Here is a 144,179-nt window from a genome sequence, read left to right as displayed (position 1 = left end):
ACATTGGCTATTGTATACGGCACTTATTTATGGCATCAGATTCAGTAGTAGTTGCACAACGTTTGGGCCCGTCCTACTTGTACACTAGCAGTAGCATCCTGTGTGAACACAGATAAGAGTTTCTGGAACCTGCTCTCCTCTCTAGCGTTACTGCGTTGATTGAAATAAACAATCTGGTCTTCCCAGTTTACAGGCCTGTCACTGCTAGAACTTCATCAATTCACATCTGTGCAGGCAACAGTATGAACTGTGCTGTATGGGAGAAGGAGCTGATTGTCACATGGGTTGGGTGTCATTTAAAACAAAATACTTAATTACACCTGTAATTACACTGTAACAAGGACCTTTTAAAATGAAGTGTTACCCCATGTTGTTCATATTGTTGGTGTCGCACAACTTCCAGAGGCAGAGCATGACACAATCAGTCCTTACTCAATCACGCAGAGCTTTGGGAGTGTTGGTATGGCAGAGCTGATGATGATGGGGAGGTGTTAGTGGTTTAAAAAGGCCTGGATGAAGATGAGGAAGTTGCTAAGAGAGTGTGACACTAGCTAGGTTTCCATCCAATGTGCAACATATTTTCATGCAACTATTCTAAAATCTGCATAAACCAACATGCCATTTTCTCACCAGAGATGAGTTTCCATCAAACAGACTTTTTGTGGTTAACAGGCTGTGCGTGATGACGTATCGCACATAGAAATAAATTCCCATGCGACGAATGAAAAACGCATGGACTCTAGCGAACACCTCGCAGATACAGTGTGGATAAGGTACATTATGAGATTATTATTGATAAAAACAATATTTTATCTGTCAAACGGCAGTCTGTCCTGGTGTGCGTGGGGTTATTTAGCCATAATTTGATTGTTCTGTTTTCCGGTGAGTTTTTTTGTTATTAAACTGCGCCGTTTGTAAACACAGTTTTTGCTCTCCTGTGTCTGACTTCTCTGCCGCCAGTATGCACCCCTTACACCCCTTACACTCCTTACACTCCTCACACTCCTCACACCCCTTACAGAATCACCGACCCGACTATGCAGTTAGCAGGTACCCCGGGTATAGGGATGGAGGAGCGCGTCCAGGAGCACTCAGCAATGCTCCACCATCTTGGCACCGCCATGGACCGCGTTGTCCAGACTATGGACCACTGGGAGAGACAGGGAGTTCTTCCAGCGCCTCCACCAGCACAACCGGGGTCTCCCCTCTTCCTCCGGGTCCCAGTGGGATTCGTCTCCCCCTACTCTAAGGCTGCGAACTGCCAGGGGTTCCTTCTTCAACTGGACCTATACCTGTGAGAGGGTGTCCGCTCTCGTCTCGTGCCTCACCGGGATAGCCCTGGAGTGGGCCAACGGCGTGTGGAGAGAGGGAGATGTGGCGTTGGACCAGTTTGGGGAGTTCACCCCGGTGAGCGCCTCTTCCATCTGAGGCAGGAGACGAGGAGTGCCCAGGAGTTCGCCCTGGAGTTTAGGGCCCTGGCTGCCGGCGCGGGATGGAGCGACAGGGCCCTAAACTCCAGGGCGAACTCCTGGGCACTCCTCGTCTCCTGCCTCAGATGGAAGAGCGACCATTACCGCTGCAGTCTGTGCGAGGACGTCCGTCGGGAGTTGGCCTGCAGAGACACCACCCTCACGTTCGACCAGCTGGTGGACTTGTCCATCCGGTTGGAGAACCTGATGGCTACCCGCGGACGTTCTGATCGGGGCCTGGTGGTTCCATCCTCCCGCACCCCCTCTCCGATACCCATGGAGCTTGGAGGGGCCGTGCACAGGGAGACCGGAGGGGGTTCCAGCTCGTGCACCATCTGTGGCCGCAAGGTCACACTGCCGGTCAGTGCCAGGTTGGTTCCTCTGGGGATTGAGGCAGCAGGCAGGGCGCTCTGGCGTCACCCCAGGTGAGCTGGCACCATTCTCACCCAGAGCCCTCTGTTGCACATAGGTTTGTGTATGTCACTTTCCCTCAGTTTTCCCCGCATTCCCAGCATAAGGCGCTCGTCGATTGACGCGGCTGGGAATTTTTTTGATAGAGCGTTAGCCTATAGTTTAGGGATCCACATTGTTCCAGTGGCTGTGCCTTTCCCCGTTCACTCTTTCGATAGTCAACCATTACGGTCAGGGTTGATTAGGGAAGTCACTGCTCCTCTGGGCATGGTGATGCAGGGGGGGGTCACAAGAAGAGAATTAGTCTCTTCCTTATTGACTCTCCTGCGTTTCCCGTGGTGCTGAGCCTACCCTGGTTAGCTTGTCATAACCCCACTGTTTCTTGACCACAGAGGGTTCTAACGGGGTGGTCGCAAGCGTGCTCAGATAGGTGTTTAGAGGTTTCCGTTGGTGCTACTACGGTGGAGAGTCCAGACAGGTCTCCACCGTGCGCATTCCCCCTGAATATGCCGATTTGGCTCTCAATTATCACCTCATCGAGGGGGCGATTGTGCGATAAATCTCCTGGTAGACGCTGTACTTCCCAGGAGTCACATTTATCCCCTCACAGGCAGAGACGGAGGCCATGGAAACATATCTCTGAATCCCTGCGTCAGGGGTACATTCGGTCCTCCACTTCACCTGCCTCCTCAAGTTTATTTTTTTGTGAAGAAGAACGAGGGAGGTCTGTGCTCTCCATGTAGAGGGAGACGAGTGGAAGACAGCTTTCAGTACCACCTCAGGGCACTATGAGTACCTCGTCATGCCATACGGGTTGGTGAATGCGCCATCAGTTTTCCAAGCCTTTGTAGATGAGATTTTCAGGGACCTGCACAGGCAGGGTGTGGTGGTGTATATTGATGACATTTTGATATACTCCACTACACGCACCGAGCATGTGTCCCTGATGCGCAGGGTGCTTGGTCGCCTGTTGGTGCATGACCTGTAAGTCAAGGCTGAGAAGTGCCTGTTCTTCCAACAGTCTGTCTCCTTCCTAGGGTATCTCATTTCCACCTCAGGGGTGGAGATGGAGAGTGACCGCTTTTCAGCTGTGCGTAATTGGCCGACTCCCACCACAGTAAAGGAGGAGGTGCAGCGGTTTTTAGAGTTTGCCAACTACTACTGGAGGTTTATCTGGGGTTTTGGTCAGGTAGGGACTCACATTACCTCACTGCTGAAGGGGGGATCGGTACTCTTGCAGTGGTCAGCTGAGGCGGACAGGGCCTTTAGTCACCTGAGGGCTCTGTTTACCTCAGCTCCCATGCTGGCCCATCCGGATCCCTCTTTGGCGTTCATAGTGGAGGTGGACACGTCCGAGGCTGGGATAGGAGCTGTGCTCTCTCAGCGCTTGGGTACGCCACCGAAGCTCCGCCCCTGTGCCTTCTTCTCGAAGAAGCTCTGCCCGGTGGAGCAAAACTATGATGTGGGGGACCCGGACCTGTTGGCTGTCATCAAGGCTTTGAAGGTGTAGAGACATTGGCTTAAGGGGGCTAGACACCCTTTTCTCATCTGAACTGACCACCACAATCTGGAGTACATCCGGGCAGCAAGGAGACTGAACCCTCGCCAGACAAGGTGGGCCATGTTTTTCAACTGTTTTGTGTTTACCCTTTCTTACAGACCAGGCTCCTATAGAACGTTAAGGCAGACGCATTGTCCCGGCTGTATGCCACAGAGGAGCGGCCCATGTATCCTACTCCCATACTCCCCTCCTCCTGACTGGTGGCATTGTCCCGGCTGTATGACACAGAGGAGCGGCCCATGTATCCTACTCCCATACTCCCCGCCTCCTGACTGGTGGCATTGTCCCGGCTGTGTGCCACAGAGGAGCGGCCCATGTATCCTACTCCCATACTCCCCGCCTCCTGACTGGTGGCATTGTCCCGGCTGTATGACACAGAGGAGCGGCCCATGTATCCCACTCCCATACTCCCCGCCTCCTGACTGGTGGCATTGTCCCGGCTGTATGCCACAGAGGAGCGGCCCATGTATCCTACTCCCATACTCCCCTCCTCCTGACTGGTGGCATTGTCCCGGCTGCATGACACAGAGGAGCGGCCCATGTATCCTACTCCCATACTCCCCTCCTCCTGACTGGTGGCATTGTCCCGGCTGTATGACACAGATGAGCGGCCCATGTATCCTACTCCCATACTCCCCGCCTCCTGACTGGTGGCATTGTCCCGGCTGTATGACACAGAGGAGCGGCCCATGTATCCTACTCCCATACTCCCCTCCTGACTGGTGGCATTGTCCCGGCTGTATGACACAGAGGAGCGGCCCATGTATCCTACTCCCATACTCCCCGCCTCCTGCCTGGTGGCATTGTCCCGGCTGTATGACACAGAGGAGCGGCCCATGTATCCTACTCCCATACTCCCCGCCTCCTGCCTGGTGGCATTGTCCCGGCTGTATGACACAGAGGAGCGGCCCATGTATCCTACTCCCATACTCCCCTCCTCCTGACTGGTGGCATTGTCCCGGCTGTATGACACAGAGGAGCGGCCCATGTATCCTACTCCCATACTCCCCTCCTCCTGACTGGTGGCATTGTCCCGGCTGTATGACACAGAGGAGCGGCCCATGTATCCTACTCCCATACTCCCCTCCTGACTGGTGGCATTGTCCCGGCTGTATGACACAGAGGAGCGGCCCATGTATCCTACTCCCATACTCCCCTCCTCCTGACTGGTGGCATTGTCCCGGCTGTATGCCACAGAGGAGCGGCCCATGTATCCCACTCCCATACTCCCCTCCTCCTGACTGGTGGCATTGTCCCGGCTGTATGACACAGAGGAGCGGCCCATGGATCCCACTCCCATACTCCCCTCCTCCTGACTGGTGGCATTGTGTATCCTACTCCCATACTCCCCGCCTCCTGACTGGTGGCATTGTCCCGGCTGTATGCCACAGAGGAGCGGCCCATGTATCCCACTCCCATACTCCCCGCCTCCTGACTGGTGGCATTGTCCCGGCTGTATGACACAGAGGAGCGGCCCATGTATCCTACTCCCATACTCCCCGCCTCCTGCCTGGTGGCATTGTCCCGGCTGTATGACACAGAGGAGCGGCCCATGTATCCTACTCCCATACTCCCCTCCTCCTGACTGGTGGCATTGTCCCGGCTGTATGACACAGAGGAGCGGCCTATGTATCCTACTCCCATACTCCCCTCCTCCTGACTGGTGGCATTGTCCCGGCTGTATGACACAGAGGAGCGGCCCATGTATCCTACTCCCATACTCCCCTCCTGACTGGTGGCATTGTCCCGGCTGTATGACACAGAGGAGCGGCCCATGTATCCTACTCCCATACTCCCCTCCTCCTGACTGGTGGCATTGTCCCGGCTGTATGCCACAGAGGAGCGGCCCATGTATCCCACTCCCATACTCCCCTCCTCCTGACTGGTGGCATTGTCCCGGCTGTATGACACAGAGGAGCGGCCCATGGATCCCACTCCCATACTCCCCTCCTCCTGACTGGTGGCATTGTGTATCCTACTCCCATACTCCCCGCCTCCTGACTGGTGGCATTGTCCCGGCTGTATGCCACAGAGGAGCGGCCCATGTATCCCACTCCCATACTCCCCGCCTCCTGACTGGTGGCATTGTCCCGGCTGTATGACACAGAGGAGCGGCCCATGTATCCTACTCCCATACTCCCCGCCTCCTGACTGGTGGCATTGTCCCGGCTGTATGACACAGAGGAGCGGCCCATGTATCCTACTCCCATACTCCCCTCCTGACTGGTGGCATTGTCCCGGCTGTATGACACAGAGGAGCGGCCCATGTATCCTACTCCCATACTCCCCGCCTCCTGCCTGGTGGCATTGTCCCGGCTGTATGACACAGAGGAGCGGCCCATGTATCCTACTCCCATACTCCCCTCCTCCTGACTGGTGGCATTGTCCCGGCTGTATGACACAGAGGAGCGGCCCATGTATCCTACTCCCATACTCCCCTCCTCCTGACTGGTGGCATTGTCCCGGCTGTATGACACAGAGGAGCGGCCCATGTATCCCACTCCCATACTCCCCTCCTCCTGACTGGTGGCATTGTCCCGGCTGTATGACACAGAGGAGCGGCCCATGGATCCCACTCCCATACTCCCCTCCTCCTGACTGGTGGCATTGTGTATCCTACTCCCATACTCCCCGCCTCCTGACTGGTGGCATTGTCCCGGCTGTATGCCACAGAGGAGCGGCCCATGTATCCCACTCCCATACTCCCCGCCTCCTGACTGGTGGCATTGTCCCGGCTGTATGACACAGAGGAGCGGCCCATGCATCCCACTCCCATACTCCCCTCCTCCTGACTGGTGGCATTGTCCCGGCTGTATGACACAGAGGAGCGGCCCATGTATCCTACTCCCATACTCCCCGCCTCCTGACTGGTGGCGCCGGTAGTGTGGGAGCTGGACACGGACATTGATCAGGCGTTACATGCAGAACTTAGTGAAATAATGTACAGGAATTCTCAATTACCCACAATCCTCAAGCAAACTTGCTACAATATTGTTTGTTTTACAGAGCATGCTCATCCATAAAACCAGTCAACATTGCAGTCTGAGCTAGGACTGGGCTGTGCCAATTAGTAACCATGAATTCCAGGCTGGTCTCATAGACCAGGCTCTGCCAACTAGTAACCATGGTAAAAGTAAATCTGGGAAACTCAAATTAGCATAATATGTTATGTTTGGTATGGTTATATAAGACAGAAGGTTACTTGAGGCAACATCGAAAGGAGGGTAGTTGTTCGGAGTGGATTGGTGGGCGTATAACACAAATCAAAGGTTGATTGTTCGAATTTCATCAAGGACAACTTTAGCATTTTAGATAATTAGCCACTTTAACCATCAGTCATTTGACTCATTTTCTGTGTTCTGACACATGTTATGTTCTGAGTTCATCTTCTGTCTCACTTGGTAAAAAAAGCAGTTCTGCAATCCAGAGACAGAGTCCAGAAACAGACAGAGAGATACAATAGCTGACCCACTCAATCTCCCAGCACACTTTCCTGTGTGGGAGGGTGGATAAAGTCCAAGAGGAAACCATGTTTGTGTGTGTGTGCAAATGTACAGCTGGTCGCTGTGTGCCTATGGTTTAAACACAGCTGTCTGTGTCGAATACAATACTTCTAAGCTCACATCTCAATGTGAACAGCCACTGGTGTTGTTCTATGTACTGCCTGTCATACAATAAGTAACCTATAGTCATACTGCCTGTCATACAATAAGTAACCTATAGCCATACTGCCTGTCATACAATAAGTAACCTATAGCCATACTGCCTGTCATACAACAAGTAACCTATAGCCATACAATAAGTAACCTATAGCCATAATGCCTGTCATACAATAAGTAACCTATAGCCATATTGTCATACAATAAGTAACCTATAGCCATATTGTCATACAATAAGTAACCTATAGCCATACTGTCATACAATAAGTAACCTATAGCCATACTGCCTGTCATACTAAAAGTAACCTATAGCCATACTGTCATACAATAAGTAACCTATAGCCACACTGCCTGTCATACAATAAGTAACCTATAGCCACACTGTCATACAATAAGTAACCTATAGCCATACTGTCAAACAATAAGTAACCTATAGCCATACTGTCAAACAATAAGTAACCTATAGCCATACTGTCAAACAATAAGTAACCTATAGCCACACTGCCAAACAATAAGTAACCTATAACCATACTGTCATACAATAAGTAACCTATAGCCATACAATAAGTAACCTATAGCCATACAGTCATACAATAAGTAACCTATAGCCATACAATAAGTAACCTATAGCCATACAGTCATACAATAAGTAACCTATAGCCACACTGCCTGTCATACAATAAGTAACCTATAGCCATACAGTCATACAATAAGTAACCTATAGCCATACAGTCATACAATAAGTAACCTATAGCCATACTGTCATACAATAAGTAACCTATAGCCACACTGCCTGTCATACAATAAGTAACCTATAGCCATACAATAAGTAACCTATAGCCATACAGTCATACAATAAGTAACCTATAGCCATACTGCATGTCATACAATAAGTAACCTATAGCCACACTGCCTGTCATACAATAAGTAACCTATAGCCATAGTCATACAATAAGTAACCTATAGCCATACAGTCATACAATAAGTAACCTATAGCCATACAGTCATACAATAAGTAACCTATAGCCACACTGCCTGTCATACAATAAGTAACCTATAGCCATACAATAAGTAACCTATAGCCATACAGTCATACAATAAGTAACCTATAGCCATACAATAAGTAACCTATAGCCATACAGTCATACAATAAGTAACCTATAGCCACACTGCCTGTCATACAATAAGTAACCTATAGCCATACAGTCATACAATAAGTAACCTATAGCCATACAGTCATACAATAAGTAACCTATAGCCATACATGTCATACAATAAGTAACCTATAGCCACACTGCCTGTCATACAATAAGTAACCTATAGCCATACAATAAGTAACCTATAGCCATACAGTCATACAATAAGTAACCTATAGCCATACTGCATGTCATACAATAAGTAACCTATAGCCACACTGCCTGTCATACAATAAGTAACCTATAGCCATAGTCATACAATAAGTAACCTATAGCCATACAGTCATACAATAAGTAACCTATAGCCATACAGTCATACAATAAGTAACCTATAGCCACACTGCCTGTCATACAATAAGTAACCTATAGCCATACAGTCATACAATAAGTAACCTATAGCCATACAGTCATACAATAAGTAACCTATAGCCATACTGCATGTCATACAATAAGTAACCTATAGCCATACTGCATGTCATACAATAAGTAACCTATAGCCATACTGCATGTCATACAATAAGTAACCTATAGCCATACTGTCATACAATAAGTAACCTATAGCCATACTGCATGTCATACAATAAGTAACCTATAGCCATACTGCATGTCATACTAAAAGTAACCTATATCCATACTGTCATACAATAAGTAACCTATAGCCACACTGCCTGTCATACAATAAGTAACCTATAGCCACACTGTCATACAATAAGTAACCTATAGCCATACTGCCTGTCATACAGTAAGTAATCTATAGCCACACTGCCTGTCATACAATAAGTAACCTATAGCCATACTGCCTGTCATACAGTAAGTAACCTATAGCCATACAATAAGTAACCTATAGCCATAGTCATACAATACTGCCTGTCATACAGTAAGTAACCTATAGCCATACTGCATGTCATACAATAAGTAACCTATAGCCAGTCATACAATAAGTAACCTATAGCCATACTGCCTGTCATACAGTAAGTAACCTATAGCCATACTGCCTGTCATACAGTAAGTAACCTATAGCCATACTGCATGTCATACAATAAGTAACCTATAGCCATACTGCATGTCATACAATAAGTAACCTATAGCCATACTGCCTGTCATACAGTAAGTAACCTATAGCCATACTGCCTTTCATACAGTAAGTAACCTATAGCCATACTGCATGTCATACAATAAGTAACCTATAGCCATACTGCATGTCATACAATAAGTAACCTATAGCCATACTGCATGTCATACAATAAGTAACCTATAGCAACACTGCCTGTCATACAATAAGTAACCTATAGCCATACTGCCTGTCCTACTATACATAACCTATATTCATACTGCCTGTCCTACTATGTGTAACCTATAGCCATACTGCCTGTCCTACTATGTGTAACCTATAGCCATACTGCCTGTCCTACTATGTGTAACCTATAGCCATACTGCCTGTCCTACTATATGTAACCAATAGCCATACTGCCTGTCACACTATACGTAACCTATAGCCACACTGCCTGTCCTACTATACATAACCTATAGCCATACTGCCTGTCCTACTATGTGTAACCTATAGCCATACTGCCTGTCCTACTATATGTAACCAATAGCCATACCGCCTGTCACACTATACGTAACCTATAGCCATACTGCCTGTCCTACTATGTGTAACCTATAGCCATACTGCCTGTCCTACTATATGTAACCTATAGCCATACTGCCTGTCCTACTATACGTAACCTATAGCCATACTGCCTGTCCTACTATGTGTAACCTATAGCCATACTGCCTGTCATACTATACATAACCTATGGCCATACTGCCTGTCCTACTATACATAACCTATAGCCATACTGCCTGTCCTACTATACATAACCTATAGCCATACTGCCTGTCCTACTATACATAACCTATAGCCATACTGCCTGTCCTACTATACGTAACCTATAGCCATACTGCCTGTCATACTATACATAACCTATAGCCATACTGCCTGTCATAGTATACATAACCTATGGCCATACTGCCTGTCCTACTATACATAACCTATAGCCATACTGCCTGTCCTACTATACATAACCTATAGCCATACTGCCTGTCATACTATCCTTTCAAAATATCCCAGGTTTCCCCATTTCTATTTTTTTATTTCACCTTTATTTAACCAGGTAGGCCAGTTGAGAACAAGTTCTCATTTACAACTGAGACCTGTCCAAGATAAAGGAAAGCAGTGCGACAAAAACAACAGATTTACATGGCGAGGTTTGTAAATGTCTAAGCAAGATGCCTGGACAAGTGAATACATGGTGACTCCTATAAATGGTGTCTGAGGGAAGCGGTGTTGGCAGATAAAAACAAATGACAGGACTCTAATAGAGGCCCTACCCTTCCAACTCTTCCTACCCTTCCAACCCTTCCAACCGTTACGATGACGTTGAAGGCTGAATGGAAGAGAGAGACGAGGAGGAGGGAGGGGTGAATGCTTAGATGGGGAGAGTGGGTGACAATTCTATAAATAAAATGTAAATCATGATTTCTGAAAAGAGTTTAATAGGACAGGCCTCATAAAATGAGAACCAACGTCTCTCTACCTCACTATCCATACAGTCACAGGAAGCAGCAGATTTTTACAGCGTTCCTAAAACAGCTGCCAGGAAATGGAACCTATTATGTCACCATCAGGGTATCTATTCAATAGCCTGGTCCCAGATCTGTTTGCACTGTCTTGCCAACCCCTATGGTCATTGTCACGCCATTGGCACAAACAGATCTGGGACCAGGCTATCTATTCAGGGGCAGTGGGACCAGGGTCAGTACCCTTTTGCCTACATACTGTACAGCCAACAGTACCACGTTGTTCACACACTAGTGAAAGTACTGAAGCTGTGGTCAACCACCTAACTGGTGTTAGAGTGCCACTTTCCATTGTGGACAGGCAAGGTGCTCTCAATAAGATGTTTTTTTCCATGAAGTCATCAAAACGTAATCTATCCAGTGCAGTATATCAGCTACGTGGTGGTGCTGCTGCTGTAATGCTTGACACGATGCAACAGTTCTATTAATGTTTGCAACTCAACAGTTCATTGGTTGCAGAGCAACAGCTTGTGTTTTATAAGGGGATGTGGTTATGAGAGGGTGGTTTTCAGGGTTGAGTTAAATATATTCTGCTTTATAAAAGGCTGGTGTAGAGTAACAGAGCAAGGAAGTCACTGAGCGAGCTGTGAAGACATGATCTACACTAGCTATTAGATCATTTTGTTATCTTGTAATGACTTTTCAGGAAGTAGTTGAGACAGGCAGCCCATGTTTGAGGGCTGTCTTGTTTGAGCCTTTAGAAAGAAACAAAAAACAAATGGATCCAAAATAAAGCCCAAACATTTGTCGAATTTATTCATCATCTGCAGGAACAGGAAAAGGGGTGAGGAGACAACAGGATGAGCTGGAACCGAGCCAAGATCATATCTATTGGCCTGTGATTGGCTCGCTAGTATATAACGGGACTGTGTGGAATTGTGTGTGTTGAATGGCTAGAGGAGGAACTTTGGGACAGAATAAACTGGTCTGTGAAGTGAATGTACAATGACTCATAAAAATCACTCCAAGATCAGTGCAAACCACTTACCCAATGTGCAAAAACATTGCATCACTGTTTCCATGTCATTTCAACCCCAAAAAAACTGATTAGGTTTGCAAAAATTCATCAACGTAAGGGAATGTTCTATTTTTTTCCCCCACCTAACTTTTAACCTAAATCCGATGACAGGGTGAAATTTGTGGTTGATTTCAAGTTGAATTCACATTCAATTCAAGTTGGTTGACAGCTCAAACAAATGTAAATCCAAACTAGACATTGAACTGATGCCTGTACCCAGTGGTTATGCATTAATCAGTCAGGCTATTATGGTGAACATGCCCATTTCTGGGGTAATATGATGAAGCAAGAAGGGTAAACTCAAAGGGTAAAACTGTCACAATGTTCGTAATAATGAATGTCGGACCAAGGCGCAGCGTACGTTGAGTTCCACATAATTTAAAGAAGTGAAACTTTAGCAAAGACTAAACAATGAACAAACAACAAACCGTGACTACAACACTAACTCAAAACATAAACATTCAAACAATATCCCATAACCCATAGGTGGAAAAATGCAACTTAAGTATGATCCCCAATTAGAGACAACGATTACCAGCTTCCTCTAATTGGGAATCATACACAAACCAACATAGAAAATGAAACTTAGAACCCCACAGAAATAATAAACTAGACTAAAACCCCTAGTCACGCCCTGACCTACTCTACCATAGAAAACACAGGCTTTCTATGGTCAGGTCGTGACAAAAGCAGAAGGGCAAACTTTAATCTGACATGATTTAGGGTTTTTGTGTATTTAGTGAAATGTTTCTTTTCCTTGGTACTGTAGCCCAGTCTCACTGACTGGCTTTAACATCAGCTCTGAATAAAGTCTGTGGTGGACTATTTATACATCTGTGCTCCACGTCTTTTCTTGTTGGGTCCAGAACATGTACAGCAGGCGAAATACTGTTGTAATCCTGTGTAGAAGAACTACATTATCTAAAGCATAGGCTTTGTGTACATACTCATTGTGACTGTGAGGAAGTATATCTTCCCACTAAGCTATTCTTTGTGTTTTTATGTATTGTAAGAAAGTTGTGTTGGGAAATGAGCTACACTAGATTAGTTATTGGCAGTGATTATTTTGGAAGGGATAAATGGTAGGTTATCAAAATGTTTTTCAGGCCCCACCTGCTCAAATATCTCAAAACTGCAGCTCTTTAATCACATTCCTTTTCTCTGCATTAGTTCAGGGTATCATTTGACGGTGTAACTTAGCCAGAGTTCACTCATCACTACCATAAGAATCCTTGGCGCCTACGGGCAGTACGTACAACAGACCCACACTAGGAATCCTTTGATCCCATTGTTGGCACCACAAGTCTTGCCCAGGTCAGATTCTAGTCACACTAGGGTCACAGTACAGCAAAACTGCTGCTCCTCCCTGGGCACCAGAAGGAATCCAGTCAAGGCCATGCCAGTTGTCTGTCACCACTAGGTCCACAGGTCACTAGAGCTCCATGCCTGTGCTATTGTTTAGGAGCGAGGAACACTGGCGTATTCCACATGGTCGTTCCCACCCGTCACCCAAATGTCCTCACCCCAAGACCCAAATTAGACAGAGCTATACTTGTATGAACATGATACATTTTTTGGGACTTAAGAGTTATAAGATGGGAGGTAAGGACCCATTTGCATTAGTTAGTATATACACTGAATGTACAAAACAAAACACCTGCTCTTTTTATGACATAGCTTTCACCTGGTCAGTCTAAGCTCCCTTATTGATGCCACCTGTTAAAATCCACTTCAATCAGTGTGGATGAAGGAGGAGACAGGTTCATGAATGATTTTAAACCTTGAGACAATTGACATGGATTGTGTATGTCTGTCATTCAGAAGGTGAATGGGCAAGACAAAAGGTTTAAGTGCCTTTGAATGGGGTATGGTAGTAGGTGCCAGGTGCACCAGTTTGAGTGTGTCAAGAACTGCAACGGTGCTGAGTTTCACGCTGAATAGTTTCCTGTGTGTATCAAAAATGGTCCACCACCCAAAGGACATCCAGCCAACTTCACCCAACTTCAGGAAGCATTGGGTCAAGATTGACCAGCATCCCTGTCGAACGCTTTCAACATATTGGAGTCCATGCCCTGACGAATTCAGGCTGTTCTGAGAGCAAAACGGGGTGCAAATCAAGATTAGGAAGGTGTAAAATAATTATTTAGTATGTTTAAAAAAAAAATACAATACAAAACATACACATGCAAACAACATTACAAAACATCCATTACATCACACCTGCCCAGACACACATGCTCACACCGCCATCTCCAGCGCCGCACCACTCTCTGCCACATGGCCTCAAACTGCACCACTTCGTTTCTCTGTCGCCCACGCACTTTCAACATTTAAATAAAGCATTTGACCTTTCCATAATGTGTTAACAATGGAGGATTGATCGATTTCCAGTTTAAATATATGTTTTTTCAAGATGATTGACCAAAAAAAGTATAGTCCAACCTATTGAGTATCTCATTGCACCCTCATATGCAGACAGACGGAACACTGACTTTCGAGCATTCCCAGAAGGCATGTATTATTGAGTCATTGTTAAAATGACTGCCATTGAGCTGTAGAATTTGTGAATGTTGTCTCTTGTATAATACATTCGATACATTAGTTTAGTTTACACTGGAGTAAGCATACATTTTGGTTACCTGTAATTGTGTTTATGTTCCAATATTTCCTCACTCTTGTGCCAATATCAGTTCTTTTAAGTCTTGGTTCCAATAGTTTTTTTTTTTTAAGAGATTGGATAGTTGGATAAGCTCTTTGCAAGTTTTGTATATCATATAAATATAGTTCTGACACAGGATTCCCTCAACATTACTCTGGCGTCCAAAAGATTCTGTAAAATATACGTTTTAAGTTGCATGTTTTGAAAATATCTACATTGGTCAATCCAGAATTGCCTTTGATGTGGTCATGGAAATACATGTATTTCCTAGTCATTTTGTTGATCTCTGCTCTTTAGGGTTCCATGACAACATGACCTCTCAGACTACTCTCTCTGAGACAGGAAGATATGTTTGCTTTAGGACATTTATACTGTATATAACCCTTCTAACAGGTTTAGGATCTTCATTTGACCGGTTGGTAGAGCATGGTGTTTGCCATGCCAGTGGTGTGTTCGATTCGCACGGGGACCAGTACTGGATAAAAGTTTTTTTTTTTTTTACGTATCCACTCACTACTGTAAATTGCTCTGGATAAGATGTAAAATAATCCTGCAGCAACAGGATTTGGTCCCGTGCTCCTGCTTTTTCTATTCTCTCTTTTGCTAGTCCTCCCGGTTTTGACCCTTGCATGCCCTGACTCTGAACCCGTCTGCCTGACCATACTGCCTGCCCTGACCTCGACCTTATTGTGATCTTTTTGCCTGTCCACGACCATTCTCTTGCCTGCCCCTTGGAAACTAATAAGTATCAGAAACTCGAACCATCTGCCTCCTGTGTCTGCATCTGGGTCTCACCCTGTGCCCTTATAGGTTGGTCAAAATGAGGCTACATGAAAAGTGGAATACTGTTAATATAACCGTGTGTTAGTGTGGGTTTTCAATGAATTAATGTAAATTACAAAGCTTATCTACATTTCCTGTGATCAAATTAAGTGCCTACAGTGGTGAGGTCTGCCACTAAGGTGTTGACAACACCATAACCAAAAAGAACACTGTCTCTATAACATTGTCAGAAACGCCAAGTTGCACTCGGCTTCTTTGCTCTCAGCCCTCCTTCTTCCTCTTCTAAGACAAATCATAACTGTACTAGCAAGACTAGTAGAAGTACAGTTGATATACTGTTGAAGATGTGTTACAGTATGTAACGGATCTCGTCCTCTTCTGAAGAGGAGTAGCGAGAAGGATTGGAGGACCAAAACGCAGCGTGGTAAGTGTCCATAATTTTTTATAAAAAACAGAACACTGGAACAAACCAATAACGTGCATCAACGAAACAGTCCCGTGTGGCGACAAACACTGACACGGAGGACAAACACCCACGAAACACAGGTGGAAAAAAGGCCACCTAAGTATGATTCTCAGAGACAACGACACCTGCCTCTGATTGAGAACCATACTAGGCCGAACACAGAAACCAATATAGAAAAACAAACAGACTGTCCACCCCAACTCACGCCCTGACCATACTAAACAAAGACAAAACAAAGGAACTAAGGTCAGAACGTGACACAGTATGACAACGAATGTCTGTTGTAACTACCCATCCCGGGTCTGTGATCGTTGTCATCATCTGACACGAATTAGCATAACGCAACGGACATAAATATTACTAGAAAATATTCCTATTCATGAAATCACAAGTGAAACATATTGAAACACAGCTTAGCCTTTTGTTAATCACCCTGTCATCTCAGATTTTGAAAATATGCTTTACAGCCAAAGCAAGACAAGCATTTGTGTAAGTTTATCGATAGCCTAGCATAGCATTATGTCCAGCTAGCAGTAGGCAACTTGGTCACAAAAATCACAGAGCCATCAGGTGACCACTTACGCAATATAGTCGCTTACACTCATTCTTCAACATAAATGCTGTAGACACCTTGGGGAATACGTAGAAAAGGGAATCTGGTTGATAGCTCTTTCACTGCTCAATAGGGACGCATCGGAACGCAGAGCTTTCAAAACACGAGTCACTTCCGGATTGGATTTTTCTCAGGCTTTCGCCTGCAATGTCAGTTCTGTTATACTCACAGACAATATTTCTACAGTTTTGGAAACTTTAGAGTTTTCTATCCTAAGCTGTCAATTATATGCATATTCTAGCATCTTGTCCTGACAAAATAGCCCGTCTATTTTCCAAAATAACACATTATTTTTCCAAAAATGAAAATACTGCCCCCTAGTTACAAGAAGTTAAGAAATAGGGGCATTAATAGTTAAAATCCTAAAGAAATTGATTATGACACAACAGCAACAATGACATTGTTCCTTTGAGAACAATGTTGACTGCATTCTGTGTTTTTACCAAATAAACCACACTTTCAAACTTGTGCTAATCCTGTGGTTTGTGTGGATGACTATTCTGTTCTGTCCTATACTTTTAGAAAACAGAAAACTTTAAAATAAATGTATTACTTTAAATCATAACATTTGATTTACCCACAGCTCCCAGAAAAAAATAACTTGATTTTAATGTCCATTGTTAATGGATTCCACTGGGAGCTTTGTACATTACACTACATTGTTACATTGTTATCAGTATGAACAGACGCCATCTGCTCAAAGACGAAAAGGAGAACCATATATTTGTCATTACCACCATTAATAGACAACCACAGCCTATGGGAGTGTGTCCAAGCAGTGTTCTGTATAACAATGAACAGTCTCACTACCCAGACTCCTTGATGTCTGATTCAATTTAGACCATACAGTCTGAGAGTGGAAGAAGTGGAAAACAAGGTTGTAGATAGAAAGAGAGGGAGTGGAAACTATTTACACATCATTCCACAGTATATATCCATAATATGACATTTGAAATGTCTATTCCTTTAGAGAGAGAGAACGAGGAGACCACCTAAAAGGAAGCAATTCCTAAAACTTCCATAACAAAGCCATCACCTACAGAGACATGAACCTGGAGAAGAGTCCCCTAAGCAAGCTGATCCTGGGGCTCTGTTCACAAACAGACCCCACAGAGCCCCAGGACAGCAACACAATTAGACCCAATCAAATCATGAGAGAACAAAAAGATAATTCTTTCCAATGTGTCAAGTAATTAACAAAAACAGAGCAAACTAGAATGCTATTTGGCCCTAAACAGAGTACACACTTATTTCACTTGCTTTGGCAATTTAAAGAAATGTTTTCCTTGCCCCTTAAATTGGAGAGGCCAGTGTAGGTCGTGTTGTCATGGAACCCTAAAGAGCAGAGATCAAAAAATAAAAACAGCAGCAGTTGCTAAACCCCCCTCCTTGTCCTCCAACCTAATTTCCCTCCCTCCCTTGTTTCAGGGGCGTGACTCAACACCAGCGGCTCAGCTGAAACTCTGCCCAGAAACCTCTTAGTATGTCAGTGAGCCAGACACAGCCCAGACCACCACAGTCAAACACACAGGGTGGAACAGAAGGAGAGCGAGTCAGAGACAGAGAGTTCTAGGCAAGTGATGAGAGCACAGTGACTACTTGTCATTTTCTCTCTCGTTTGGTGATGTCAGCAGAGCTCAATCTACTAGACAGAAGCTTGACTGAGTTGATGGATACGGGTGCCATTTTTCTTCAGTAAAACAACCCTGAGAAGTTTGGAGAAACTCCTGAGAAGAAGAGAAGACGGATCTTTATCACACTTTTGAATAGACTGTTCAGATAGGGGCAGAGTTTCAGCCCTGGTCTAATCTTGTGCGTTGTGATTCTCATAGAGATCGTGAGATTCTTCTTCACCATGACAGGCAGACTGAATCTCCTGATTCTGGGTGAGTCCTTTTTGTAAACTGTTTACACAGAAGTCATGTTGCCATGGAGAAGGTTGTGTGTTTGGGAGAGAAAGCACAAAACCAGACAGTGTTTGTTTGGTCGGGGATGGTTAGATGAAGAGTAAAGTAAAATACGTGATTGTTGAACTTGAAGAGGCAAATCATAACTTGAATTATCACTTAGTTATGCTTTGATATCAATGGGAGACTAAGTGATAATTTGACTTAAATTTGCCTGAAATGCTAATGTGCAAATTCATTGGCAGGTCATCATGATCAGGGTCCCACAGGAAGTCACTACAGGGTTGAACACCTCTCAGTTTAGCCTGCTCCAAGATCTGTTCTTACTGTCAAATCAAATCACATTTTATTTGTCACAGACACATGGTCAGCAGATGTTAATGCAGGTGTAGCGAAATGCTTGTGCTTCTAGTTCCGACAATGCAGCAATATCTAACGAGTAACCATAACAATTTCACAACTATTACCTTATACACGTGTAAAGGAATGAATATGTAAAAAATATATATATGAATGATGGTATAGAACGGCATAGGCAAGATGCAGTAGATGGTATAGAGTACAGTATATACAAATGAGATAAGTAATGTAGGGTGTCTTGACAACCCCTATGGTCATGGTCACATGCCAAACACAAACAGATCTGGGACCAGGCTACTCTCAGATTGCATTAGACATTTCTGACATAAGCTGAAAATACATTTAGGAACAACTGAAAAATGTTAAGTAAAGTGGAATGGTTGAGTTATCAGTGGTGGAAAAAGTACCCAATACTTAAGGAAAATTAAAGGTACCTTTTATAGAATATTACTCAAGTAAAAGTGAAAGTCACCCAGTTAAATACTACTTGAGTAAAAGTCTAAAGGTTTTTGGTTTTAAATGTACTTAAGTATCAAAAGTAAATGTATATATCCTTTCAGATTCCTTATACTATGCAAACCAGACAGCACAATTCTTGTTTTAAAAATGTATGGTTAGCCAGGGGCACACTCCAACACTCAGACATCATGTACAAACAAAGCATTTGTCCTTAGTGAGTCCGCCAGGCAGTAGGGCTGACCAGGGATGTTCTTATAATAAGGGTGTAAATTGGACCATTTTCCTGTCCTGCTAAGCATTCAAAATGCAATGAGTTCCTTTGGGTGTGAAGGAAAATGGAGTAAAAAGTACATTTTCTTTAGGAATCTAGTGAAGTAAAAGTTGTCAACATAAAGAGTGAAGTACAGATAGACCAAAAATCGACTTAAGTAGTACTTTAAAGTATTTTTACTGAACTACTTTACACCACTGTGAGCTATTTTAATCCTTTGTATTGAAAGGAGTCAGATGACAGCAGAAATGTATCTCGTTCTTCTCAGTAATTGCAGGTTTAATGATATAGTGGTTTAATCATAACATTTGAGAACATCGAAGACATAAGGTAGGGGGGAAGAGCACAGCAAGTTCCTTTGAGATATTTGAGGCGACAACGTGCCATTGTGTGCCAAGGTTGGAATCCATTTAAAATCATGTTAATAGCCTGTTGAAATTGTTGAGTTCAGTTAATTGCAACTATTTTACATGTGGCTAATAGATCTGTCTTGCTTCCCTTTTACGGCATTAGCGTTTATAACTTATTTCCACTAAATGGAAAATCAGCAAGTACTTTTTACTGGTTCATTGAGTAAGACAGAGCAATAGGGACACAGCTCTTAAAATGGAAACAATGACACTCATCAGAACCTAAAGGACAGACCGTTGTCATAACACTGAATGACTTTTGGGAATCTGAGGACTAAAAGCCTGAAGGAGCACATTCAGAGGAATTAGCAGTAGACAGAGAGAGACACTCTCCCTATTCTTCATCCTAGACTCTGGGTCTGTCTCTCTAAATAGACCCTCTGTTCCTCGGTCTTTAACAGTGGTATCTATACTCTGTGATCTCCCCTGAAGCACCCCACAGTCTGATAACACTCACACCCCTCACCCATATAGTCTTTGAAACTCACACATGTACACACACACACACACACACATACATACATACATACATACACTTTCTGAGATTTAAAAAAATTATTGTTGCCATGACATCACAGCGAGGTGATAACATGCAGTGTGATTTCTCGCTGCCGTGAAGAAGACAGGAAGTCTGATGACACATTGCAAGGGGTGGCTAATTGAGGAGAGGTGACGATCCCTCTTTAGGTGCATTTGGTTAGTTAGTGTCTCAATGGCTGAAACCTTTTATGTCACATTCTTTAGAATTTAGAAGTATCAAATCAAATAAAATGTTATTGGTCACACACATTTTTAGCAGATGTTATTGGTCACACACATTTTTAGCCCACACATTTTTAGCAGATGTTATTGGTCACACACATTTTTAGCAGATGTTATTGGGGGTGTAGCGAAATGCTTGCACTAACAATACACAACAATTCACACAAATCTAAAAAGTAAAATACTGGAATTAAGAAATATTAGGACAAGCAATCTTGGAGTACGGAGTATATAAAACAGTATGTAAAGTGACCAGTGTTCAATTATTAAAGTGACCAGTGTTCCATGACTATGTACATAGGGCAGCAGCCTCTAAGGTGCATGGTAGAGTAACCAGGTGATAGCTGTCTAGTGACAGTGATTCAAGTTCAGGGCAGGATATTGGGCGGTGGCCAGCTAGTGATGACTATTTAACAGTCTGATGGCCTTGAGATAGAAGTGGTTTTTCAGTCTCTTGGTTCCAGCTTTGATGCTGCACCTGTACTGACCTCAGCCTGTTCACCCCGCAACCATCCAGAAGGTGTAGCTCGGGTGGCTGAGGTCCATGATGGTCTTCCTGGCCTTCCTGTGACACCGGGTGCTGTAGATGTCCTGGAGGGCAGGCAGTGTGCCCCGGGTAATACATTGGGCAGACCAGACTACCCTCTGGAGAGCCCCGTCTTTGTGGACGGTACAGTTGCCGTAACAGGCGGTGATACGAGAGGATGCTCTCAATGGTGCATCTGTAAAAGTTTGTGAGGGTCTTCTGGGCCAAGCTGAATTTCTTCAGCTTCCTGAGGTTGAAGAGGCACTGTTGCGCCTTTGTCGCCACACTGTCTGTGTGGGTGGACCATTTCAGATTGTCAGTGATGTGTGCGCCAAGGACCTTGAAGCTTTTCACCTTCTCCACTGCGGTCCCGTAGATGTGGATGGGGGTGTGCTCCCTCTGCTGTCCACAAGGCTGTCTCGTCATTGTTGGTATCAGGCCTACCACTGTTTTGTCGTCTGCAAACAAACGCGACGAACGTGGCCACGCAGTCATGGGTGAACAGGGAGTACACAAGGGGGCTGATCACGCACCCTTGTCGTTTGAATGCCTTACGGAGGGCATAACTGGACTGTTTGTACTCAACTAAATTCCCAGTCACTTTGCGGTGGTTTTACAAGAACGCTGCCATCTATCCACAGTTTTAATAGTCACAGTGGGAACAACATCCCCTATGCACTTCCTGATGAACTCAGTCACCGTGTCAGTGTATGTCAATGTTATTCACAGAAGCAACCCGGAACAAATCTCTGTCCGCGTGATCAAAACAATCTTGAATCATGGATTCCGATTGGTCACACCTGCATTGAATAGTCCTTACCATGGCTACTTCCTGTTTAACTTTCTGGCTATAGGAAGGGAGGAGCAGGATGGAGGCGTGATCTGATTTGGGTGGGGGAGGGCCTTGTAGCCATCCCGGAAGGGAGAGATGCAATGGTCGAGAGATTTTGAAGCTCGGGTGCCGCAGACGATGTGTTGATAAAACTTCAGTAGTGTTTTCCTCAGATTTGCTTTATTAAAGTCCCCAGCTACAATAAATGCGTCCTCAGGATATGTGGTTTCCAGTCTGCACAAAGTCCAGTGTAGTTCCTTGAGAGCCGTCATGGTATCAACTTGAGGGGGAATATACACGGCTGCGATGATGACCGTAGAGAATTCTCTCTGGAGGTAATGCAGACTGCATTTGATTGTGAAATTCTAGGTCGGGTGAACAAAAGGACTCGAGTTCGTGGGGTGGGGGGGGGGGGGGGAGCAAATTCAGGAAAGTTGTACTTCCGGAAAAAATGCTTGCGAGTTACCGCCGCTCTAATATTCAAAAGTTATTTCTGGCTGTATGTAATAATGCAAATGATGTTCTGAGCTAATAAGGTGAGAAATAACATAAAAAGGAGCCATGAACAGGGCGACCATGTCTATCAGCGCCATCTCGAAAGCTATGCAAGGGAAATAGATAAGCCTTGATAGGCACCTAAGGGTAGAATAATGACAAGCCATGATGTCAACTGTCACACTCTGGCAAAACAGTTAAAAACAGAGGGAAAACACGGTACATCCATTCTGCTACTCCGTTCAATGGTAGCAGCTGGAAAGTTAGTGTCAGTCTGGTTGGCAGATGAAGTTGGGGAGGATAAATGGAGGGTTGTGAAGGGAGAGAACAAAGCTACTGTATCAGAGAACATTGTTTGACAGATGCTTCCTCAATGAAAAGTTACACTATTTAAAAACGTTTTTTCTTAATATGTTTGACTAGTTAGAGTGAAACAGAGAGCACCATAAAAGTGGAACTTAAACAGTGCCAACAGATCGTTTAAGAAGACTCTCTCTGTGACCACAACATTCCACACTACTGCTGCCTCTTCTCTCCACCCATTACCACAATGGACTGACTACCCATTTACTATCATACAGACTGAGGAGGTCTACAGTCATTATCACACAGTCCCATGCCAGGTGATGGCTTCCTGGTAAAGAGGAAATGGTCACCTCCGGACAGCCGTGTGCAATTCAGGGGTTATTATGGGCATATCCTGTGAGCACAGTTGCCGTAGGAACAATCTGCTGAAATCCAGATAGGGGGTATACCTTTTTGAACAGAGAGAGATAAACCTTTACAAACTATTGCTGCAAGTTTCTGTGCCTGAAACCTCTCCAACTGATTAATGTCACAACCTTACAATCATAGTCAAAGGTCGGTTCTACAAAGTAGTTTTGTTACTCCCCCAATACCATTAATGTTCTGTGCTATCTAGGATCCTTGGGACATCCCTACCATATTGAATTTGAAATGTAAAAAGGTAAGGGTGAAGTTTAGGGTAAGGTGAGGGTTAAGGTTAGGCTTTAGGGTAGGGATGTTCCAAGTATCCAGGATTGCACTGACCATACGATAATGGGAAAACGTATTGTAGAATCTGCCTGTTGCTTACTCTGCAGCTCTTCACCTTGCCCTGCTGATGGAACATGTATCAGGCTGTTCTAAAGGATTCTCTAAAATTGGGAACATTTGCACTGGTATGTACATGTCTGTCTTGTATTATATCTTCTATATAGAGTTGAAGTCAGAAGTTTACATACACTTACGTTGGAGTCATTAAAACTCGTATTTTCAACCACTCCATAAATGTCTTAACAAACTATTGTTTTGGCAAGTCAGTTAGGACATCTACTTTGTGCATGACACAAGTCATTTTTCCAACAATTGTTTCCAGACAGATTATTTCCCCTATAATTCACTGTATCACAATTCCAGTGGGTCAGAAGTTTACATACACTAAGTTGACTGTGCCTTTAAACAGCTTGGAAAATTCCAGAAAATTATGTCATGGCTTTAGAAGCTTCTGTTCAGGCTAATTGACATCATTTGAGTCAATTGGAGGTGTACCTGTGGATGTATTTCAAGGCCTACCTTCAAACTCTGTGCCTCTTTGCTAGACATCATGGGAAAATCAAAAGAAATCAGCTGAGACCTCAGAAAAATCTTGTAGACCTCCACAAGTCTGGTTCATCCTTGGGAGCAATTTCCAAACGCCTGAAGGTAGCACGTTCATCTGTACAAACAATAGTACGCAAGTATAAACACCATGGGACAACACAGCCATCATACCGCTCAGGAAGGAGACTCATTTTGTCTCCTAGAGATGAACGTACTTTGGTGCGAAAAGTGCAAATCAATCCCAGAACAACAGCAAAGGACCTTGTGAAGATACTGGAGGAAACAGGTACAAAAGTATCTATATCCACAGTAAAAACGAGTCCTATATCGACATAACCTGAAAGGCCACTCAGCAAGGAAGAAGCCACTGCTCCAAAACCTCCATTAAAAAAGCCAGACTACCGTTTACAACTTTACATGGGGACAAAGATCATACTTTTTGGAGAAATGTCCTCTGGTCTGATGAAACAAAAATGTAACTGTTTGGCCATAATGACTATCGTTATGTCTGGAGGAAAAGGGGTGAGGCTTGTAAGCCAAAGAACACAATCCCAACCGTGAAGCACAGGGGTGGCAGCATCATGTTGTGGGGGTGCTTTGCTGCAGGAGGGACTGGTGCACTTCGCAAAATAGACGGCATCATGAGGTAGGAAAATTATGTGGATATATTGAAGCAACAGTTAAAGCTTGGTCGCAAATAGGTCTTCAAAATGGACAATGACCCCAAGCACACCTCCAAAGTTGTCAAAATGGCTTAACAAAGTCAAGGTATTGGAGTGGCCATCACAAAGCCCTGACCTCAATCCCATAGAAAATGTGGGCAGAATTGAAAAAGCATGTGCGAGCAAGGAGGCTTACAAACCTGATTCAGTTACTCCAGCTCTGTCAGGAGGAATGGGCCAAAATTCACCCTACTTATTGTGGGAAGATTGTGGAAGGCTATCCGAAACGTTTGACCCAAGTTAAACAATTTTAAAGGCAACGCTACCAAATACTAATTGAGTGCATGTAAACTTCTGACCCACTGGGAATGTGATGTAAGAAATAAAAGCTGAAATAAATCATTCTATTATTTGGACATTTCACATACTTAAAAGTGGTGATCCTAACTGTCCTAAGACAGGACATTTTTAATTGGATTAAATGTTAGGAATTGTGAAAAATTGAGTTTAAAATGTATTTCGCTATGGTGTATGTAAACTTCCCACTTCAACTTTATATCTGTTATATTTTGAATGACCATTCCCATTCCCCAACCATTCTACCTCTCTTCACACTTTCTCAATGCCTCTGTCTTTGACCCCAGATGAGAATGAGTGTAATCCTCCTAGTTATGACAATGACACTGAAACACCACATATCTGTGGTGAGAATGCAGCATGCTTCAACACCAATGGAAGCTTCTACTGTCAATGTGATCCTGGGTTCAGATCATCATCACAGCGGATTAACTTCACAGCTGACAATTGTTTAGGTAAACAACTCTTTTTTTAGTTACCTTATAGGATTTCTATACATTGCAGTCCTGGCCAGAGAACACAGCATGCTGCAATTTTGAAATCCATACACTTATTTGCTATAGTGACTATACTGTACTGAACAAAATATAAACTCAACATGCAACATTTTAAAATAATTTACTGAGTTAGTTTATATAAGGAAATCAATCAATTGAACTAAATTAGGCCATTATCTATGGATTTCACATGACTAGGAATACAGATATGAATCTGTTGGTCACAGATACCTTAAAAAAAAGATAGGGGCGTGGATCAGAAAACCAGTCAGTGTCACGTTCGCCATAATGATGAGACCAAGGCGCAGCGTGAGTAGAGTTCCACATAATTTTAATAAACTGAAACTCACCTAACCAACCGAACCGTGACGCTACTGATGTGCACTAAGGCAACTATACATAGACAAGATCCCACAACACAAATGAGGAAAATGGCTACCTAAATATTATCCCCAATCAGAGACAACGATAAACAGCTGTCTCTGATTGGGAACCTCATCAGGCCAACAGACATTTAAAAAAACCTAGACATACAAAAACTAGAGTACCAACACTAGTCACACCCTGACCTAACCAAAATATATAGAAAAACAGATATCTAAGGTCAGGGCGTGACAGTCAGTATCTGGTGTGACCACCATTTGCCTCATGCAGCACAACACATCTCTTTCGCATAGAGTTGATCAGGCTGTTGATTGTGGCCTGTGGAATGTTGTCCCACTCGTCTTCAATGGCTGTGTAAAGTTGCTGAATATTGATCGGAACTGGAACACGCTGTCGCACACGTCGATCCAGAGCATTCCAAACATGCTCATCATTTCTGGTTCCGGTTTGAAGTACTGCCAAATTCTCTAAAACAACATTGGAGGAGGATCTTGGTAGAGAAATTAACATTCAATTATCTGGCAACAGCTCTGGTGGACATTCCTATAAGTCAATTGCACGCTCCCTCAAAACTTGAGAAATCTGTGGCATTGTGTTGTGTGACAAAACGGCACATTTTAGAGTGGCCTTTAGTTGTCCGCAGTACAAGGTGCACCTGTGTAATGATCATGCTGTATAATCAGCTTCTTGATATGCCGGATTAACTTGGCAAAGGAGAAATGCTCACGAACAAGGATGTAAACAAATTTGTACACAACATTTCAGCTCATGAAACATGGGACCAACACTTTACATGTTGCGTTTATATTTTTGTCCGGTGTATATTCTACGTTTGCATTTGAGGTGTGACTGACTATTCCTTTCTCTGTGCCTCAAGACATCAACGAGTGTTTGGAGAATAAGGACATCTGTGGTAACAATGCCGAGTGTCACAATACATTAGGGTCCTACTCCTGCATCTGCAATGAGGGGTTTGTCTCCAGTACTGGAGTGGAAAGATTTATATTTGGCCAAGGAGTCACGTGTGAAGGTAAGATACCAAAGAGAACTGGTAATAACACTAAATATCAAAAGATGTGTACATCCAGTACAGCATATCAGGCATATACAGGATGTCATCCTGTATGAAATGGTGAGAGTTTCCTTTTCCTAATGGTCGTTTTTACCCACATGTAGATAGAAACGAGTGTGAGGACGACATCACAATTTGCGGGAAGCATACACAGTGCGTCAACACACCAGGCAACTACTCCTGTGTCTGCAATCCAGGGTTTGGCCTGAAGTCTGGCAAAGCTCAATTTACAGGGAATAGAGAATCGTGTGAGGAAATAACAGATCAGAAAGCCACCACAGACCAGACAGCAACCACAGACAGTGAGGATGCTCAAGATGCTAAAGGTATGGGAGGAATTGTATTATCACCCTGGATGGGTTTAGAAATCCTGGTTGGAGGCCTCCAGATTTCCTGCTAATTCCAGGAATCTTCCAACTGGGATTTGGGGAAAATCTGGGAATTTTGAGAAATGTAAATAATATTTTATCTATACCCCTTGATGTATTTTGCTCAATTGCTCCTCTTCCTCATGAAGCACCAGATACTTTCTTTATGACCAGAATGTGTAATTGATATTATGTGAATTGATCGGTTTTAGGTAGATCTGAACATCTTGTGAAAATGTCACCTGTGCTTTCGGTCATTCCTTTGTAGACTTGTGTAAAATAAATAAGTTTATCTGTGGAGAGAATGGAACGTGCCATAATGCCACCAACAGTGGCCATCGGTGTGCGTGCCATGCAGGATTCACCAACTACGGAGACCCGCAGGGGAGATGTACTGGTGAGAATTACATTTATAGATCATCATTCTCATTGAGATGGAGCTGTTTCAACATTCAAATTTCAATACTTCCGCTGCATGATCAAGTTGTCATCACTTCATCAATCATTTCATAATAAAATATGTTTTCCTTTAAGATGCCTTATTCACTCATCTCTTCTCTTTCCACAGAGTTGAACTGTGATATGTTTGCGAGCGAGAAGCATCTTAAGATGGTAAGCCACATGAGTAGAGTAATGATTCACATTTTGTTCTGCATAACAAAATACAGACTAACTTCCTCCTCTCTCCACCTACCCCCCACGCCTGCTCTCTCTCTCTCTCCTCACTTTCTCTCCTCATCCCTCGTTCTCAGGTCATCCCAGGTCTGCAGGATGCTGTGGCCCTGATGAGGACCAGTTGTCTGGAGTTGAGGGAGAGTAATACGGCAGAACAAGTCGATGGAGAGGCCCTGCTAGAGGTACTAATGCTTATTTATATATTTATATTTGAGGCCCTTACTTATATTTGAGGCTCATTATAACCCAGGCATCCATCATAGAGGTTGACATATGCAGGTTCAGACACATTAAGGAAAGGATACATGCAGGGAAACAATGACTGATGACCAGCACTGTTGGTACATCTTGCTTATAATGGAAACTTTTGATGTATCAATCAGCACATCCTCATCGGCAGACTCGATAGCCTTGGTTTTTCCTCGCCTGGTTCACCAACTACTTATCTGATAGAGTTCAGTGTGTCAAATCGGAGGGTCTGTTGTCTGAGCCTCTGGCAGTCTCTATGGGGGTGCCATAGGGTTCAATTCTTGGGCCGACTCTCTTCTCTGTATTTATTTTTTATTTTTTTATTTTACCTTTATTTATTTTCAATGATGGCCTAGGAACAGTGGGTTAACTGCCTGTTCAGGAGCAGAACGACAGATTTGTACCTTGTCAGCTCGGGGGTTTGAACTTGCAACCTTCCGGTTACTAGTCCAACGCTCTAAACACTAGGCTACCCTGCCGCCCCTATGAAAATTACTTCTAAACATAGCATTGTAGCATTGTGGTTAGTGACTGTGTCTATGTACCCCTCCTCCCCCACCTCTCTCTGTCTCTGTAGACTCTGTCAGCTCGGGGGTTTGAACTTGCAACCTTCCGGTTACTAGTCCAACGCTCTAAACACTAGGCTACCCTGCCGCCCCTATGAAAATTACTTCTAAACATAGCATTGTAGCATTGTGGTTAGTGACTGTGTCTATGTACCCCTCCTCCCCCACCTCTCTCTGTCTCTGTAGACTCTGTTGTCTGCTATAGACAGGCTCCTATCTGGCGGGCCTCTGAAAAATAACAAGGAAGTGAGTGTCTTGCTGGACCTGGTAGAGACTGCTCTGAGAATTATAGGACCTCTGCTGAAACACCCCGAGACCAGGAGGTTCAAAACTCACACCGGTAGGAGAACATCCTGAACTCAGCCATGAGTGCAGACAACATAAACTCAGCCATGATTGTTTTGTTTTGGCTTATAACTTATAACTTCCTTCGTAGAATATGTTCATTTGTGGCCATTTTTGAATTTTTGAATAGCCATTTTTGAATAGCTTACAAAATCTAATGAAAAATTAGATTATATGGATTGACTTTTCATTGCATAATTTCCTGTGCACAAGTCTGCCTTTCTAGCAGAAAGGAGAGTTGTAACATTCTGTTACATTCTGAGAGTTGTAGCATTTCACCTACTGTAGGCCTGTTTGTGAAGATGTGAATGTATTTGCTTCCAGAGGTGGAGCTGTTGGTGCAGAGAAATGCCTCCTCACCCCAGGGGCCCCTCACCTTGTCATCTACACACGCTCAGCTAGACAGCCACTGGGAGACTGCTGCTGGAGACACCTCCTACCCAGGTTACCATCTTCATCATCCTCATCTTCATGATCAGCTTCAACACTGCCATCATAATCCCACCACAACCTTCAGAACCAATCTTTATAATGTAATGATATAATGTGAAATGAATGTACACAGTGTACAAACTCCTAGACTTCAACATTTGCTTTCTCAGGATTTGCAACAGTGTCCCTGCTCAGCTATAAGGGTCTGGAGACATCCACCAACCATTCCTTCTCAGGGCTGAAGGCACAGGAGGGCCACAGCTTTCAGATCAACTCCAAAGTGGTGACGGCCACCATGAGTAACAAGGACACATCCTTTCTCAAGGAGCCAGTCACATTCACCTTCTCCCATTTGAAGGAGGTGAGGAGCAAAGCATTTACCCCTCTATCCCATTATTATGGTCTATGTGAATGTGGCAGTATCAAATCTTGTTCATATGCTCATATGCTGCACCTGCTTTGCTTGTTCTGGGATGGTCACTGTGTGAAGTGTCCTGGAGTAACAGTTTTTCTACCTCTCTTCTATGGTAATTATGAATGTTGTTTCCCAGTCAGATGAAGGGAACTATACCTGTGTGTACTGGGATGAGTTGGGAGAAGGGACCTGGTCTGATCGAGGCTGTTTCCTGGTGCAGTCCAATGCCACCCACACTGTGTGCTCCTGCTACCATCTCAGCAGTTTTGCTGTTCTTATGGCTCTCTATGAGTTCAAGGTGAGGGGGATTTCTCTCTTAGTCTAGCTGTGCTTCTGTTGTAAGATAGAGCAGGAACAATGCCTTTTCTAATAGTTTCATTTCACTTTCTATGTAATTGTGCAATAGGAGTTCGTTTGGCTTTTAAAAAGCTTGCATTCATTTGAGAACAGTGAATCCATGAAGATTTTTTCTGTTTTAAATTAGTTCTGTGTCTTGCCTGGCTAGATAGGGATCCATTATTATTTCTCCAGGGGTATGTTGTCTATATTATTAAGACACATGCATGAAAGTTGTGTCAGTCACTGTGACTCACAGGAGGTTGGTGACACATTAACTGGGGCTCGTGGTAATGGAGTGGAATAAGTGGAATGGTATCAAATACATCAAACATATGGTTTCCATTTACTCCATTCCAGCCATTATCATGAGCCATCCTCCCCTCAGCAGCCTCCACTGCTGTGACTATATGGTGACGTGTCTTCGCCTCTATTCCTCCTCCAGGACACATTCCAGCTGCAGCTGATCACCTGGGTGGGCCTGTCCCTGTCCCTGCTGTGTCTCTTCATCTGCATCCTCACCTTCTCCCTGATCCGCTCCATCCGGAGCACCCGCAATACCATCCACCTCCACCTCTGCCTCAGCCTCTTTATCGCCAACCTGATCTTCCTCGTCGGCATTTCACGCACCGAGAGCCAGGTAAGCTTGCATCCAACCAATCACATACGCTCTGCCCTCGAGGCAGAATTGCCCTCGGGAACAAGACTGAATAAGGAAAACTCCACTGAGTTTTTCTGGGCGTGGGTGGTCAGAGGATGTGACAATGTGTGTAACATTTACATATGGCGTACGTACTCTGTCTATGTGGGTGGTGAGAACAATGTTTTAGTAGGAAGAAATGTTAATGTATGCAACGATTGTGTTGTGGGTAACTTATTGTACTGTGAACCTTATCACTATCTACAATATATGTCATTTTGTTCAAATGTAGTTTTCTCAATCACTCTCACCCCTTTATTTCCTTTCTCTTCATCCCCCTCTTCCTCAGGCTGGTTGTGCGGTGGTGGCTGGGCTGCTTCACTTCTTCTTCCTGTCAGCGTTCTGCTGGATGTGTCTGGAGGGAGTGCAGCTCTTCAGGATGGTGGTCCTGGTCTTCAACACCACCTTCAGGCCCCTCTACATGATGGCGGGGGGCTACGGCGTTCCTGCTGTCATCGTCGCCATCTCTGCCCTCGTCAACGCCAAAGGATACGGAACCGAGCGCCAGTGAGTGACCACTACATTGATCCCTGACAGTGTCATCTCCTGACTGGATTCCCTATATATATATATATGTCTGACTCTCTGTCCTTCTCTGTTGTGTACTATAGAGCAGGTATGCGTGTGTCTTCATGTGTGCATTGTGTGTTTTAGCTGCTGGCTCAACCTTGAGGATGGATTCATCTGGAGCTTCTTTGGCCCTGTCTGTATCATCATCATGGTGCGTATCACAGATGAAAGGTGGAATAGTTTCATCACTCCTACTTACAATGTTTTGTGTCATGTTAGAGTTCTACTTATCTCCCTCTCCCCTCCTAGGTGAATGTGTTTTTCTTCCTCATCACAGTGTGGAAGTTGGCCCAGAAGTTCTCCAGCCTGAACCCTGACCTTGACAAACTCCGCAAAATCAAGTGAGCCTGCAAAGAAACGGACGATCTCACACAGGCTGCGTTATAGCCCATAACAAAGGACCACTGTTTTTCCTGGCCAGAACATGTGGGGAAAAAAACAGGCCTTACTATAAAATGACATGTTGTGACCCATGCTCTCGATCTAACTTTATGTGTGTTTGTCGCCTCCTGCAGGGAATTCACCATAACTGCAGTGGCTCAGCTGTGTGTGCTGGGCACCATGTGGATCTTTGGCTGTTTCCAGTTTGAGGAAAGCACGCTGGCCATGTCGTACCTGTTCACCATCCTCAACAGTCTGCAGGGGGTCCTAGTGTTCCTCATGCACTGCCTGCTCTCTAAACAGGTACGTCACGACTCAAGACTCTGTCAATCAGGGCCCTTAGTATTTTTTAGGAGCTAACAGTGTCATGTAAAATGCATCATAATGCAGAAACCACATTGGCCCAACTCTCAAAATAAATGTCTTTGGGTTATACTACTTTGGCTGAATTCCAAATGAGTTGTTAAGTGTTTAAATAATACTGATTGGGTTTAGTTTACTGTAGGGCCTACAGTTAAGGGTAGGCCAATATGTGCTTGTTGGACTCATAACAACTATGGTGGATAATTAAGATGATGCATAAAAGCTGTTTACCATTGAAATAAATGGTCAAGGTTCTGTCTATGTAAATGACCCTCTCTCTCATGAGCATGCTTTACCGCATGCTCAAACATGGTCACACTAGAGAAGGAACGCCTACTTACAGAGACAGGAACAATGGAGGAACGAACAGCTGGTTCTGGTCTACTTATTCCCTTCCTCCCACCCCTGCTCGACCAGCTTTCTCTACCGTCTTTGCTCATAGTGCTCTCTTTTGCACTTTGTAGGTGAGAGAGGAGTATGGCAAGATCCTGGACAGCATCTGTGCACTGCAGAAGACAAAGTACTCAGATTTTTCCTCCAACCAGTCAAGCAACAGCAAATCACAGGTATTAACTCTTACTAATTGAGTAGCCAATATCTAAAAGAACAGAAAGTCCTCCTCCAACACTGTTGCATTTGAGTGACAGCGAACACGAGGCAAAGTTCTGCCACAAGGCAAAGTTCTGCCTAAAAGTTCTGCATAAAAGTTCTGCGAGGTAATGTTCTGCGAGTAAAAGTTATACCATATTTATTGTTTACGAACTGACGAACTGCCCATGGAAAAAGAATGGGATGGTAAAATCTATTTCTGTCATGTACTAAGAATTTCTAGATCTTGAGGTGCAATACATTTAAATAGATCCTCAAGGAAGATGGATTGCTTTGATTATACTTCTTGATGATAAACACATTTATATGGCCCGAATAATGACCATCCAAACTTTGAAAATATTTATAATAATCTAAATAGATACTTAAAACTGTAAGTGTTATTTGTAAGTCAGTAGACTGTAAAGGAAATCGTATTACCAACTATCACCCTCTGGTGCTCAGAGATGATGAATATTATGGGCACGTTGGAATTGACTGACATTGGCTCAGAAACCCGGATCTCGTAAGATAGACTTGGAGGAGACTTAATCAAGCTAGTCGGATTGATTATTTTCTGGTATCCTTTTCTATGGTGCCATAAGTGAAAAGTGTATTGATTGAGGATCGAATGCGATCATATCATCAACTTATATCCCTCCATATAACTATGACAGATTTTCCGCGAGGACAGGGATATTTACAATTTTACCTAGGTTTATTGACTGACAGAACTTTCTTAACAAAAACTAAAGACATAACATACCTTTCTTGCACAATACAGGTTCAACTGATCCACTTATCATATGGGAGGCCAATCAATTGAATCTTCATCCCCCAAAAATTGGTCAACAGAGAAAAGGCTTACAACAGAAATAGAAAATCTAACATTAGACATCAATGGTGTTGATGAATGTACTGCAGAAGCACTGAATAATCTATACACAACGTAAAATGAGTTTGAGGAACTTATTCATTAAAAAAATGGTTAAACATATAAAAAAACCGAGCAAATTGGATGGAGAATGGCAAAAAAATGCAAAAAGTTTTCCCTAAACCTTCAATATGGAAACACAACCAAAAATAACGTAAGGGAAAAGTTACAAAGATGGATAAATTCTTCTCACCAAAAGGATAAACATATTTTAAACAAGCTCTTGTCAAGTTCCTCAAACCTCATTTGACAATGTGTTTTGTGATATCTTTCTCCCCAAAAAATCATATTAAACTATTTCAGACACCAAAAAAACATTGTAAAGGCCTAATTACACAGGACAATCTATGGTTGGCACTTGACTCTTTCAGATGGGAAAAACCTCTGACCTTGATGGCATTCCAATAGACATATATTCAACTTTTTATGAACTACTGAAAGATCCACTACTGTTATGTTTAAATTACTCTATATTAATTGCCACCTGTTGGACACACAAAGAGTGAACGATCACTCTCTTACTGAAGCAGGAGCCAGGAAGGCAGTACAAAGATCCAGTATCTTAAAAAAGAAAATGCAAAAAAACAGTTGCATTAAAAATGTCCTACCAGACATTATTCATCACGATCAGACAGGATTCTTAAAATGAATATATACTGGAGACAACATTACACAACTACTAGAAATAATTGAAAACTACAGGAATGCAGGGAAACCAGGTATAATCTTTATAGCAGATTTTGAGACCGCCTTTTATCCTGTCTAGAATCTGTGTAACTGCCTGGATTTGGTTTTTGTTGCAGAATCTCTCATAAGATGGGTAAAAGTAATGTACAACAATTCTTCATGCAAAATAATAAATAACAGTTACTTCTCTGAGAGTGTGAATAGTCAAGAGGAGTAAAACAATGTGTCCTCTGTCACAACTTATTTGTTATAGCCATTGAACTGTTAGCTGTAAAAATCTGATCTCGTGATAACATTAAAGCTGCACTGCAGAAATCACACCCCCAGTTCCTGGTTGCTAAAATTCTCATTTTAATATGTGACAAAACAAGCACATAGTGTAGAACCATCTAAACCACTGTAATATACAGTGGGGAGAACAAGTATTTGATACACTGCCGATTTTGCAGGTTTTCCTACATACAAAGCATGTAGAGGGCTGTAATTTCTATCATAGGTACACTTCAACTGTGAGAGACGGAATCTAAAACAAAAATCCAGAAAATCACATTGTATGATTTTTAAGTAATTAATTTGCATTTTATTGCATGACATAAGTATTTGATACATCAGAAAAGCAGAACTTAATATTTGGTACAGAAACCTTTGTTTGCAATTACAAAGATCATACATTTCCTGTAGTTCTTGACCAGCTTTGCACACACTGCAGCAGGGATTTTGGCACACTCCTCCATACAGACCTTCTCCAGATCCTTCAGGTTTCGGGGCTGTCGCTGGGCAATACGGACTTTCAGCTCCCTCCAAAGATTTTCTATTGGGTTCAGGTCTGGAGACTGGCTAGGCCACTCCAGGACCTTGAGATGCTTCTTACGGAGCCACTCCTTAGTTGCCCTTGCTGTGTGTTTCGGGTCATTGTCATGCTGGAAGACCCAGCCACGACCCATCTTCAATGCTCTTACTGAGGGAAGGAGGTTGTTGGCCAAGATCTCGCGATACATGGCCCCATCCATCCTCCCCTCAATACGGTGCAGTCGTCCTGTCCCCTTTGCAGAAAAGCATTCCCAAAGAATGACGTTTCCACCTCCATGCTTCATGGTTGGGATGGTGTTCTTGGGGTTGTACTCATCCTTCTTCTTCCTCCAAACACGCGAGTGGAGTTTAGACCAAAAAGCTCTATTTTTATCTCATCAGACGACATGACCTTCTCCCATTCCTCCTCTGGATCATCCAGATGGTCATTGGCAAACTTCAGATGGGCCTGGACATGCGCTGGCTTGAGCAGGGGACCTTGCGTGCGCTGCAGGATTTTAATCCATGACGGCGTAGTGTGTTACTAATGGTTTTCTTTGAGACTGTAGTCCCAGCTCTCTTCAGGTCATTGACCAGGTCCTGCCGTGTAGTTCTGGGCTGATCCCTCACCTTTCTAATGATCATTGATGCCCCACGAGGTGAGATTTTGCATGGAGCCCCAGACCGAGGGTGATTGACCGTCACCTTGAACTTCTTCCATTTTCTAATAAAATGGGGCTTTAAAACGCTCTCTTAAAGCCTCTATTACACCAAAATGATATCTAAATCCAAACTGGTTTTCCAGATGGATACTAAGAGGCACATCCAATGTCAAAAGTGAGCTTTTTGCTTTTCTACTGATTAAAACAAACCATTGTCGGCGGTGTGATAACGTAGCCCTGTTTAAAGTATTCTTCTTTTAAAATGAAGCCATACAGAGCTGGTCAAAATACTCATTTCATCCTCCAGAAGAGGCAGAACAAATATTACAACAAATAATATGTCTAAACTCCAATGCTTTTTGGGGGGAAGAAATGTAGAAGGAAGGTATCATGTTTATGAATGACCATGTAACTAAGGACGGTAAAATGATGTCACACAAGAAATGACCAAATGTATATGGAGATAAATACAGAAGTATAACCAAGTCATTGCAGCTCTGCCACAAAAAAATGGAAGAGACAATTCCTCAAAACAGAAACAAATTAATTGGTTTGTCTGCCTCAAACAATAAAACATGCATGGCTTAAAATGACAGGTATAAATCATAAAATGTACCAGTTTCAATATAGGGTTGAGAGGTTTGACAACTATACAGCATAAAATTCAAGATAGTTGGGAACAGGTTTTTGATGTCCCAATACCTTTGAATCAGGTTTATGAACTGACATACAAAACAAAAAATGGACGCATCAATCCGATCTTTTCAATGTAAACTATTATATAAAATTCCGCCACAAACAAAGTCCTCAATATATGGCACAATGAACAGTCAGCCCTGTGCAGACTCTGTCATGAGGAAACACAGTGGCTTGGTTTTGGAGTCAGGTCCAGGAGTGGTTGTTACAGTGTCTTGCAAAAGTATTCATCCCCCTTGGCATTTTTCCTATTTTGTTGCATTACAACCTGTAATTTATATAGATTTTTATTTGGATTTCATGTAATGGACATACACAAAATAGTCCAAATTGGTGAAGAGAAATGAAAAAAATTAAATTAAATTTTTAAAACGGAAAAGTGATGCGTGTATACGTATTTACCCCCTTTGATATGAAGCCCCTAAATAAGATCTGGTGCAACCAATTACCTTCAGAAGTCACATAATTAGTTAGATTGCACACAGGTGGACTTTATTTAAGTGTCACATGATCTGTCACATGATCTCAGTATTTATACACCTGTTCTAAAAGGCCCCAGAGTCTACAACACCACCACCAAGCAAGCGGCACCATGAAGACCAAGGAGCTCTCCAAACAGGTCAGGGACAAGGTTGTGGAAAGTACAGATCGGGGTTGGGTTATAAAAAAATATCAGAAACTTTGAACATCACACAGAGCAGCATTAAATCCATTATTACAAAATTGAAAGAATATGGCACCACAACAAACCTGCCAAGAGAGGGCCGCTCACCAAAACTCACGAACCAGGCAAGGAGGGCATTAATCAGAGAGGCAACAAAGAGACCAAAGATGAGCTGCCAAAATGCATGTGGGAGACTCCCCAAACATATGGAAGAAGGTACTCTGGTCAGATGAGAATTTAACTTTTTGGCCATCATGGACAACGCTATGTCTGGTGCAAACCCAACACCTCTCATCACCCCGTGAACACCATCCTCACAGTGAAGCATGGTTGTGGCAGCATAATGCAGTCGGGATGTTTTTCATCGGCAGAGACTGGGAAACTGGTCAGAATTGAAGGAATGATGGATGGCGCTAATTACAGGGAAATTCTTGAAGGAAACCTGTTTCAGTCTTCCAGAGATTTGAGACTGGGGTGGAGGTTCACCTTCCAGCAGGACAATGACCCTAAGCATACTGCTAAAGCAACACTTGAGTGGTTTAAGGGGAAACATTTAAATGTCTTGGAATGGCCTAGTCAAAGCCCAAACCTCAATCCAATTGAGATTCTGTGGTATGACTTAAAGATTGCTGTAGACCAGCAGAACCCATCCAACTTGAAGGAGCTGGAGCAGTTTTGCCTTGAAGAAGGGGCAAAAATCCCAGTGGCTAGATGTGCCAAGCTTATAGAGACATACCCCAAGAGACTTGCAGCTGTAATTGCTGCAAAAGCGGGCTATACAAAGTATTGACTTTGGGGGGGATAGTTGTGCATGCTCAAGTTGTTTTTTTGTCTTATTTCTTGTTTGTTTCACAATAAAAAATATTGTGCATCATCAAAGTGCTAGGCACGTTGTATAAATCAAATGATACAAACCCCCAACAAATCTATTTTAATTACAGGTTGTAAGGCAACAAAATAGGAAAGATGCCAGAGGGGTGAATACTTTCACAAGCCACTAAGTCATATCTCTGTTCAGATGGACCTACAAACTGTACTGTTAGGAGATCTGAAAAACCACGATCAATTGATGGGAAATATGATTACACTCTTTGGTAAACTATTTATCTTTAGTCTTGGTAGAAAGGGTACAAATAGAGAGGTTCAAGACCCTCGTAAGACATCACAGTAAAATAGAAGGATGTATTGCAAAAGGAAATAGTCAAATGGTAGTGTACTAGGAAAGATGGGTTAGTCTGTGGACAACGGAGGGTTGGAATTAAGATTAGAGTGTACTGTATATGTGAGCGAAGATAGCTGTGAGTAGCAGTAGAATAAGTATTGTTGGCCGTTAGTTTTCTCCAATCAGGGGAGGATTGATAGTGCTGAAAAATAATATATAATAATAATAATAGAGGGATTAGAAATTAGACAAAAATTTGCTTGATAGAACCCAGAATCTGTCATATTTTAAGGCTGATCTGCAAGTTAAAGTTCTGCATAAAATATTACATTTACTGTATTATACAAAGGATATAAGCATAATTAGAATATTTAGATACAAGTCAAATGTGCAAACATCCAAACTTCAGAGTACTTCAATCTCAATTTCTCAGAGGGCACCCTCTTATCAGGTTTACGGCCAATTTGGAACATTTGTTTTACAGCGCATTGTAAAATTCTCACTTCTTTCCCCATCCAGAGACATCTTTAATGAATCAGTCCATTAATTTAATCATTACTGACCATGGTTTGGGACATCATGTTCAGGCCTGAGCAGAGGTGTGATCATTCTAGTCATTTCCTTCAAGTGAGATTGTTCAAAGGCAATTTTAAAAACCAACAAAGGAGGAAAAGAACTGTCCTTTTTGATCATTTCCATAAAATAGGCAAACGTGTGATTCTGGGCCAGAGCCGATAGTCCCTAAAGATAATGAGGTGGGTGAGGAAGGTGTTAAGTGGAGCATTTTGTCTGGCGAGTGAAAGAGAGAGACAGCAGAGCCACTTGTGCATTAATAATGAAGGACTGTGATGACAGAGTCTGATCAAAAAGCAACTGATTGATGTTGTTGTCTGTCTTTGCCCTCTCTCTGTCTGTGTCCCCCAGACATCCAAGAGCGCACAGAACACGGGAGAGTCTCAGATCTAGGGGGCTGGACGCTGGTTGCTGGACATGACCCCATGATGCCTAACCTCGTGACCTCCTAGCAACACCTGGGAGTTTTATAAAACCATAATCACCCTGGTTTAATGACAGGCATAAGTTAATGCTTGCCTGGTCTGAGATCTGTTTGTTCTGTCTTGCCAAAAGAGCACAAAAGGACCAGGATAGATTGATGGGATGGTTGATGTCTGTTTTTTTTGTGACAACTATATTTCGCTTTAAGCAGTATTGTGCACATTTTTTTAAGATTCTGTAAATATTACTGTACTCTCGTTGGGCTGGCCTGGATATTATTTTAAGCTAAAACTCCAAAGAGTAACGATAAAAGTTATTTATTGTTTTACACTGATTTTCCTATTGACAGTTTCATGTGTCTTTTTCCAACCTTGATATTCTTTGGATTATATCATGCTGATGAGAAACCCCCCTCCTACTGTAGAAGAGTGGACTAGTCCTGCATGGTTTAACCAGGGACAACTCATCATGGATTATTACATTTTTTTATATTTTTTTTTATTTCACCTTTATTTAACCAGGTAGGCAAGTTGAGAACAAGTTCTCATTTACAATTGTGACCTGGCCAAGATAAAGCAAAGCAGTTTGACAGATACAACGACACAGAGTTACACATGGAGTAAAACAAACATACAGTCAGTAATACAGTATAAACAAGTCTATTTACGATGTGAGCAAATGAGGTGAGAAGGGAGGTAAAGGCAAAAAAGGCCATGGTGGCAAAGTAAATACAATATAGCAAGTAAAACACTGGAATGGTAGTTTTGCAATGGAAGAATGTGCAAAGTAGAAATAAAAATAATGGGGTGCAAAGGAGCAAAATAAATTAATTAATTAAATACCGTTGGGAAAGAGGTAGTTGTTTGGGCTAAATTATAGGTGCAGGTGCAGTAATCTGTGAGCTGCTCTGACAGTTGGTACTTAAAGCTAGTGAGGGAGATAAGTGTTTCCAGTTTCAGAGATTTTTGTAGTTCGTTCCAGTCATTGGCAGCAGAGAACTGGAAGGAGAGGCGGCCAAAGAAAGAATTGGTTTTGGGGGTGACTAGAGAGATATACCTGCTGGAGCGTGTGCTACAGGTGGGTGATGCTATGGTGACCAGCGAGCTGAGATAAGGGGGGACTTTACCTAGCAGGATCTTGTAGATGACATGGAGCCAGTGGGTGGGCATTATGCATTATCCAGGTACTTTCTCTGATCTTAAAATACATAACAGATGAAAGCAACAAATTATTTAAAAAATAGTCATAAGCTATCATGGTTTTATTTATTTTTTAATCATTGTTTAAAACAACCATCAAAGGTCGAGTTTAAGAGTCAAATTGAAATCATGTCAGATTGAAATGGATATTCTGTGTATATAGTTTTATTGTATCTCAATTTTAAAAAAGATCAACCAAAAAATGTACAAGAATCATGATCATGACTGCTACATCGTTTCTAGTAAGGTGTGCATCCTGTCAAATAAGGACGAATTAAAATCAATGTAAATATTTTCTTAGTAAAGATCATTTGTATGATTGTATTTTTTACTGGGAAATGGCATGCTTTTACCACTGTACTGTAACTTCTCTGATTTTAGACTTTATTTTCCATGCGATATTTTAATTCAATAAAATTAAAATATTTTGTATTGCTTGATATTATTTTGTTAAATATGGTTCAAGATACTGTATATCTCAAATGTATTTCTGTCTCCTTTTTAGATTAAGGCAACTGCCATATGTGTAGTCTACCAGAATCTGATGTGGAATTGTTTTGAAAAGGTTTCTGATTGGTTCACTACTGTTTGTGTTAGTACAGACGTCAAACTCTGAATGGGTGTGCATAGTCTCCATCAGATTGGCTCAAAACAGCGCCCTCTTTCAGTCATCTAGTATATATAAATCATTGAATGAAGGTCATTATCAAAGCCTGCAACCCCAACTTTCGCTCTTCTCCTCTCCCTGTATTTACCCTTCTCTCCAATACTCCTCTATCCCTCTCTCCAACTCCAACTGCCCTTTATGTTAGTGCTATTCACCTGGCCAGGGGTCCCATACAGAGCAGAAGACGGATAGGAATACAGAAGCACTTACTTCCCTCTCTCTGCTGTTAATTTCTCTCTCTGCTGTTAATTGCTCTCTTTGCTGTTAATTTCTCTCTGCTGTTAATTTTCTTCACCTGCTCAGATGGAACACAATCACCCCACTGGGCATACCTTCGTAATTTCAACGTGGAAATGTGTGTAATAATTGGTTAAAATGTTGATCCATGAGTTTTCAACCTTTATTCACCCACTCAAAAAGACAGCCAGAAGTGTGTGGAATTCCCAATGTTTTATCAACCATCTAAAACCCATCTAAAAGCACAAAATTCCAATTGAAAAACAATGTTTGTCATCAAAATCTGTTATCAATGTGGTTTCAACCATTTAAATAACAACAAACTTCAGATTGGAATACAATGTCAGATATTTTCTATTTATCACTGATTTTCTGTTATCACTGATTTATTTCAGCTTTTATTTCTTTCATCACATTCCCAGTGGGTCAGAAGTTTACATACACTCAATTAGTATTTGGTAGATTGTTTAACTTGGGTCGAACATTTCGGGTAGCCTTCCACAAGCTTCCAACAATAAGTTGGGTTAATTTTGGCCCATTCCTCCTGACAGAGCTGGTGTATCTGAGTCAGGTTTGTAGGCCTCCTTGCTCGCACATGCTTTTTCAGTTCTGCCCACAATTTTTCTATGGGATTGGGGTCAGGGCTTTGTGATGGCCACTCCAATACCTTGACTTTGTTGTCCTTAAGCCATTTGGCCAAAACTTTGGAAGTGTGCTTGGGGTCATTGTCCATTTGGAAGACCTATTTGCGACCATGACTGATGTCTTGAGATGTTGCTTCAATATATCCACGTAATTTTCCTCCTTATGATGCCATTTATTTTGTGAAGTGCACCAGTCCCTCCTGCAGCAAAGCACTCCCACAACATGATGCTGCCACCCCTGTGCTTCATGGTTGGGATGGTGATCTTCAGCTTGCAAGCATCCCCCTTTTTCCTCCAAACATAACGATGGTCATTAATTGCCAAACGGTTCTATTTTGTTTCATCAGACCAGAGGACATTTCTCCAAAAAGTATGATCTTTGTCCCCATGTGCAGTTTCAAACGGTAGTCTGGCTTTTTTTATGGTGGTTTTGGAGCAGTGGCTTCTTCCTTGCTGAGCGGCCTTTCAGGTTATGTCGATATAGGACTTGTTTTACTGTGGATATAGATACTTTTGTACCTGTTTCCTCCAGCCTCTTCACAAGGTCCTTTGCTGTTATTTCGCGATTGATTTGCATTTTTCACCCCAAAGTAAGTTAATCTCTAGGAGACAGAACGCGTCTCCTTCCTGAACGGTATGACAGCTACGTGGTCCCATGGTGTTTATGCTTGCGTACTATTGTTTGTACAGATGAACGTGGTACCTTCAGGCGTTTGGAAATTGCTCCCAAGGATGTACCAGACTTGTGGAGGTCTACAAATTTCTTTCTGAGGTCTTGGCTAATTTCTTTTGATTTTCCCATGCTGTCAAGCAAAGAGGCACCGAGTTTGAAGGTAGGCCCTGAAATACATCCACAGGTACACCTCCAATTGACTAAAAAGACTGTCAATTAACCTATCAGAAGCTTCTAAAGCCATGACATAATTTTCTGGAATTTTCCAAGCTGTTTAAAGGCACAGTCAACTTAGTGTATGTAAACTTCTGACCCACTGGAATTGTGAAACAGTGAATTCTAAGTGAAATAATCTGTCTGTAAACAATTGTTGGAAAAATTACTTGTATACTGCACAAAGTAGTTGTCCTAACTTGACTTGCCAACTTAACTTGACTTGTTAACAAGACATTTGTGGAGTGGTTGAAAACCTACCTAAGTGTATGTAAACTTCCCACTTCAACTGTACATCACAGAAGACTGAAATATAAATAAACGGTTCATCAGAGAAACTCCGGATTTTCAGGTTTATGTTTATTAAAATATCAATAACATTCCACCCATGAGGCCACTAGAGGGTGATTTGGTCATTTGGCTGCAGGATAGGGCTACCTTAGATTTTTTGGTTGAGATGAAGACATGAATCCAACATGTTAATTATTAACTCGTAGATTAAATTTGAAATCAACCAAAGCTTGAAACTCTATGCCTATATGTATTGTCTAGTTTTAGTTGAACCCTGGTTTGAATTCAAACAATAGTTGTTGATGACTTCACAAATGCTATAGGCCTAAATAGTCTCATTGATGATTATGCTTTATGAAGTATGGTTCCATTTCATTTGCTCTGTTAAACCTACACTTTGGAATGACTTTGATAGCAACAGTAAATCTATTTAGTTATTAAGAGATCTCTCAATAATCATTCTTGTGATAGCACATTGGTGGTAGTCAGTGACAAATATCAAATCTAAGCAGGGCTCTGTTAAATCTCTGGAAAGGAGACTAAAGGGATAGCTGTAGAAATGTCCAGTAGGTGGTGCTTCCCAGCCTATTTTTTTCTGATAGTGGGTATAACATTGAAGATCTGACGTTGTATCAAAAGTAGAAATTCAACATATCTAACACAAAGATTGAGTCAAAACGGTTGGCTGGTATTCCCTCACCCTTCTGAGCATTGGCTGTGAATGTCCTTACCCGCTATGTACTTATAACTGATTGGTTTGGTTTTGCCCACTATAGTGCTGTCCGGTCAGAACATGATGTTGAGGCCCTGTTACGGATACAGTTATCCTGTGTGTGTGTATCCTGTGTGTGTTTCTTTTCTCTCCTTCTCCCCTCACAGGTGAAAATCATCACTCCAATCAGTCAACAATCAATCATCAATCAGAAGACACACCTCCTCCTATTTCCTACCCTATCACAGTTCCTTCCCCATGGTTTAAAAACCCCATCATTTGTTTGTTCTAGAGCTCAATCTCTAGCTCAATCTCTCTGTTAATGCCATGTCTGTAGGTCTGTGTTTCACTCTCGCTTTGTGTCTTAACCTCTCTTTTGTTTAAGCACCTCATAGCACTTTGTCATCACCTGTGAGTATTGTTTTTGGTTATGGTGTTTGTTTGTTGCTGGTGGGAAAAGGGGGAAACCAAGACAAGTCGCCCATGGGCATACACTACCCGTAGGTGAACTTTGTTAAATACACTAGTTAGAACTGGGCAGACCACCCACTGTATTTTTGGTTAGTTAGCTGTTGTTAAAGTAGGCTAGTCTAGCTTAGGGGTGTTTTTGAATACTTATTGTTTCTTTTCTTGGGTCCAGCTCAGCCCCTTTTCCTGCTCCCCCCATTACCGTGTGTTTATAAATAAACCTAGAGTTTGACGGTAGATTTCTGTTGTCGTGGTTATTTCGTGCACACTTTTACTTTGTCACAATAATAATTTGCATGAGTCATGTTACGGGTCTCATTACCATCCCCCCTAGACTGTCGGGCCAAAAGGGATTCGTAACATAAGTGGGGGCTCATCCGGGATCTGTCATAACTGACACCCATGCCGCTCATGTAGATTGTTGTAGTGATAACCCTTCGTGGGAGGTTTTTGACAAATGTCGTAGAGTTGATTTAATGACCTTGGCTGACCATTATTCAGTATCGATTCCGCAGAGTTTAGTTAAGGCGGAGGTTAAACGGCTAGTATTAAATGTATTGTTGGAAGAGCAGGTGCTTGTGTTACCGCTGCCTGAGTCTACTACCCCTGTAGGGGATGTTGCTGCTCCTGTAAGCCCATTGGTGTCTGATAATGAGGGCGAGGCTAAAACACCAGCCACATTGTCCCGTTTTGATCCACTCTCCCCACTGTCAAATGGTGATGCCAGGAGGGATGTCCGTTTAGCACAGTTCCAACTGGAGGTGGAAGAGAGAGCCCAAATTAGGCGAGAGACTCTCCAGTTGGAGATGTGTAAAATAGAGGCAGAAAAAGAACGAGAACAACGGCATTTGGAGATGTGTAAAATTGAGGCAGACAGAGAACAAAGGCAGTTGGAGTTCAAAATGCGCCAGATGGAACTGGAGGCAGAGACAGCGAGGCTAGCCTCCGGTCCTACTATGCCTGTTTGTGAGCCGTCCTCACCTGCTGTGTCCTCAAACACGTTTGACATTAGTAGGCAGATTGCCTTAGTACCTTTGTTCAGAGAGTCAGAGGTTGACTCCTATTTTTGTGTATTTGAGCGTATAGCCGTAGCATTGAAATGGCCTGAAGAGGTATGGTGCCTATTACTTCAGTGTAAATTAACTGGTAAAGCCCAAGAGGTTTTGTCAGCGTTACCTCTGGAGGACAGTTTGAATTATGAAGTGGTCAAAGCTACTGTTCTTCATGCCTATGAGCTTGTGCCTGAGGCATACCGACAGAGATTTAGGTCTCATAGAAAGTCTTCTAGTAAGACTTATGTGGAATTTGCTAGAGACAAGGGAAATCTGTTTGATAAATGGCATGCTGCTAGTAAGGTAACTGATTTCAACTCTCTCCGGGAGTTAATCTTGTTGGAAGAGTTTAAAAATTGCTTACCCGAACGCATTGTAGTTTACCTAAACGAACAGAAAGTATCCTCCCTGGCAGAAGCGTCTGTGTTGGCAGACGAGTTTGTGTTGACGCACAAGAGTGTGTTTTCGGCTCAAACTGAGAGTAGAGCCACTGAGTTTCCTACCTTTAGCCCTAGTCGGCCAGCAGTAGTATATCAAGCACGCCAGAAGAATGATCGTCCCTGTTTCTATTGTCATAAAGTAGGACATATGATTGCTTCCTGCTTAAACGCAAACAAGGGATGCCTCTTCGTGCCAAGCCACCAACAGGTGTTGCTCTAATTTGTACGGTTGTGAGGTCTGCAACAAAACAGGTGCCTCAGGGTAACTGTAGTTTGAAAGTCTCAATCCCCGACCGCAGTTATGAACCATTCATTTTCGAGGGGTTTGTGTCCCTAACGAATGACGAAGCGTCTCAACGACCGGTTAAAATCCTTAGAGATACTGGTGCGGCGCAGTCGTTTATATTGTCTGATGTGTTGCCCTTATCTGACGATACATACTGTGGTTCCAGTGTGTTAGTGCAGGGTATTGAAATGGGTTTTGTCCCAGTGCCATTGCACTTTGTGAAAGTACACTCTGAGTTAATCAGTGGAATATTCAGAGTGGGGGTACGTCCTATGTTGCCGGTGAAAGGTGTGACCTTTATAATGGGTAACGATATTGCCGGAGGAAAGGTAGTACCCGTATTGGAAGTATTGGATAAAAGTGACCACTCTCTCTCTAATGAGCTGGCACAGAGTTATCCACATGTGTTCCACGCTTGTGCTGTCACTCGTGCTCAGGCACTACAAGAGGGTGACGTGATAGATTTGTCGAACACTGTTCTGTTCAAAGAGGTTGATCAAGAAGATGGATTGTGCTCTGAGAAGCTGATCACCTCTGACAAACAGCCCAGGAAAGAATCAAAGAACGTTGAACTCATTGCTGATGCAATACAGTTACCAGTCACTCGTGAGCAGCTGATTGCTAACCAAAAGGTTGACAACAAGCTTGCTAAATGTTTTTCTAGTGTTGTCTCATTGGAAGATGTGAAGAAGAAGAACGTGGCTTACTTCATTGATGGTAATCTCCTCATGCGTAAATGGAAATCCCATGTTGACGCGGATGGAGATTGGAATGCTGTTTACCAAATAGTGATTCCTACAGCCTTTCGACAAAATGTGTTATCCCTTGCTCATGATCACCAGTGGTCTGGTCATTTAGGAATCACAAAAACTTATGATCGGATCCTTCGACATTTCTTTTGGCCGGGTTTAAAACCAGATGTGGCTCAGTTCTGTCGAACATGCCACACATGTCAGATAACAGGAAAACCAAATCAGGTTATTCCTCCCGCTCCTCTTTGTCCCATACCTGTCATAGGTGAACCATTCGAGCATGTGGTGGTTGATTGTGTCGGACATTATCAAGACAAAATCGGGTAACCAGTTTTTGTTAACGATAATGTGTATGGCTACAAGATACCCCGAGGCCATTCCTCTGAGAAGGATTACAGCCCCGGTAGTGAGTAAAGCCTTAATAAAATTCTTCACGACATTCGGGTTACCTAGGGTGGTACAAAGCGATCAAGGTACCAATTTCCTATCCAAGCTCTTCAGGCAGGTGTTAAAATCCTTGTCAATTGCGCACCGTGTGTCAAGCGCCTATCACCCAGAGTCTCAGGGTGCACTTGAAAGATGGCATCAGACACTGAAGTCTATGCTACGTAAATATTGTTTGGAATCTGAGAAAGATTGGGATGAGGGAGTTCCTCTAGTTTTGTTTGCTGCTCGTGAAACTGTGCAGGAGTCCCTAGGTTTCAGCCCGGCTGAACTGGTGTTTGGTCACACAGTGAGAGGACCAATGAAAGTCCTTAAAGAACAGTTCTTGTCCCAAGAGTTGTGTACCAGAGATGAGAATGTGTTGGACTACGTTAGTCGCTTTCGTGAGCGCCTACACCAAGCTTGTGCTCTCGCAAAGGAAGCTCTGTCTTCCTCACAGAGGAGCATGAAAATACACTATGATAAAGAGGCTGTTTCTCGTCCACTACAGCCAGGTGACCAAGTACTGGTGTTATTACCTGTTCCAGGATCTTCACTGTCAGCTCGTTTCTCGGGTCCTTATTTAATTGAAAAGAAAATAAGTGAAACTGACTATGTGCTTCAAACTCCTGATAGACAACGCCAATCTCGTGTGTGTCACATTAACATGTTGAAAGCTTACCACACCCGACCCATCACACAGTTAGAGAGTTCAAAAACAGAGGAAGGTACTGCTGTCTCTGCTACTACTGCTATGATAGTGGACTGTCATATTGATGATGTTGATGGCTTGGAGTTGCGCAATACTCAGCAGCAGTGTGTTAGATTGCCCAACTCAGAAATGTTGCTGTCTATCCAATCCGGTCTGGTTCATTTAACGGATCGACAGGCCAATGATATTGTGAGGCTACTACACAGTTTTCCATGTCTCTTTAATGACGTTCCTACTCGCACAAATGTGTTGGAACATGACATTAATGTTGGAAATGCTACACCTATCAAGCAACACCCATATCGTATCAACGCTTCCAAGAGGAAGATAATGAAGGATGAGGTGAGATATTTGTTGGAGAATGACCTGGCTAAGCCAAGTTCAAGCCCTTGGAGTTCTCCTTGCATTTTGGTTCCTAAACCTGATGGTACGTCCAGGTTATGTACGGATTATCGAAAGGTAAATTCTGTCACAATGCCAGATTCGTTCCCGTTACCCCGACTGGACGACTGTATCGACACTATTGGTGCTGCTAAGTATGTAACTAAGTCAGACCTCTTGAAAGGTTACTGGCAGGTTCCGTTAACGTCACGTGCTTCTGAGATTTCTGCCTTAGTGACCCCAGACAACTTCCTACAGTACTCAGTCCTGGCTTTTGGGATGCGAAATGCACCAGCCACTTTCCAACGACTGGTTAACTCCGTATTAGCTGGCGTTCCTAATTGTAGTGCATACCTTGATGACCTAGTGATTTATTCGTCTGAGTGGACAGATCATGTTGACTCGCTAAGGGTAGTATGTGAACGGTTGGCAGCTGCTTCTCTAACCCTGAACTTGGCAAAGTGCGAGTTTGGGAAGGCTACTGTTACCTATCTCGGCAAAGAGGTTGGCCATGGACAGGTGCGCCCTGTTGATGCCAAGGTCTTGGCTATAACTGCATTCCCTGCACCTACCACCAGACGAGAGCTACGCCGCTTTTTAGGGATGGTTGGCTACTACCGTAGCTTCTGTAAAAATTTCTCTGCGGTAGTTGCTCCATTGACCGATTTGCTTAGTCCAGCTAGATCATTTGTGTGGTCCCCTGATTGTAAGAGAGCGTTTGAATCAGCGAAAGCACTCTTATGTAGTACACCTGTACTTGCTGCTCCAGATTTTGAACAACCGTTCAAACTTGAGGTAGATGCTAGTACCAGAGGTGCTGGTGCTGTTCTACTGCAGCAGGACAAGAGTGGAGTGGATCATCCCGTTTGTTATTTTTCACGTAAATTTAATAAATGTCAAATAAACTATGCGACAATAGAACAAGAAGCTCTTGCTTTGTTGTTGGCTCTGCAATACTTTGAAGTATATATTGGTTCCAGTGCCCTACCCGTGATTGTATATACTGACCATAACCCCTTAGTTTTTCTCCACCGAATGTACAACCAGAACCAGCGCCTTATGCGTTGGGCGCTGATTGTACAAAAATTATAATTTGGAGATCCGCCACAAAAAGGGTTCTGATAATGTGTTGGCAGATGCTTTGTCTCGTGTGTGAAAATGATTTCTGTATGTTTTGCAAGGTTGTGAGTATTCATTGAAATACTGTAGTCGCAACCCCTAGGGTTGCTCTTTTAAGGGTGGGAGTGTTACGGATACAGTTATCCTGTGTGTGTGTATCCTGTGTGTGTTTCTTTTCTCTCCTTCTCCCCTCACAGGTGAAAATCATCACTCCAATCAGTCAACAATCAATCATCAATCAGAAGACACACCTCCTCCTATTTCCTACCCTATCACAGTTCCTTCCCCATGGTTTAAAAACCCCATCATTTGTTTGTTCTAGAGCTCAATCTCTAGCTCAATCTCTCTGTTAATGCCATGTCTGTAGGTCTGTGTTTCACTCTCGCTTTGTGTCTTAACCTCTCTTTTGTTTAAAGCACCTCCATAGCACTTTGTCATCACCTGTGAGTATTGTTTTTGGTTATGGTGTTTGTTTGTTGCTGGTGGGAAAAGGGGGAAACCAAGACAAGTCGCCCATGGGCATACACTACCCGTAGGTGAACTTTGTTAAATACACTAGTTAGAACTGGGCAGACCACCCACTGTATTTTTGGTTAGTTAGCTGTTGTTAAAGTAGGCTAGTCTAGCTTAGGGGTGTTTTTGAATACTTATTGTTTCTTTTCTTGGGTCCAGCTCAGCCCCTTTTCCTGCTCCCCCCATTACCGTGTGTTTATAAATAAACCTAGAGTTTGACGGTAGATTTCTGTTGTCGTGGTTATTTCGTGCACACTTTTACTTTAACTCATGCAAATTATTATTGTGACATGTTACGGGTCTCATTACCATCCCCCCTAGACTGTCGGGCCAAAAGGGATTCGTAACAGGCCCATACTGAACACTTGGTAATCAACACAATCACACAGACACAGCTGATACCCTCAAAGTTCTTTATGTGTGGTAATCCAAATGACTTCAAATCTCACTGTTGTGGTTCTATAAGGGAAATATATGCACACAGGTAAACAGTATTAGTTAAGGGTTATAACTGTGCAATATACACATGTACATGAATAAATGGCATTACACTTACAACATGGGGTCATACCCCAAACAGAAGCCATGGATTACAGGCAACATCCGCACTGAGCTAAAGGCTAGAGCTGCCGCTTTCAAGGAGCGGGACTCTATTCCCGGAAGCTTAAAATAAATCCCTCTATGCCCGCCGACAACCCATCAAACAGTTAAAGCGTCAATACAGGACTAAGATTGAATCATACTACACCGGCTCCGACGCTAGCCGGATGTGGTAGGGCTTGCAAACTATTACAGACTACAAAGGGAAGCACAGCCGAGAGCTTCCCAGTGACAAGACAGCCTATAGAGAGGAGGTCAGAGACCTGACCGTGTGGTGCAAGGACAACAACCTCTCCTTCAAAGTGATCAAGACAAAGGAGATGATTGTGGACTACAGGAAAAGGAGGACCGAGCACGCCTCCATTCTCATCGACTGGGCTGTAGTGGAGCAGGTTGAGAGTTCCTTGGCGTCCACATCAACAAGAAACTAACATGGTCCAAACACAACAAGAGAGTTGTGAAGAGGGCACGACAAAACCTATCCCCCCTCAGGAAACTGAAAAGATTTGGCATGGGTCCTCAGATCCTCAAAAGGTTCTACAGCTGCACCATCGAGAGCATCCTGACGGGTTGCATCACTGCCTGGTATGACAACTGCTCTGCCTCCGACCGCAAGGCACTACAGAGTGTAATGCGTACGGCCCAGTACATCACCCGGGCCAAGCTTCCTGCCATCCAGGACCTCTACACCAGACGGTGGCAGAGGAAGACCCTAAAAATTGTCAAAGACTCCAGCCACCGTAGTCATAGACTGTTCTCTCTGCTACCGCAAGGTAAGCGGTACTGGTACTCTCCCAGGGACTTCCTTCTTTCTATTTTTAACCTTAGGCTCCACTCTGCTCTAAAAGCCTAAGGAGTACCTGGGATTCCCTTATCGCCACACATCCCCTGGATGAGACTCTTTTGAATACTCTCAAATCTGTTGGCCTGGTCTCCACTCTCTCCTTCAAACTTAACTAGACCGAAAAAAGTGCACCTGCGGTTACTTCTTCTGGAACAGTTAGCTCCTATAATTTGGAGAACAGGTGAACTGGAGGGTGATGTAGAACAATGTTTTCTCATAATTATACACTATATTGTCACTTCTGAATAAAACTTGGATGATAATATCTTCAACGGTTGAACTCTTGATTCAGTATTCATACCCCTTGACATATTACATATTTAGTTGTGTTACAGTCTGAATTCAAAATGGATTACATTGATTGTTGTCTCACCCATCTACACACAATACCCCATAATGACAAAGTGAAAATATGTTTTTAGACATTTTTGCAAATGTATTGAAAATGAAATACAGAAATATCAAATTTACATAAGTATTCACACCCTGATTCAATAGTTTGTAGAAGTACATTTGGCAGCGATTACAGCTGTGAGTCTTTCAGGGTAACTCTAAGCGCTGTCCACGCTTGGACTATGCAATATTTGCCAATTATTTTCGATATGTTTTAAGTTCTGTCAAATTTCTTGTTGATCATTGCTAGACAACCATGTTCAGGTCTTGCCATAGATTTTCAAGTAGATTTAGGTCAAAACTGTAACTCGGCCACACAGGAACATTTACTGTCTTCTTGGTAAGGAAATCCCATGTAGATTTGGCCTAGTCTTTTAAGTTATTATCCTGCTGAAATGTGAATTCATCTCCCAGTGTCTGGTGGAAAGCAGAATGAACCAGGTTTTCCTCTAGGTCTTTCCCTGTGCTTAGCTCTATTCCATTTATTTTTTATCCTGAAACACTCCCCAGTCCTTAACGATTACAAGCATACACATAACATGATGCAGCCACCACTATACTTGACAATATGTTTTATTGGATTTGCCCCAAACATAACAATTTGTTTTCAGGACAAAAAGTGAATTGCTTTGCCAAATTTTTTGCAGTATTACTTTAGTGCCATGTTACAAACAGGATTCATGTTATTCTGTACAGGCTTTTTTCTTTTCACTCTGTCAGTTAGGTTAATATTGCAGAGTAACTAAAATGTTGTTGATCCATCCTCAGTTTTCTCCTATCACAGCCATTAAACTCTGTAACTGTTCTGAAGTCACCATCAGCCTCATGGTGAAATCCCTGAGCGGTTTCCTTCCTGTCCGGCAACTGAGTTAGGAAGGACGCCTGTATCTTTGTAGTGACTGGGTGTATTGATACACCATCCAACGTGTAATTATTAACTTCACCATGCTCAAAGGGATATTTAATGTCTGCTTTTTTTAACCCATGAACAATAAGTCTCTTCTTTGTGAGGCATTGGAAAACTTCCCTGGTCTTTGTGGTTGAATATGTGTTTGAAATGCACTGCTCGACTGAGGGACCTTATAGATAAGTGTATGTGTGGGGTACAGAGATGAGGTAGTCATTCAAAAAAACATGTATAACACTATTATTACAAACAAAGTGAGCCCATGCAATTTAGTATGTAACTTGTTAAGCAGATTTGTACTCCTGAACGTATTTAAGTGTGCCATAACAAATGGGTTGAATACGTATTGACTCCAGACATTTCAGCTTTTCATTTTTAATTCATTTGTTTACAAAAATTTAAAACATAATTCCACTTTGACAATATGGGATACTATGTGTAGACCAGCGACAAAAAAAAACATATTTTTAATTCAAGCTCTAACACAACTAAATGTGGGGGAAAAAGAAGGGTGAGATACTGAGATACTGTACATTTGATTTTGGGAATGCTCAGTGGTCTCTGACCTCTGGACATACATTAAATACCTTCTTCAAACCTTGATAGAAGTATTGGATTCGATGAAATTGTTCATGTGTGCCATAATTGCTGCCAAAAAATGCAATTAAAATAAAGTGGTTTGATCCTAAAACTTATTTTCAATGTTCCTGGAAAGTATACCTATTTTGACATTGTTATTCTAGAGAAGTCCACAGCTAAGCTGCATGGCTCAGCTACATAATCTTTAATGCATCTCCACCATCAAAGACCTTTGTTGGGTACTAATATTATCTCTCAATGGTTGTATCTTGAACTGCTGTATCAATCCCTCCCTACTTGCTCATGTTTTTTTGCTGTGCAAATCATGTGAATGTTATGTCTTGTTTGATTGATTGACACAATACGTTGACAAATGACATTGAAACAACGTTGATTCAACCAGTTGGTGCCCAGTGGGACAGACCTTTTCAAAACGTCATTGTGCTGTATTGTGGGTGAACACATGGAGGGCAGGACTGAATGGAATGGATGTCGCTTATACACTACAAGTTTCTGGATTAATACTGCCAGAGATGTGGGCAAGTGACTCCTTGCATCAAGGATTTCAGCAGCGCCAGCAACAACAACCACAGGGCACAAACAAGATAGAATCACATTTCCATTAAAAAAGCATCAGTGTGTAGAAAATAGATGGGTTTCTTTTTAAGCCAGTCATAAAGCCAGCAGAAATTGGATACACCTATTTGATTTATACACCCCAAACAAGATAGAGCAATCCTTACTTAACCTCTGTGTGTGTCTCCCCACAGCCCCACGGGACAGTTAATCTAACGTAGACTAATATGATTAGCATGAGGTTGTAAGTAACATGAACATTTCCCAGGACATTGACATATCTGATATGGGGGGAAAGCTTTAATTCTTGTTAATCTAACTGCACTGTCCAATTTACAGGAGCTATTACGGTGAAAGAATACCATGCTATTGTTTGAGGACAGTTATGAACTTGAAAATGTATTAATGAACCGATTAGGCACATTTGGGTTGTCTTGATACAACATTTTGAACAGATATGCAATGGTTAATTGGATCAATATAAACATTGCACGTACACTGTTGTCCTCTAGTGGACAAATTCTAAATTGCGCCTGGGCTGGAATAATACATTATGGCCTTTCTCTTGCATTTCAAAGATGGTACAAAAGAAATACAAAAAAAATTCATTGTTTTTTTCTTTGCATAATGTTTTACCAGATCTAATGTGTTATATTCTCCTACATTCTTTTCACATTTCCACAAACTTCAAAGTGTTTCCTTTCAAATGGTATCAAGAATATATATATATCCTCGTTTCAGGTCCTGAGCTACAGGCAGTTAGATTTGGCTATGTCATTTTAGGCCAATTTTTTTTAAAAAGTTGGATCCTTAAGAGGTTTTAAAACATTAACAAAGCGGTTTGTTCATTTACAGCTTGCTCCAGATTGCTCCTTTAAGGTTGAACATTCAAGGTGACTGCTTATTTCTAAACTTCACGGAAGGAGGTAGGATAAATAAATGTAAGCTCAAATGAGAACCCCAGTCAGGAGTTGACTGAAGCGAGTGGCTCTCTCTGCTGCTCTGTCTTTTGTTGCTATGCTACCTGGTTTTGTTTTGTTGTTCTTTCTCATGATTCCCCACAGGTGCCTTGGAGACTGATGGAGAATATGGAACTGCTGCGTCTCACCCAAAATCCTCTCAGGCACAGCCAATTGAAGTGCATGCAGGAGGAGACAGCATCACGTTCCTCTGAGCTGGACTGCTACTCAGGGACAGAAAACAAAGAGAAATTAAATGGCTTTATCACCAAGAGATTCAGCTGGAATGTAGAGGGACTGTCCCGTTTAGTTTACCTTGCCTTATCTTTGTGTTTACCTACCAGACCTGTAAAGAAATTAACAAAACATTTTTTGATTTTATGTGGAAAAAATAAATCTGTTCTGTCTAGTAAAGGGTCTGAAGGTGATTTTGAATGTTTGCAAATTGTTTTATCTGATACTTTATACTTTATGAAAACATTTAATTATGGGTGCTCTACAGTTCCTTTTGAAATGTAATTGTCTACCAATTATCTAATATCTACCAATCAAATTTTCTAAGTTCCATGAAGAAGCTATTTTATCTTATATTTTATTTATATTTTATCTCCTCACAAAGTAGTACTGTGAAACAACAAAAATATTACCATTCAAACAAATCTGTATTCTTCCCTATATGATATTTTATCTTAGAAAATTACCTGAGCTGCATGAAAAATGTATCTAATATGTTACTTGACAGCCTTTTTATACTGAAACCAATTAGAATTATTAGTGGAGGCAAAAAGGTGACAGGACCACACAGCCACACATGTGACCCCCTGCAGCCCAACTGTTACTTATAATCGTTATCACAGACAGACCAGAGACTATATTAGGCAGAACATCCTGGTGATGATGTCAGAGAGGGGCTAAGAGAGAAGATTATGCAGGTCCTGCAGGAGAAGATCAGATAAAAGCAACAGAAGTGTCAGAGAGAGGGGTGGGAAGGGGGAGAGAGAGTGGAGAGAGAGAGAGGGGTGGGAAGGGGGAGAGAGAGTGGAGAGAGAGAGAGGGGTGGGAAGGGGGAGAGAGAGTGGAGAGAGAGAGGAGATATAGACTCAGAGAGAAGATTATGCAGGTCCTGCGGGAGAAGATCAGATAAAAGCAACAGAAGAGTCAGAGAGAGGGGTGGGAAGGGGGAGAGAGAGTGGAGAGAGAGAGAGGGTGGGAAGGGGGAGAGAGAGTGGAGAGAGAGAGGAGATATAGACTCAGAGAGAAGATTATGCAGGTCCTGTGGGCGAAGATCAGATAAAAGCAACAGAAGAGTCAGAGAGAGGGGTGGGAAGGGGGAGAGAGAGAGTGGTGGGAAGGGGGAGAGAGAGTGGAGAGAGAGAGGGGTGGGAAGGGGGAGAGAGAGTGGAGAGAGAGAGAGGGGTGGGAAGGGGAGAGAGAGTGGAGAGAGAGAGAGGGTTAGGAAGGGGAGAGAGTGGAGAGAGAGAGAGGGGTGGGAAGGGAGAGAGAGTGGAGAGAGAGAGGGGGTGGGAAGGGAGAGAGAGAGTGGAGAGAGAGAGAGGGGTGGGAAGGAGAGAGAGAGTGGAGAGAGAGAGAGGGGTGGGAAGGGGGAGAGAGAGTGGAGAGAGAGAGAGTGGTGGGAAGGGAGAGAGAGAGTGGAGAGAGAGAGAGTGGTGGGAAGGGAGAGAGAGAGTGGAGAGAGAGAGAGGGGTGGGAAGGGGGAGAGAGAGTGGAGAGAGAGAAAGGAGATATAGACTCAGAGAGAAAGAGAGGAAACGAGTGTCACAATGAGTGTCTCAGTGACTGGACTATGGTAATGAGAGAAGAGACGGTGCTCCTCTGCCTGCAGAATTGAGTTTGACAGACCCATGCTGGCACAGCTGCAGACAAGAGAGGCTGATTTGGGTATCGGATGGGTAAGATCTTCACACCTCATCCATCAATCCTGCATTCTGTATCATTCCACAATGTGACATTCATATGAAGAAGCATGCCCGATTGATGGTGTAAGGTAAGTGTGATTAACTCAGGAATAATCATGTTGGCACTAGGCATGCAATTGCTTAATAAAATATTCAAAACATTGGTTCAATTATTTTAATTCGCTATGCCACAATTAGGTTCTAATTGACTGTCATCTCATCAATCAAAATTGGAGGGGGGGGGGGTTACTTAGCTAACATTTGGAATTGTTTTAAGATGGTAATTTAGCTATTTGATTTAGTATTGTTGAAAGTATATATAAAATAGATTAAAAAATATTTGATAAAATATTGAATTTGGCCTTTACCACTATAGCTCATAGAAATGCATTGAATAACACATTCAAAAATGAAAGAAAAGAGACTAAAAAAAGAAATCATAGGAAATACGGTTTTTAAGTGTCTGTCCTATATCTAGGAGATATCTGTTGTTTTTTTACACATATTTAACCCCTTATTTTTGTTGGCACAAAACTACCTCCATACTTCCATGAATTTGTATGGGTTACCTTCAGAAGAGCCTACCCTTTCCACAGTGGCGTCATATTAGTTTGTAGCCCAAACGGTTCAGAAGCTACAGACGGTTTCGTGAGAAGACCCTTTTTAGGGATGTCTCCTGGTCTGACAAACAGCACTGTAGCTCTGCCACTTTCCACTGCAGATGCGGAAGGACAACATAGGTGGATATGTTGGATTAAGACATGCAAAATAACAGATATCTCTAAATTTAAGGATTTGTATATGGATTCTTGTATTATGTTAATTAAATAGTGTATTTCTAAATACATTCCAATAATCAACTACTTCTATTTTCAAAGAAAAACTATCAAAATAGTTACTTCAAAATGTGAAATACCCTAAATAATAGTTGAACCCCCATCTGTTTCATATGTATTTTAGATACTATAGCTCTTCTCAAGTTTGTGAGGAGAGGAGATGTGTTTGCAGTTGTTATAGCATGGTTGCATCTGCAGTTAGGTTTGATAGGGAGCACTTGTGTACTGTGATTCAAACAGGAGAACAACGCAGTAAAGAGAATCAAGGGGAAACGTAATGTATTCACTTCAGATGACATGACGACTAATGGCTCTTAGGTCATTGTCACTGCCCTGCCTCTACTAACATGAAGCATGTGGTCTTATAATCAGGGAGGTTCTTTGTCAGTTTTACTTACTCTCTCAAGTTGAAATGTTCAGCTTTATATTCACCTTGGTTCCTCCGTGGATATACCTCCATTGGCAAGGAAGCCTCTAAAAGAAGGGGAGGGGAGTGACAGAGAGGGTGTAAAAAACTGCAGCAGAAAGAAAGAGGGATAAAGGAGTACAGTGAAAAAAGCTATCCAGCAAGTTTACAAAGCTACTGATTGTAACGGTTGTCGTCTTCCTCTTCTGAGGAGGAGTAGGAAATATCGGACCAAAATGCAGCGTGGTAAGTGTTCCTCATATATATTACACTGAATACAGGAAACAAACGAACAAGCGAATAAAGAAAAACCGAACCACCCACCAACAAGAGTGGGACAACAGGCTACCTATAAGTAGCGATTGACAGCTGCCTCTGATTGGGAACCATACCAGGCCAAACACATAGAAATATAAACACAAGAACAAAACATAGAATGCCCACCCCAACTCACGCCCTGACCAACCTAAAATAGAGACATACAAAAGGAACTAAGGTCAGGACGTGACACTGATTATTCCCATGCCCACCTGGAGATGTCATTTTGCTGTATTGTGCCAGGTGTAATTTTACCCCAGCAGAAGGAAGGAAGGAAGGATGTAATTTGCTGTTTGAATAGAGCTGGCTCATGAGTGTGAAACATCATTATCCTCTGTCAGGCTAGCATGGCTGAAGTGGATTGGGCAGCTATACTAGCAGACTGTAGAGGAAATGAATGAAGACTTGAGTGCTGGCCATGTTCAGTGATGAGATCAGTAATCTTCTCATTCAAGTGTTGACTTGAGAGAGCAATAACCCTGCATCAATTGTCTGTTCTGAGATGCTCAGAAGTAACCTGTAAGCAATCTGTTTTTCACTCTCTTTCTTTAACCCGTTGAGACCCAAGCATATATCCAAATTAAAAATTATATATGCCTCTGATTATGAAAATAATTACTTTTTTGAATTTAAGTTTGTAGAACAATTTTCTGGAAACGTTGCAAAAATGCAACATTGGTGTCACGTTCTGACCTTAGTTCCTTTATTATGTTTTCTGTGTCTTCACCATACAGAACTGTTTCGTTTTCGTTTCGTTCTTTCTCTTTGTTATTTTGTATTTTCGTGTTCAGTGTCTTTTCATTAAAAATGACGAACACTTACAACGCTGCACGTTGGTCCGATCTGTCATACTCCTCATCAGAGGAAGACAAATCGCTTTACAATTGGGCTTCAATGGTACGTATGTGTATTAACACAATTGTGAAATAATATTAAAATGACATCAAAATGGACCACAAGCATGTACACATGATGGAAAATATGATGTAATGTATACACATTTGAAATTAAGTCATATTTTGTCTGAAATAGCCACATTGATTCACTTGAATGATCCACATTTTTGTATTTTTCCACCAAAAGCATATATTTTTTCAATAATAAACTATTTTGTGTGTTTTCTATGTATGGAGAACATCTAACTTACTTTTAGTCATACTTGGTTGTCATTTCTAGCGTTGGGCCAGTAACCTAAAGGTTGCTGGATCGAATCCCTGAGCTGCCAAGGTAAAAATCTGTCGTTCTGCCCCTGAACAAGGCAGTTAACCCACTGTTCCTAGACCAGTTAACCCACTGTTCCTAGACCAGTTAACCCACTGTTCCTAGACCAGTTAACCCACTGTTCCTAGACCAGTTAACCCACTGTTCCTAGACCAGTTAACCCACTGCTCCTAGACCAGTTAACCCACTGTTCCTAGACCAGTTAACCCACTGATAACCCAAGATAAAGCATAGCAGTGTGAACAGACAACACAGAGTTGCACATGGAGTAAACAATTAACAAGTCAATAACACAGTAGAAAAAAAAAGGGGGAGTCTATATACAATGTGTGCAAAAAGGCATGAGGAGGTAGGCGAATAATTACAATTTCGCAGATTAACACTGGAGTGATAAATAATCAGATGGTCATGTACAGGTAGAGATATTGGTGTGCAAAAGAGCAGAAAAGTAAATAAATAAAAACAGTATGGGGATGAGGTAGGTGAAAATGGGTGGGCTATTTACCAATAGACTATGTACAGCTGCAGCGATCGGTTAGCTGCTCAGATAGCAGATGTTTGAAGTTGGTGAGGGAGATAAAAGTCTCCAACTTCAGCGATTTTTGCAATTCGTTCCAGTCACAGGCAGCAGAGTACTGGAACGAAAGGCGGCCAAATGAGGTATTGGCTTTAGGGATGATCAGTGAGATACACCTGCTGGAGCGCGTGCTACGGATGGGTGTTGCCATCGTTATCAGGTTAACCCATTCAATTGTTGGGAGCATACAGTATTTAGAGTGTGAGACTTTCTGTCTTTCTTTTTTTATCAGCCAAACCATGAAACTAGTACTCAGTTCTGTGATGATGAGTAATCATCACCCATTCTGCTCCCAGGGTGCCCCATGGGTCTTGTCATGTGTCATTTCTGTCACAACAAATACAGAGGACCTTGGAAAAAGGGATATGTATGCCTGGAGAGTGCAGAGTGACACTAAGGCAAAGATTTGAGGGCAGGCTTGAAGTTATTGGGTTCGATGTGTGTGCGTGCATGCCTGGTGTGTGTAACTATGCATACATAGTGCATTTAAATCAAATCACATTTTATTTGTCACATACACATAGTTAACAGATGTTAATGTGAGTGTAGCGAAATGCTTGTGCTTCTAGTTCCGACAGTGCAGTAATATCTAACAAGTAATCTAACAATTCCCCAACAACTACCTAATACACACAAATCTAAAAGGGGTGAATGAGAATATGTACAGTAAGTATATGGATAAGCGATGGCCGAGTGGCATAGACAAGGTGTAATAGATGGTATAAAATACAGTATATACATGTGATATGAGTAATGTAAGATATGTAAACATTATTAAAGTGGCATTATTTAGTGGCATTGTATAAAGTGACTAGTGATCCATTTATTAAAGTGGCCAGTGATTGAGTCTCAATGTAGGCAGCAGCCTTTCTGAGTTAGTGATTGCTGTTTAGCAGTCTGATGGCCTTGAGATAGAAGCTGTTTTTCAATCTCTCATCCCAGTTTTGATGCACCTGTACTGACCTCGCCTTCTGGATGGTCGCGGTGTGAACAGGCAGTGGCTCTGTGGTTGATGTCCATGATGATTTGTTTGGCCTTCCTGTGACATTGGGTGGTGTAGGTGTCCTGGAGGGCAGGTAGCTTAGTCTCTGGAGAGTCTTGCGGTTGAGGGCAGTGCAGTTTCCGTACTAGGCTGTGATACAGCCAGACAGGATGCTCTTGATTGTGCATCTGTAAAAGTTTGTCAGGGTTTTGGGTGACAAGCCAAATTTCTTCAGCCTCCTGAGGTTGAAGAGGCGCTGTTGCGCCTTCTTCACCACACTGTATGTGTTGTTGTGATGCGTGATGTGTATGCCGAGGAACATAAAACTTTCCACCTTCTCCACTGCTGTCACTTCGATGTGGATAGCGGGGTGCTCCCTCTGCTGTTTCCTGAAGTCCATGATCATCTTCTTTGTTTCGTTGACGTTGAGTGAGAGGTTGTTTTGCTGACACCACCCTCCGAGTGCCCTCACCTCCTCCACGTAGGCTGTCTCGTCGTTATTGGTAATCAAGCCCACTACTGTTGTGTCATCTGCAAACTTGACTTGGAGGCGTGCATGGCAACTGCAGTTGTGGGTGAACAGGGAGTACAGGAGGGGGCTGAGAATGCTGAGATGTTGTTTCCTACCTTCACCACCTGGGGGCGGCCCATCAGAAAGACCAGGACCCAATTGCACTGGGTGGGGTTGAGACCCAGGGCCTCCAGCTTGATGATGAGCTTGGAGGGTACTACGGTGTTGAATGCTGAGCTATAGTCAATGAACAGCATTCTTACATAGGTATTTATTTTGTCCAGATGGGATAGGGCAGTGTGCAGTGTGATGACGATTGTGTCGTCGTTGGACCTGTTGGGGTGGTATGCATACTGAAGTGGGTCTAGGGTGGCCGGTAAGGTGGAGGTGATATGATCCTTGACCAGTCTCTCAAAGCACTTCATGATGACAGAAGTGAGGTGATAGTCATTTAGTTAAGTTCTCTCTGCCTTCTTGGGTACAGGAACAATGGTAGCCATCTTGAAGCATGTCGGGACAACAAACTGGGATAGGGAGCGATTGAATATGTCAGTAAACACACCAGCCAGCTGGTTTGTGCGTGCTCTGAGGACGAGGCTAGGGATGCCGTCACACACACATGGTTTGCAGATGTTAATGTGAGTATAGCGAAATGCTTGTGCTTCTAGTTCTGACCGTGCAGTAATATCTAACAAGTAATCTAACAAATTCACAACGACTACCTTATACACACAAATGTAAATGGATGAATGAGAGACAGCCTTGCAAGGGTTAACACGTTTAAATGTTTTACTCACATCAACCACGGAGAAGGATGGGGGGGCAGTCCTTGTTAGCGGGCCACGACGGTGGCACTGTATTATCCTAAAAGCAGGCAAAGAAGGTGTTTAGTTTGTCTGGAAGCGTGACGTCGGTGTCCGAGATGTGGCTGGTTTTCTTTTTGTAGTCCGTGATTTCCTGTAGACCCTGTCTGTCTCGTGTCTGAGCCGATGAATTGCTGTCCCTGTACTGGCATTTCACTTGTTTGATCGCGTTGCGGAAGGAATAACTACACTGTCTATATTCAGTCATAGTCCCAGACCTCTTTCCATGGTTCAGTTTTGCGCCAATGCCGCCATCCATCCACAATTTCTGGTTAGGGTAGGTTTTAATAGTCACAGTGGGTACAACATCTCCAATGCATTTCTTTATAAATGCACTCACCGAGTCAGCGTATAGGTCGATGTGGTTCTCTGAGGCTGACCGGAACGTATTCCAGTCCGCGTGATCAAAATAATCTTGAAGCGTGGCTACCGATTGGCAGGCATTTGATTGTAAGGAATTATAGGTCGGGTGAGCAGAAGGACTTGAGTTCCTGTATGTTGTTATGAATACACCATGAGTCATTAATCATGAAGCATACACCCCCGCCTTTCCTCTTCCCAGAGAGATGTATTCAGACCCCTCTCAGACCCCTCAACTTTCCCACATTTTGTTAAGTTACAATACCCCATAATGACAAAGTGAAAACAGGTTTTTAGATTTTTTTGCAAAAAAAAACAAAAAACAAATCTAAATACCATTTACAGAAGTATTCGGACCCTCTGCTATGAGACTCAAAATTGAGCTCAGTTGCATCCTGTTTCCATTGACATCTATGAGACGTTTCTACAACTTGATTGAAGTCCACCTCTGGTAAATTCAATTGATTTTACATTATTTGGAAAGGCACAGACCTGTCTATATAAGGTCCCACAGTTGACAGTGCATGTCAGAGCAAAAACCAAGCCACTAGGTCGAAGGAATTGTCCGTAGAGCGCCGAGACAGGATTGTGTCGAGGCACAGATCTGGGAAAGCGTACCAAAAAACACCTGCCGCATTGAAGGTCCCCAAGAAGACAGTGGCCTCCATCATTCTTAAATGGAAAAAGTTTGGAACCACCAAGACTCTTCCTAGAGCTGTCCATCTGGACAAACTGAGCAATCGGGAGAGAAGGGCTTCGGGACAAGTCTCTAGCCAGAGACCGGACTTGAACCTGGTCAAACATCTCTGGAGAGACCTGAAAATAACTGTGTAGCGATGTTCCCCATCCAACCTGACAGAGCTTGAGAGCATCTGCAGAAAATAATGAGAGAAACTCCCCAAATACAGGTGTGCCAAGCTTGTAGCGTCATACCCAAAAAGACTTGAGGCTGTAATCGCTGCCAAAGGTGCTTCAACAAAGTACTGAGTAAAGGGTCTGAATTCTTATGTAAATATGATATTTCAGTTTTTTATTTATAATAAATTAGCAAAAAAATCTAAACCTGTTCTTGCTTTGTCATTTTGGGATATTGTGTGTAGATTGATGAGGGGGGGAAATGTAATCAATTTTAGAATAAGGCTGTAACGTAACAAATTGTGGAAAAAGTCAAGGGGTCTGAGTACTCTCCGAAGGCACTGTAAGTGTTTGGATATGGTTCCTGAAAGGGCACAGAGGCAAAGAAAGCACCAGGCAAGTTCCCATTAGTGTCTCATTACAGACTTTTCAGTGCAATCAGGGTCTGTTCTAATGAAAAGTTAAAATCCTCAAGAGTCCTACACAGACCACCTGTCACACATAATCACTCAATGTGCCTCCTCAAAGAGAATGCTCGTAATCACACAGGTGCACTTGAGATATCTAGGAGTTTTGTTAAATTAAATTAGTACTAAGTTGTAGTCATGCAGAAAATGACTTTCCCTTCGGAGAGACATTTCATTTTGACAATTCAACATAATTTATTTTTAACTGATCAATGGCCTTATGTAAGTATGACTCTCAGATTCTCAAATTGTCTCAAGTCACACCAGTACTCATCCCTGTCCTATTACAACTGATTACACAATCTGGTCTCAGCGCATTTAGTATAATTCTGCACGTAAATCCATGACACTCCATTTAGTATGTTTGTTTCGTATGGTATGCATTAATTTGTTGATGTCCATCACCCATTTCGTATGATATGTTACAAATTACAATTCTTATTATGTCATAAATGTGCAAAGGGACAATGTTACAAATGTGCAAAACATACAATATGTTATGAATTTGCTAAAAGTATGATATGTTATGAATTCTAGCTAGGTGGCTAACGTTAGCTAAGTTAGGGGTAGGGTTAAGTTTAGGAGTTAGGTTAAAGGGTTAGGGTTAGCTAAAAGGGCTATGGTTAGGGGCATGGTTAGCTAACATGCTAAGTAGTTGCAAAGTAGCTAAAAAAGTAGTAAGTAGTTGAAAAGTTACTAATTAGCTAAAATGCTCAAGTTGTCCGTGATGAGATTCAAACTCGCAACCTTTGGGTTGCTAGACATTTGCGTTATACACGCACCCATCCATCCCAACTTAAACAATCATCTGTCTTATGTACCCATACCAAACGTAACATATGATAGAAATTTGTGTGCCCTGAATTTACATGTACTATGTTACATCTAGTCTATGAGACCAGGCTGGATTACATAGATCTAATACGCAAGTGCTGTTTGCTTACAAACGTTTGAACCAGTCTTCAACTTAATATCTCTCATTCTTTGCAGATGGCATTGAAGCTGAATACTTGCTCCTCTATGACGTCATGGCTACAGTCTCTGCCCCCTCCTCTCCCTCTGTCCTCCATCACCTCCCAGAGCTCAACTTCTCCTCCTGCCCCTGTCCATCCATCCAGACCCTGAATGCCACCACACTGCCACCCCTCATCAACCCTCCCTCCTTTGGATTGTCCTGTTTCACCATGACCCTGGGTGGCCTCTCTAACCTAAGCGCCCTGGGCATCCTGGCCAAGTCCTATGTACGCTTCAGACATCGGGCCAAAGCTCCGTTCCTGTTGTTAGTGGGGGCTCTACTGCTAACCGACCTGGCTGGTAATTTGATCCCTGGTGCCTTTGCCCTCCATCTGCACCTGGGTCAGAGTCGGAGGCACAGGGTGGCTGCAGGAATGCGTGACACCACCGAGCCTGCCGGGATGTTTTGCCAACTGTTCGGTGCCAGCTTGGTGTTCTTCGGCCTGTGCCCTCTATTACTGGGCAGTGCCATGGCCGTGGAGCGTTGTATGGGCATTACCCAGCCCCTCCTCCACTCTGCCCTGATCACGGTGGCCCACATGCGTCTGGCTGTCCTCCTGCTGTCCTCCCTAGCCCTGCTGCTGGCCGGGCTCCCCCTGGTGGAGGTGGGTAGTTACACAACCCAATTCCCTGGTACCTGGTGCTTTCTGACAGTCCACGGGCCGCTCTCCACGGCTGACGCCAGCCTGGCACTCACCTTCTCCGGCCTGGGGCTCACGGCGCTCAGCCTCTCCCTGATTTGTAACACCCTGAGCGGGCTGGCTCTGCTGCAGGCCAGGCTCAGCTCCCAGGGCATCAGGACAAACACTACAGCAGCACCAGGACGATATGGAAGAACCTCCTCCTCTCCCCTACGCTCGCTGGATGTAGAGATGATGGCCCAGTTGACAGCGATCACGATGGTGTCCTGTGTGTGCTGGAGCCCCTTTCTAGTGAGTAGCTAGAGCCTCCACTGACATTTGGCATTGTTTATACTGTAGATGGTAACCTGCTTATTGTAGACAAGGCTTTTGCTTGTTTAAAAACAGACACATAAGTGTTTCTAAAATTAATAGTAAGATACAACATATTCACCTCATTTATTCAGGCCTGTCTCATACATACAGTGTTCCACAGTGGCTTTTATGTCCCTAACATAGTGGCTTTTTTGTCCACCATCACCAGATCTCCATCTCTCTGCTGGTGGGTCAGTTCTGCCGCGGCGGGCGAGGCTCCAGCCACACAGTACGTCAGTCAGAGAAGCTGGTTCTGTTGGGCCTCCGCATGGCCACCTGGAACCAGATCCTGGACCCCTGGGTCTACATCCTGCTCAGACGGGCTGTGCTGCGCAGGGTCTTCCAGGTCCTCCAGCCAGACTCCAGGTCCACCCTGACACAGAGCAGCTCCTGCACTACAGCCTCACGCAGACAGGGGATTGGACTACACTGACCCATGAATGTGTGTAAAGATATTCCCATTTGTGGATACACTCTCTGTGATGAACTGAGAGAGAACTCAAAAACACCAAGTGAAACAGGTTTGAGATACTTCACATCGATGCATAGGCCTACAGTACAAGAATGTGGACATATACTCGTAGCAGAAGAGCAGTTGGCAGTCATGGGATAGTCAATTCATAAACACATGAGATGTTTCACTTAGTTTGGTGACCTGTAAACACCTGCAAGCGTATCAGTCTCTAATTTGTATTACTGTATTTGTGTTGAAATGCTTCTAAATAGTGAAGAAGAGGCGAAGCGACAGGGTTTACTCCGCCCAAAATCTTTCCATGAAAATATGACCACGAAGTGAGGAATGTTTGAATGCTCAATGAGTGTCAAAATATTGCTAATTTGCTACGTGAGGCTTATTTGATCGAATATACGATTTGTAATGGTTAGGTTGTTACACGTGGTATTTCGGCAACTTTGAAAAAAAGTTATTTATATCAGAGTTGTGCCTGTTGTTCAAACGCTTTTTCTGCACTCTCATTGGCTAGAATGGTCCCACCTGATCTCGCCTCCCGCACCTGCTTTACATCTTTGAGGACATGTAGAGCGGCCACTTGACTATCTTGTCAATATAATATATAATCTTTGTTGTAACCCACAAGACTGTAATGTTTATGTTTACTTTAAATGGCCGCATGGAATTGCTTCTTTGTGATTCAAAATAAACAGCTGCTCCTTCACAAAGTTTCATTTCAACATTTGTAGAACGAATTAGGCTACTGTAGAGGTCAAAGCTATTTGACTCATAAGGAAAGTATAGCCTACCCGAGAGCCTCTGTATGACAAAAGTAGAGAATAGATCAGGGCTTTTTGCATCACACACATATATCGTATCAGTAGGATATCTGTATACAGTACACAGTATTTGTTGAATGTGATTTTATATTCTCATATGTAGCAACACGTGCAATCATTGGTCAACTGGATGAAGTGAACCTGAAACAGGCGGGTCAAGAGGCGGATTCTCCTTCGTCATCATAACATCGGCCAATGGGATTGAGTCGGTAATTCGATGAGGAGCTAATGGCTGAGTTCACAGAGAAAGGACGATACTATTTGGGCGGTGCGGTTGGTGGTCGTCGCAATGCAATAACATTCAATATGGAGTACATAGTACTGTGATTCTTATATTTCGGCTACTACAAATAGATAAGTATCCATTAACTGTCTAGTCATTCCATCATTTAGTGAATCTGTTTCAGAATTCTTTAGAGCGCGTAGGCTATGCATTTGATGTTCATAAATTGATGCATTGTTTCAGGAGAGGCGTTGTTCTGATAGCAATTTGGTGCGGTGACAGTTAAACTGTTGTAACATTTAGATACGTATTAATGTAGCAATATTTCAAATGATAAATGTTATCCTCGCAACGAACGCAACAGCGTGTGGTGGCGATTCTAATTTGTATACAAGCCTGGTAGTGGTTAAAGCGCTATTGAACGTTTTGTAGAATACTCGGTTACTAGGTGAAAGGTTAGGGACATTGCTCTCAAATAGTTCGTCGTCGGGTCGTGTATGATCATAGGTAAGAGACCAGGCCTACGCTCTGTAGGCAACGCTGCATTATATGATAACATTTTTGCACTTTAACTAGCCAGCCTAAAACAACAAATAAATCACGGTTCAAACACCAACTATACAGTATGTAATCCTGTAAGCCATACTATAAGGTCGTGACTACCTCACATTTAATTTTTAATTCATTACACATATTTACATTTCCACTGTTCAAATTAGTCGAGTTAGTCATTTTTACAAGAGAGACTGGTCCAAAAGCACTCTTACCTCTCTGTCCTCCACTGCCAAGTGTAGTACACCCTCTATCCTTACCCCTCTGCCATTACATTTTAACACCATGTTGTAGGCCTGTCTCGCTCACTTATCCCACCCTTCTAACCCTTTGAAACTCCTCTCCTCCACTGCTAGGATGCGCAATGCAGCGAGTGCCTCTTTGTCTCTGGGATCGCTGGGTCTGCTGCGTCTCTTCGGGGTCCCCTGGTCCTGGAGCTTAGCAGCAGGCTTCGGGGTCTTTCTGGGCACAGGTGGTTGGAAGTACCTCTACATCGTAGTCCGTACTGCCAAAAGAGACCTAAAGTGGGTGCCTTTAATTTGTTAAGAATATGAGGTGTGCTTACATCAAATTCTACTACCATTAAAAAAACATTTAGACTGCTGAAGCAGGCACACACATTTTCTTCAGGAAATGTACCTTTTACTAGTTAGTCATCATCACTATAGGTAATGGTAAAATAGTGACATTCTCTCCCTAATCTCCCTTTCTGTACTCCTTCCAGTGGCCTTTACGTGTTGTTACGAGTCAAGATAGCCTTGTGGCACCACCTACGGCGCAACAGCAATATCCCCTCCATCTTTGCCCAGACGGTGAAGCAGCACCCAAATAAACCCGCCCTCATCTACGATGCCACAGCAGAGACGTGGACCTTCACCCAGCTGGACCTGCTGTCTAACGCTGTGGCCCAATGGGCTCTGGCCCAGGGCTGGGCCCCGGGGGATGTGGTAGCCCTCTTCATGGAGAGCCGGCCCTTGCAGGTGGCCCTCTGGCTGGGCCTGGCCAAGGTGGGAGTGGAGGCAGCACTCATCAACTTCAACCTGCGGAGGGACGCTCTCCTGCATTGTGTTGGAGTGTCTGTGTCCAGAGGGATTGTGTTCGGAGCCGAGCTGGCTGGTGGTAGGTGGAATTCAGAGATGGTGAAATGTGGGGTTTGGGGTCTGTATTCACAAAGCGTCTCAGAGTACGAGTACTGACCAAGGATCGGGTCACTCCTCTTATTCATTATGATTTAAAAGGCAAAACTGGTCCTAAATCAGTCAATGCAGGTTTCTTGCAAGCATTCCAAAGATAATTTCCAATGTTCTGATGGCCTGTTGCAATATTCCATCTCAGAATTCTGTCTCTGTACATCTGAGTGGGTCAACTGTCTGGCAACAGTCTTACGTCTGCTTATTTCAGACATCTGTCATTATAAAGCGTTCCAACAATTTTTTTCTGATGGTCTGTTGCAATATTCCATCTCAGAATTCCGTCTGTGGATTCTGTCTGGGTGGGTCGACAGTCTTTCTGGCAGCAGTCTGCTTATGTCAGTATTCTGTCTGGCTTTCTGCTTGTCTGGGTCAACAGTGATGTTCTGTCTGCTCATTTGTTTTGTTGCACTTTTATTGTTCACATTCTATGCATAATGCATCAGTACACTATCATTCTTGTAATTATGATTTGTCTCTTCCCTTGACCAGGTAGTTAATCGATAACTACCTTTCAATTCTGTATTCACTCTCCCAGTTAAAGTCCACTTCTGAAATATCCTGTGGCTCACTCGTCTCTCTCCCTCTCCGTCTTCTATCCCTCAACTCTCCCTCTTCTATCCCTCAACTCCCTCTTCCCTCCCTATCCCTCTACTCCTCCCTCCCTCAACTCTCTCTCCCCTCTTCTATCCCTCTCCTACTCTTCTCCCTCTCTCTCCCTCAACTCTTCTCCCCTCTCCCCTCTTCTATCCCTCTACTCTCCCTCTTCTATCCCTCTACTCTCCCTCTTCTATCCCTCTTCTATCCCTCTACTCTCCCTCTACTCTCCCTCTTCTATCCCTCTACTCTCCCTCTACTCTCCCTCTTCTATCCCTCTTCTATCCCTCTACTCTCCCTCTACTCTCCCTCTTCTATCCCTCTACTCTCCCTCTACTCTCCCTCTTCTATCCCTCTACTCTCCCTCTTCTATCCCTCTTCTGTTCCTATTCTCTCTCTCCCTTCTTTCTTTCTCTCCCTTTCTCAATTCAATTCAATTCAAGGGCTTTATTGCCATGGGAAACGTGTTAACATTGCCAAAGCAAGTGAGGTAGATAATATACAAAAGTGAATATATAAAGTGAAAAACAACAAAAATTAACAGTAAACATTACACATACAGAAGTTTCAAAACAGTAAAGACATTACAAATGTCATATTATATATAAATATACAATGTACAAATAGTTAAAGGACATAAGATAAAATGAATAAGCATAAATATGGGTTGTATTTACAATGGTGTTTGTTCTTCACTGGTTGCCCTTTTCTCGTGGCAACAGGTCACAAATATTGCTGCTGTGATAGCACACTGTGGAATTTCACCCAAAAGATATGGGAGTTTTTCAAAATTGGATTTGTTTTCGAATTCTTTGTGGATCTGTGTAATCTGGGGGAAATATGTCTCTCTAATATGGTCATACATTGGGCAGGAGGTTAGGAAGTGCAGCTCAGTTTCCACCTCATTTTGTGGGCAGTGAGCACATAGCCTGTCTTCTCTTGAGAGCCATGTCTGCCTACGGCGGCCTTTCTCAATAGCAAGGCTATGCTCACTGAGTCTGTACATAGTCAAAGCTTTCCTTAATTTTGGGTCAGTCACAGTGGTCAGGTATTCTGCCGCTGTGTACTCTCTGTGTAGGGCCAAATAGCATTCTAGTTTGCTCTGTTTTTTTGTTAATTCTTTCCAATGTGTTAAGTAATTATCTTTTTGTTTTCTCATGATTTGGTTGGGTCTAATTGTGCTGTTGTCCTGGGGCTCTGTAGGGTGTGTTTGTTTGTGAACAGAGCCCCAGGACCAGCTTGCTTAGGGACTCTTCTCCAGGTTAATCTCTCTGTAGGTGATGGCTTTGTTATGGAAGGTTTGTGAATCGCTTCTTTTAGGTGGTTGTAGAATTTAACGTCTCTTTTCTGGATTTTGATCATTAGTGGGTATCGGCCTAATTCTGCTCTGCATGCATTATTTGGTGTTTTACGTTGTACACGGAGGATATTTTTGCAGAATTCTGCGTGCAGAGTCTCAATTTGGTGTTTGTCCCATTTTGTGAAGTCTTGGTTGGTGAGCGGACCCCAGACCTCACAACCATAAAGGGCAATGGGCTCTATGACTGATTCAAGTATTTTTAGCCAAATCCTAATTGGTATGTTGAAATTTATGTTTCTTTTGATGGCATAGAATGCCCTTCTTGCCTTGTCTCTCAGATCATTCACAGCTTTGTGGAAGTTACCTGTGGCGCTGATGTTTAGGCCAAGGTATGTATAGTTTTTTGTGTGCTCTAGGGCAACAGTGTCTAGATGGAATTTGTATTTGTGGTCCTGGTGACTGGACCTTTTTTGGAACACCATTATTTTGGTCTTACTGAGATTTACTGTCAGGGCCCAGGTCTGACAGAATCTGTGCATAAGATCTAGGTGCTGCTGTAGGCCCTCCTTGGTTTGTGACAGAAGCACCAGATCATCAGCAAACAGCAGACATTTGACTTGGATTCTAGCAGGGGAGGCCGGGTGCTGCAGACTTTTCTAGTGCCCGTGCCAATTCGTTGATATATATGTTGAAGAGGGTGGGGCTTAAGCTGCATCCCTGTCTAACCCCACGACCCTGTGTGAAGAAATGTGTGTGTTTTTTGCCAATTTTAACCGCACACTTGTTGTTTGTGTACATGGATTTTATAATGTCGTATGTTTTACCCCCAACACCACTTTCCATCAGTTTGTATAGCAGACCCTCATGCCAGATTGAGTCAAAGGCTTTTTTGAAATCAACAAAGCATGAGAAGACTTTGCCTTTGTTTTGGTTTGTTTGGTTGTCAATTAGGTGTGCAGTGTGAATACATGGTCTGTTGTACGGTAATTTGGTAAAAAGCCAATTTGACATTTGCTCAGTACATTGTTTTCATTGAGGAAATGTACGAGTCTGCTGTTAATAATAATGCAGAGGATTTTCCCAAGGTTACTGTTAACACATATTCCACGGTAGTTATTGGGGTCAAATTTGTCTCCACTTTTGTGGATTGGGGTGATCAGTCCTTGGTTCCAAATATTGGGGAAGATGCCAGAGCTAAGTATGATGTTAAAGAGTTTTAGTATAGCCAATTGGAATTTGTTGTCTGTATATTTGATCATTTCATTGAGGATACCATCGACACCACAGGCCTTTTTGGGTTGAAGGGTTTTTATTTTGTCCTGTAACTCATTCAATGTAATTGGAGAATCCAGTGGGTTCTGGTAGTCTTTAATAGTTGATTCTAAGATCTGTATTTGATCATGTATATGTTTTTGCTCTTTGTTCTTTGTTATAGAACCAAAAAGATTGGAGAAGTGGTTTACCCATACATCTCCATTTTGGATAGATAATTCTTCGTGTTGTTGTTTGTTTAGTGTTTTCCAATTTTCCCAGAAGTGGTTAGAGTCTATGGATTCTTCAATTGCATTGAGCTGATTTCTGACATGCTGTTCCTTCTTTTTCCGTAGTGTATTTCTGTATTGTTTTAGTGATTCACCATAGTGAAGGCGTAGACTCAGGTTTTCCGGGTCTCTATGTTTTTGGTTGGACAGGTTTCTCAATTTCTTTCTTAGATTTTTGCATTCTTCATCAAACCATTTGTCATTATTGTTAATTTTCTTCGGTTTTCTATTTGAGATTTTTAGATTTGATAGGGAAGCTGAGAGGTCAAATATACTGTTAAGATTTTCTACTGCCAAGTTATCACCTTCACTATTACAGTGGAACGTTTTACCCAGGAAATTGTCTAAATGGATTGAATTTGTTGTTGCCTAATTGTTTTTTGGTAGGTTTCCAAACTGCATTCCTTCCATCTATAGCATTTCTTAATGTTAATCAGTTCCTTTGGCTTTGATGCCTCATGATTGAGTATTGCTCTGTTTAATTAGACTGTGATTTTGCTGTGGTCTGATAGGGGTGTCAGTGGGCTGACTGTGAACGCTCTGAGAGATTCTGGGTTGAGGTCAGTGATAAAGTAGTCTACAGTACTACTGCCAAGAGATGAGCTATAGGTGTACCTACCATAAGAGTCCCCTCGAAGCCTACCATTGACTATGTACATACCCAGCGTGCGACGGAGTTGTGACCCGTTTTTGTTGGTTATGTTGTCATAGTTGTGCCTAGGGGGGCATATGTGGGAGGGGATGCTGTCACCTCCAGGCAGATGTTTGTCCCCCTGTGTGCTGAGGGTGTCAGGTTCTTGTCCGGTTCTGGCATTTAGGTCGCCACAGACTAGTACATGTCCCTGGGCCTGGAAATGATTGATTTCGCCCTCCAGGATGGAGAAGCTGTCTTCATTAAAATATGGGGATTCTAGTGGGGGGATATAGGTAGCACACAGGAGGACATTTTTCTCTGTTAGGATAATTTCCTTTTGAATTTCTAGCCAAATGTAGAATGTTCCTGTTTTGATTAATTTAATGGAGTGAGTTAGGTCTGCTCTATACCAAATTAGCATACCCCCTGAGTCTCTTCCCTGTTTCACACCTGGTAGTTTGGTGGATGGGACTACCAGCTCTCTGTAACCTAGAGGGAAACCAGTGGGTCTGTCTCCTCTATACCAGGTTTCTTGCAGGATGACAATGTCTGTGTTACCAATTTCTTTGGTGAAGTCCGGGTTTCTGCTCTTCAGGCCAAAGGCAGATGACCTCAGGCCTTGGATATTCCAGGATGATATAGTGAATGCTTTTTGTTCCATAGAGTGTCCATTGTTGTTGGTCGTGGTTTGGCCTCAGGCCAGTAAGTGTGAGCAGAGCCTGCTGAGCATCTGGTACATGCCATTGGCTTGGGCGAGTGTGAGAGTGGGGGTTGGGACTGTTTGCCCGCTCACTACCTGGGCGTATGTGTGGCTTCCATGTTGAGGCCCTCTTTGCGGGGGGTGGGGTGCATGGGGTGGGCAGGAGTGGCATAGGTCTGATCTGAGGGGGCCTAAATGGGGTGTGGGCATGGTTGACGGGGGGTGTTGATTGGTTGGGGTGGATGTGTCTGGGTGTGCGGTGGTCTGGATGTAATTCCTCTTGGCGTGGGTCCTCTATGTGTAGGTCCAGGGGGGGGTCCTGTAGGTCTGGGAGGGTGTCTCGCCGGTCTGGGTGGGGTGTCTATTGATCTGTTGCTCCTGTGTGAAGTGTTGGGGATACGTTTGAGAGCGATGTCCTTTAGAGTTCGGGCAAAGGTGGGCACTGCTGCCTTGTAGAGGTGGACCTGGTCATAGAGGCTGTTCAAGTCCAGGGTGGAGTGGTGGGCCAGGAAAACATTTGGTTTTGAGGCACAGTCACGGGAAATACTTGCATTTACCCACTGTATTGTGGCAGGGTGGAAGTCTTTTCGTGGTAGCAGGGTGGAGATAACCACTTGTGCGTTGGGGAAAGTAGAAGAAGCCTTTTCAATCACTCACTTCAGTGCTGTGGCCACTCTTTCTTGCTGTGCTCTCAGGTCGTTTGTGCCTGTGTGTATTATTATGTGGCTGGGTGACCCTAGTTTGGCCTCAGACAGAAGGTCTAGGGCGCGCTGGGTGTTTAGACACACTGTGTTTGGGAAAAAGTTTTTTTTCTTCTATATATTTCCCATTTGAGTCCATAAGTAGTACAATCTGTGTCTTGTGTTTGTCCTCAGTGGGTGTGGGGGGTTGTCAGAAGGGCTATCAGGCAGGCTGACAGGGGGGTGCTCAGAGGGGGTGAGAGCCGCTGGGCTTGGGGTTCTTCATTTCTCTGTTCTGCTGTGATGTCGACTCTATGGTCAGGGTCTGGTGTGGACTGTTCTGCTGTGGTGTCGAGACTTTTGTTGGGTGCTGAGGTGGGCTGTTCTGCTGGCTTCTCTGTGGGGTGGCCACCTCTCTAGTGGGTTGTTCTCTGTCGCACACCATCCCCTCAACCTCTCCTCCATCCCCTCACCCTCCCTCCATCCCCTCAACCTCTCCTCCATCCCCTCCTCCACCAGCAGTCTGACACTCTCCTCTAGTGCTCTGTTCTGCTCCTCTTTCTCCTGTTGTATTTGTCTCACCACTGTCCAAAGTGCAGATATGTCTCTGTCCACCTCCAGCTCTCCGGGTCTGGTTAAGGGGCTGTTGTTGTGCTGGACTGTTGTCTGGGTCTGTGCTGACTGAAGTGTAATCACCTGCTGTTCCAGCTCCACCTGCCTTATCTCCAGCTGGGTGAATTTGTCCTTCATTTCAATGAGGGAGTGGTAATCTGTGCTGGGAGGTTGACTCTCTGCTGGGGGTTGCTCGTCTGTGGGGTTACATAATGAAGAGGTCTGGTCTGACCCGCTCGGTGTGGGGGTATCTTTATCAAGGGAGAGCTTCTCCTGCTGGGCTAATTCTTTGATTAGGTGAAAGTCCAGCTGAAACTGTTTGTGATTAACCTGTGCCATTACTGTTCCGGACTTATAGATATTTATATTACTTGACTCAGAGTCCTCGTTATCAAGTATTCTGAGTTTCCACCCCTCGTTAATCCCCGTTCTCGTAACAAGAGGGTAGTGTGCTAATATAGCACTGTGCCATGCCAGGGGATGGTTTGTGTGGAAGATAAGGTTGCTGATGTTCCCATTTTTGTAATAGTCAGCAAAAAGTGTCTCTTGATTTTCCATAAGGAGCTTCATTTTGTAATCTTTTCTTGCCTTATTATTCTTTACATGCACAGGGTACTGTATTTTAATTACCTCTGAACAGCAGGAGGGAGCTTCTAAGGCCTCTCCATTTGGTTGGGGTAGACTGTGTGACTCTCCTGCCATTGTTGGGCTAATGGGCTTTGACACCTCTCACTTGACACGTCGGTGCTAGTTGAAGCTGTATCAAGCTTGGCAGAATTATGTTAGAATTCAGTCCTTAGAAGAAATACACAACATTACTTTATATCTCTCTATAGTGCTGTTTCTTGTATTATGGTCTCTTGTTTCTTTAGAGGTTTCACTTTGTTGTCCTTTTTCTTTTCCTTTTTCTTCTGTCCTTATTTTGTCTTCCTTTCTTCTGTTAACTAGATATTAACTAGATATTATTTCTTCTGTTAACTAGATATTATATTAGATATTATATTTCTCTCTATCTCTGCCTCACACTCCTCTATCTCTCTCTCCCTCCCTCCTCTCTTTCTTTGTCTCCTCAGCCATGTTGGAGGTGAGCTCATCCCTGAGCCCGTCGATGGTGCGGTTTTGTACAGGAGAGCTCAGTGTAGACTGTCTGGCCTCCCTGTCTGCCCAGAATCTGGACTATATCCTGGCCTCTGCCCCTACACTGCCCCCTCCTCCCTGCATCCCACCCAAGAGCTTCAATGGTGAGTGTCCTCCTTCCCCTCACATCTTATTGTTCATCCAGTCTCCTATAACAGTCTCCTATAACTCACCTGTGGCTGGACACTTATTTTGAAGCATTTCAGAAAGCAATATTGTGTATAACACCATAATAATACACACTACTATGCCAAGGTAACATATACCTCACAATCTCTGGCCAGTCTCCAACAAGATAAAATGTATCTCGCAATATGTAAAACAGTTTAGCTGGAGTCCATAACTATCTGCTAATACCCATCTCACATTGACAGCTTAGTAGGTCAGAGCTGATGGGTAAAAAATGGCCACAAGAAAAAAATGGATCTGTATGCATGGTGTGTTTTCCACATGAATATTCCACTGTCATCCTCACTTTTTCAAGTGAAATAAAACAGTTCAGTCACTTTTCCTTGTCACTCACTGTCTCGCTCAGACAAAGAGCTGTAATTACCAAGACTAAATTCAAAGCTCTTTCCTTAAAATTTCCTGGTGATTTTGTATTCTACTCAGTCCTGGTTATTTTTTGGTATGCGTGTCACAGATTCAGTCTAGGGCAGATGTGGCTTTGATTGACAGCTCCAGGTGTCAGCTGAGCTTTAAGTAAATAATGTGTTGTTAGTATGAACTTATCTCCAGGGCAAATTAACTTCTCCTCACATACCCTCAGCCAATTCCATGTATTTGATTTATTCCAGTACTAGCGTACCTGATTTAACCTGTCAACTAATCATCAAGCCCTTGATTAGATCTATCAGCCTCCTGAGTGGCGCAGCGGTCTAAGGCACAGGCGTTACTGCAGACCCTGGTTCATTCCCGGGGCAGTGATCGGGAGTTCCATAGGGCAGCGCACAATTGTTTAACTTGGGTAAAATGTTTCGGGTAGCGTTCCACAAGCTTCCCACATTAAGTTGGGTTAATTTTGGCCCATTCCTCCTGACAGAGCTGGTGTATCTGAGTCAGGTTTGTAGGCCTCCTTGCTCGCACACGCTTTTTCAGTTCTGCCCACAATTTTTCTATGGGATTGGGGTCAGGGCTTTGTGATGGCCACTCCAATACCTTTACTTTGTTGTCCTTAAGCCATTTGGCCACAACTTTGGAAGTATGCTTGGGGTCATTGTAATTTGGAAGACCCATTTGCAACCAAGCTATAACTTCCTGACTGATGTCTTGAGATGTTGCTGCAATATATCCACATAATTTTCCTACTGCATGATGCCATCTATTTTGTGAAGTGCACCAGTCCCTCCTGCAGCAAAGCACCCCCACAACATAATGCTGCTACCCCCGTGTTTCACGGTTGGGATGGTGTTCTTCGGCTTGCAAGCATCCCACTTTTTCCTCCAAACATAACGATGGTCATTATGGCCCAAAAAATTATATTTTTGTTTCATCAGACCAGAGGCTTTTTTTATGGCGGTTTTTGAGCAGTGGCTTCTTTCTTGCTGAGCAGCCTTTCAGGTTATGTTGATATAGGACTAGTTTTACTGTGGATATAGATACTTTTGTTCCTGTTTCCTCCAGCATCTTCACAAGGTCCTTTGCTGTTGTTCTGGGGTTGATTTGCACTTTTCTCACCAAATTACGTTCATCATTAGGAGACAGAACACATCTTTTTCCTGAGCGGTATGACGGCTGTGTGGTCCCATGGTGTTTATACTTGCGTACTATTGTTTGTACAGATGGATGTGGTACCTTCAGGCGTTTGGAAATTGCTCCCAAGGATGAACCAGACTTGTGGAGGTCTAAAAAAAATTCTGAGGTCTTGACTGATTTCTTTTGATTTTCCCATGATGTCAAGCAAAGAGGCATTGAGTTTGAAGGTAGGCCTTGAAATGCATCCACAGGTACACCTCCAATTGACTCAAATGATGTCAATTAGCCCATCAGAAGCTTCTAAAGCCATGACATAATGTCCTGGGATTTTCCAAGCTTTTTAAAGACAGTCAACTTTAGTGTATGTAAACTTCTGACCCACTGAAATTGTGATACAGTGAAATAATCTCTGTAAACAATTGTTGTAAAAATTACTTGTCATGCACAACGTAGATGTCCTAACCGACTCGCCAAAACTATAGTTTGTTAACAAGAAATTTGTGGAGTGGTTGAAAAATGAGTTTTAAAGACGCCAACCTAAGTGTATGTAAACTTCCGACTTCAACTGTATGTATTTATTTATTTTTTATCAGGTGTACTAGAATGGGAATAGATTTAATAAGTGGAACAGGCTGGGAGTACTTGAGAAGAGGTTTGGGAAACTTTCTCTAGGGTATTGTTTAGTCAGTCTCAGGCGTATCAGTGGGCAGCCCAGTCAGTCAACTGGCCTTCCCAGAGAGTATTATGGAGATGCCGGGTTTTTGCTAAATGGGGTCTCTGTGTTCTCATTTAGGACAGTGTGAGTGGGTGTCGGCATCTTGGTTTGCGTGGGTACCAGTTACCACTTGTCTCTCTGTGGTTGTGAGTGTCAGTCTCACTGTTGTAAATAGAATGTCATGTTATTTAACCTTTCCTTCCTCTCTCCATCCTCTCCTGCTTCACTCTTCCCTCCCTTTTATCCTTCCTCCACCCTCCCACCCCCCCCCACCCTTCTCTTCACCCTTTCCTCTCTCCATCCTCCCCTGCTTCACTCTTCCCTCCCTTTTATCCTTCCTCCACCCTCCCATTCCCTCCCTGTCCTTCTCTTCACCCTTTCCTCTCTCCATCCTCCCCCACAACCACCAACCCCAACAGATCGTCTGTTCTATATATACACCTCAGGCACCACAGGACTCCCTAAAGCTGCCATAGTGGTGCACAGTCGGTGAGTCTCTCAGTCTCAGCATCCTAATATCCAGCAGCGAGACACTTGTCTGGTGTATTTCTGCGTATGGTAATTCCCAGTGCTATAGCATAGCTTAGCACCCACTGCATTCATGTATTTGATTATTGAATCCTTTTTGTGTTCTATCTTCAGGTATTACCGTATCGCTGCTTTTGGCTACCATGCTTTCCGCATGCGCCAGGATGACATCATCTACGACTGCCTTCCCCTCTACCACTCTGCAGGTGTGTGTGTCTTCTCTTCATCCATCTCTCCATCTTTTGCTTCTGTCCCATCACCTTCCACTGTCTTTCAGGAGTCATTTGGTTTGGTCTGACAGTGTGGTCCTGATTCTCCTCCTCAACCTGTCACCCTCACTGGCTGTCCAATGTTCCTCTCCTTTACAGGTAATATCATGGGTGTAGGCCAGTGTCTCATCAATGGACTCACTGTGGTGGTGAAGAAGAAATTCTCAGCCAGTCGCTTCTGGGAAGATTGCATCAAGCACAACTGCACTGTAAGTAGAAATAAGCTTGTGTATCCTTTTCTATGAGCATAGGAAGAACATCTGACTCTTAGGTGGTCAATGTGCAGCTACAAGATTTTTGATTGAAACCCGCATTGAATTTAAATCTGATGTCTATGCTGTTCCCCATCCGTCCACTAGGTGGTGCAGTACATAGGGGAGATCTGTCGCTACCTGCTGTCCCAGCCGGTGCGGCCTTCTGAGAAGGGTCACCGGGTTCGCCTGGCGGTGGGGAATGGGCTGCGTCCTAGTGTCTGGGAGGCCTTCACCGAGCGCTTTGGTGTGGCCCAGGTAGGGGAGTTCTATGGAGCCACCGAATGCAACTGCAGCATCGCCAACATGGACGGCAAGGTAGGGGTCATGGGTAATGTTGTCAACTGGCTCAAAAAGTATGTAAATAATAGTGAGCCATATATTTTTGCTAAAGAATGCAACTTTTATAGATCCACAATGTGGTGTACCTCAAGGATCTATTCTTGGGCCATTATTATTTCTTATTTACATAAAAGGATCTTCCTGTGGTATCAAATACTTTTTTATGTCTTTTCCACTGACAAGGTGGGAGCTTGTGGGTTCAACAGCCGCATCCTGCCCAATGTGTACCCAATCCGCCTCATGAAAGTGAATGAGGAGACCACGGCGCTGGTGAGGGACAGGCACGGCCTGTGTGTGCCCTGCCGTCCTGGTAAGTAAATGGGCACCAATATTGATAAATATAGGACTTTTACAAATGTTAACCTGGGTAACTGTAAAGCATGTTGTGAAAAATGTATGTAAAAAGGGATTCATAATGACACTTGGATAGTGACCTCTCCATGTACGGCTCCTCTCTTCAGGGGAGCCAGGGCTGCTGGTGGGAAGGATCAACCAACAGGATCCGCTACGGAGGTTTGATGGCTACGCCAACCAGGATGCCACCAGGAAGAAGATCGCCAACAATGTCTTCAAGAAAAATGACTCGGCATATCTGTCAGGTAAACCCACAGGCTCTTAGTGTGATTTAACAATAATTATGGATGTAATGTTTACTTCGATTATCATACTTGGAATTAGTGCTATTATATCAGTTCTTATCTTTTCATTATCTTTACCACAATGTAATGTGTCATCAACTCACCTCTCTCTACCTCCTCCCAGGGGATGTGTTGGTGATGGATGAGCTAGGCTACATGTACTTCCGGGACCGCAGTGGAGACACGTTCCGCTGGAGAGGAGAGAACGTCTCCACCACCGAGGTGGAGGGAACACTGAGTGGTCTGCTGGGCCAGGCCGATGTGGCTGTGTATGGGGTATCTGTACCAGGTGAGATGAAGTTCACATTATGTGCACCATGTTACATGTATGATAGTGACAGGAGGTGAAACCAGGACTTAATCTCCACTTAAAGGCCCAGTGCAGTCAAAATTCTGTTTTCCCTGTGTTTTGTATCATTGTACAGCTGATGAAACCAGTGCTATTTCCTGATAGTTGCTGGTTGAAAATATGATCTACACAGGAACTTCTAATCGGCTGGTTTTGCATGGGTGGAGTTTCGGCTTGCCTGGTGACATCACCAGATGGTAATTCGACTAATAAGAGTTCCAAACCTCTCTGCCAGTAACAGCTAGTTTTCAGTTGTCTCCTCTACTCTCAAACCACTCCCAGGCCAAATTCTTGCTTGAGAAAGTTTAAAAATTTTTTTTTTTTAAAGCTATTTGTTTATTTATTTTTTACATTTTAATGGGAAAAAATCACTATTGTACTTAATTGTTACCCAGAAATGATTTGATATTGATGTAAAAACAGCTGAATTGGGCCTTTTAAATGTTGATTTGACAGCATTGTCCCTGTTAAATAAATGTTAAACTGGACCAGTCTACAGGGAGGTTGTGTGATTAGGAAGACTTTGGCCCTTAGCAGCATGGTGTTGTGAAAAGCCTGGCGTGTTGTTTGTCTCCCTGTAGATGTGGAAGGGAAGGCAGGGATGGCTGCCATCGCAGACCCAACAGGGACATTTGACTGTGATGTGTTCCTGCGAGAGGTCCAACAGGCCCTGCCCCCTTACGCCCGTCCCGTGTTCCTACGCATCTCCCCACAAGTAGACACCACAGGTGAGTGGACTGGACACAAGGCTAATTCTAATGTGAAATATCCATCAATTGTATTTTTTACAAGTCCTTGCATAAAGCGTCTAATGCTCATTCCAAGAAATAATCAAATATACTAATGACCAATTGTCTTTGTTTCCCTCCTCCTAGGTACCTTTAAAATCCAGAAGACCCGGTTGCAGAGGGAGGGATACGATCCGCGCTTATCAACCGACCAGATTTACTTTTTGAACTCCAGAGCAGGGCGTTATGAGGCTGTGAATGAGGAGCTACACAGTGCTATAGTGGAGGGTAGAATGGCTCTATGAGATTGACTATTTTAAGCTGGGTTTACACATGTTTATGAGGCTGCTTTGAGCCACAGCTTGTTGTAGCTACGTTAAATCTAAACACATAACTGTTTTCGCGAGACACGGTGGTATGGACAATCCTCACGACCAAGTGAAGAATCTTGTAGTGTGTGACCCCTGTCTGTGCCACGTGGTTTAGTATGGCACCACTAAGTTGGCAAGACAACAAAATACGACAGGAAAGATGGTCGTTTAGTGCGAGAGGCTCAGCCATGTTAGGATCATGAAAGTCATGTGCACACCGGCTTTAGGAAAGTAACTGTCAAGGTGTCAGATACTGGAGACTGTGATATGCTGGAGTGGAAATCCTGATCATGCCGTTATAATGCATTGCAAGACTTGTCATAAGCATGCATGACCCCTTATAATGTCTTATCAACTCATAATGATCCTGTCTCAACTTGATATGTTCATACGCTGTGGAAAATAACATATTATAAAGGCTCATCTGTGCTTAGAACACGTTATAAAGCAGTACACCTGCAGGCTTTAAGTAGTGTTATTGCTGAAGTCTCCATGTATTAGTGTTTCTCCCTGGATCTAGTCTAGATCAGGGGACTGAAGGGCTACTGATCAATCAATAGGGAAACCTTAGTACTGTTACAAAACCATCTTTTAACACTGTATCAATAACGTCCAAGGACAAGGTTGGATGAGGGCTTTTTCCCTCTTTTGTATTTCTTCATTTGTGTTGTTTCTTAGTATAGCCAAATGAAAACGTTCAAGCCTTCAACACTACAATGCACATAGAGCAGAGCAAGTTTTCACATGAAACCAGGATGTCTGTTACAATGACAGCATTTGTCTGTTTGTTACAATGAGAGTGTAAAGGAAATGAGAGCTGGGACTGAATATACCACAGTCGTTGAGATACCAGTCTCTTGAAGATTGTGTTCCAGGCTATTTGCTCCCAACCTTGTAATAGTAGTGTGCCACCATGTAAAGAACAAAATACTGAACAGGTTTTTAGCAATACTTGAGTGTCCATGTTGGATGAGGTGTTGCTACCTGTGTGTTAGTAGTATGATAGACCATGCCACAGCTGAACATGCCTCTTATTCCGAACACTAACTGTAGGAGTTTCGATTACATTTTTTTTTAAATGTAAAACTAAACCTGATTACGTAACATGTTTGAAGTAATGGATGATATGCACTGACTGACCACTCAGGTTCACACACATTGATATTATGTGCCTTGTGGAAGCCCTGTGTGTCCTGGAACTATTGGGGTTTTATGCTTAACCTGACTAGGGAACTCCAATACATAAGAGCATTATTTAAACAATATCTTCAAAATCTGTCAATTAGTCAACAATCATGGTTGCCCTATTATTATGTAATAAAGCAATTTCTCAGAGTAATATTGTAGATATAATTGATTGGGAACATTATTCTAGGTCTCCATTTTCATACATTTGTTTAGGTGTAACTCAAAATAAAGGTTTGTAAAAGACACCAGTGTTATTTTATTTTGTGTTTCAGAACAGAGTTATAAGGGCTCTGACATTCTAGGACAAACTTGTACCGTTTTAGAGCTGCTAACTAGTTTCAGGTCTACCTATTTCAAGACTTGCTACTTTTCAAGTCAACATGTACACTGACTGTCCAAAACAATAGGAACACCTACTCTTTCCATGACAGACTGACCAGGTGAAAACTATGATGCCTTGTTTCTATCACTTGTTAAATCTACTTCAATCAGTGTAGATGAAGGGGAGGAGACGGGTTTAAGAAAGACTTTTATGCCTTGAGACAATTGTGTATATGTGCTATTCAGAGAGTGAATGGGCAATATAAATGGAGTATGGTTTTAGGTGCCAGTGGCACCGGTTTGAGTGTTTAGAACTGCAACGCTGCTGGGTGTTTCACGCTAAACAGTTTCCTGTGTATATCAACAATGATCCATCACCCAAAGGATATCCAGCCAACATGACAGAGCTGTGGGAAGCATTGGAGTCAACATGAGCCAGCATCCCCGTGGAATGTGTTCCATGCCCTGACGAATTGAGGCTGTTCTGAGGACAAAAGGGGTGCAACTCAATATTAGGAAGTTGTTCCTAATGTTTGGTATACTCAGTGTATATCATCTGTAGACACATAATACTCACAAACATAAGACCATTACATGCTTTATTCCAGACTGTCCCAAGTGATCAGCCTTCATCATCTAGGACTAGGTAGTAAACTCAACTGGATCTGTCTGTAAGTAATTGAGCCTCCACTGCTTGTTAGTAATGAACCCCCATGGAGCCCTCTAGAGCACCACAGCAGCAGACAGCCTGACGGGCAGCAGTCTCAGTGGGTGTTCCTTACAGGCAGTGCAGAAGTAAGGAAACACCCGGGGTGAGATGAGGTCTGTAAACGTATAGAGGGGCGTCCTCTCCCGGGGGTCAAAGAAGGTCACCTTGCCCCTGTCCATGTCCAACACCACCCTGATGACCTGCGGCTCCTTCCTCATCATGGTCAAGGGCGCCCACGGTGCCGTGCACGCCTTGTGCTCGCCATTGCGGAATCGTATAGTCCAGAAGCCCTCGGCTGGCGTCAGCACGTGCTTGCCCTTCCTGTTGATGGACTCGCTGGCCACGCCTACCACCCAGTATGTGTTAGCCTTTACCTCTACCTCCCAGCTGTGGAGGCCAGAGCAGAACCCCTCAGAGCCCAGTAACTCAGCACTGATGTCAAACCTCTCGGGGTTGTTTGGGAGCTTGAAGACCTGGGAGCAGCACTGGACCACAGTCAGATCCTCAGACAGGATGAAGCAGCTAGCGGCTGTGTTGGGGTCCAGAGTCACAGGAGCTGGGGAGAGAGGGGAAGATATGAGCCTCAAATGGAAGACAGAGATGATAGAAAGAGCAGAACTGAGGTTAAATGAAATATATAGAATAACTTTATTTCCTGTGAGGAAACAGTACAGTCACTTCTACCGACTCATATTTTATTAATACTCACTATATTGAATGATGCTCTTCATCTTGTCCCAGATGTTGAACTTTACAGAACCCAGGTGCTTTGCCACATCAATCAGAGTTCCAGGAATCATCTTTGGATCCAGCGGCATATGCCAGGTTCTGGAATGACGACATTCAGTGATGAGTCATATCCTGTCTATTATACCAGCGAAAATATATATTATTTTACCATGAAATTGATGTATGATAGATTGTATCATATTTATTGCTATTTTGTGTCAAAGTAAAGTTCATTTTAACATGATGATCTGTTTTTATTAAAGGTAGATATTGCGATGAGCGAGATGCAAGACATTCACACAGTCATACACAGTATCAATGTGTGCATGGGTTCGCTTCATGCTGTTAGAGCGTGGTAGGTACCAAAACAGCTAAGAAGTATAGCCTTTTATTTTGTTTACTTTGTGCACCTGCGTCATATCACTGAGTCTAGCTTTAAATGCTCTATTCCATCAGTTACGCTTAAGCCGAAATCCGCATAGCTGTTGTTTTGGTGGTGTCTGAGGTGGAACTGTGTTAGAGCTGTCAAATACACAAGCGGCTCCTGGCATTACACCTAAAGTGGACATTGCTGTTGGCTGCACGGAGTCGCCTTGTTTACAATTTCAAATCCTGGAGTTTGAGATGTAATCTACACCTGAATTACGCTGATACAAATCCTTATTATTTAGTTTTGTGATTTTCTATTTGAGTGTCATTATTTCTATATTGCCTAAACTTTCTCATTTTAAACTTTCAACGTGATTAATCTTAATGGTTGTACAGTCGTCTCAAATAAAACTGTGAAGGACCTCGGCGTTACTCTGGACCCTGATCTCTCTTTTGAAGAACATATCAAGACCATTTCGAGGACAGCTTTTTTTCCATCTACGTAACATTGCAAAAATCAGAAACTTTCTGTCCAAAAATGATGCAGACAAATTAATCCATGCTTTTGTCACTTCTAGGTTAGACTACTGCAATGCTCTATTTTCCAGCTACCCGGATAAAGCACTAAATAAACTTCAGTTAGTGCTAAATACGGCTGCTAGAATCCTGACTAGAACCAAAAAATTTGATCATATTACTCCAGTGCTAGCCTCTCTACACTGGCTTCCTGTCAAAGCAAGGGCTGATTTCAAGGTTTTACTGCTAACCTACAAAGCATTACATGGGCTTGCTCCTACCTATCTCTCTGATTTGGTCCTGCCGTACATACCTACACGTACGCTACGGTCACAAGACGCAGGCCTCCTAATTGTCCCTAGAATTTCTAAGCAAACAGCTGGAGGCAGGGCTTTCTCCTATAGAGCTCCATTTTTATGGAACGGTCTGCCTACCCATGTCAGAGACGCAAACTCGGTCTCAACCTTTAAGTCTTTACTGAAGACTCATCTCTTCAGTGGGTCATATGATTGAGTGTAGTCTGGCCCAGGAGTGGGAAGGTGAACAGAAAGGCTCTGGAGCAACGAACCGCCCTTGCTGTCTCTGCCTGGCCGGTTCCCCTCTTTCCACTGGGATTCTCTGCCTCTAACCCTATTACAGGGGCTGAGTCACTGGCTTACTGGGGCTCTCTCATGCCGTCCCTGGAGGGGGTGCATCACCTGAGTGGGTTGATTCACTGTTGTGGTCATCCTGTCTGGGTTGGCGCCCCCCCCCCCCCCCCTTGGGTTGTGCCGTGGCGGAGGTCTTTGTGGGCTATACTCAGCCTTGTCTCAGGATGGTAAGTTGGTGGTTGAAGATATCCCTCTAGTGGTGTGGGGGCTGTGCTTTGGCAAAGTGGGTGGGGTTATATCCTTCCTGTTTGGCCCTGTACGGGGGTGTCCTCGGATGGGGCCACAGTGTCTCCTGACCCCTCCTGTCTCAGCCTCCAGTATTTATGCTGCAGTAGTTTATGTGTCGGGGGCTGGGGTCAGTTTGTTATATCTGGAGTACTTCTCCTGTCCTATTCGGTGTCCTGTGTGAATCTAAGTGTGCGTTCTCTAATTCTCTCCTTCTCTCTTTCTTTCTCTCTCTCGGAGGACCTGAGCCCTAGGACCATGCCCCAGGACTACCTGACATGATGACTCCTTGCTGTCCCCAGTCCACCTGGGCATGCTGCTGCTCCAGTTTCAACTGACCTGAGCCCTAGGACCATGCCCCAGGACTACCTGACATGATGACTCCTTGCTGTCCCCAGTCCACCTGGCCATGCTGCTGCTCCAGTTTCAACTGTTCTGCCTTACTATTATTCGACCATGCTGGTCATTTATGAACATTTGAACATCTTGGCCATGTTCTGTTATAATCTCCACCCGGCACAGCCAGAAGAGGACTGGCCACCCCACATATGCTCTCTCTAATTCTCTCTTTCTTTCTCTCTCTCGGAGGACCTGAGCCCTAGGACCGTGCCCCAGGACTACCTGACATGATGACTCCTTGCTGTCCCCAGTCCACCTGACTGTGCTGCTGCTCCAGTTTCAACTGTTCTGCCTTATTATTATTCGACCATGCTGGTCATTTATGAACATTTGAACATCTTGGCCATGTTCTGTTATAATCTCCACCCGGCACAGCCAGAAGAGGACTGGCCACCCCACATAGCCTGGTTCCTCTCTAGGTTTCTTCCTAGGTTTTGGCCTTTCTAGGGAGTTTTTCCTAGCCACCGTGCTTCTACACCTGCATTGCTTGCTGTTTGGGGTTTTAGGCTGGGTTTCTGTACAGCACTTTGAGATATCAACTGATGTACGAAGGGCTATATAAATAAATTTGATTTGATTTGAGTGGGAGGGGTGTGGCTTTGTGACTATGAGCAAGAGCTTCTGCTCACCATTTTGACAGCTCCAACACAGTTACACCTTTGACACCGCTGGTTAAAGATTGATCTGATTGATTCTAGGCATAAGTTAAGATAATAATTGAATCTGAAACACACATTAGCCTTAGATGTGTCTGCCACATTCAGTAGCTAGATGACTGTTTTCCTTAGTATATTATGGGCACATGATAGTGAGGCAGTATGGGTCTCTGTCTATTTTTGTATTTTGCCTCTGTTAGCTCATGACATCAACCCGTGGCTCAAATGAATGGATATTCCTGACTCCACTTACCTCTTGATGATATCCTTGTAGTTCTGAAAAGCAAGTAAATGTATCACTTTTAGATGGACAGCTACAATATTCCACATGCATGTTATGTTTCTATATTTGAGTCTTTATTTTGCTTTGGGAATTCCCTTTGTACTGTAAGTAGGGTTTAACTTCATACTGTGTATACCTGTAAGAATGGGATGTCCTGAGACCTCATCTCTTGCTCTACGGTTCTGATGGTGTTTGAGAGGGACGTCAGTTCGTTGGACATCTCCTCAATCTTCTCCTTTAGAAGCAGACTCTTCTGATCCTCCTCTGCCTTCAGAGCATTCAATCTGGCTGCCTCCTCATCTCTCAGGAACTGGCGAAGGGTTTCAAACTCATCCTTTATCTGCCTTTCAGTATGCTCAACCTGGTTCTGGAATTAGACATGTTTAGACATGAAAGACCTGAAACCCTCAATGAACCCAGGTTACATTACTGATGATGGGTTCCATGAGCATTAGAAGATGTATTGATCCAGAAAGGACACCAACAAAATCTTTCTAAAGTGCTAGAAATACAATATCCCACCTTGATGTGCTCTGCCGTTTGATCACAGACGACCATAGCCTTCTTGAACAGCTGCAGCTTCTCCTTCAATGGGGTCAACGCGGTCTTGAGTTCCTCCTGGAATGTAATGGCAAGATATTTACACTTTAACACATACTACAGGATCAGACTGGCCATAAGCCAGGCTTTCATCTGTCAGGTACCGCTGCATCGCAGCCCCATCACAGCATTCAGCTGCATGTGTAAAGGTTCTCAATGCCTCCTTGACTGGAAGATCCAGATCAATTGATAGCTGGACCTAGCTAATGCAACATTAACAGAGTCTGGATCATGTGACTAAGTGACAGCGAGGGTGGAGACGATGATGAAACAAAAGACTACACACAGATTCAGAAAGTCAACGTGCCAAAGCAATGTAGAACGTTTGGACATTGAGTTTTCTGCATTGAGGTACACTGAAGCTCATGATCCATGCTCTGTTGATGTTGTCTTTGAGAATTCAATTCTAACATTAAAATGTTTCTTGTTCCTAGAACAGGGTCAAGGACAGCTGGTGGGCCAGGGGAGGAGGGGAACGTAGGGGGGTACACTTGAGAGACCTGGGATCTGGTTTCATTCCTCCCAGGGGCCCAAGCATCGACCAACCCAACATATGAATGTATTAATAGAATGATCAACTTTTCCAAACCCCCCTGTTAACCATCCCACTGTGTCAAAGATGGTTTCTATAACACACACGGTTTTGCAAAACAAAACTGTCAAACTAAAAACTAAAAAAGTAATATATTCCTTTTCATGATGAAAGAAGTGCTGCTGGTTTAGCAACTTGTGAAAGTTTTAAGCGTTATTTGACAATGCGGGCGGAAAAGGATGGCAGCTGGAGGTTAGATGAGACTGAACATACAGATGAAAGTTAGTTTCCCTCTGACAAGCAAAGTTAAGAGCGAGGGTATGGATGATGAGTGACACATTCAGTGACAGTGACACTGACGGCACAGTGAAGACAACCAAGGTTGTGTTCGCCTACCTTACAGTCGTGTGCACCTTCCCCAATGGGGTAGAGCCTGTGCCCCTTGTGTACCGCCGACGTCTGGCACGCAACACAGATGGGCTGCAGATCGTCCAGACAGAAGAGTGAGAGTGTCTCTCCGTGTTCCTTACACCCCATAGGGTTATTCCTGCTGCTCATCTCCTTCCTGAAGGACTCACAGGTCTTCTCCAGAATGGTGTTTACCACAATCTCATTCATGGAGGAACGTCTCCAGCATAGGGGGCAGAAGTGGCAGTCGTCCTCACTGTCCTGGGTACTCCAGCTGTCTTGGAGGCATGTTTTACAGAACCTGTGTCTGCAGGAGAGCACAACGGGCTGGTTGAAGATAATTCCACAGAGGGGGCAAGAGAGATTGTCTTCGCGGTGCCTGGACGTCATTCTGCCTGTCAGGTTTTTAAAACAGGGCTGGAGCAGCAGCAGGGTCAGATAAGGTTACTATGCTCCTCCCACCGCTGTTGCCAGGGTTCTCTGGGATCTACCTCAGTTAAACTTTAATGCTTAAAGGAAATGAATATGTCCATAGGGCTTCCATCTGCTTGAGTAGTGGATATGCAAATAAACACCTCCCACTGCATGATAAATCACAGCTATCCACCAGATATATTTTAAGGAAGACCAGAGAGTGAGTGATAGTCCCATTTCATTGACGCAGTGTTCTGAGATCAGTGTTGTTGGAAAGGTGGGTATTGGCACGTCAGAGTGATGATGCAAGGGGGTCTGCCTTATACAGCCAATAACATTTTGATGAGGGTGATGCAATACTCATTTGATCATTTAAAGTCACAAGACTGGTGGGGCCAGCGTATTCCAGAAGAATGATACGCTCCATCTGGGAACAAACACAATAACCAAGAAAAGATGGGAAGACGGTGGGTATTAATAGAAGGAGAGAATGTATTAGGTGGGAGGGAGGAGGGTAAGAAAATACCCCTCCACTGACCCCTGCAAAGTTTTCCACAGTCCAACTTAGCCTTGACTAAGTGCTGGGTCTAACATTTGACAAATTCCTGTCCTAAAAACAGCCCAGGGTCCAAGAATGGTCCAGCCCAGGGTACTAAATTGTTGTACAAATGGGCCATAATTTACTTTTTTTGTTGTTGTCCTAAATAAGTCAATTTTAGTCACTGTAAATGTCTAACCTGCATTTGTTGGTAACACTTTACACAAAGCCTACAGGTACAATGCATTATGATGTGGTTGTAAGACCTATAATGTCTTAAAAGGATGGTTTGTTTTTAAAAAGTTTAGCTCATTTTCAACCTAGGGTGTTGTTGTTTCTGGATGTTACTAAATAACCAGCAAGCTCATTTAAAACGGTTTGGTGGAAACAACAACATCCTGGGGAAGTTGAAAATAAGCCCAACTTTTAAAAAGCAAACTATCCCTTTAATGTATTCATTTTGTTGTCCTGTTCAGCTTTCTGGTGCCTGATGCTCTCATTCAAACCAGAATCATGGGTTTTATAACAGGAACATCAGAACAGCAACACTTTTGGGCACACTTAGGGACTATTTATCAAAGTTTAGTGGCATTTAGCTGAATGTGGATTCTGGTTGCCGAAACTATTATTATAGTAACCTAATAGTTTGGGTAGTGGGAGTTAGCCCACAAGGATCAACTCCTACACTGGGAATAGATTTAAACACTAAATGGATTTGCTGTCGCAGCTTACCTTGCAGTACACCACTGCCTCAGCTATTGGGTACACTTTGTGATCCTTATGGTCAACTGACCAATGATAATCACAGATAGGCTGCAGGTCTGTGACACAGAAGATCTTCAGGTTGTCCCTGTGTTCCTCACACGTTCTCTGAGGACCTCCAGGGTAGTCGATAATGCACAGGGGACAGATTTCAGAACCCTGCTGCTCCCAGAACTCATCCAGACAGAGATTGCAGAAGCTACAGCCACAGGTATGACAGCTGAGAACCACGGGAACAGAGAAGACCTTTCTACATACAGCACAGGAGAGATCATCATCCTCCAGGAGAGTGGAAGATTTGGCCTCCATTTTCCCACAGAGCTAGAGCTGGACTCCGGTATGCATCTATAATAGGCCGCAGTGGCTCAGATATGGTTACGCTGGCCTGTGAGCCTTCGCCCCTCTGACATTTATTTAACTCCAATCTTTGTAAATCAAGTGTGAACTTTATAGTGACATTGAATAGCAGCCCAATGAATATCTACAGTGCCTTGCAAAAGTATGCATCCCCCTTGGCGTTTTTCCTATATTGTTGCATTACAAACTGTCATTTAAATTGTTATTATTTGGATTTCATGTAATGGACATACACAAAATAGTCCAAATTGGTGAAGAGAAATGAAAAAAAAGGGGTAGGCAAAAGCCAGGTCGGGGACAGGCAAGAGTTCATAACCAAAACGGTACAGGGAGGCCGGCAGGCTCGAGGTCAGGGGCAGGCAGAATGGTCAGGCAGGCAGGCTCGAGGTCAGGGGCAGGCAGAATGGTCAGGCAGGCAGGCTCGAGGTCAGGGGCAGGCAGAATGGTCAGGCAGGCAGGCTCGAGGTCAGGGGCATGCAGAATGGTCAGGCAGGCAGGCTCGAGGTCAGGGGCAGGCAGAATGGTCAGGCAGGCAGGCTCGAGGTCAGGGGCAGGCAGAATGGTCAGGCAGGCAGGCTCAGAGTCAGGACAGACAAGGGTCAGAACCAGGAGGATGAGGAAAAACAGAGACTGGGAATAAACAGGCGCTAGAAGAAAACCGTTGGTTGACTTGGCAAACAAGACAAACTGGCACAGACAGACAGAAAACACAGGTATAAATACACAGGGGATAATGGGGAAGATGGGCGACCCCTGGAGGGGGGTGGAGACAAGCACAAGGACCGGTGAAACAGATCAGGATGTGATAGTAGTGATATAGTGTTTGTTTTATTATCTTTGACACAGAAGTGGAGGCTTCTTCTTGAGGAACACTAAAAGAGCTAATTTTCCATAACAAAAGGATAGATCGAAAGTCTATACTTGGCATCTAGGCTTTTCACTTACAGGTTCCACATATTGGGATATGGGTGAGGGGAATATGCAGGGTCTATACAAATGAAATACTGTAGTATTTACTATAGTGGTAGTCTTTTTTTGTGGACTGTAGTGTTTTAGCTGACATTTATGTAGTATTTACGACAGTATACTACAAAATGATATACTAAGTCCTACACATGATCAAGGGATAGATACTACAGTGTGTAGTATAGTATTTTTTAAAGTGGGAAGGACCTTTTTCAGAGGCATGCTGCTCCCAGAACTCCTCCAGACAGGGTTTGCAGAAACTACAGCCACTGATATTGCAGCTGTACAGTGCATTCGGAAAGTATTCAAAACCCTTGACTTTTTGTTACGTTACAGCCTTATTCTAAAATGGATTAAATAGTTTTCAGAAATGTTTGCAAATATATTACAAATAAAAAACTGAAATACCATATTTACATAAATATACAGACCCTTTGCTATGAGACTTGAAATTGAGCTCAGGTGCATCCTGTTTCCATTGATCATCATTGAGATGTTTTTGCAACTTGGAGTCCACCTGTGGTAAATTCAATTGATTGGACATTATTTGGTAAGGTACACACATGTCTATAAGGTCCCACCGTTGAAAGTGCATGTCAGAGCAAAAACCAAGCCATGAGGTCGAAGGAATTGTCCGTAGAGCTCCGGGACAGGATTTTGTCGAGGCACAGATCTGGGGAAGGGTACCAGCAGCATTGAAGGTTCCCAAGAACAGTGGCCTCCATCATTCTTAAATGGAAGAAGTTTGGAACCACCAAGACTCTTCCTAGAGCTGACTGCCTGGCCAAACTGATCAATTAGAGGAGAAGGGCCTTGGTCAGGGAGGTGACCGAGAACCCAATGGTTACGCTGACAGAGCTCCAGCGTGCCTCTGTGGAGATGGGAGAACCTTCCAGAAGGACAACCATCTCTGCAGCACTCCACTAATCAGGACTTTATGGTTGAGTGGCCAGACGGAAGCCACTTCTCAGTAAAAGGCACATGACAACCTGCTTGGAGTTTGCAAAAAGGCAACAAAGGACTCTCAGACAATGAGAAACAAGATTGTTTTGTCTGATGAAACCAAGATTGAACTCTTTGGCCTGAATGCCAAGCGTAACGTCTGGACAAAACCTGGCACCATCCCTACGGTGAAGCATGGTGGTGGCAGCATCATGCTGTGGGAATGTTTTTCAGCGGCAGGAACTGGGAGACTAGTCAGGATCGAGGGAAAGATGAACAGAGCAAAGCACAGAGATCCTTGATGAAAACCTGCTCCAGAGCACACAGGACCTCCGACTGGGGCGAAAGTTTACCTTCCAACAGGACAACGACCCTAACCACACCGTCAAGACAATGCAGGACTGGCTTCAGGACAAGTCTCTGAATGTCCTTGAGTGGCACACCCAAAGCTCAGACTTGAACCCGATCTAACATCTCTGGAGAGACCTGAAAATAGCTATGCAGCGACGCTCCCCATCCAACATGACAGAGCTTGAGAGGATCTGCAGAGAAGAATGGGAGAAACTCCCCAAATACAGAAGACTCAAGGCTGTAATCGCTGCCAAAGGTGCTTCAACAAAGTACTGAGTAAAGGGTCTGAATACCTACGTAAATGTAATATATATATATATCGTGAGCGGACCAAGTAATTTGGCGTCACTAAAGCGGAAAGGTGGAATAAACGAGTCAGGAGTTGGTTTCTTGATTGAACACAGTTCTCTATTGAGGGATTATGGTCAATACAAACACTTCAACATAATCAATGAAAATCTCCCAAGGAAAAACATACATCTTCTTCTCCAGATGGAACAGGAACACAATTACGATTATCTTTAAACTACAACAAAAGTCACGGTTTTGTCACCATCTTAATGGTTCTTCGTGATTAGCTTCTCTCTCTTGGTAGCCATCTTCCAGAGATAGGTTTTTCCCTCCTTCTTGCTGGTTCCCTCTTCTCTCTTGTAGGGAAAATATAATAGGTCATTAGTAGCATCAGCTGTGCTTAATTGCCTCAGGTCCCCTTGACTCACATGCCTAGTTGGGCTGCTATCCGTGAGTCCAGCCTGCCCTCTAGTGGTCCTTCCACAATATATACAGTGTCGTGACATACTGTATGTCATGACTTCCGCCGAATTCGGCTCCTCTCCTTATTCGGGCGGCGTTCTTGCCATCGCCGCTCCATTTTTCATGTATCCATTTGTTTTGTCTTGTTCCCTGCACACCTGGTTTTCATTCCCCAGTTACGCTACATGTATTTATTCCTCTGTTCCCCCTCATGTCTTTGTGGAAGATTGTTTGTGCGTTACGTGTTTTTGAACGCACTAGGCTTGTGTGCGTTTTTCCCTGTGTTATTTTCACAAAGCCTGTTTTGTATACATTTGATATGTTGTGACTGTTTTGCGCATTATACACTTTGCGCCCGTCTGTATATCTCTCCTGTCTTAATAAAGTGTGCGCCTGTTCACAATTCTCTGCTCTCCTGCACCTGACTTCAGCACAAGTACCACTATTTAATCAGTTTTAGAATAAGGCTGTAACGTAACAAAATTACGAAAAAGGGGTCTGAATACTTCCCGAAGGCACTGTATGTACGGTATGTACATGGCTGGCAGGCCAGATATAATTACAGGAAGGGGAATCACATACCAAAACATAGCACAATTGCCCATTCTTGAGCCCATAAACTATTAGGACCTACATAAATCTGTCCCAACAGCAGAGTCACAACAGCAGTCCCAACACCTTACCACTGCTACACCTGGCTATTAGCAGAGCCTTGTCTGGCAGCTAAGCATTTCATTCAGCCTCATTTACTGCCTTTAAAAAAACATAGCTGATATGGCTAACTTGCTTAAACAAATGTGGTTTCTACTGACAATTGAGACGTACAAAATATGGCATAAGGGGACGACAAGAGGATAAGAGGCAATCCGTCATTTCGATTAAGACATTAATGAGCGAGCTAGGACGGACATAGTCAATATAACTATTTGTTGAGCACATTTGAAATGTACAGTGACAGAATTCAGAACATGGGCTGTTCTTACAGTGTTCTCCCTGTACAACAAGTCAGAACAATAGGATAAATAAAGGGGGAACATAAGCAGACAATGTAAGCTCTTCCAATACTCAATGATTACATTTCTCTAAAACAGGTTATGGGCTACATGTGTACCACCAAGTCAGAACAGTAGGTGAAATGAAGAGGGAAAAATGGACCAAATTATTAGGGTGAGGCACATGGGTTACTAACAGCTTACTACACAACATACACTTAGTATTACTTTCTTAGCTACAGTATACATATAGGGAGTATACACTCCCTGTCATATTACATCATTTATGCAGCAGCATACAAGACATTTTTGGACTCACCTTGTTGTGCTGTGCTCACTTGAACAGGAAGGTGGCGCAGTGGTTATTTGTGGGCAAATTTTGTCGTCAAAGTCTGGCATTCTCTGGATTTATGGTGCTCTCAAGACAACTGGGAACTCAGAAAAAAACAAGGTTGAATCATGAACGCATCAGGGATCTTCAGGTCGTAGCTCTAGAAAGATGCCCGAGTTCCCGACTAACAATTCTGAGTTGGATTTTCCTAGTCGGAGAAATCATGCTGGATTGACAGCATGGCCAATGTTGAATGTTTATCATTTTAAGCTTGGAAAATAGAACCTTAAACCCAGACTTGGGACCACACAGCCACTGAATAGCAGGCTAGTGATTGCTTTGTAATGCTTGCAGTTAGCCACTGATTCCTTCCAAACCATTGCTGAATTTGCTATTTCCAACTTGATGTGTAGTGTTTATGTCCAATGGCCGATGAGTACCGATACGTTTTTATCTATTATTTATCTTCATATGACAAGGATTAAAAAGGATTTCCCGGTAGATTGTCGACTTGATTAATGATGATGACTGCTAGCTAAGATTTTGAAAGTATGATGGTGACATGATCAGTCCAATCGAAGCTAATGTAGATATAACATGATTTGACATTTTATCTGTGGCCAATGACCATGAGCCTTCTTGGATGGGAACTTCTAATGTAACTCTATGGCAGCACCCAAGGGGCTTAGAGTTGGCGATGACGTAGTGTCCCCATGAGTGACAGAAAACGGAGCAAATTAAGGCGCAACTAGAGAACACTGCCCCACCACCACCACAGAAAGCACTGAGGTAGGCTGAAACACCTGCATTTTGGAGCTGCCTGTCTCAAGAGAGCAAAAAATAGAGTATGTTTGTATGCTGCTTTATTAACTCAATGATTATTATAATTGTTTTTTATTTTTTACATTGTTTGCAAACTGATATGTGACACGTATTAAAACCAAAATAGGCAACCCCCCAAAAAAAACATTATTTTTTTTGTGCTAAAAATGTGGGTCTCAACGACAGGTTGTCACTGTTCCTGACTGACAAAGCATTTGTTTGTGATTGATAATTTGTTTGGTGACTAATGATTTGAGATCTGTGTGATTATTTCTTCATAGAAAAGTCTATCATGTAGTATATGTAAAATGTCCAAAATTTCAGCCACCTGAAATGTCAGGGTAGCCTACATATGTAGGATCTTAAATTCAGCCACCTGAAATGTCAGGGTAGCCTACATATGTAGGATCTTAATTTCAGCCACCTGAAATGTCAGGGTAGCCTACATATGTAGGATCTTAATTTCAGCCACCTGAAATGTCAGGGTAGCCTACATATGTAGGATCTTAATTTCAGCCACCTGAAATGTCAGGGTAGCCTACATATGTAGGATCTTAAATTCAGCCACCTGAAATGTCAGGGTAGCCTACATATGTAGGATCTTAATTTCAGCCACCTGAAATGTCAGGGTAGCCTACATATGTAGGATCTTAATTTCAGCCACCTGAAATGTCAGGGTAGCCTACATATGTAGGATCTTAAATTTGAGCCAGTTTGCTACAGCAGGAAAATAATCCTGCAGCAACCAGAAATGTGAATTGTTATGTGGATTATAATTAATGGACAAGCTTAACATTTCAAAGTGGAAATTACAAATTTAAGAAGCCTTCTTAAACAAGGAAAATTCTCCTGCAACCAGGTGATCAAATTAAGATCCTACAGCTGTAGTACCTCTCAGCCATTTAAAAAAACTTTGCAGTTCCTCATATAATCACTGTCAATGTGATAAAAGTACCCTGACTGAAGCTCAAAAACATAGTACAGTACACCACTCCCATACTTTAGTGTGGAGTAACAAGGTGTCAAGGTCAAAGCTAGCCTACTGTAGATAATCAAAGTGTTGTCATTCCACACAGTAACACTCATATGTTATTCTAGTCCATGTGTAGGTACTGTGTTTGGCAAAAATCTGAGAATTGTCAGTTGTAAATACAAACAGGTAAAAGGTTCATAAAGCATGATGAGGCAGCCATATGGACATACAAAAGTAATGTCTGTATAAATAAAGGTAGGGAAATCCATAGGGTACAAAGGTCGTTAATGTGCTATATTGCTTATCACCACTGTGGACGGGGATGTAGAATACAGGTGCCAGGTCAAGTTCACAACAAGCACCTTCTCAGTAGCACTTAGCTCTAAAAGTGAAAGTCTGACATATTTGCTAGAAAAAAATCTCTGTATTATCAAAGTATTGCATCAATTATCCACAAAGTATTCACAAAATTAACATAAAACAAACAAAAAGTCCTCACTGAGGAGCATAATTTGATTTTAAAAACGAAATGTTTCAAAGAAAAAAGCCTATAGGACAATATTAAAAACGAAATGTGCTTGTAAACATTGTGAGATGTACAAGTGAAATGTCCTTCTGGGGTTCAGTGCTGCCAAGCCTCTAACTTCTGGTGGACAAAATATATGGTTACCTCATGATGTCATAGTTGCAACATACAGTCATACTGTAGCTTACATCAGTTTAGATCGATGTCAAAAATGTGTCCTAACTCCTAAGATAGACAATTCCTGGTCAGCCTAGGTTTCTTTGTTTCATGTAGCAGCAGCTCTATTTCGCCCTCTCAGAAACGGTTTTATTGTTTGAGCAGGGCTTCTCTTTAGGCGCGCACTGCCATTCAATGACGTTAATGGTTAACAGAAAGATAAAGGACGTCCGTTTCCATTAGATCACAGTTTCTTTCCTCATTCACTGAAACACATTGTCATTTAATTTTATTATAAGGAACATTATAGCCTGCTGAATTGTGGATCAAAGTTGTGGGCTATTATCAAGCAAAAACAATAGCCTAGAATGAAGTTGGCCTATAAAACCTATAATCTATGCACATGTTTAATGAAAGTTAGGTCTAACCAATAACAAAATGTATCCCTAGGCTATAGCCTAAATGGCTTAATGACCGATTGGAAATAATAGGCTGACCTTGTGCGCATTGCGCATCATATGGCCGAGGTCTCTGTAGCTGTGTGCGGGACAGGTATGTCAGTGTCCACGGATGCAGACACCGTGTGTATGTCCTCATCAAGCGGCCCCATCGTCAATACGACAGTTGGGGGCTTCGGTTGCTGTTGGGCATCCCTCATGTGTGTCGTAGAAAGCCCAGTCCCTGCCCTTCTCGCGACCCCGCGGGGGGGGCCTCCATTCCGCCGGAGAGAGTTCCTGACACTGTTGGAGAGACGGCTGGATAACCGCCTCACCGCACCTGCGATGCCCCGCTCCTTCTTCAAGAGCCCGACGTCATCCTCCAGCTCCTCCGGGGACCTCGATGTTGCCCGTGTACCAGAACACCCACCAGACGAGGCTGAGGAAGATGATGATGGCCCCGGCGTAGATTAAAAAGTCATAGAAGAATATGTCCGCAAAAACACCGATCAAAAGAACAAGCAGCCCGAATATGTCGAAGGACACTGCCAACCAAAAGGCGCAGGAACAGCGACCTAGACCGCGGTACTTCGGCTCCATGTCTCTAAATTGGCTTGGAGATAGGCCTAACAAATACTTTGTTTAGACCACCGTTTCTTTTCTAACTGTCATTTGCGGTTGGTTTCCTGGTGGAATTCGGTTGGGGTAGAGTTTCAAACGGAGCCGTTTGTTTGAACAGGTAAGGTGAGACAGGTGAGGAAGCTCGCCTCTATTCAAATTGTCCTGTGTCACAGCACAGAGAGGTGGGGCGTGGTAGCCGTAGACAGGTGAGGAAGCTCGCCCCTATTCTGGTTTTCCTGTGTCACAGCACAGGGCACAGCACAGAGAGGTGGGGCGTGGTAGCCGTAGACAGGTGAGGAAGCTCGCCCCTATTCTGGTTTTCCTGTGTCACAGCACAGGGCACAGCACAGAGAGGTGGGGCGTGGTAGCCGTAGACATGTGAGGGAGGGCTGGGTAGACGGGATACTGGCATGACACCAGCCATATTAATACTGTAAAGGAGGTAGGACATGTGTGACATACATTGTAGAAAGGAGCCGTGATGGTTCTGATTTTCTAGATATCGGTCATCAGTCCAATATGCAGACGCCAAACATGGCACACTAATGTCTGTTCACCTGTGGAATGACATTCTGGAAAACATTTGACTCATTACGTGTTTCTCTCCCTCATTTCTAAAGGGCATAAATCTATTCACATCCAGATTTTTTCTATAAATTAAAACAGTAATGACAGACACAAAAGCCTCTAAGGCTGTTTACACAGGCAGCCATATTCTGATCTTTTTTCCACTATTACTCGTTTGACCAATCCCATCAGATCTTTTCACAGATCCTTATCAGAGCTGATCTGATTGGCCAATTAGTGGAAAAAAATATCTGATTTGGACTGTGTCTGCAGCCTTAGTATAATGTGATTACACCCAACCGCTCAACTGACTGCTAAATAATGGCATGTAGGCCTATTTCCACCTTGTGGTCTTTGGTACAGAAAAACGTGTGCCCCCATACAATTTATTACTGTACATTGAAAATTAAAGACTAGTATATCAAATCTAATTTATTACACAATTGCTGCATTATGTTGATAAATAAAATGACATTTAGAAAGAAGATAAAGGGTACCTGAAGACTTCCTGCTCTCACAAAGTTGGAGATCACATGGAATCAGAGTAGCCTACATGAATGAACAAATGCACAATGCAATGTAAACCTAACATCTCAAGTTTAGGTAAAAATGTTAACATTTTGGCTAACTTAGACCGAATTCAAATCCCACTGACACCACCTCCTTTAAACATTTTTTTGTTGTTGCTTTTGACCAGATGGACACAGCCTTTTTGACCCAGAAACATAAAAGGTTAGACAATTTAATCCAGCAGCAGTATTGAGGGACAGAGCGAGGGTGCCCCCAATACCACTCAGTGTCCAACATGATTTCAACAATCATCTATAATAATGTCCAGTAGAATTTTCTGACTCTGTAATCCTGTTTCTAAAGGATTTAGCAATCCACTACAACAGCAGCTACAAGGAAAACAGCAGCTTATGGTGGAAAAAACAACTATTACAGATCACAATCAGACAGACAGATGGGATAGCCTGGGCCGCAGCAGCACGGCCATGTTCCGATCATGTTAAAACCCCCCAACAGAACAATCACATGATGTTCCCTTTTACAGGACGAGGTCATTCAATCCCATATTTGTATTAGGGCCTAGATAGAGGACAGCTACATACAGAAGATAAACAGTGCATTTCACAGAGGTCTCTCTTGCAAAATGGAATCTATATGAATAAGACTAACCCGCATAAATAAAGGTTTAATAAATACAAATCCATCTATGTTATGTTACACCAGCCTCCTCACACATTTAAACATCTTTTATGAAGTGTGCTTTTCAGAATTATGTTGGGAGAAAACCCCACTAACATGGTTGACCTACTCTACAAAACAGAACAACAGTTTTAGCTTGAAGAGTCCATGGTTCTTCGGTGCTGTTCGTCCACCTGAAGCGCCTTGCCATTGACCTTGGTCGGAGCCTTGTGCTCTAGTCTCTGTTTCACCACGGGCACCCACACCAGCCCCGTGACCAGGAACATGAGCCCCGCAGAAAGGAACACAGGACCCAGCAGGTAGGGCACGTTCCCCACCTGGGTGAAGTAGAGCAGGGAGAGGGCCGTGCCCAAGCCGAACAGAACTCCGCCGATAAGGATGGCCAGGATGGGCCTGGTGAAGTAGTACCAGCAGGGGACGTTAGTGCCCAGGGTGACCCCGTCAGGGACATGGTTCAGTGGGGTCGTTGCTTCAGTGTCCTGAGTCATGGTTGGTGCTGGTGCGGCTGGTTTTAAGATCCATGTCTGACACAGTGACCACTATGGATTGCATCCTTGGGTTGTGCTGAAGGGATAACAAATCAGAACAGACACCACTTAAAAGTATAGGACTTTAATCAATCACTGATACTTCACAGACATACATTGAGACGTACGGTTTACTATTTTATCAACCAATCTGTCATTGCAGAACTCACCATTTCAGATCTTATTTGCCTGGTTAAAATTGCAATAAAACATGAAAAAAGAAATTCCAACCCATTTTTACATTCAATCAAATCCTGTAGTCTCCAAATTAATTCAAAACCATTTTAAAAAATGTCCTCACTTACCATTAGGCGTTTCGCCTGTGTTCTCTCGCTCTTTGCCCAGTGTTGGTCAGAGGCTGGCTGCTTCTCTGATGACTACTGTCAAAACCACTACTGTACTATGGCCAAAGCCACACCCACACAGAAGAGCGACCCCACCCTGTAGTTCCCTATCCCGCTCTGTGTCCCTCCATGTCATGGCGATCTCTGCTTTGCTCCAGTTTGTGCCCTGTTTACATACGGTATATTCTCCCCACATAGCATTTTAGACTATGTATTATTGGAAAATGGAACAGTACATTATTCTTTGAGAAGGGCTATGGCAGGGGCATGCCATCATGACTGTTTTTGATGGGGTCTGATGGTCAAATTCGACAAATAAAATCAATTGAATATTGTACATTTGAATGCTACAAATTGATAGAACTTAAGTTTGAAAGGGGCCTGATGCTTATAGAGAATGGGTAATTTATGGTATGGGAGAGTATTATAGACATTCTAATTGGGTCCAGATGTCAGTTGTGTATGGATAATTAGGTTAGAGTAAATACAAGTCATGTTTGATTTATTAAATTGATCTGTGATTAAAACAATATCCATTAGAGTAAAACTTGAGAGAGAAGCGGTGCCACCTGCTTGTCATGTAATTTAGTTTCTCACAGGGTAAAGATGTATTTTTTGGTATGCATGATAAAGATTAAATTACAAATTTCATGTCAACTTAATTATATTTTTTCCTCTAACGTTAAACAGCACAAATAGAAGAACTAGCACTTCTCCAATTTTTATATTTTATTGTCATAGTAGTTTGCTTTAATAACATGTGAAGGCGCTCAAGCACACTGCCAGAACGCCATATAAGAGAAACCAAAAGTGGGTAAAAGCAATGGGAGACATGTACAACTAGGGTTGCAAAAATACATTAATTTTCACAAAATTCCCAGGTTTTCCAGAAATCCTGGCTGGAGGATTCCAGATTTCCTGCCTATCCCCCCCCCCACACACAATTCTGAATTTTGGGAAGTTAGTGGATATTTTCAACCCTTTGTACAACCAAGATAATAACATTTTGGTTTCAACTTGTTAAATTCTCAAACATCTTTTTTTTGTAAATAATATATTTTTCTGTATTACAAGCAAATCCTGGTCCTTGTCTGGTTACAGATATAACTGCTGCCATTTTAAAATGTTCAATGATGGAAGAAAAAATAAAAATAAAAACTGTAAGAGAAAACAATTGTGTTTTATGGTCATGAGTAGACCAGAGTAGGGGTGTGAGGGAATGGGTTTGGGGGCAGGGCCTAACCCAAAAATGGCATAGCTGAGCTCTCAATATGAGAAAGCTGACTCGTGTGTACTTGATCTCGTTTTTCATTTGCTTAAAAACAGGTTTCTTTTTCAGAGAAGTTTTTTAAGCTGATCATCGACAGGTCAAAGGGGGAGAGAAGAGAGGGCCGTGAGCAGAGTTGCAGTCACCGCCGCCTGTGTTCCCATCAATGACCCCTGACCCCACTCTTCACCCCCACCAGACCATGGTGCCAGACTGTGACCGGGGACTCCCATACAACCGCTTCAGTCCCTCTCAGCAACGAGCTTCAACACCTTACCAATGGCAATGGTCTTACCTGGGGAGAGGACACAGACGTAGGTTAACAGCAAAGCCTGTCTACTCAAGTCCAAATGGGATGGTTTTAAATTAAATCTTCATAAGTGGATACCCTCCACTCTCCGACCCACTCATACAGACTTTCTCCCTTTTTAGGGTCCCAATGAATGACCCATCCCCTCTACCACACTCCCCAACCAACAGTACTTTTCACCACAAATGCAAATCAAGCACTAATAGAGACTTTAATCTAGAGCTGGGCAATATGACCAAAATAATCTGTCACTGTATTGATTATTTTTTTTTAACAGTATGACCAATTTAAGTTTTTGAATAGTAAAGTTGTACATTTGCTTTATGAGTAGTGAGTGATCCTAGTGGCGCAACACATACATTCTAAGTAATTTCAATGAGTCTTTCCCCATTCTGATTGAACAGTATAAAACAATTCAACCAAAACAAATGTCAGCACTTATCATTTCTGCATCTCCTGCACTCAAATGCAATGGTGGGAAAAATGACCGAATTGTCATACTTGAGTAAAAGTAAGATACGTTAATAGAAAATTAAAAGTAAAAGTGAAAATCACCCAGTAAAATACTACTTCAGTAAAAGTATTTGGTTTTAAATATACTTAAGTATAAAAAGTAAATGTAATTGATAAAATGTACTTAAGTATCAAAAGTAAAAAATCATTTAAAAATCCTTATTTTAAGTAAATCAGACGGCACTATTTTCTTGCTTACGAATAGCCAGGGGCACACGCCAACACTCAACAATAATTTACAAACAAAGCATTTGTGTTTAGTGAGTCATCCAGATCAGAGGCAGTACATGACCAGGGATGTTCTCTTGACAAGTACTTTTAGGTGTCAGGGAAAATGTATGGAGTAAGAAGTATATTATTTTCTTTAGGAATGTAGTGAAGTAAAAGTTGTCAAATAAAAATAGTAAAGTACAGATACCAAAACAAAAAACCTTAAGTAGTACTTGAAAGTATTTTTACACCACTGCTCAATTGAGAATTTCCATGCTGCCATGTAGGGCTGCACGATATGGGAAAATAATCAAGGACTTATTTTTAACCAAATGTTGCAATTATGACTTGACCTGCGAATTAGAGTAAAACTGTTTGAATCATGGAAATATAATGATTATTCTGATTCTATAGTTAGAATATAATAGTGGGCACTTTGAATACAGTGTTTGAGATGACAACAAATTAAAATGCCAGGGAGGAGTTATTGTGACAGGGATGGAACTAAAGTGTTGATACGTGTTTCCTAGGGAACCCTATAAGCTTTGGCTACATTGCATGTTCTCTCTTAACTATTTCATGTAGCTAACATATTCTTGCTTTGCATATTCCTCTTTGTTTCAGAAGATACCGTTGCACAAACATGCTGATTTAGGTCTACACCATCGCTGGTATTATCAGGCTGTATAGCTAGCTACGTTTGCTCTTACTCAGTACATTTATTAGCTAGCTAGCTATTAGCATTAATGGCTAACAATTAGCGTCTCACAAGATTTAGGGCAACTTGCTAAGAAAAGACAAACTAGTGGTTTACTGATGTAAGAAACAAACTAATAGTGTAACTATACAACGCTAGTGGATTTATATTAAGAAGCAAAGTGAAAACAGCATCGTTGTCATCAACATTGTTGCATGTGCTGCATTGACCATGCAGACTCAACGCAAGTGTCTAGTGGTTGAAGAACATCAAATACGCTCCTTGAGTGACAGGGGGCGTGGCTAGGTCTGCATGGAAAGTGGCATGGAGAGAAAGAGAGAGATGACTCAAGTAGCGAAGTAACCTATAAAAATTGACATTACACATGGCGTATCACATTTAACAAACCAAACATTCAAATACCGATATAGAAGGTAAAGAAAAACACAAACCGTCGATCCCTGCATCAATACCGGTATATCATAAATACGGTATATCACCCAGCCCTACTTTAACCTTGGTTTCAATTTGGACTACATTTAAACCATTGTCCCTTCCAGCATGGCCATTTAGGGACTACTAACATTTTACATATATACTTTCATCATTCAACAGACGCTCTTATCCAGAGCGAATTACATAAGTAATCAGGGTTAAGTGCCTTGCTCAAGGGAAAATCGCCATTTTTCAAGTAGTCAGCTTGGGGATTCGACCGAGACACCTTCCCTTTACGGGGTCAACGCTAGGCTACCTGCCGCCTATTAAACAGTCCCAGTGATGGCAGAGACCCGTACCTTCATCCCGTAGGGTGAACCGTCCCATCTGGGGGAAGTCTTTGAAGGTTTCAAGGCAGATGGTTCCGGCGGTGCGCAGACGGGCAATGCACACCTGGTCCTGTTTCACAAAGCGCGGTCGCGTCTTACTTTTCTCTCCCGACTTCTTGTCTACCAGACAGATTAAGGCCTAGATGTGGAGCAGAACCATCACAATAACTATACTGGCAGGTCTTTAAACACTATTTGTCAGGTGCAGTTTAAAGGGAATACATTGCAGATTCAAAATGAAGATGGTTCCTTTTGAAGGTTATGACAGTATCTTTACCGTAATTTGCACTTCTTCGATGCAGGTGTGGATGTGGAGGACAGCATTGTAACCAGGGCAGATAATGGACTTGTGTTCAATGATGACAATCTGTGAGAACACACAACACAGAGTAAAAACAAACACCAATAAATCCAATATGTTTGCCATTAGGGCGACATTCAGACAGGACTACGGTCCAACTCCAACTGCCTTAGTATCTGTGGTGGCGTGGTGACTGGCGTACCTGAGCGTCAAAGGTGCGTCCAGAGTGGCAGAGGTTCTCAGCGTTACAGAGGATGAAGCCTGGCAGGATCTCCTCCTCCTCGATGCCCTTCAGTCTCAGCTTCAGGTTCTCTCCAGGAGAAGCATCGTCTGTCTCCACGTCATCACTCAGCAGGCTCAACACCTCCACTGTGTGCTACAGGGAGGGATGGAGGGAGGAAGGATGGAAGAGATACGCAGCCATTAACACAAGTTCATAATAAGAGATGGAGCGAACACCTTTATGGTAAAAAAAACAACAGAGGGCGATACCGTGTGGCACAGACAAATGGTAAATACAAGATAATACCTATGACTAAACAACTCTGGCTTAAGATACTTGCCACCCAATTACCTAGGATTAGCTATAGCTCTAATGCTCTGATGGGCGTTGGATGTTCCATGGCAGACTGCTGGAGAATGTCTTACCCTGTTTGGCATCATGACAAGCTGCTGTGCTTTACTGATGGACCCGGACTCCAGTTTCCCCAAGATGACAGTACCCATGTCCTATAGGGTGGGGAACAACAGTACAAAGAGGCCAGATTAAGTAACCCAAGTCAGAAAATGGTCTTCTACAGTTGTGTGAAAGGGTTAAAAACTAGTGTGGTTAAATAGGCTTTTTATTACCAGGAAATAGGTTACATGTACAGTGTAGCTGCTGATGTGGGCAGTACGAATGACATGGCTCACTACAGTTGTTGACCATCAAAATACTGTCATGTAAAGGACAACCGTATCTAAATAAACACTTAAATATAATGGGTTGGTTGCCATATTAATGGCAATAGAATAAAAATAGTAAGGTTTCATAATGTGGTCGTCTTCACCTTGTATTTGTCTACGATGGGTAATCTAACTGGTCCGTCGCTCGCTCTGTTTAAGTTTGGCAAACTGTCTAGATGTGGAATGAATGGTAACCCCCTGGAAGACAGAGAGAGAGGAGATAAACAGGTTAGGACAGTAGCGTCAGAAGACTATTCAATCCATTCACACTGAAATGTTATAGTACCTTTCGTGTGGCTTCGTTAACAGAGAAGGAAGGAGCGTTTCTTACTGGACAAGAAGAGATAGTACCCCTCCATTTGACTGTTTTCTTCCGTTTCGTACCTAATGAACACAGTCCAGGGACAGCAGTGTAAAAGCTGGTGATACTCACGTATACCAAGTGCACGACTCAACAGGCTCCTTGAGGTTGGCTCCTGTGAGGCCAGAGCAGGGCATGAAGTGAATATCTTTCTTGGGGTTGAAGCCAACCTTCTTCAAAAATGGCACTAGTTTTTCCTTGCATTCTTCGTACCTGAGTTTTCAGGTTAAACAAAAAATAAATTGTGGGTTGAGCTGGATTTCAGATACATGAGAATAAATGTTAAACTCTCGAGCAAATCTTGTAATGTCAATGTATGCATGATTTCCGTTAAGGTTCTACAAAGACCCTACATCAACAAAGGATTCCACCCTAGGCTTTGACCATAAACACATCATCTTCTCTGTAATGGGTGTTTTCTTGTTGATGTAAACTGGAGGACGCACTCGTGACTACCAGTTTCCTGTAACCTGATGTGATTTCTGTGCTCTAAGTGGTAAATGCGCACCTCTCTAGGCTCCAGTTCACTGTGGGGTCGTCCATTTTGTTGACGAGGATGATCAGATGCTTCACCCCCGCCGTTTTGGCCAACATGGCGTGCTCCCGTGTCTGTCCACCCTTCTCAAAGCCCGTCTCAAACTCTCCCTTCCTGGCTGAGATCACCTAGGAAGGAGAAATACACATTGAAAATCATTCATTGGGGCGGTAAGGGTAGCCTAGTGGTTAGAGAGTTGGACTAGTAACCGGAAGGTTGCAAGTTCAAATCCCCGAGCTGACAAGGTACAAATCTGTCGTTCCGCCCCTGAACAGGCAGTTAAACCCACTGTTCCTAGGCCGTCATTGAAAATAAGAATTTGTTGTTAACTGACTTGCCTAGTTAAATAAATAAAGGAACCCCGACATTGCTGTGTAGATTTCAAAACAATGTATTTTACAATCAAGTAAACAGATATTTATCATTGTTCCTTCTTAATTTCAAATCGTTATTTTTTTATATTCTTTATATTTACCATTTCAAGAGATCTTTCTCTCAACTGGATATTTGGTATTTGCAGCCACAAGCCCCCCCCCCCCCCCACACACACACCTTGAAAAACATCAGCATGACACTATGGACTCACCAGCACAGCCAGGTCAGCCTGCGACGCTCCTCCGATCATATTGGGCACAAAGCTTTTGTGGCCTGGCGCATCCAGGATGGTAAAGTGCTTTTTCTCAGTTTCAAAGTACGCTCTGCCCACCTCCACAGTCTTCCCCTTGTCTCGCTCCTCCTGGTTAGTGTCCAGGGCCCAGGAGAGGTACCTGGCAGACAGAGGAAGGGAGGGGGTTAAACCCTTGTTATACTGACAGGCTTTAGTCATGCCATTTCATATACTTTTTTCAGTAGACCCTGGTAAAAAGCAGTGTAACTCACCAGGTTTCCCTGTTCTTCTCCTTGGCTTCTCTTTCATACTTCTCTAAAGTTCTCTTCTCTACCATGCCTGTTAAATACCTACCAGGGAGGAAGAGGATAACCAGAGGGAGTGATGAAGAGAGAGGGGGAAGGAGCAAAGAGTGGAGGGGTGGTGAGAAATGCAACAGGTGTTAAAAGCCCAATTGGACTGAATGAATCATAACCACAACAGAAAGAGAGATACTCACATGATTTGTCCTCCGATGGTAGACTTGCCAGCATCTAGGGAGAGATGAGGGACAACAGGGAGTTGTGAGAGGAGATAAAAATGGCCTGTGCCGTCTAGCCTTGTAACAGGGCTGATTAAATGAAAAATAAATACAAAACATTGCCTGGTTTCCCACTGTTTCCTATTAAGGAAATAGCATAGTTTCCCCCAGATTTGTTTCTTTGACAGACCCCCCAATCAGCAATCCAGGTGTGACAGTGACAACTATACACCATGGATGTTATATAGGGCTGCCAATAAGCATGTTTTATTGGATCAAATGAAACCCCAAGAAATAACAGAGCAATGCCGAGATGACCCACACACCTAAGTGATAGTATGTGAAACCACTGCAATAGCCATGAAAAAGAGGAAGAAAGAAGCAGATGTGCCCCCCTCACCAACATGACCGATGAACACCACGTTCACATGTTCCTTCTTGGGCGCGTCTGGTGGGAGGGCGACCACTTTAGGTATGATTGGCACGTCTTCCTCCTCCTCTAGGACTTCCTCCTCCAGAATCTCCTCAACAACTATTGGTCCCCCGTCACCACCAGGCCCTCCTCCTGGTTCTTCCTCATTGGGCTCCACCCCTTTCAGGTCCCATGTCTCCTCTGTGGTAATTTCAGAGTCGCCATTCTCCACCGGGGCTGCCCAGGGACAAACCGAACAGAGCATTAGTGGTGTGGAATAAATAATAATGATATGAGTTTGAAAATAGATTCATCTGGTTTCAGGTCTGATGTGAAAAAGCCTACCACCGTAGCTAAGAATTTGGTAAATTAAGTTTCTCTACAAATGTTTAAGTTTAGATAGATAAAATACATGTAATTAGTTTGCCATAACATTTCATATTCAAAGGGGAAAACCTAACTAGGGCTACACTACAGGCTGGCAATGATGTAGAGTATTCATACAGTGCAGCATATTAATTAGCCATGAGGGTATTGTTCTACGAAGCTTGTTAATGGTTACTACAGCTAAACTTCTGGCATCAGTTTTGACAAGATTTTACAGCTAAAACTACAGAATGCCAAATCTACAGAACATTAAAGCTTAAGGTCAGAGTTCATTCCAATAACATTGATACAATTTTCCTTATTTGATTTCTAGAAAAAGCCGTTTAAAATCTGAAATAGTGTAACCATTCAGCACCCTACGGGCTTTAAAGACCATAGTAGTGATGACAGACCATGCTGACACTTAGAGAGCATGGCTCATCATTCCAAATATGAGACAGTGAAATCCGTAGTGTTTAATCCTGGTCCCGAGGACCCAAAGGGTTGCACATTTAGTTAACTTAGTACTACACACCCGATTCCACTTAATCAAAGGTTAAATTAGTTGATTAGTGGAATCAGGTGTGTAATGCTAGGGGAAAAACTAAAATGTCTACCCCTTTGGGTCCCAGGACCAGGAAACACTTGCAGTAGAATATGGGTCAGAGGTCAGTGAGTGTGCCATGGCAGCCTGGCCCTGGACATGTTTGGCTGGACTTCAAGCCTTTCTTCCATCCTGCACATTCACAACTTTTAGCCTAATGTAAATGATGTAAGACCTCAACAGTAAGGAATGCTGAAGTAATTTTGCCAGTCACAGGAAAAGTCAGACTAATTGAATGGAGTGGCTGGGGATCATTCTGGACCCCTCTTCCCAACAGCGAAAGGTCCCGAAGCTTCCTACTTTACCCAGTCTCAGCTCTACTCAGACGAATGGTGCTCATTCAATAAAGTTAGATCAAAGCGATTTCGATGTCTGCTAGATCACAATGATAGTCTTCTACATAATATAATAACTAGTATAATGTTACTAGTTACTCTTCTCCAAAACTCATAATAAGTGCTTTGATTTAAACTAAACACACAGGTAGGGTAAGTTACAGCTTCTTAACACCATCTGCTTCAAACTCCTCTCACTGGCTCGGTTACCATCCAAGTGGCCATAGGTTCACACTAACATTCTCAAATCTGTATAAAAACCAACATGCACATTTCCCCACCAGAAGGCTGTGCGTGATGACAGTGCACATAAAAATACCCTTTGGGGTACAAGTTAAATGGGTTTCCTTCACAACGCGAGTTATGGAATTGGCACGCGTGCTCTAGCCAACAACGCTATCTGCATGCTTTTGGCTAAAGAGCACATATAGCCTACCTGATATTATTATTTAGACAAAAAAGCGAGATCATTTCAAATTTGTCAAAACAGCATCCAAGCATCGATCATCATGTCACCAGAATAAGACCCTCAATATTTATAGGAAAGGAGCATCAAGCTCATCACCTTGCACTTTCACCACCCTGTGAAGTTCAGAACTTATTTCATCTGTAGTCCAATAGGCCGAAACCGCATGCTTTCCCAACGAGTCGTAGTGGGAGGACCAAACATGTCATCGACTGACTCCAACTTTATGATGGTTATTATATCAATATTTGTGCACAAGTGTTTCCACCGACATTTCATATAATTCAGTTAAACCAACAAAAGATCCCACATTGTCTAGCGTAGTTATTTTGTCGATATTTTGAAAGTTCCCCACATTTGTTACTCCTATTAGGCACATTTAACCGACGTACTTTACTCGCATAAAAATGGATGGAAACCTGGTTACTGTTCATCGTTTTAGACTGTAGGCTACTTACAAACTGTATAACTCAAGATCTAAATAAAAATCCCCATGAAACTGATTGAGATCAAATGGTTGGTATGCAGACGTTTCATCGGTAAAACTTTAATTATACCTCACTATGAGGTTGAGTGCACACTTTGGGGTAAAGTGGAAGATGGAATAGGCAGAGGCTACAAATTGTTTCCACCCCCGCCCCTAACTTCTCAAAACGAATGAGCCGAATCATGTTCTGCGCATGTTATTTCACACACACGTTCAAGTCTCTCTACTCAATTCAAGGGGCTTTATTGGCATGGGAAACATATGTTAACATTGCCAAAGCAAGTGAAGTAGATAATATACAAAAGTGAAATAAACTATGCTTCACTGAACCCTCAACCAATTTGATTGACATGTAGCTCGTCTCTCTGCCTTAGTTCTGGAAAGCTCATTGAAACTAACATTCCTAAAATATATATGAAGGCTCTGTGTTGTAACATATTGCTGTAGCACAAGCAAGACGTAGTCTGCACTTTGCATTGGCACAAAAAGATCAGTTTTGTAATGAAATCTTTCGATATATGCGGACATATTTACTGATAAAGATCTCTGCCTCCCAATAGCCAACATTTGCAAACTAAACATCGCTGTTGACAAGGGTTGTAACGGTTCACCAAACCCAGTTAGGTGGGTATTGCAGTTTTGGGGTCACGGTTCGGTAAAGCGGAAAATGAAATGCCAACAGTTACCAATTCCATATATGATCATGAGTCATAATACCTGATGAGAGAACAATCAGGAATAACAACACATATTTTCTTAAATGAAAACACACGACTACCCATCAACAACACTAAAATAAAAGTGCAATGTGTGTGTAAAATCAATATGTAAACATGACCCAGACATTGTGTAGGCCTATGCTATAATGTTTTCTTACAAAGAAAAATATGTGCACGTGTGACTCGAGTAAAGCGTGTCTGTAGCACAGTAGTTGTCATTTCCCACTCCGGGGTAAAGATGGGCTGTCACAGTGAAGTAGCTCTGTAGCCCTGGTGGTCCATCCATCTGTAGTAAGTGCAACACAGGGTGCATTGGTAAATTAATTGACAATTTCCTCTTTGGCTTGCTTACATAGTCCCCGCTCTAACAACTGTTTGCTGAAACAGGTGCGAGAGGGCAAAGTTTATAACGTGGCTTGAGCACTTTCACGAGGTGATGAAACCCCCTTTTCTTCTCAACAACCGAGAATGGGCGCAAATATCTGCAGCAATAAAACATAGCTATCGCTCTTGTAATTTCCGTGGCAGAGTCAACTGCAAAGGGTTGCTTTAATGCAGATGGGAGACCGTTATTGTTTTGCATTTCCATCTTGCTCCAGTGGTAGGAATACTGGGGTGAAGACGGCTTAAATGTGTCATGTTTGAGGCGTTGGCAGGTGTATAGGCATTTTTGTTGATCAGTGGCGACATACTCTGTTAATTTCCGCTGTAATCTTCTGGGAAGCAAAAAGGTTTCCAAACAACGGAGAATCGTCCTGGTTTTTGAACACTACTTTTGTACAGAACTAGTTCCTGGCTGCGCCTCACAAAAGAAAATATTTAAATGTGCCAAATTAGAGTTTTGATTAAGCTCTTGCTGTTAACGGAATAGCCCCCCCCAAAAAAAGTCCACTTTGACTTACTTGAGGCATACAACGCAGCGCAGGACTAGCATTTTTATTTGAGTATTTATGTATTCATTCAGGTTCACAGTGCGGAACGAACCAAGGTCCCTGTACCAAACGGCTCAGTGCGAATGTTTGTACCGCTAAACCCGTACTATTGACTGCCTGTCTTAGTATAGCTTTGTTGATAGGCTGTGTACATTCAACTTGCCTAAATAACAACCCCCCCCATGAAAAAGAAATTGCCTGTTGCGTCGTGCTTATGTTTGCTTTGATTACGGTTACAACAGACAAAGAACAACGTTTCTTCGAACAAGTGGCAGTGGAGTCACGGAGTGAGCAAGCACTGAGCAGTAGCTCAAAGAACTCGGACGGGAAAGCACGCAGCGGATCCCGCACAAAAATCCCTCTTTAGTCTAAAACTTCAGTTTCGCAGAAAGTTAGGAACTGCAGCCACTAAATGGAATAAGGCACCAAGTTGCAACACCAGACACCAAGTTTGGTCTTTGTCTGCACCAAAGCTATGTGCGCAGACAGAGCTAGCCAGCATCAATCTGTTTATTATGACACAGTACAGCACCCTCACAGAGTTCACTGGCACTACAGCACACCTTAATTGTACTTATAATAGAGGGGGTGGGTTCTTCTAAATATAATGTAACAAGACATTAGCTAGTCAACTGGCATCTACACATAATGAGACTAGAAAGGACAGCCAGCGGTCAAAAATAGCTGACAGAGAATACTTCCACGGCAACAATGAATGTGCACAAAAAAAATGTGTTCTAGAAGCTGTACTAGATACATGTCAGAACTTTGTGACTACTAATTGAGAAGACTGAGGCCCACAAGCATCAATTAGTGATTCATACCAGTGACAGTTGCTTTGGTGGACGTTGAACGGGTTGATGGGATTTACGGAGGACTTTGTTAGAGGCCAGAGGCTGGGCCCATAGATTGTGAGGCTAGCTAAGCTATTCATGGATAATGCTGAACAGAGCAAAATGAACACAGGTTTAACACACACGTATACATACCTGCAGTTTCTGCGACCTCCATGGTGGCAACAACTGGTTCAACGTCCGCTAAAAAAAAGAGGTAGAGCGTATTCACATTAACGCTTCTTTCATCCGACATTTTATCAAATAAAATGCAAGGTGGGATTGGTGTGAAATCTACCAACCAGAGCTGTTCCAGTCTACCACAATAGTCACAACTACTACAGTTCTTATGAGGCCAACAAACTGCAACACCAGTTCCCCCAGTTAACTGGTTTGCAATATATACTATAGGCAGGTTGGTTGTTTTGCAACAACCAAAGCCTGCGCAACTATGGGGTAAAACATACGGGTTGGCTTAGATTGTTGACAACATGTAAACTATATTTCTTCAATGTTCATTGATTTTTTTTGTTGCAAAATCAGCACTTGTCATCTCAAATAAATGTTTACAGTTCTTGGTTATGTAGCTAATTTCAGTTAACATGGAATCAGTTAAAACACCTTAACACAAGACATGGCCTCAAGAACAAGATCAAACTGGCTGACAGTAGTCACGATTCCCCACATGGCAGTTTCTTGTCATTGTTGGTAGCCATCTGGCCATCCAGAATCACATCAGACTTCTGCCCCATTGAAGTGTCAACCACTTGTGAGATTGTCAGCTAACCCATCTATACGCAACACTCCACCGGAAGAGGTGAACCCACCAACAGCTTGATGTTTACTATACTTTTACTGGGCTGCCATTTTCCTCAAGAGCGGTTGAATATCTTTAGTATAAACACACATTGGTGATGTCGATCAACAGCAAAAAGCTTGTAAGGCGTGTTCGGCAGGTTAACAAGGTAAGTTGAGGTTAAAGGATAAGAAAACGGACGTACGTCAAAAATATCAGACTGGGAAAATAGCTAAATGTGAATCCCCCCATGACTTACAAGTTAGTATTGCCTAAAAGATCATGCATAACCACCACAACCTAAGAGCTTTTATAGAAAGGATGGTAATTTATGTTAAGACGAAGCATCTTACATATTCCCCTCCATATTGGATTTGGCAGAAGACAGAACTGACCAAAACATGCCACAGCTCATTTTCATTACATCAAAACGTAAAAGAGTAACATCTATGAATGGCTCTGACTGGTTATTTCTGCTTTATTAGTCTGCTCAAATGGGACACTTTGTTCACAAGTTTGTCTTCCACTATGTAAAGTAAGATCGTCTTCGTCACACCAATAATGTCAACACTAGTTACCAGTTCCTAAAGTTGTCATGTCTTGCAATTTATAAGGGGCAAGGTTGTACCCGTTCAAATAATTACTAGTTATCTACAGTAGCTAGTTGGGTACATATCTTGAAATCCTAACTTACATTGTGGGAAGGGTATAGCCCCCCAAAAAGCACAATTGGCCAAGAATGTCTAAGCTAGCCATTTCTGACTAACGTTACACAGCCCACGTAGACAGTAAAATAAAATGTGGGACCGTTTGTTTGCCTTACCAACGTTACGTACACAATTGTCACTCGACTGACATGGGATACGCTAACTAACGTAAACTAAGTTAAGCCAGTAACTAACATTTGGTAAAATGATAACTAGGTAAAGTAGAACACGTTAACTAAAACATCGAATGTCCAAAACCTCACATATGTTTACAATTAGTTAACGTATGTAACTATAGACACTGTCGGCGGCAGTGGGCTAAAAGCACACTAAACCGGCAACTAACTATTAAGTAGTGGATAGAAACATAACGTTACTATAGTTAGCTAAAACCTACCGAAAATATTAGCTACAAACAAGCCATTAACAATCCATCAACTACCGAATACAGCTAACGTTACAGTAATTTAGCTAACTAACTAGCTAAATACCGTTAATTTGGTAACTAATGCTTGCCCTTAACGTTAACTAGCTACTTTACGCGGTCTCTAAAGTGTTGACGCATGTGTGTTGTGGAGCTTGTTAGCTAGCTAACTAAGTTAACTTGCTAACAAGCTAGCTAACCATCTAGCCAAACGCAAACGTGAGTGACCGCGAACTTACCACCGGAATCAGGATCTTCCGAGGGGCCTTTCTGAAAGAAGGACGGGACAAATTCGACGGCATTTATGTTGGGGACAAACGGTTTGGCATTCACGTTGAGGGCGGCGAATTCGGAATCGAGTTTCCCGTCGACCGGGGCCTCAACATCATCCTCTTGTTCCCAGGAATCAGGGGCAGCGTCTCTCGGGTCCATCGTGGGTCTTTGCTAGATGTTCACTACTGTGGATAAATACTTGCGTTACGCAGTTGCTGAACTGGCTAGTGTCCGCCCCTATTATTAACCCGTTGTTGAGGTCACCCGATAAAATTGATCAAACTTCCCCTCTCTTAATGTCTAATATGTGTCCGATTTACTTGCAATAAAATAGCCGGTTTCTCTCGGTAAAGGGATGCGCGAAAGCAAGATCCGACTCAGCACTCCCAGCAAGTCCTCGTGTGCTGCTGACTCTCCCCAACCGATGGGAGCGACAACCAGTTGCATACTGGGAGATGCTGTGCATTACACGTGTCGCAGTTATCCAGTAGAACGTAATGGAGGAAGCGAGAAAACTACATTTCCATACACACGGAAAGCACACTTTTTACGTCAACGTTGCTGACCCATCTTGCAGGTTCAACATTTTTTAGTTCCGATTCGGCAAACGTTGCACGAGACGCTCAAAGGCCAGTCTGAACACTGAAAATAATTATTTACAGAACACACGTATCCCGTTTAAACTTAAATTGAATTACCTAAAAAAATCTAGGAAGTGCATCTGTAACAAACTACCATTGGATATTTTTGTATAGGCCTGTCTGAGTTTGAGTTCTTTCCACAGTGTAGGCCTTCTCTATTGACAGACAGTGGGTAGCTAACGGCATTGCAGTCATTTTCACATAAGTAAACATGCAAGTTTAGTTCATTTTGAACCATACTGAAAAAAATAAACTCAACATGCAACAAATTCAACGTGTTTAGTGAGTTACTGTTCATAGAAGGAAATCAGTCAATTGAAATATATTTGTTAGGCCCTAATCTATGGATTTAACGTGACTGGGGAGCCACAAGCCAACCAGAATGAGTTTTTCCCAACAAAAGGTCTTTAATACAGACATAAATACTCATACTTCTTGATATGTCAGGTGGCTGGATTATCTTGGCAAATGAGAAATACCCACTAACGGATGTAAATAAATGCTGTGCACAAAACTTGAGTTAAGCTTTTTATGCGTATGGATCATTTGTGGGATCTTATTTCAGCTCATGAAACATGGGACCAACACGGCATGTTGCGTTTATCATTTTGTTCTGTATGGACACTGCTGAGGTTCAGCTGAGGCCTTGGTGCAAAGTACTAATTTTGCCACTAGGGGAAGACAATGTCCAGCAGCACAAAACGGCGCATCAAGGAAAGCAGGGCGAAATAACATTCAGGAAAAAGTGTGAGCATTGCAGTGTGTATTTGGGTTCTTAAATTCCCCATACTGATTCTATTGATTATTTCTGACAGGGATAAACACATCAACCTGACATTGGTACTAAATCAGGATTTCAATGATGTTGACTGTGGAATTACTGGTAACTAACAATTTGATTAACACCTTTGACTTGTAAATTCAAGAGTACCTGCAAATGATTGATGACACAAACCTGTTTTATATCATGTTTTAATAAAGCTGATTGGATTCTTCAATACATCCCTCTTTCCATCCCATGAAATTACATTTGACCAGTGTTTTTCCAGACATCTTTGAGAAACAGGCATTGAACTTCAATGAGATTAGTGCAGTAAGTACTTCAACAACCTATGTCCTTAAAACATTAATCTATTAAATATTTTCACTTCAGAAAACTAAATTAATGGTGTATCAAAAATAACGCTCCCAGTTCAACATTAAATATCAGTTATTTTTCTCTTTGCTATGAGCAGATTATTGCACCAGAATTGCTGATTAGGAGCGGAATAAAAAGTAACATGTACAGACATGTTTAATGAACATGAAAACAATGTCCTCAATAAAGTAAGGTGATAAAGACATAAAGCCTTACGACATTAAACAGATATAATTTCCATTTGTTGTATATCAGAGTACGTACAGTGAACCAAGATCATCTTTATAGTATCAATTCAGAAGACAACAATTACAGTTGTATTTTCAAGTTAAGTGCACATCCTAAATGAAGTTTTTCTTAAGTATAAGCTCATTCCATTCTGTCTGCTTTGGATATAAAAATGTCTAACGGGACAGTGTTGTACAGTGGATACAAAAGCAGTTTTATAAGCAAATGATTCATCACATTTGAAAGTCATTGTAATGTCAATAGTCTGTCAATAATTTGTATGACTACATAGCAGAAATACGATTGGACAACGAGAATGTAACACCTTTCATTTCAATAATTACAACTGTGTACAAAATATGTCGTAAACCCCCTTAGAGCTGTAGGTCGAGAATAGTTCAATTCTCTAGATGTCTTCAAAAGAGAGAAGTTAATGGTATGGAAGGAACATCAAACTGGATCCTTGACAAAGGGCTTAGAGAAAAGGTATGCGAAATCAAAGAGATTAATGGAAGCAGGACAGAAATAGTTGTATCATTTAAAGTTAGGAATCATAATTCAAACTAGTTATTGCAACAAATTAGACTTATTTTGAGAATTAAAAAATAAAATGCATTGAAAAAGGTTGATTAACACATACTATGTGTAACATTACATAAGGTAGTGCAGTAATAATAATGGACAGAACAAATGGAATAGATATATATTTTTAAACAACCCTGCATCAAAACCAAATCCTTTAACCTGCAAATATGCTATCATCAGTCTAGGCATTATAATAGCTACAGTATGTCTTTCTCACAGGAAACATCAACATAACTTACAGCCACTATATTTTTTGGCAAAGAAAAAAATAAATAATAATCATGTAAAGCAAGACTTTGCTTGTGAATGTAAGGAAATGTTGGCCCCATTGGTCATATTATTAAAAACATACATTTATTGTAAAAGAAAACATCCACCAATCAGACTGAAGTATGTGCAAAAACTAACAGGAGGGTGTTTGACAAACCGTGGAGGGTCTATTGGGGTAGTGCACATATACTGTGGGTGTGTTTAAAGATCAGAAGCAGGTGGGTGTGTGTATTCTCTCGTTCAATTCATATCACAGTATGCTTTCATTTTTCTACTACATTTCCCTCTATATAGATCTGGTTTTACTGATCATGATGGTGATTGAGTGGATAGAAATAGGTGCGCATACATTACATACAAAATAAAATTGTTTTATTTCCAGTGTTAGTCACACGTTACTTGGCTTGCATATAAGCTGTTTTACCTCCGGGCCATGACGAGACCGACTGAAGTAGTGGAGGCCATGAACCAGGAAGTCCTCAGACGACCCTTCACCTTTGACTCCCTGCCTCAGGTGTAGTTCCTGCTTGACCGGAGTTCTTAGGTCCTACTCCTACATAGTTATTTATTAACCCACAATGATTGAGTCCTCAGACACAACCCTAGAGACTAAGGCTGGATTCCATCCTGAAATCCTGGTTCCTTCCCTTTGTCCTTGACCTCTCCCAGTCATCAAGGGATTGGAAAGAAAGAATATAGATAAAATGACAAAAGCACTCCCTACCCTTCTGGTAGGCTAAGTGAAACCGTTGCTGTCTAATTATCTCTCACCACAGTTTCCAGTCCCTTTAGATGTATAACAGTTGTCAAGAAAAGATGCAAGGGAGAATTATTTGAGAATGGAATGAATCCCTGCTCTGCAACACCTGCTGAACTGGCCTGGAACCTTTCAGAGCTGGTTTCAAATAACCCTGCTCTGGGGGCTGTCCTATCTGCCCATCTCCTCCACTGGTGCCTCCTGGCCCACAGGCTCTCTCTCCTCCTCTTCCTGTGTACCCACCTCGCCGTTCTCCTGCGTGGGGGGTCTCTGGGGGGTCTCTGGGCTCTCAGGGACCACGGAAACCGCCTCGTCTGGGACAGGGGAAGGTGGGGTGGGTGTGGTGGGTTGTGGGAACCTCTCCCTGGAGAGCTCCTCAGCCTGGCCCACGGAGCTGGTCTCACTGTGGGAGTCAGAGCCACCCGCACCCTCGCGCCGGAACAGCCTCTGTCCTGCAAGTGGAGGAAAAAGAGAACAGTAGTCTAAGATTTCCAGTATTTTTTTATAAATAAAATATGTCCCTTGATTTTAAAAGAGAATGACTGCGAAAGAACAAGAATATCCCATCTATAGATTCTGTGAGACCATACCTGGCAGTCTCTTGGCAGAGGAGGTAGGGGTTTCTGGCGACGCCAGCCCACCTGTCTGGGCCTTCATGGAGTAGGTGGGCTCTGTGGAGTCCAGGGAACCTATGGGAAACAGTCACTTAATATACCATCGGAATGCAGATGTACAGGAGCAACCTAGGAGCAGGCACACACACACACACACACACACAGTTGTGTACCTGCAGCCAGGTTAAAGGTTCTGCCCTTCACAGTGCTCTGGAACGGAGAGAACCAGTTCAACACGGAGCCGACCAGAGGAATCTGTCTCAACACACCCTGAGAGAGAGATGATGCATTTTTAAAAATACAAATCAGTCCATAAAATGTGCATGTATACAAAGTATTGATTAATGTCATACACATACAAAAACACGCGCACACACACCTCCTCCATGAGTTTGTCCTGGTTGTCTTTCTGGAGCTGGAGCTCTGCCTCCTGGATGCCTTTCCTCACCACCTCTGTCATGTTCTCTAATAGCTAGTGACAAGATGGGACAGAAGAAAAGTCATTTACAACTCAATCAATGCAATTGTAGTATTGCATAGATTATTACATTTTATCATCAAAAATCTATATAATCTGGAAGTACCAGCCATGTTGAAGGAAGTGACAGACTGTAGGTAAACAGAGTAGAAGGAGATAGCGTTACCCTGCCGTTTTCCTCTATGTCCCTCCCCAGGGCGGCTATCGTATCCACTAGCTCTGCCACGTCTAGGTCCTCCGTTGCCATGCCAATAAATATGCAGTCCTTCTCGGGTCCGAACTCCAGGCCTGAGGATGGAGGGAGAGAAGTTAAGAGGTAAAGCAGGCAGAATCAGAACCAGGTCTGAATCATTCCTTGAGGGAAATAATGAAACCTTGAGTGTCAGATGTGATAAAAGGAGCTCTGTGCTGTGGACAGGCACAGTACTGACCGGTGGAGAAGAGATCTGCATCCAGTTCCCTTAGTTTCACCAGCAGCTCACTGTTGATCTTCTCCACCTCCAGCTGTCTCTTACTGTCGTTCAGCTCCTCAGTCCTCGGCTCATACCTGAGTGGATACACACAATCATTTTGTGGACAAGTTGTACATAATTTTACTGTACAGAAATGACCAGGTATTTACTATGAAATGGCATGTAAAATGGTAATTACATAGCTACTAATGATATAAATACTGAATGAATAACAGTATATTCCTACCTGACGGCTCCCAGGCCAGGCCAGTTGAGGTCCTCTATGTAACTGAGGGCAGAGTGGCGGTACACCTCCTCTCTGAAGTCCAGTCTGAGACGCAGCGTACAGTTCAGCACAGGAACCAGCTCAGTCAACCGCTCCACCAGCAGATCCACGTCACACCTCTGGGTCCCCAGGGCTGGGAGGGAACAGGTCAGAGGGCAGAGTTCAGAGGTCAACAGCTACAGGGTCAACAAAAGGAGAGTTGTGCCTGACTGATGATGATCAGGGGTTCTTCATTAACTGTACAGGTGAGTGTGCGTAATACAAATTATGGTATATCTAACAGGTGTGTCTCTCACATGTGAATGTTTATTTTACAGGTGAGTGTGTGCCTTTCTTTATGATGTGTGTGTGTGTCCCTTTCTTTATGATGTGTGTGTGTGTGTGTGTGTGTCTGTGTTACCTGCGGCGGTCATAAGAGGGGTGAAGCGGACACAGGTGCCCTCGTCCTCCAACTCCACTATGTCTACCCCGCTGGCGGGCACCAGCTGTGCCAACCGCTCACACAGCTACAGGCAGACACAATCAATCAACCAACCAACCAAGCAACCAACATGGTCTCACCCATTTCACATGTATACAAATGCTCACCCATCTGTTGAGGGAATCTAGCACTTCTCTCTCTCCAGCAAAGTAGCCCTCCACAGAACCACCACTGGATTCTGAGTAGAGGGAAGAGGGCATAGCATTTTGACCTATTACATATAACATGCCAAATTCAAATGCATTGTCCATTTACATGATACTCATTTGAATGCACACATTGCATCTAAAGTAAGTTGGATGCAGCTGAATAAGAGTTCCTGGTTAGTTGAGGAAAATGGTGTTGGAACAGGAAGAGTAATGTTAACCACTCACCTGCACTGGTCTCCTGGGAGAACCTGAACACTACTACTGGAGAGTTGAGCTCATCCTCCACCTGCAGCACAGGAAAGGTAAGAGACACACAGGTGAGGTTCCACACATCCAGGATCATAACCTTTGATCTTTAAAAAACTGTCATCATTAACATGCAAACAGGTGTACTGTGTGAGAATGGGCTGGAGAAGCTGTGTGATGTGATGCTATGGAGATGCCTGGGTTTGTGACACACATCCTCTGTTTGAGCAGTCACGGAGATTGTTAAATCATGCAGCTTTAAAAAAAGTAAAATGTTTGGGCATAAATGTCAATGCCTATGACTTACATTCACAATGGACATGTCTGTGTTTTCCATGGACTTTATATACATGACTAACTCTTACAACCTACGACAAATCCACAACTGACCATTATATTTATGTACTGTGTATACTTTGTACATAAATCATTGAGTTGGGTAAATGTTAGTTTTGGGTAAATGTTAGTTTTGGAGAAAATCCCAGCACAGAAAAGACTACTCTTTCCTCCTGGTAATTTATACCCACCTCTAACAATTCACAGTAAGGTATGTACTACACAGTACCCATAGCAGGATTGACTGTTTAAAAAAAAAAAAAAACTATTTAACTAGGCAAGAACAAATTCTTATTTTCAATGACGGCCTAGGAACAGTGTACCTTGTCAGCTTGGGGATTTGAACTTGCAACCTTCCGTTTACTAGTCCAACGCTCTAACCACTAGGCTACCCTGCCACCCCGGTTGAAGTGACATGTTGGATTGTTACTGTTGTACCCTAACAAGGAAGTTATGTAAACACAGTGAGGTCCATCTGATGACGCCTGGGACAAAGTTAAACTTTAGAGTCATCAGGATTCTGTGAAGACGTGGTGGTGGGGGGACAGGACATTCTCTGCTGTGCCTAAAACATGCCTGTAGTGATGATTGGACAGGAACCAGGAGTGGACTGATTGCAGTTTTAGCAAATGAGTGCCCTCGATTTGAGCGGTGTCTCAAACAGTGCCTTTCAGGGCATTCAGGTGGACAAACATGGTCAGGTACAGAGTGAAACAGAGAAAGGGGGGAAGCAGGCAGGGAAAAGAGGGTTGGTCCCACCTACAATAGACAGAATGAGAGAGCCCAGCAAGTCCCGTAGAGAGCCCCCTGAGATCGGCGGGATCCGAGAGAGAGACACCACACCCTGTAACCAAGGCAACCCAACAGCTCACTATCTACAGTATACACACACACTTCACTACAACAAACAGTACTCAAAGCCACCATCAACACAGTAACCAGACCCACACACACTGCTTGTTCACCAGATCAGCTTCAGCAGTTACTGCACCGTTCCAAGGATCTCTATATCGTCTACATGTGTACATCATATTCACACTCTGTTTCAGATTATATAAAGGTCACCATCTGCTCAGAGCTGATGCCTGTGAACAAGGTCTTTGTTTAGCGACAGTATGACAGAGGTCTCTGTTAGCGAGGCTCAGTGCTGTTTCTTTACCATAGTCAAAGCATCGACGAAAGAGATCTCAGAGTCAAGCTCAACCTGATGACAAAACAGACGTCAGACGCCCACATCTTTATAAATGTGTGTTGTGTGTGATCTTATGATTGTTTTCCTAAGTTATCGTATCTTAAAACTTAACAAGCAAAAGCTCATATATTGGGGGCCTTCATCATATGACTCACCTATGTGTAATGGCTTTATAGTGCCTTCGTTAACACCCATAGTGCGTTATTAAAAACAATAAACAGCTTATGACTGCTTAGAACAGCCTCAATGCATAAATGCTTTCCACACACATTAATAGTAGTAGATAGTTAAACAGCAAGTTGTGGACCTACTGAAGTCTTTATGGAAGCCAGAGTCTTCAGTTTCTCCAGAAGCTGTTGGCTCTACAGACAAAAAGAGATACAACACAGGTCAGTTTGTTAGTAGTAAGGTGATAGAAATGAATACAGATCGCTAACCTACATGGTAATTACTAACCCAAGGTACTTACAAGCTCTACAGCGTGTCTAATCTTTTCCACTATCCCATCATGGCCCAGGTACTGCAGGGAGAGCCAGAGAGGCAGGGCACGCAGCTTCTCTACTGGCTGACTGGAGGTCAAACCAGCTGCCAGAGACTAAGACGGGAGAGAGAGAGAACTCAAATGGATAGGTGAAAGCAAAGATTCCACCACATAGCTTTCACCAATCCAGTCATATCAGATCTCTAGTAACTTCCAGGGAGGCAGGAAGGAAGGATGCAAGTTTAAAGGCCCTACAGCTACAGACAGGGAGAGAGTTAAGAGGGGATACCAAAGAAGAGAACAGGAAGGAGAAAGCGTACCAGGGCTGGGTCCTCGTGTCTGTAGAGGGTGACAGCTGGGACAGCAGGCAGGCCCAGCCACGGACCCAGGGTCAGGGTCATACTGTCACTCCTGGTGGCCGCCTGGGGACAGGGGAGGGGGCAAAGACACATAGTAGACATATTACATTACCGTACTATACAGGCATCTTACAGTGTATTCATTTAGAGTTCTGAGGGTCACAGAATGGGAGAGCATATCCTATACGTACCGTCACGGGGGATGAGACCTCCCACAGAGCCAGGGTGGCCAAGTTGACCCTGAGAGACAGAAAAGACCAAGCAGTTATAAAGCATTTACAAACCCCTCCAACATGGTTGGTTAAAGACATATTACAAGTATTACAAGTATGTGTAATGTTGTTACCCACCCTTCTATGTGGAGCCACATGCCATACTGTTCACACAGCTCCTTTAGACGGCCCAGCTTGTCTGTGTGTCCCGCCCCAGGGGTGCCTGGGAAGACAGGCAGTGAGTACGCTCTGAGTCACTCTGCAGTACGTCTTGGTCAATAAGTCAGTGATAGACATGTTGATTTAACCTTTATTTGACCAGGTAAGTCATACAATAACATCCTGGTTGGTCAAGGGGTAAACATTGTTTCACTTTAGAGTGTAATACTATGCGTGTTGCTACCATGTTGTGTTGTCGTCTTAGGCCTCCATGTTGCGATGTGTGAACACGTACATACAGTGGGGCAAAAAAGTATTTAGTCAGCCACCAATTGTGCAAGTTCTCCCACTTAAAAAGATGAGAGGCCTGTCATTTTCATCATATGTACACTTCAACTATGACAGACAAAATAAGAAAAAAAAAAAATCTGGAAAATCACATTGTAAGAATTTATGTGCAAATTATGGTGGAAAATAAGTATTTGGTCGCCTACAAACAAGCAAGATTTCTGGATCTCACAGACCTGTAACTTCTTTAAGAGGCTCCTCTGTCCTCCACTCGTTACCTGTATTAATGGCACCTGTTTGAACTTGTTATCAGTATAAAAGACACCTGTCCACAACCTCAAACAGTCACACTCCAAACTCCACTATGGCCAAGACCAAAGAGCTGTCAAAGGACACCAGAAACAAAATTGTAGACCTGCACCAGGCTGGGAAGACTGAATCTGCAATTGGTAAGCAGCTTGGTTTGAAGAAATCAACTGTGGGAGCAATTATTAGGAAATGGAAGACATACAAGACCACTGATAATCTCCCTCGATCTGGGGCTCCACGCAAGATCTTACCCCGTGGGGTCAAAATTTACATTTACATTACATTTAAGTCATTTAGCACAAGAACGGTGAGCAAAAATCCCAGAACCACACGGGGGGACCTAGTGAATGACCTGGAGAGAGCTGGGACCAAAGTAACAAAGCCTACCATCAGTAACACACTACGCCACCAGGGACTCAAATCTTGCAGTGCCAGACGTGTCCCCCTGCTTAAGCCAGTACATGTCCAGGCCCGTCTGAAGTTTACTAAAGAGCATTTGGATGATCCAGAAGAAGATTGGGAGAATGTCATATGGTCAGATGAAACCAAAATATAACTTTTTGGTTAAAAAAAACTCAGCTTGTCGTTTTTGGAGGACAAAGAATGCGGAGTTGCATCCAAAGAACACCATATCTACTGTGAAGCATGGGGGTGGAAACCTCATGCTTTGAGGCTGTTTTTCTGCAAAGGGACCAGGACGACTGATCCGTGTAAAGGAAAGAATGAATGGGGCCATGTATCGTGAGATTTTGAGTGAAAACCTCATTCCATCAGCAAGGGCATTGAAGATGAAACGTGGCTGGGTCTTTCAGCATGACAATGAACCCAAACACACCGCCCGGGCAACGAAGGAGTAGCTTCGCAAGAAGCATTTCAAGGTCCTGGAGTGGCCTACCCAGTCTCCAGATCTCAACCCCATAGAAAATCTTTGGAGCGAATTGAAAGTCCGTGTTGCCCAGCAACAGCCCCAAAACATCACTGCTCTAGAGGAGATCTGCATGGAGGAATGGGCCAAAATACCAGCAACAGTGTGTGAAAACCTTGTGAAGACTTACAGAAAACGTTTGACCTCTGTCATTGCCAACAAAGGGTATATAACAAAGTATCGAGATTAAATATTTGGTCAATAACAAAAGTTTTTTTTCCACCATAATTTGCAAATAAATTCATTAAAAATCCTACAATGTGATTTTCTGGATTTTTTTTTCTCCTCATTTTGTCTGTCATAGTTGAAGTGTACCTATGATGAAAATTACAGGCCTCTCATATTTTTAAGTGGGAGAATTTGCACAATTGGTGGCTGATAATACTTTTTTGCCCCACTGTACATACTTTTTGTTCCAGCAGCAGTTCCTTTTGGTAGGCCGTCATTGTAGATAATACATTTGTTGTATGTCACCATGCTAGGTTTTTCAATAAGGACACTACCTTGGAGAAAATAAAACACTTAAAGTGTAGATGAGTGTTCTTAGCCATTTCTTGTATTAAAAAGGTGATAAAATTCCCCACTGACCAGCATTGGCAATCAACAGCAATGGAAGCTTCCCAGTCTCCACATCCTCTCTAATCAGCTTGTCCAGCAACGCAATGTCCTACAAACAGCAAAACACCCAGGGAGACATATAGTTTTCCATTTAAAGATCAGGGTAGTATGGTAGGTAGTACGCATACAGGCACCCCAGTATCCTAAATGCATAAACTCAACAAAAAAAGAAACGTCCCTTTTTCAGGACCCTGTCTTTCAAAGATAAATCATAAAAATCCAAATAACTTCACAGATCTTCATTGTTTAAATACTGTTTCCCATGCTTGTTCAATGAACCATAAACAATTAATGAACATGCACCTGTGGAACAGTCGTTAAGACACTAACAGCTTACAGAAGGTAGGCGATTAAGGTCACAGTTATGAAAACTCAGGACACTAAAGAGGCCTTTCTACTGACTCTGAAAAACACAAAAAGAAAGATGCCCAGGGTCCCTGCTCATCTGCGTGAACGTGCCTTAGGCATGCTGCAAGGAGGCATGCAGATGTGGCCAGGAAAATAAATTGCAATGTCCGTACTGTGAGACGCCTAAGACAGCGCTACAGGGAGACAGGACGGACAGCTGATCGTTCTCACAGTGGCATACCACATGTAACAACACCTGCACAGGATCGGTACATCCGAACATCACACCTGCGGGACAGGTACAGGACAGCAACAACAACTGCCCGAGTTACACCAGGAACACACAACACCTCCATCAGTACTCAGACTGTCCCCAATAGGGTGAGAGAGGCTGCACTGAGGGCTTGTAGACCTGTTGTAAGGCAGGTCCTCACCAGACATCACCGTCACAAACCCACTGTCACTGGACCAGACAGGACTGGAAAAAAGTGCTCTTCCCTGACAAGTCGCGGTTTTGTCTCACCAGAGGTGATAGTCGGATTTGTATTTATTGTCGAAGGAATGAGTGTTACCCCGAGGCCTGTACTCTGGAGCGGGACCGATTTGGAGTTGGAAGGTCCCTCATGGTCTGGGGAGGTGTGTCACATTATCATTGGACTGAGCTTGTTGTTATTGCAGGCAAACTCAACGCTGTGCGTTACAGGGAAGACATCCTCCTCCCTCATGTTACCTTTCCTGCAGGCTCATCCTGACATGACGCTCCAGCATGACAATGCCACCAGCCATACTGCTCGTTCTGTGCGTGATTTCCTGCAAAACAGGAATGTAAGTGTTCTGCCATGGCCAGCAAAGAGCCCGGATCTCAATCCCATTGAGCACGTCTGGGACCTGTTGGATTGGAGGGTGAGGGCTGGGGCCATTCCCCCCAGAAATGTCCGGGAACTTGCAGGTGCCTTGGTGGAAGAGTGGGGTAACATCCCACAGCAAGAACTGGCAAATCAGGCGTAGTCCATGAGGAGGAGATGCTGCATTAAGTACTGCAGTGCTGGTGGCAACACCATATACTGATTTTGACCCCCCCCGTTGTTCAGGGACACATTATTGCATTTCTGTTAGTCACATCTGTGAACTTGTTCAGTTTATGTCTCAGTTGTTGAATCTTGTTATGTTCATACAAATACTTACATGTTAAGTTTGCTGAAAATAAACAGTTGACAGTGAGAGGACGTTTCTTTTTTTGCTGAGTAGATATAGATCCACACACGTATGTATATATACACATACATACACACACATACACAAAGAATGTGGACACCCCTTCACACTAGTGGATTAGGCTATTTTTGTTGGCAGGTGTATAAAATCAAGCTCAGTGACTTTCAACGTGGCACCGCCATGGGATGCCACCTTTCCAGCAAGTCAGTTTGTCAAATTTCTGCCCTGCTAGAGCTACCCCGGTCAATTGTAAGTGCTGTTATTGTGAAGTAGAAATGTCTAGAAGCAACAACAGCTCAGCCGCGAAGTGTTAGGCCCCACAAGCTCACAGAACGGGACTACCAGTGTTGAAGTGCGTAAAAATGACCTGTCCTCGGTTGCAACACACACTACCAAGTTACAAACTGCCTCTGGATGGAATGTCAGCACAATAACTGTTTGTCAGGAACTTAATGAAATGGGTTTCCATAGCTGAGCAGCCGCACACAAGCCTAATATCACCATGCGCAATGCCAAGCGTCAGCTGGAGTGGTGTAAAGCTCGCCGCCTTCTCTGGAGTGATGAATCACGCTTCACCATCTGGCAGTCCGACGGACGAATCTGGGGTTGGAGGATGCCAGGAGAACACTACCTGCCCCAATGCATAGTGCCAACTGTAAAGTTTGGCGGAGGAGGAACATTGGCCAGGGGCTATTTTTAATGGTTCGGGCTATGCCCCTTAGTTCCAGTGAAGGGAAATCTTACCGCTACAGCATACAATGACATTCTAGACGATTCTGTGCTTCCAACTTTGTGACAACAGTTTGGGGAAGGCCCTTTCCTGTTTCAGCATGACAATGCCCCCATGCAGAAAGCGAGGTCCATACAGAAATGGTTTGTTGAGATCGGTGTGGAAGAACTTGACTGGCCTGCACAGAGCCCTGACCTCAACTCCATCGAACACCAACTGCGAGCCAGGCCCAATATCAGAGTCCAACCTCACTAATGCGCTTGTGGCTGAATGGAAGCAAGTCCCCAGAGCAAAGTTCCAATATCTAATGGAAAGCCTTCCCAGAAGAGTAGAGGCTGTTTTAGTAGCAAAGTGGGGGGACCAACTCGATATTAATGCCCATCATTTTGGAATGAGGTGTCCACATACAATGTACACTACCAAAAGTATGTGCCCTATCTAAAATGAGGCTGATGTACCATTTGGTGCTGGGATCCAAACATGGTGTTACAGGGGACGGTACACAGGCTGGACAGAGGCAGACCAGCTGAGGAAGAGAGGATTTCTGTTAAAGTCAATCTACATTGAATAACTTCTGAAATATCTGCTCTTATAACACTAAAGTAACATCAAAAAGGTCTGTCTGTGTGTCTTCATGTAAGAACACACAATGCGTTTCTATGCCTGCTTCTACACCTACTTGGCTGCAGAGGTGCTGTCCCAGGCCAGGCCTGCAGGTGGCGCTCTGGTAAATCACAGGCTGTCTGGAGTTGAGCACGGTGTAGCCCTCTGTGGAGTAGTCCTCATAGCGGGTGTTGATGACCAGGCGACACACCTTCAGCAGGCCCTCTCTGTCATCTTCATGGTAGTATGCTGAGCCACTCTCATACCTGGCAGGACATCAAAATCCAATTAGCAATGCACCAGGAACAAGCACACACATGCACTCGACAGACAGACCCACACACCTGAAGAGTCTGCAGAGCCAGAGTGTTGTGTCAGACGCGATGCGTGTGATCAGCTTCCTGAGTCTCTCCCTGTCCAGCACTGAGATGTAGGCTGCTAGGCTGTGTCCTAGCAACGCCATGTGACCCTGCTCTCCGACATTCTGCATCCTGCTGGGGGGGACACGACACGCACAGGAAGTGAGGTCACAAAGACATGATGTTGTTATACTGATTGTATTGGGAATATTTAAGAACAATAAAGTTCATATACAGTGAAGAGTGATTAACACAATGCTTAGCATATTTATAGGTTTTCACGTTCTGTTTGTGCAAGGTTCTGATGATAGTGATTGACACCAGACTGGAGGTACAAGGACACTGATTATTACTGTATTCTGTGAAGCACGGTGTGATTCTGTAGCAGCTGACAATGTCACTGCAATTTATTTTGACTTCCTACAAGCCTCTTGGGCTGTTTTTTTACAGAACACTTGGTACTGTCTGATTAGAATATAAAGGGCTTGTCTCCATTAGGCCAGATAGACCTTTTCTCTGCCTCTGGCCTGTAAGTGTCTCCCTGTTGCAACTTTAATAAACCGGATAGATTTTTTATTGATATTATCAACAACTTATTTTTGTTCAGTTGGAAATTCTTATTATACTGATAAGAAAATTCTAAGATGGCCTTCCAACTGACATGTGCTCTCAGTAGAGGTGTTTTAATGTCAGACCTACCGATGGCTTGGCTTATCTTCCTCTTCATCGTCATGCATGAGATTCTGGACCAGCTGGAGTATACTGGCCACATCCTGCCCACTGGAAGTTTGGAACAAAACACACAACGCGTTGCTTGAGGGAACTCATTGCTTCTGTGAAATACCATCCGCATTTGTATGTGTGAGAGAGACAGAAAGATACTAGATTGAAAGTGAGAAACAGGGGTATCTACTGTACTCACTCCCCCTGTAGGGGTCCAGGGATACTACTCCTGCTGAACTGTCGTCTATCTGCATCCGGTTCTGATGCCCTGGAGAGAAACAAACAAAACCAACACGTCAGATAGTCCTTCAGGTGTGTGTGCATCTGACTTGTGTTAACATACAGTATGTGCGAAGAGATGCGTGTCATTAACAACCAGTGTAATACTCGTCAATACATCTTTATGAACAAACACCAATTCATAAAAGCTTACTTTCGGCCATCCTCCAAGATCTTCATGGCCTCGTTGAGGTTCTTGCCCATTTCAGCGAGTGTGGGGTCGACCATCATCTACGGTCAGAAGTCAGAGACTGAGCAAAAAGACACTAAAGCAGATGAATACCTCATTCAATCTCAGGGTTAGACAGAGCCATTGCCAGAGGCTAGCTAAAAACACATCTTTCAGTTCTCTTTTTTTTTTTTTTTTTTAAAAACTTTATTTAACCAGGCAAGTCAGTTAACACATTCTTATTTTCAATGACGGCCTGGGAACAGTGGGTTAACTGTCTGTTCAGGGGCAGAACGACAGGTTTGTACCTTGTCAGCTCGGGGGTTTGAACTCGCAACCTTCCGGTTACTAGTCCAACCACTAGGCTACGCTCTCCACCCCTAAAGCCTTATATTTAACACTAATCCTCCCTCTACCCTCCTCTGTCGCCTATTAGACTGCACATTGATGTAGATCAGAGGTATAGGTGACAGAGGTCAATCTAACTGTTAACATTAGTCAAATATTGACATTGGCATGATGTAACAGACTACCATAGTCTAGCTCATGTTATTACCAATTCCAGGTGACTGGAGAAGCAGTTGAAAGTAAATACAGTCTGACTATAACTTCTATTCATTACCAGTGGTGCCTCAAGGCCCTAATTTGTCTGAAATGATAATGGGTGTGGTTATGGATACACCTGTTATGTGATAGAGTTGGATTACCTGGCGGATTTCATCAAACCGGATTTTCTGCCTCTACAATGTGCCACTCAATACATTTATGGTCTGCCTAAATATTTGTCTTTCAGTAAAATGTCTGTTATGCAACAAATAACATCCTTGATCATGATGACTCTGGCTGCCTACTGAAGTATGTTCTGACCAGGGGAGTTTAAGAGCCCTGACGCTTGCTCTATAACACGCATCGCTTGCCGTACGGTTTTGGAAACATAAGGAAAGTATTTTCCATATCAAATGAAAATACTACACAGCCATATCTCCAAGTTGCATTACTTGTTTACGGAAGACATAGGTGGCCACCTATGCTAAATATCCATCTAGCATGCTCCAAATATCTGTGTGTAATCGTAACTGTGGAAAGTGTAGTTCGTCGACTGGAAGCACACATCTTGTGGGTATGTGCAAAATTGCTAAAGTGTATATTTTTATTTATTGCTGATATGAAAAAGGACATTTCAGCATGTTTCGAGAACCGGCTTGAAAGCGGTGATTATTGACCTTTCTACATGTTAAAACACCAGCATCAGAATTGTAGTTTAAAACGATTTTCCCAGTCGGAGCTCGTTCCCCCCCGCGTTCTCAGTTGTCTTGGGCGTGCTGAAGTCGGAGATTTCAGAGTTCACAGATGTTTTGAACGCGGCAACTGCGCTAGTCAGTCAGTTATCCGTGACCATCCATAACAAATTAGCAGCATCGTCATCACGATACGCTCTTTCATGATTGGAAAGTGGCAGCTTCTTAATTGACGTCATGAAAAAACAAGGACATGCAAGGGTTAAATGCCACATTGCATTGCGTGAATAAATGAAATAAATCTAGTTCCGCGTAATTCTTCGCAATGACAGCTGGCTTACCGCTGTTGGTGCTGTTAGCCTAACTAGCATTGCTAGCCATAGTTTGCCTAGCGTTACCACTTGGACCACACCAAGATTGACAGCTCGTTTGTGCTTACCTTGTGACGCGGTGGCTTCAGACAGTTGGAAAGCTTGAGAAAAGGATACGCCGCCTGTCCACTCTGTATGGACGTGGGGGATAGTATAATATTGACGGCTGAACAGCTTCGTTATCCCGATAACTCCTGTAAATTTTAACTTCCTGGACTGGCGCTCCGTATTCCACGCTGGCAGAGCTGACGTATCGCTACGCTTGCTTCACCACCAATGTGTATGTTGATTGGCTGATAGGTGCTTAGCTAATTAGCAGGCAGTGGAGTGCAGGATTTTAAAATTGGGATCCTGTAATACTTTGAAATAGCCTAGTAATTAATTCCTCCATTCATTGAAGTAATGATCTATTTGGATGAAAGCAGGGCATCTAGTGCATAATGCACCAGTCCATCATAGACATAAGTGATTATTTCAGTGAAGGTAGGATGTTTTCAAACAGAGGGAGAATTAAACATCCAAAAAGTCCAAATGTGATATATTTTACAATTTATCTTCTTGAAATCTGATTTTAAAGCTAACCTTAACAGGTAGTGGTTAGAGTGTTGGGCCATAACTGAAAAATTGTTGTCAGCTCAGGGATTCGATACAAGGTAAAAATCTGTCGTTCTGCCCTGAACAAGTCGGTTAACCCACTGTTCCCTGGTAGGCCGTCATTGTTAGTAATAACTTGTTCTTAACTGACTTGCCTAGTTAATTTTTTTAATAATTTTAAAAACCACACAGAGAACCTTATGCCTAACCTTATATTAAGACCAAAAAGCAGATTTGTGTTATCTCGTGGAAACCACTCCCAATTGGATGAGGTCAAAGGAGAAAGAAGAAAGAAGAAGTTAAGAATCAAAGAAATGCAATTGAGATTCTCCCAGAGTGCAGTACACGTTCTTATTATTATATCTCAGTGGTAGTACCCTAGAATAGATGACGATGACTAATAATGAATATGGATGTAATTATATTACTATGTCATTATTTGGACAGTAATACTGAAACTTTTAATTTGGCTCTATACTGCAGCATTTTGAATTTGAGATTTTAAAAAATGAACACGAGGCAACAGTACAGAATGTCATCATTTAGTTGTTTTTTTCATAAATATCTGTTTTACCGTTTAGAAATTAAAGGACTGTGAATCAAGTCCCCCCATTTGAAGGTGCCAGAAGTACACTACATGACCAACAGTATGTGGACACCTGCTTGTTGAACATTTCATTCCAAAATCATGGGCATTAATATGGAGTTGGTCCCCCCTTTGCTGCTTCCCAGAAGAACAGTTCTTCTGGGAAGGCTTTCCACTAGATGTTGGAACATTGCTGCGGGGACTTGCTTCCATTCAGCCACAAGAGCATTAGTGAGGTTGGGCACTGATGTTGGTGATTAGGCCTGGCTCGCAGTTGGCGTTCCAATTCATCCCAAAGATGTTCAATGGGGTTGAGGTCAGGGCTCTGTGCAGGCCAGTCAAGTTCTTCTACACCGATCTCGACACCATTTCTGTATGGACCTCACTTTCTGCATGGGGGCATTGTCATGCTGAAACAGGAAAGGGCCTTCCCCAAACTGTTGTCACAAAGTTGGAAGCACAGAATCGTCTAGAATGTCATTGTATGCTGTAGCGGTAAGATTTCCCTTCACTGGAACTAAGGGGCATAGCCCCAACCATGAAAAATACCCCCTGACCATTATTCCTCCACCAAACTTTACAGTTGGCACTATGCATTCGGGCAGGTAGCATTCTCCTGGCATCCGCCAAACCCAGATTCTTCTGTTGGACTGCCAGATGGTGAAGTGCGATTCATCACTCCAGAGAACGCGTCTCCACTGCTCAAGTGTACAATGGCGGCGAGCTTTACACCATTCCAGCCAACGCTTGGCGTTGCGCATGGTGATCTTAGGCTTGTGTGCGGCTGCTCAGCCATGGAAACTTAGTTCATGAAGTTCCTGACGAACAGTTATTGTGCTGACATTGCTTCCATAGGCAGTTTGGAACTTGGTAGTGAGCATGGCAACTTAGGACAGATGATTTTTATGCACTACACGCTTCAACACTCGGCGGTCCCGTTCTGTGAGCGTGTGTGGCCTACCGCTTTACGGCTGACCAGTTGTTGCTCCTAAATGTTTCCACTTCACAATAACAGCACTTATAGTTGACCTTAGCAGCTCTAGCAGGGAAGAAATTTGACAAACTTACTTGTTGGAAAGGTGGCATCTTATGACTGCGCCATGTTGAAAGTCATTGACCAGTAAGGCCATTCTACTGCCAATGATTGTCCATGGAGATTGCGTGGCTGTGTGGCTGAAAAAGCCAAATCCACTCATTTGATGGAGAGTCCACATACATTTGTATATACAGTGCATTCGGAAAGTATTCAGACCCCTTCCCCTTCCCTTTTTCCACATTTTGCTACGTTACAGCCTTATTCTAAAATGGATAAAATATATTTTTTGTGCATGAAAAATGCACAAAATGCATGAATCTACACACAATACCTCATAATGAAATATTAGAAAATGTATTACATATAAAAAACAGATACCTTATTTACAGAAGTATTCAGAACTTTTGCTATGAGACTCGAAATTGAGCTCAGGTGGGTTTCCATTAATCATCCTTGAGATGTTTCTACAACCTGATTGGAGTCCACCTGTGGTAAATTTAATTGATTGGACTTGATTTGGAAAGGCACACACCTATTTATATAAGATCCCACAGTTGACAGTGCATGTCAGAGCAAAAACCAAGCCATGAGGTTGAAGGAATCGTCCGTAGAGCTCCGAGACAGGATTGTGTTGAGGCACAGATCTGGTGAAGGGTACCAAAAAATGTATGAACCATTGAAGTGAAGGTCCCAAAGAACACAGTGGCCTCCATCATTCTTAAATGGAAGAAGTTTGGAACCACAGAGACTGTTCCTAGTGCTGGCCGCCAGGCCAAACTGAGCAATCAGGGGGAAAAGGGCCTTGGTCAGGGAGGTGACCAAGAACCTGATGGTCCCTCTGACAGAGCTCTAGAGTTCCTCTGTGGAAATGGGAGAACCTTCCAGAAGGACAACCATCTCTAAGGCTGAAATCGCTGCCAAAAGTGCTTCAACAAAGTACTGAGTAAAGGGTTTGAATACTTATGTAAATAGGATATTAAAGGTTTTTATTTGTAATACATTTGCAAAAAATTGTAAACTGTTTTTGCTTTGTCATTATGGTGTATTGTGTGTAGATTGAGGAGGTAAACATGTTTTAAACGTCTATTTTAGAATAAGGCTGTAACGTAGCAAAATGTGGAAAAAGTCAAGGGGTCTGAATACTTTCTGAATGCACTGTATAGTGTACGTACATTTAGGTTGGGGTAAAAGTGACTAGGCAATCAAGATAATAACAGAGTAGAAGCAGTGTATGTGCAGTGTGTGTATTTGGGACGTCAATATGCATGTGTGTGTGGGGTTTGTGTCTTTGAGTGTCTTTAGTGTATGTATGTGTGTTGGAGTGTCAGTGGAAGTATGTGTGAGCGTGTGGGTAGTGTCCAGTGAGTGTGTGGGTAGTGTCCAGTGAGTTTGCAATGTTCACGATTATCTGTAATCATGGCAGCATCCACGTTAATGTAGAAGTGTTCAGAAACATATACAATTCTTATTTACAATAAAAGTGACTCCAATATGACACCATTCATTTCTATTGGGCACAACATAATCTGAAACACAACCAAAACAAACTATAAATCCATCAAACAAGTTGGTAGAGTCACAAGCTTGATGTAGTCATTGCCTCCTAGTAATATGGGACCAAATATTATACTTGTGAGTAAATTGTTTACAATATCAGTGAATCTGTCCAAACACTTATGACACCTTCAAATGGAGGGGACTACATACATAAAGTGCATTAATTTCTAAACAGTAAAATGTGTTTGAAAATTCCCTCGAATAAAAGGATATTTGATCTGTAATCCAAAATGCTGGAGTATAGAGCTACATTTAAATGTTTAGCTTCACTGTCCAAATAAATATGTAGGGGAGTGTATATAGCTGCAACGTTAAAACATGCAAATGCAGATGAACCAAAGTTCATTCAACTGTTATAGGTAGCCCAGCAGGAGTTGGACCTGTAGCCGAAAAGTGTTCAGTTGGTATCCCGGGCCGGGTGCTGGAAGAATTGATCCGGCAACTGGAGGGTTGCTGGGTTCACATCCTCAAGCTATTCCCCTACTGTTGAGCCCTTGAGCAAGGTCCTTAACCTCACTCTCCATCCAGGGATGGATGCACTGCAGCTTGAACCTGTGCTCACCTCAATTGTATGTGGTGATGTACACATACTTGTACAGAGCAGGAGACACATTTTTGTTGTTTGCTGTAACATATAGGCAATAAAGCTGTATTGTATAACATTTTCTCAACCTCACATGTATCAGGTATTGATTCTGCCCACTGGACACAAACTGGTTGAATCACCATTGTTTCAACGTAATTTATCAACATATTGTGATGTGGAATCTGTGGATTTTTTTTTTTTTTTTTACAAAAGTCATCAATGTAAACTGTTGTTTTGAGGATGACATGTCAACCACAGAATTGTCCTCATGGTAACAAATGTTAAACATAGACAAACCTTGTTTAACATACTGTATGTTGGATTTGTACCTTTGAAACGCGTCAGATCTTCTATGTTATGTCCACAACCTCCTACTGGAGAGTTGGTCTATCTACAGCTATCAATTTGTCCTCCCATCCAGGGTTTTAACCAAGTTCAACCCTGCTTAGCTTTGTCACGGACTACTATCAATGTGCTATCATCAGAATGATTAGAGATATATCTTAATAACTAAATAGATTCACGGTTGGTATTGAAGTCAATCCAAAGGGTAGGTTTAATAGAGCAAATAAAATATAACCCTACTCTATAAGTCAATGATACTATTTAGGCCTATATAGAATTTGTGAAGTCATCAACAGCTATTGTTTCAATTCAAACCAGGGTTATATATAGGGTTATAACAAAAAATAGACAATACATGTGTTTCATGCTTTGGTTGATGTCAAATTTAATCTTCAAGTTAATAATGAATATGTTGGATTCACGTCTCCATTTCAACCACATTTCTAAGTTAAAGAATAGGACATTTAACATTTTATTTGATTTAGTCCTATTCTTTAACTTAGATTTTTGGTTGAGATGGAGACGTGAATCCAACATATCAATTACAAAGTTTTAGACAAACTGGAAATAAAGTCAGACTAAGTCAGTGGCACAAAATATACCTCTCCTTCAAATGTTGATATTTGGTTGTGTTGATAACCAAACACAATGCAATGCAATATAACTTTTTCAATACAGTAAATAGCCTATTAACTTGTCAATAGGTTAACAAATTATGTTGGATTCACGTCTCCAACTTAACAAAAAATGTAAGTTAAAGACTAGAATTACGTCAGTGGCTCATATGTAACTGTCCAAGCATTAGATACATATCCTTTAAATGTTGATATTTGGTTGCGTTGTCAACCTAACACAATTCGATATGACTTTTGTAATACAGACTAATGTAACAGTTTTAATTCAACCTTAAAATGAGTAACTCATCCATGGCCACATTTTGCGGGTACTATATCTATAAAAGTCTTATGTAATCATAGAATTTCAAGATGGCATGCAAAGGTCGGAGGTGGAGATCCACAATATAAATATCTGCACAGAATCTCAAACAGCATTGATCACTTGCATTATGTACTTTTAATGTAATCTCAACTGCAATTCAGGTCATTTGGTTGTGCTATTAGATGAAGCACAGTGATATCACATTGCTGTATAAATACAAAATATCTGACATTGTGTTTCCATTTCAACTTTGTTGTCCCTTTAAATGGTTGAAAGTGCAGTGATAACACATTTAGATAACAACTAAATCAAAAATCCCACATTGTTTTTCCATTGGAATTTGGTTGTGCTTTTAGATGGTTGAATGCATAGTGATAACACATTAGGAATTCAAACAAACTTCTGTCTCTCTTTTTGAGTGGGCCAATAAAAAGTAGAAATATCTCTGATCAACATCGCATCCAAAAATTACCCACATTTTCCACGTTGAAATGACTCTGTGTTGTTATTTGTGTGGCACTGCTTTGCTTCATCTTGGCCAGGTCGCAGTTGTAAATGACAACTTGTTCTCAACTAGCCTACCTGGTTAAATAAAGGTGTCACGTCTTCCGCAGAAGTTGGTCCATCTCCTTGTTCGGCGGTCGAAGTCGCCGACCTTCTAGCCATCGCTGATCCTCTTTTCATTTTCCTTTGGTTTTGTCTTGTTTCACACCTGGTTACAATCCCATTCATTACATGTTGTGTATTTAACCCTCTGTTCCCCCTCATTGTCCTTGTCGGTGATTGTTTGTTTGTAAGCATTGTGTAAGTTATGTTCTGGTGTGCGACGGGTTTTGTACTCACTTGTATTATTTTGCACATTTTGGTTTTCTGAGTTTTTGAGCACTTATTAAACTGCTCCGTTTTATACCAAGTTCGATCTACTGCGCCTGACTTCCCTGCCACCAGCACGCATCCCTTACAAAAGGTGAAAAATAATAATAAGGTGGTTTGCCCAGTGGCGGAGCTCATACAGCAGGTTTAAACATTCTCATTACGTCAATAGAATACAGGCCTATAAGTGGGAAAGGTTTGAAAGACAGTGAATGGAAAATGAAAACTGCAAAGAAAAAGGACTTGAAAATAGCTTTATTTGTAGCAATTTCAGAATTACAGTATCTGTACCTGTAAGAGTATGTACATCTTATTGACATATAATGCAGATATACAGTCAGAGATGCACAGGCATCACCTCATGCAATAAAATCCTGAAATTATGTATTTATTTGTAGATATACCAATTTGGGCCAACCCAATCCACCACATTCACCAGACAAGGTAAATAGCAATTTCCTTGAAAATAAAAGTACCATACAAGCAACCATGCCATGGCTATGCATTTCTGTAGACAATAACTACAGTTCTGTATCATTTTCTACACATACACAATAGATCATTTTAGAAATAATACTGATCATAATACTTGCAGAGTATATGTAACGCAGAGTTCAATAAACACATTGTAGCAACCCTGTGATACACATACTACGACCACTGCCAAGAGGGCTAGTCCTCTTGGCACTGCAGCTACAGTAGTGTACATGCCCAGCATGGGAGTTGCTGGTTTCATACCAGACAGAACCAACAACCCCCTGATTTCTATACAACACAGTAGCCCTCAAAATATCAAGCAATTAAACAAATAAAATGTGTATTCGCTAGTCTCCCATTTTTGACTTCTTGATACAATCTACGCCTGCATCGATGTCTGTTATGAAGACGACGATTATATGGTGAATATTATTACTTAGAATAAAAAGGCAGGTAGGGGGTGGTAGCAGCTATAGTCAAAACATATATCCAACAAATATTTGATATGTTTGTAGAGGAAGTAAATATAATATAGATTTGGGAAGATAAGTAAACAGAAAGCTTGTGAACGGAGCAGCAGCCTTAATCACTGCAAGAGCTCCAGAGAACATTAACAATGACAGACTATCTGTCATTAAGCAATTACAACTCATGCAATAAAAACAGAGTGAAGGCTAATTTTACTTCATGGCTGTTCATAAAGTGCAGAGAGAGAACAAATGGATGTTACTGAACAGGAATGAATGTCGACGAGTCAGTGAATGGAAAGGGTTTTCCACCAGTAGCCTTTATAAATGGCATATATTATCATATTATAAAGAAGAGGGTTAGACTGTACAGTTGTATAAAGGGTGTTAATAAGTATAATTATTATGAAAGACAGAGCAGTCTAAAGAGCAGTCTAAAGACATAAAATACAGTTTGAGTCTGTTTTTTAAAATATACTAGCATGCACTAATCATGCTCTACGATGACATTCTGCAAATTCAAGGCATCCCAACACTAAGAAGCATTCAAGCAAGCATTCAAAGTATTTTGAAAGAAAATATGATCTTAAAATACTCCATGAAGCAAGCATTCACAACCATAGCTTGCAATGTTAACAATGTACAGTGCCTTGCGAAAGTATTCGGCCCCCTTGAACTTTGCGACCTTTTGCCACATTTCAGGCTTCAAACATAAAGATATAAATCTGTATTTGTTTGTGAAGAATCAACAACAAGTGGGACACAATCATGAAGTGGAACGACATTTATTGGATATTTCAAACTTTTTTAACAAATCAAAAACTGAAAAATTGGGCGTGCAAAATTATTCAGCCCCTTTACTTTCAGTGCAGTAAACTCTCCCCAGAAGTTCAGTGAGGATCTCTGAATGATCCAATGTTGACCTAAATGACTAATGATGATAAATACAATCCACCTGTGTGTAATCAAGACTCCGTATAAATGCACCTGCACTGTGATAGTCTCAGAGGTCCGATAAAAGCGCAGAGAGCATCATGAAGAACAAGGAACACACCAGGCAGGTCCGAGATACTGTTGTGAAGAAGTTTAAAGCCGGATTTGGATACAAAAAGATTTCCCAAGCTTTAAACATCCCAAGGAGCACTGTGCAAGCGATAATATTGAAATGGAAGGAGTATCAGACCACTGCAAATCTACCAAGACCTGGCCGTCCCTCTAAACTTTCAGCTCATACAAGGAGAAGACTGATCAGAGATGCAGCCAAGAGGCCCATGATCACTCTGGATGAACGGCAGAGATCTACAGCTGAGGTGGGACACTGACACTACAGCTGAGGTTGTCCATAGGACAACAATCAGTCGTATATTGCACAAATCTGGCCTTTATGGAAGAGTGGCAAGAAGAAAGCCATTTCTTAAAGATATCCATAAAAAGTGTCGTTTAAAGTTTGCCACAAGCCACCTGGGAGACACAACAAACATGTGGAAGAAGGTGCTCTGGTCAGATGAAACCAAAATTGAACTTTTTGGCAACAATGCAAAACGTTATGTTTGGCGTAAAAGCAACACAGCTCATCACCCTGAACACACCATCCCCACTGTCAAACATGGTGGTGGCAGCATCATGGTTTGGGCCTGCTTTTCTTCAGCAGGGACAGGGAAGATGGTTAAAATTGATGGGAAGATGGATGGAGCCAAATACAGGACCATTCTGGAAGAAAACCTGATGGAGTCTGCAAAAGACCTGAGACTGGGACGGAGATTTGTCTTCCAACAAGACAATGATCCAAAACATAAAGCAAAATCTACAATGGAATGGTTCAAAAATAAACATATCCAGGTGTTAGAATGGCCAAGTCAAAGTCCAGACCTGAATCCAATCGAGAATCTGTGGAAAGAACTGAAAACTGCTGTTCACAAATGCTCTCCA

At 42.9% G+C, this 144,179-nt stretch overlaps 6 protein-coding genes and 1 pseudogene across 8 annotated transcripts; 3 read left to right on the top strand and 4 right to left on the bottom strand.

The window, feature by feature from the left end:
• Window positions 1-17,941: 17,941 nt before the first annotated feature.
• Window positions 17,942-41,260, top strand: LOC115104356 (adhesion G protein-coupled receptor E5-like). Its single transcript, XM_029625796.2, has 19 exons — window positions 17,942-18,343; window positions 23,583-23,660; window positions 25,388-25,555; window positions 26,859-27,011; window positions 27,158-27,379; window positions 27,690-27,818; window positions 27,990-28,033; window positions 28,174-28,278; window positions 29,098-29,251; window positions 29,581-29,700; window positions 29,859-30,049; window positions 30,240-30,401; window positions 30,885-31,079; window positions 31,429-31,646; window positions 31,794-31,860; window positions 31,959-32,050; window positions 32,225-32,393; window positions 32,918-33,019; window positions 39,560-41,260. The coding sequence occupies exons 1-19, from the start codon at window positions 18,313-18,315 to the stop codon at window positions 39,599-39,601; spliced, it is 2,442 nt and encodes an 813-aa protein (XP_029481656.1). The 5' UTR covers window positions 17,942-18,312; the 3' UTR covers window positions 39,602-41,260.
• Window positions 41,261-65,611: 24,351 nt separating this feature from the next.
• LOC115103521 (prostaglandin E2 receptor EP1 subtype-like) lies at window positions 65,612-67,715 on the top strand. The gene is made up of 2 exons (XM_029624351.2): window positions 65,612-66,529; window positions 66,762-67,715. The coding sequence occupies exons 1-2, from the start codon at window positions 65,612-65,614 to the stop codon at window positions 67,023-67,025; spliced, it is 1,182 nt and encodes a 393-aa protein (XP_029480211.1). The 3' UTR covers window positions 67,026-67,715.
• A 401-nt stretch (window positions 67,716-68,116) lies between these two features.
• Window positions 68,117-84,367, top strand: LOC115104357 (long-chain fatty acid transport protein 1-like). 2 transcript variants are annotated; one of them, XM_029625797.2, is made up of 13 exons: window positions 68,118-68,612; window positions 69,014-69,181; window positions 69,382-69,776; window positions 76,985-77,152; window positions 79,878-79,947; window positions 80,101-80,192; window positions 80,355-80,464; window positions 80,615-80,824; window positions 81,032-81,158; window positions 81,310-81,447; window positions 81,611-81,775; window positions 82,417-82,563; window positions 82,711-84,367. In XM_029625797.2, exons 2-13 carry the CDS (start codon window positions 69,015-69,017, stop codon window positions 82,866-82,868), a joined length of 1,947 nt encoding a protein of 648 aa, XP_029481657.1. In that variant the 5' UTR covers window positions 68,118-68,612; window position 69,014; the 3' UTR covers window positions 82,869-84,367. The 2 variants fall into 2 exon arrangements, with proteins under 2 accessions (XP_064866434.1, XP_029481657.1); XM_065010362.1 differs by lacking the exons at window positions 82,417-82,563; window positions 82,711-84,367 and adding an exon at window positions 81,912-82,026 and having other exon boundaries at window positions 68,117-68,612.
• On the bottom strand, window positions 82,797-92,635 carry LOC115103651 (zinc-binding protein A33-like). Of its 2 annotated transcripts, none has more exons than XM_029624492.2 (6): window positions 92,204-92,635; window positions 89,502-89,597; window positions 89,116-89,346; window positions 88,950-88,972; window positions 85,862-85,980; window positions 82,797-85,708 (listed from the first exon to the last, which is right to left on the bottom strand). In XM_029624492.2, exons 1-6 carry the CDS (start codon window positions 92,540-92,542, stop codon window positions 85,167-85,169), a joined length of 1,350 nt encoding a protein of 449 aa, XP_029480352.1. In that variant the 5' UTR covers window positions 92,543-92,635; the 3' UTR covers window positions 82,797-85,166. The 2 variants fall into 2 exon arrangements, with proteins under 2 accessions (XP_029480352.1, XP_029480351.1); XM_029624491.2 differs by lacking the exon at window positions 92,204-92,635 and adding an exon at window positions 90,508-91,499.
• Window positions 92,636-97,780: 5,145 nt separating this feature from the next.
• Window positions 97,781-100,617, bottom strand: LOC135564689 (transmembrane protein 238-like; annotated as a pseudogene).
• A 3,201-nt stretch (window positions 100,618-103,818) lies between these two features.
• On the bottom strand, window positions 103,819-117,981 carry LOC115104358 (eukaryotic peptide chain release factor GTP-binding subunit ERF3A-like). The gene is made up of 14 exons (XM_029625799.2): window positions 117,518-117,981; window positions 115,508-115,555; window positions 110,598-110,846; window positions 110,177-110,210; window positions 109,950-110,027; window positions 109,657-109,837; window positions 109,044-109,198; window positions 108,608-108,748; window positions 108,279-108,372; window positions 107,878-107,958; window positions 107,432-107,605; window positions 107,206-107,295; window positions 106,899-107,067; window positions 103,819-104,669 (listed from the first exon to the last, which is right to left on the bottom strand). The coding sequence occupies exons 1-14, from the start codon at window positions 117,708-117,710 to the stop codon at window positions 104,617-104,619; spliced, it is 1,740 nt and encodes a 579-aa protein (XP_029481659.1). The 5' UTR covers window positions 117,711-117,981; the 3' UTR covers window positions 103,819-104,616.
• A 1,166-nt stretch (window positions 117,982-119,147) lies between these two features.
• LOC115103522 (pyridoxal-dependent decarboxylase domain-containing protein 1-like) lies at window positions 119,148-135,040 on the bottom strand. The gene is made up of 23 exons (XM_065010361.1): window positions 134,859-135,040; window positions 133,167-133,243; window positions 132,933-133,001; window positions 132,710-132,790; window positions 131,996-132,142; window positions 131,724-131,917; window positions 131,507-131,574; window positions 128,726-128,804; window positions 126,595-126,679; window positions 126,436-126,484; window positions 126,206-126,307; window positions 125,874-125,999; window positions 125,716-125,766; window positions 123,856-123,916; window positions 123,589-123,659; window positions 123,401-123,506; window positions 122,962-123,133; window positions 122,694-122,809; window positions 122,429-122,550; window positions 122,164-122,256; window positions 121,958-122,054; window positions 121,761-121,859; window positions 119,148-121,622 (listed from the first exon to the last, which is right to left on the bottom strand). The coding sequence occupies exons 2-23, from the start codon at window positions 133,241-133,243 to the stop codon at window positions 121,342-121,344; spliced, it is 2,346 nt and encodes a 781-aa protein (XP_064866433.1). The 5' UTR covers window positions 134,859-135,040; the 3' UTR covers window positions 119,148-121,341.
• Between the last annotated feature and the right edge of the window lie 9,139 nt (window positions 135,041-144,179).

Source organism: Oncorhynchus nerka, linkage group LG26 (genome assembly GCF_034236695.1).
Source record: "Oncorhynchus nerka isolate Pitt River linkage group LG26, Oner_Uvic_2.0, whole genome shotgun sequence".
NCBI classification, from domain to species: Eukaryota; Metazoa; Chordata; class Actinopteri; order Salmoniformes; family Salmonidae; genus Oncorhynchus; species Oncorhynchus nerka.
Note: the sequence above shows the minus strand (reverse complement) of the source record. Positions and strands in the feature narration are given on the sequence as shown.

Excerpts from the sequence above, each read along its gene's own strand:
- LOC115104356 (XM_029625796.2), top strand. The coding sequence starts at position 18,313 with ATGACAGGCAGACTGAATCTCCTGATTCTGG. Across the intron at positions 30,050-30,239 it reads CCTTCTCCCATTTGAAGGAG|TCAGATGAAGGGAACTATAC; the intron begins GTGAGGAGCAAA and ends GTTGTTTCCCAG. Across the intron at positions 31,080-31,428 it reads TTTCACGCACCGAGAGCCAG|GCTGGTTGTGCGGTGGTGGC; the intron begins GTAAGCTTGCAT and ends CCTCTTCCTCAG.
- LOC115103521 (XM_029624351.2), top strand. The coding sequence starts at position 65,612 with ATGGCTACAGTCTCTGCCCCCTCCTCTCCCTCTGTCCTCCATCACCTC. Across the intron at positions 66,530-66,761 it reads TGTGCTGGAGCCCCTTTCTA|ATCTCCATCTCTCTGCTGGT; the intron begins GTGAGTAGCTAG and ends CACCATCACCAG.
- LOC115104357 (XM_029625797.2), top strand. The coding sequence starts at position 69,015 with ATGCGCAATGCAGCGAGTGCCTCTTTGTCTCTGGGATCGCTGGGTCTG. Across the intron at positions 77,153-79,877 it reads CCCACCCAAGAGCTTCAATG|ATCGTCTGTTCTATATATAC; the intron begins GTGAGTGTCCTC and ends CAACCCCAACAG. Across the intron at positions 80,825-81,031 it reads TCGCCAACATGGACGGCAAG|GTGGGAGCTTGTGGGTTCAA; the intron begins GTAGGGGTCATG and ends TCCACTGACAAG.
- LOC115103651 (XM_029624491.2), bottom strand. The coding sequence starts at position 90,909 with ATGACGTCCAGGCACCGCGAAGACAATCTCTCTTGCCCCCTCTGTGGA. Across the intron at positions 89,598-90,507 it reads AAGGTGCACACGACTGTAAG|GAGGAACTCAAGACCGCGTT; the intron begins GTAGGCGAACAC and ends ATTACATTCCAG. Across the intron at positions 88,973-89,115 it reads AGGACATCCCATTCTTACAG|AACTACAAGGATATCATCAA; the intron begins GTATACACAGTA and ends CTTGCTTTTCAG.
- LOC115104358 (XM_029625799.2), bottom strand. The coding sequence starts at position 117,710 with ATGGACCCGAGAGACGCTGCCCCTGATTCCTGGGAACAAGAGGATGAT. Across the intron at positions 110,847-115,507 it reads GGAGGTCGCAGAAACTGCAG|CCCCGGTGGAGAATGGCGAC; the intron begins GTATGTATACGT and ends GTCCCTGGGCAG. Across the intron at positions 108,373-108,607 it reads GAGTCGTGCACTTGGTATAC|GGGGTTACCATTCATTCCAC; the intron begins GTGAGTATCACC and ends TCTGTCTTCCAG.
- LOC115103522 (XM_065010361.1), bottom strand. The coding sequence starts at position 133,243 with ATGATGGTCGACCCCACACTCGCTGAAATGGGCAAGAACCTCAACGAG. Across the intron at positions 126,485-126,594 it reads ATGTGGCTCCACATAGAAGG|GGTCAACTTGGCCACCCTGG; the intron begins GTGGGTAACAAC and ends TCTGTCTCTCAG. Across the intron at positions 122,810-122,961 it reads CCTGGCCTGGGAGCCGTCAG|GTATGAGCCGAGGACTGAGG; the intron begins GTAGGAATATAC and ends GTATCCACTCAG.